The 105,468-nt window shown below is 45.2% G+C and overlaps 6 protein-coding genes and 2 long non-coding RNA genes across 20 annotated transcripts in view; 3 read left to right on the top strand and 5 right to left on the bottom strand.

The window, feature by feature from the left end:
- Window positions 1–15,128, top strand: part of LOC127559372 (epidermal growth factor receptor kinase substrate 8-like protein 3) — a 15,810-nt gene extending 682 nt beyond the window's left edge. The window contains exons 1-10 of one of the 5 annotated variants that reach the window (XM_051993104.1): window positions 735–1,549; window positions 4,000–4,067; window positions 8,691–8,813; window positions 9,109–9,196; window positions 9,453–9,517; window positions 9,840–9,914; window positions 10,723–10,874; window positions 12,284–12,377; window positions 12,500–12,572; window positions 14,442–15,128. In XM_051993104.1, coding sequence (XP_051849064.1) covers window positions 4,053–4,067; window positions 8,691–8,813; window positions 9,109–9,196; window positions 9,453–9,517; window positions 9,840–9,914; window positions 10,723–10,874; window positions 12,284–12,377; window positions 12,500–12,535 — 648 coding nt within the window. In that variant the 5' untranslated portion in view covers window positions 735–1,549; window positions 4,000–4,052 and the 3' untranslated portion in view covers window positions 12,536–12,572; window positions 14,442–15,128. Of the gene's footprint in view, window positions 1–734; window positions 1,550–3,999; window positions 4,068–8,690; window positions 8,814–9,108; window positions 9,197–9,452; window positions 9,518–9,839; window positions 9,915–10,722; window positions 10,875–12,283; window positions 12,378–12,499; window positions 12,573–14,441 lie in introns of those variants that run through there. The other 4 variants (XM_051993106.1, XM_051993103.1, XM_051993105.1 and 1 more) reach the window with 4 other exon arrangements.
- A 4,555-nt stretch (window positions 15,129–19,683) lies between these two features.
- LOC127559374 (glutathione S-transferase Mu 3-like) lies at window positions 19,684–25,256 on the top strand. Its single transcript, XM_051993108.1, has 8 exons — window positions 19,684–19,794; window positions 20,583–20,658; window positions 21,511–21,575; window positions 21,727–21,808; window positions 21,898–21,998; window positions 24,093–24,188; window positions 24,271–24,381; window positions 24,826–25,256. Exons 1-8 carry the CDS (start codon window positions 19,759–19,761, stop codon window positions 24,919–24,921), a joined length of 663 nt encoding a protein of 220 aa, XP_051849068.1. The 5' UTR covers window positions 19,684–19,758; the 3' UTR covers window positions 24,922–25,256.
- Window positions 25,257–31,238: 5,982 nt separating this feature from the next.
- Window positions 31,239–39,119, bottom strand: LOC127559375 (glutathione S-transferase Mu 4-like). Its single transcript, XM_051993109.1, has 8 exons — window positions 39,004–39,119; window positions 38,482–38,557; window positions 37,810–37,874; window positions 37,447–37,528; window positions 37,020–37,120; window positions 33,879–33,974; window positions 33,657–33,767; window positions 31,239–31,460 (listed from the first exon to the last, which is right to left on the bottom strand). Exons 1-8 carry the CDS (start codon window positions 39,037–39,039, stop codon window positions 31,374–31,376), a joined length of 654 nt encoding a protein of 217 aa, XP_051849069.1. The 5' UTR covers window positions 39,040–39,119; the 3' UTR covers window positions 31,239–31,373.
- Window positions 39,120–47,624: 8,505 nt separating this feature from the next.
- On the bottom strand, window positions 47,625–63,832 carry LOC127559376 (glutathione S-transferase Mu 4-like). Of its 5 annotated transcripts, none has more exons than XM_051993113.1 (8): window positions 63,574–63,832; window positions 62,584–62,659; window positions 62,350–62,414; window positions 61,292–61,373; window positions 61,094–61,167; window positions 56,444–56,539; window positions 54,666–54,776; window positions 47,625–48,531 (listed from the first exon to the last, which is right to left on the bottom strand). In XM_051993113.1, exons 1-8 carry the CDS (start codon window positions 63,601–63,603, stop codon window positions 48,442–48,444), a joined length of 624 nt encoding a protein of 207 aa, XP_051849073.1. In that variant the 5' UTR covers window positions 63,604–63,832; the 3' UTR covers window positions 47,625–48,441. The 5 variants fall into 5 exon arrangements, with proteins under 5 accessions (XP_051849073.1, XP_051849072.1, XP_051849070.1 ...); XM_051993112.1 differs by having other exon boundaries at window positions 61,067–61,167; XM_051993110.1 differs by having other exon boundaries at window positions 56,444–56,560; window positions 61,067–61,167.
- A 4,154-nt stretch (window positions 63,833–67,986) lies between these two features.
- Window positions 67,987–71,494, bottom strand: LOC127562585 (uncharacterized). The gene is made up of 2 exons (XR_007953712.1): window positions 71,029–71,494; window positions 67,987–68,450 (listed from the first exon to the last, which is right to left on the bottom strand). It is a non-coding gene; the product is annotated as an uncharacterized LOC127562585 (long non-coding RNA).
- A 10,379-nt stretch (window positions 71,495–81,873) lies between these two features.
- On the bottom strand, window positions 81,874–82,759 carry LOC127559379 (uncharacterized). Its single transcript, XR_007953118.1, has 2 exons — window positions 82,661–82,759; window positions 81,874–82,627 (listed from the first exon to the last, which is right to left on the bottom strand). It is a non-coding gene; the product is annotated as an uncharacterized LOC127559379 (long non-coding RNA).
- Window positions 82,218–83,202, top strand: LOC127559378 (S-antigen protein-like). 2 transcript variants are annotated; one of them, XM_051993121.1, is made up of 2 exons: window positions 82,218–82,777; window positions 83,105–83,202. In XM_051993121.1, the coding sequence occupies exons 1-2, from the start codon at window positions 82,218–82,220 to the stop codon at window positions 83,157–83,159; spliced, it is 615 nt and encodes a 204-aa protein (XP_051849081.1). In that variant the 3' UTR covers window positions 83,160–83,202. The 2 variants fall into 2 exon arrangements, with proteins under 2 accessions (XP_051849081.1, XP_051849080.1); XM_051993120.1 differs by having other exon boundaries at window positions 82,218–82,820; window positions 82,897–83,166.
- Window positions 83,203–83,283: 81 nt separating this feature from the next.
- AMPD2 (adenosine monophosphate deaminase 2) lies at window positions 83,284–100,253 on the bottom strand. 4 transcript variants are annotated; one of them, XM_051993119.1, is made up of 18 exons: window positions 100,153–100,253; window positions 92,475–92,605; window positions 91,617–91,747; window positions 91,218–91,286; window positions 90,712–90,823; window positions 90,286–90,472; window positions 89,677–89,818; window positions 89,379–89,465; window positions 89,137–89,266; window positions 86,883–87,077; window positions 86,651–86,782; window positions 86,051–86,214; window positions 85,638–85,764; window positions 85,397–85,560; window positions 84,839–84,959; window positions 83,893–84,066; window positions 83,610–83,720; window positions 83,284–83,505 (listed from the first exon to the last, which is right to left on the bottom strand). In XM_051993119.1, exons 2-18 carry the CDS (start codon window positions 92,502–92,504, stop codon window positions 83,296–83,298), a joined length of 2,286 nt encoding a protein of 761 aa, XP_051849079.1. In that variant the 5' UTR covers window positions 92,505–92,605; window positions 100,153–100,253; the 3' UTR covers window positions 83,284–83,295. The 4 variants fall into 4 exon arrangements, with proteins under 4 accessions (XP_051849079.1, XP_051849076.1, XP_051849078.1 ...); XM_051993116.1 differs by lacking the exon at window positions 100,153–100,253 and adding an exon at window positions 99,791–100,066; XM_051993118.1 differs by lacking the exon at window positions 100,153–100,253 and adding an exon at window positions 98,133–98,302.
- Between the last annotated feature and the right edge of the window lie 5,215 nt (window positions 100,254–105,468).

Raw genomic sequence — 105,468 nt, forward strand, 5'->3', positions numbered from 1 at the left:
GTCACCCAGTTAGTATTAAGTATCTGAGGCTGAATTTGAACTCAGGTCCTCCTTACTTCAGGGCCAGTGCTATCTAGCTGCTCCAATGGAGAACGTTGTTTTACTTTTTTTTTTCTAGTAAATTTATTTGTTTTTAATACATATTGATTTATGAATCATGTTGGGAGAGAAAAATCAGAGCAAAAAGGAAAAACATGGGTGAGATTAAAAAAACAGAAAAAAGAAGTAAACATAGTATTGATTTTTATTCAATATCCTTAGTTCTTTTTCTGGACGCAGATGATATTTTCTGTCCAAAGTCTATTGGGATTGCTTTGGATCACTGAACCACTAAAAAGAATCAAGTCTTTCATAGCTGATCATCTCATATTCTTGCTATTGTGTATAATGTATTCTTGGTTCTGTTCATTTCACTCAGCATTAACCAGTTTATGTTAATCTTTCCAGACCTTTCAAAAATCAGCTTGTTCATCATTTTTATAGAACAATAATATTCCATTACATTCATGTACCACAACTCCTTCACCCATTCTCCAATTGATGGGCATCTATTCATTTTCCAATTCTTTGCTACCATAAAAAGAGCTGCTACAAACATTTTTTTTTTGCACATGTGGGTCTTTTCCTCTTCTTTATGATTTCCTTGGTATACAGACCCAGTTATAGCACTACAGGGTCAAAGGGTATGCAATTTAATAGCCTTTTGGACATAGTTCCAAATTGCTCTCCAAAATGGTTGTATCATTTCACAACTCCTCCAACAAAGCATTAGTATCCCAGTTTTCCCACATTCCCAAAGGGGGACATTTCTAATCTGCTAGGCTTTGGGATGGCACATCTGGGTTCAGATTGACAAGAGCTGGCAAGGACTGGTTCAAAGTCCCTCAGACTTTTTTTTCTAAATAAGAGCCTAAACAAGGGTCTCAGCTTGTCAGGACTGGATAACTTGAGTGGGTAAGGATTTTGATTGGAAGACTGCTTCTTTAGATGCCCTGGGTTCAAAGCCCATCTCAGATACTCAATTAGTTGGGCAAATTCCTGAGATCAGTTTCGTGATCTATAAAATGAAGGAGTTGAATTCAATGTCCTATGAGGTCCCTTTCTTCTCCAGATCTATTATATAATGACTTGTATTGATGAGAACTTTTCTGAAAAGTGGGAGATTTAATAAAGAAATGTGCACAGGGGTAGAAACAGGGTGAACAGAGACTGAGGAATTCTGTGATAGAGAGATTAAAAGAAAAATAGAGGGTGAAGAAGAGAGAAGAATAAAAAAGAAAGAAAGAAAGAGAGGGGGAAGGAAAAGAAAAGGAAGAAAATGATGGGAGAGTATGGGGAAAGGAAAGGGAAAGAGGCAGAAAAAAGAGGAAGAAGAGTAAAAGTGGGACTGAAGCAAAGGAAGAGAGGAATTATGATTTTCTTTCTCCATTTCCCTTCTTCCACAGTTCTTTGTCACCTCCATGAAGCCATCATTTCCCAAAATTACAAGTTGATTGTTGTCTTTTATTCTTTAAGAGGATCAAAATCACATCACCATTTTGGAGTCAAGGTACAGCACATCCAACTACGGGCTCTTCAGACCAATATGAGCTCAGAAGACAACAGATTATGAAAGTTTTCTATTTGTTCATCTGTTCACAGGATCTTAGGATCATTATTGATAACTTCTCTCTCCCTCTCCCTCTCCCTATCCCTCTCCTTCTCTCTCTCTCTCTCTCTCTCTCTCTCTCTTTCCTTCTTCCTCTTCTTCTCCCTCTTCTTCTCCCTCTATCTCTGTCTCTCTCTGTCTCTGTCTCTCTGTCTCTGTCTCTGTCTCTCTGTCTCTGTCTCTGTCTCTGTCTGTCTGTCTCTCTCGGTCTCTGTCTCCCTCTCTCTCTCTCTCTCTCTCTCTCTCTCTCTCTCTCTCTCCCCTGCCATCCCAGTATCCAAAAAGCTGCTAAAACCTCTGATAACTTAAGGATTGTTGGAATTTTTCCAGAACTCCTAGGTTCAAGTTCATTATGACAATCTCTCACATAGCCACTATTCTTCCTCAGTCTGACTACAGAACCTACTTGTTCCTCAGTCTCTGTTCACCCTGTTTCTACCCCTGTGCACATTTCTTTATTAAATCTCCCACTTTTCAGAAAAGTTCTCATCAATACAAGTCATTATATAATAGATCTGGAGAAGAAAGGGACCTCATAGGACATTGAATTCAACTCCTTCATTTTATAGATCACGAAACTGATCTCAGGAATTTGCCCAACTAATTGAGTATCCGAGATGGGCTTTGAACCCAGGGCATCTGACTTCTTTACACTTCAGAGTCCTAACTTCAGTATGAACCTCTCTGTGCTCAGGTGCACAAAGCTGCTGAGACATGGGGTCTGGGGTATTTCTTTCAACAAACAAAGTCTCTGTGCCCAAAAAACCATGGGAAATTAAATCCAAAGACTTTCTCTCCTTGTTTCTCCTTACTCTATCTCTTGACAATTCTGGATTTGTCAGTGATCTAACTAGGATTTATCTAGAATCTTTGTGATGTGGTTCCTCAACCAACCTAGACTGGAACTTCCCTATGACTTTGTAGATTGTCTCCGACAATCATTGGGGCCAAAGAAATCATCCCCCTTTGGCTGACCTGATGTTGAGCCTGTCTAAACTTAGGTAAACTGAGTCTTGGATGTTAGATATTGGGTCCATCATGGGACCTATCCATATACCAACTCTTTCCATCTTGATAGGACCCAATAGATCTTTAGCTGTGTTTGCAAGTCCTTTGAGAATGCAGGGCCACCTCTCTGCCATAATGAGACCACACATGTACATACACACATCTATACTCACACTCACACACACACTCACTCTTATCCCAGTAGTTTCTTAACCTCCAAGAAGTCCAGCATCAAATCTTCATTGTCCAGATTAAAAAATAGCAGCTTAAAAGAAAGTTCAATGCCTTAGCCCCAAGGTCTGCTGTCTCTTCCCCATCACTTCTGAATTTCATGAGCTCCTTGGTCATAATCAGTTCATTAGTCATGGATTCTTAGATGTAAATCTGGATTTAGGCAGACGTGTGCTATAGCTCCCTTGATCCAGCTCAGAGGAATCTATTGTCAAAATTTTAGTGTGAGCATTTGCCAATTCAGTAATGAGCAAATGCTGCAAATCAGAGTTTGATTTACTGCTTTGCTAATTGTCTAGATTTAGGAGAAAAGATTAATCCAGATTAAATTTTTAAAGTGTGTTGAAGTATCTGTGTATATATGCATAATATGCATATACATATGTGTATGTATATGTACATGTGTGTATATATATGTATATGTGCATTGTGTTTGTGTATATATTTGTTTAAACTGTTGTTAAACAGTGTCAGCAACACACTACATTAGGGTTTGGATCTTTAGCATATCCTTCCTAGCTCCCTGATTGCTGTCCCAAATGGACTCACCAAAGAGAGAGGGAGATTTTTTTAATGAATTTTGAAAACAAAATGCTAAGAGTTCTATTTCCTAATCTGTTTGCCCTACCAGTCTCGATCTCCTAGCCCCTAACCTTCACCTTTACCTTTTAGGCTAGGCTTTGGCTCCTCACTTTCTGCTCTCTGTCCCATGAAAAGACAGATGAGGGGTTCTGTGGAAAGGTACTCATGGGGTAAGGGACAGGGGGTTGATAGAGCACAGGAGGCTTAGGGTTCCCAGCAGCTGAACAGAAAGACTGATATGTGACTTTTCCTTTCAGGTTGCCACAATCAACACAGGAGAGGAATAATGATTACATATATGAATAAATTCTAAGAGTCTCCAGATTGGCTTCCAACTCCCTTTCTCCTGCCCCCTTTCTCCTTCCTAGCCATCTTTTCTGTTTTCCCTTACAGTCCTCTCTTTACTAGGTATCCTCTGCCTTCAGCCAGCACCAGCCTGTTCCTCCATCTTCTTCTCCCCATACTCTGGCCGCTTCCCAGTCCCCAGCTCTACCATTTTCTGATGATGTCTCCCTTTGTGTTCATTTTAGGTACCAGGTGCGGTAATCCTAACATATCACTGAATAACAGCAAAGAAGACAAAATGAGTAATGAGAAGGTAATTATTCCCCCAGATCACTGAATCAAGACCACAAAGGTTATCTCTTCCAACCTGAACATATCTACTACTAATATACAATATTTCCAGCCAGGCTCTCAATTCAAATTAATAAACAAGTATTCACTTTATAACAGAATACAACCCTGGAGCAGAAATCCTAGAGAAGTCCCTACTTTTAAGAAGTTTATAATCCATTTGGGAAACCACATTGACAGATTAGAAATGATCCAAGAGCAATTAAAAGGTAAAAAGTTGAGGGGAAATACAGTAGGAGAGACAAACAGACAGACAAGCAGGCAGGCAGACATAAACAAAGACAGAAAGATCAATAGGAGCTAGAGTAGTAATAAGGAGGAGAAAAATTTGGACTGCATTAACAAAACGGATAGGCTTTAGGTCAGTGCAAAAGAGAAAGAGTAATCTCTATCATCGAATTCAATATTCCCCAACTTCACCTCTAAAATCATTCCTCAATTGTACCTCTAAGCAATAAAATTCTCATATCACTGACATGAAGCATCTGCTCTTTCTGTCTTTTTCCTATAAATTTATCTTCTTGTTCCTGGTTCTTTGCTAAATTCTTTTGGAACTTAGCCCACTTCAATTGGCATTATAATTAAAATTAACTTTGCCCCTTGACTTGGGGGGAGGGGGGAGGAGAAAGAACAGAATGAACAAAGATAGAAGGGTAGGAAAGAAAACTGAGGTTTAAGACACAGGTAGGTGACTTTCCTGCATGTAGGTAAACATGTAGGGATGGGGATGGCCCAGATAAGATTCTGAGTCTAGAGTCAGGAAAATCTGTGTTTAAATCCAGCTTCAGACACTTATTAGTTGTTTGAGTCTGGGCAAGTCACTTAGCCTATGTCTGGTTCAGTTTTCTCAACTGTAAAATGGTGATAACAACTGCACCTATATCCCAGAGTTGTTGTGAATCTCAAATGAGATAATATTTATAAAAAATTATAGTAAAAGATAATTGATGATATTCTCTTCTCTTCCCTAAACAGTGAAAAATAAGATTGAATATTGGAGTGGGGAGAGTACTCTAGAATATGTAGGCAAAGGAACTGGAATTTTACAAAAGACGAAACAATGAATACATTCAAGGCTTCTAAATTGGTTAGCGACATCATGACAAGTTTATGAAGATTAATTTGAAGCAAGTATTTAAGATAAAATGAAGACAAAATTAGGACCAATTAAGAAGCTGAGAGTATGTGTGCACTAGGATGATGGCAATGGAAGTGGGAAATGAGGGAATCAATGAGGCAAATCCAGAAAAAATGATAAGATTTGATCACAGATGGTATATAGAGGATGAAAGAAAGAGAGGTGTCAAAATGGTGGCAGAGTTTCTAGCCTGAAAAACTATGAGAGTGGCAGTCATAATAATAAAAACAGACTTCTTTGGAAAGTCAGTTAGAGATAAATATTTTGATTATAGTTTAAATATCCAGTAGAATGATAGAATTAAAAATCTTAAGAATCCAAAGAGATATAAGAGATTATCTAATATGTGGTAGATAAGGAAATCAAGGGCCCAAGGACTTAGTTATATGCCCTTTGATCTGTGTACAAGGTCATACAACTAGTTAATAGCAGAGTTGGAACAAGAATTCAGGCCTTTTCTCATTTCTCAAATATACAGAGAACTGAGTTAAATTTATAAAAATACAAGTCATTGCACAATTGATAAATGGTCAAAGAATATGAATAAGCTGTTTTCAGAGGAAGAAATCAAAGCTCTCTCTAGTCATATGGACAATGTTCTAAATCATTATTAATCATATTTATTTATTTATTTTTGCTGAGGCAATTGGGGTTAAGTGACTTGCCCAAGGTCACATAGCTAAGGAGTATTAAGTGTCTGAAGCCAGATTTGAACTCAGGTCCTCCTGACTTCAGGGCTGGTGCTCTATCCACTGTACTACCTAGCTGCCCCCACTACTAATCATATTAATGAAAATTAAAACACTTCTAAAATACCACCTTATTCCTATCCAAGTGGCTAATATGACTGAAAAAGAAAACAATAAATGTTAGAGGAGAGGTGGGGAAAACTGAGACACTAGGATATTGTTGGTGAAATTGCAAATTAATCCAACCATTCTGGAAAGCAATCTGGAAGTTATGTCCAAAGAGTTTTAACTCTTTAACCCAGCAATAATACTATTAAATTTGTATCCAAAGAAATTTTTAAAAATGGGAGCATGAGCTTTTTTTATGGTGACAAAGAATTGGAAATTGGGAGCCTAACCTTCAATTGGGGAATGGCTAAACAAGTTGTGGTATAAGATTGTGATGGAATACTATTGTGCTATAAGTAATGATGACCAAGATGGTTTCAGAAAACCCTAGGAAGATTTACATGAACTGAGGCAAAGTGAAGTGAACAGAACAGGAGAATATTGTACAAACTAAAAGCAATATTGTACAATGATCAACTGTGAATGACTTAAATATTCTTAGAATGCAGTATCTAAGATAATTCCAAAGGATATATGATGAAAACTGCTATCTACTTAAAAAAAAAGAACTGATGGAATTTGAATGCATAAACCTTTGTGAGTTTTTTGTTTGTTTTGTTTTGTTTTTTGCTTTTTCAGTTTGTTTTTTGGTTTTGTTGTTGGGTTTTGGAGGAGTTTTTTTTTTATCTATGTTTTCTTTCACAGCTTTGATTAACATGGAAATATATTTCAAATGACTGCACATGTATAGCCTATATAAAATTGCTTGCATTCTTAACGGCTGGGTTGAGAGGAACAGAGAGAATTTGGAACTCAAATTTTTAAAAAAAACAAATGTTAAAAAAATTTACATGTGGTTGGAAAAATATTGAAAAAAATTCAGGGCTTTTAAACCAAAATTGCTTTTCCTAGCTCAAAATGTAGTTGAGAGGTCAAAGATGAAGATGCAGTTTTTGCAAGTCATCATCATAAAGCTGAGAGTTGCAGTTTGGGGAATGGGTACACCCAAAAAGAACATAGAAAGCATCTCAGCCTGTGCCTGTGACTAGGGACAGAAACTTGAGACATTCCCAAACAGATAATTGAAGAAGGAAAAGAGAGGTCAACAAGGAGGATGGAAAGGAGATAATTAGTGAAATCAAAGGGAAGCGGGAAAAGTAAAATTTCAGAACAAATGAAGAATACTGTCAAATTACATATCTAATGCAAACTGCTGAAAGCCAGACTTTTTGTTTTCCTTTTGCCCTCAGGCCCCCAGGGCATAGCATAGTGCCTTGCAATAGTAGGAGCTTAATAAATACTTGCTGGATTGCACTGGACATGTTCAAGAAAGATCAAAAAGAACCAAAACTGAGAAAAGACTTGGATTTGGCATGGAATCTGTTGGTGCTTTTTGAGAGAACAGTTTCCTCATCTGAGTGATGAAATCAGAGTCAAAGTGGGTCAGAAGTCACAGAATGAGCTGGGTGGCAATCTTGGATTGTGGGGAAATGGGTGAAAATCAAACCTTTAAGGGAGTTTTGGATAGGGAAAGAACAGGGGAGCTGGTATTGGGAATCCTGGAGAATCTGATTTTTATTTAGAAACAGGAAATAGAGGGAAGAAAAGGGCTATAATTTTGAGATATGCGGAAGAAAGGCAGAGAGGGGAGGGGATTTGATAGAGCTCAATGCAAAAAAGGGTATCATGAGAAAATAGAGGTGGGTTGAGATAGGTGGACAATGGATGTCAGGTTTCAACAGGGAGAGATTCATGTTCAGAATGGAAGGAAGAAAATGAAAGCATTGGGGTGGGAGTCCTAGGATTGGAAAAGATCTAAGAGGCCATTTAATGCAATCAAAAGAAATATTTGAATGAGGTGGTCTTGATTTCTCAAATGCATTTTGGACTAGAAATAAGTCTCTATTATTAATGAACATTTCACAGAGGAGTATCTTAGTTTCCCCAACAACTAGTAACAGTTCTTTTCTCTTCTCTGTTTCATAAATTCTTCTTTCTACCCTGTCTCTAACACAGTCCCCTAATTCTGAAGTTCGGTACAAAGGAGATTGCACCTGGGCTAGATGCCCAGCTCACTCACTTAACAAATCATGTGACCTTGGGCAAATGATTTAAGCTAGGCTCAGCTCAGATCATTCAAATGAAATGTTAAATAACAAGAGAAAACTATACATGAGTAAGTCTTCACAGTTCAAATTCTTCCTCAGACACTGTGACCCTGGACAAGTTCTTTTGTCTCTGCTTGCCTCAGTTTGCTCAATTGTAAAATTAGGATAATAATAGTAATAATAAAAATAGGATAATAATTTCTCGGCATGATTGTGGGGATTAAATAGGATAATTTAAAAAAAAAAAAACACAGCACAACATGGGACACTCAGTAGGTGCTTAATAAACACTTGTTTCCTTCCTTATTTCCAACTGGCCTCCATCCTGCTATTCTAGGGCCAGGATTTTGGGAGGAAGAGGCAGGGATAATAGGATAGAGATCTTTCCAGCCTGTATGTGAGCAGAATTAAGTGAAAAGATCCCCATTTGTAGCTCATTAATTTCATCTGCATCTTCTTCCCACCCTTTCCCCATGAACAGAATCTACAGAAGAGGATAAAGGAACAAGAGGATATAAGGTTTAAAATTTCCTGTGTTTCAGCAGACTTTTTGGAGCCAGAACCCTGCCAGCAGTCGGACAACAGAGGATAGTTTCTACTTGAACATGTATCGTAAATCACAGATCCCGTGCCAGAGAGACAACCAGTACCCATCTAGAGAGATGGTAACTACCCAAAAGAAGAGGCTCAAAAGTGGGGCAAACTGGCTAGAAAGGGTGGGATAAGGTACAATAACAAAGAAAGGACTCTAGCTTACCTGGGACCTTTTTCTCCTTTCCTGGGAATGCAACAAGGTTTGAGGATGCGAAGGAATAGAAAGGCATTTATTGGTCTCAGGTTGAGCCAGGGCTGGTTGGAGAACCAAAGTGGAGATTTCCAAGACTGGAAAAATCCTAGAAACAGAGTACAGGGCTGGGACTAACTATCTGCTCTAAGTCAAGGGCTCCTTCCTGGATATAGGAGATCCTGATTCATGTCAAGAATGATATCATTATATTTGTGAAAAACGTGATGGAAAAAGTCATGAATGGAGGAGAAAAGTCACAGGGTGAGAATTGAAGTTGTGGGGGGGGCACTTAGAAATGGTAATTATCACTGGAAATTTAAAAAAACGCTTTAAGGTATAGAAGCTCCTTGCATGCATGATTTTATTTACTTCTCACAATAAGCCTTCAAGGTAGACACAGAAAGGTGGAGGGAATATGAGGGTTTAGAGGTGAAGAAATGTACACTGGGAAATGAGAGAAAGGGTAACCTGGGAACTATTCTATGTGAACTATCCCTTTCCACCTCCCCCCTCACAGTACATCTCCCGCTCTCCCAGTATATAGACTACTTCCAGAAGATCAAATATGCCTTCAATCTCTTGGTAGGTCAATCCTTGGTGGGAAGAGTCCTGGAGCCAATCACTTTCTCTGATTTCTTCCCTTCCAAATCCATTTCCACTTCATCCTTCACCCACCCCCATTATGAACCCTAATTCTTCTCCATAGCTTCTTTCCAAAATCAGCTTCTACCTTTTAGCCCTCTTCACTCCAAAATCCATCACAGTACCCCTATGTTGCCCCCTCTATTGCCTGGGTTTCCAGTGACTTGGCCATTCACAAATAGAGAACAGTGTCCAAGCACCTCCATTCCCTCTCTGGAGTATTTGGCTGTAGGAGGGGGGGGTTACCTTTTTGTGTCCCCAGGGGAAGACAAGCCACTTCCTGGAAGAGTCCATTGTTCGAGAATTAGTCTGCAGCTTCTTCCAGTCTCTGGAATATGTGAGTATGAATGTCAGAGGTGGTCAGTGAATATGATAGAAGAAGGGGCCAGGAGGAAAGAACTGAAATCCAGAAGAACTGGACAGAAGGCTAATTTGAACAAAGTAAAGCAAAAATGATGAGCCAGGGCAGAGGATGAAAGTCAAGGGCAGAGGATGGAGGTCAAGGGTAGAGGATGGAGGTCAAGGGCAGAAGATGGAAGTCAAGAATAGAGGGTGGAGGTCAAGGGCAGAGTTGGTGTCCATCTCCCATACCCTTTCCTTCTTCTTGCCTGAACATCTTCATATTTTCAGGGCAATGATGATTTTGAGAAAAGAAATCATTCTAAAAAATCTTTGCAAAGAGAGTATCCTTTTTCACACCAGTTCTTGGTTTGGAAAAACTATAATCCCCAGAGCTAGAGAGAGCCATTGTCTTTGATACCAAGAACCCCTGGAGATGAGAGAGAAATATGGTAAGGTAAATCGTCTTCATGGGCAGACTTGGGAAGAAAGTAGTCACAGGCTGGTAGAAGAAGGGGAGCAGGAATCTCTGAACATACTTACACATGAGTATCTTGCATTTATATAGTGCCTTACAGACCAACCCTTGTAAGTAGCTATGGAGAGAGTGACCCTGCCATCTTACAGGGGAGGAAACAGACTCAGGCCCCACACTACTTTTGTGTCTTTTTGACTCAAGAGGATGCTATCATCCTTCTTGTAAGCAAACATAGGCCTTAAAACAGAGATAAGCTTAAAGAAATCTAATTTAGGTTGGGGAAGTAGTATTTCTAACGCTTTCTTCCATACTTTCTACCATCTCCTAGGTCATTTATTATTGCCCTGACTCCATAACCCTGCCAAAACAGATAAACTCTCCCTTGCTGACAGACAATGCCATAAATTTGCTGAAAATGAACCTGAAATCAAACCAGATTATGTACTGGAGAGAACTTGGAAATGCTTGGACTGAATCACGGTGAGACCTGGGCCCAGTGATTCCATTCTGAGCACAACACTGTAGAATTTTCAATCTGAATGGAAATTTAGGTATAATTCAGGCCACCTCCTTTCCAAACCCTTACCCCCAAGCCTATTTTTCAGATTAAGAAACAGAGGTCCATAGAAATGAAATTATGCTCCTAATTAATGGCAGCCAGTCTCCCATAATACACCTCATTATTACTTTCAAATTCCTTCCCTGGGGAACTTTAAGGTAAACACAGAAAGCTGGGTTGAATATGAAGGTTCAGAGGTGAGAAATGTAAACTCAGAAATGAAGGAAGGAGAACCCTAACCCTAAATCTTATTTTGCTAGAATCATAGAATCTCAGAGCTGAAAAAGATCCTAGACATTATCTAGTACCACCTTCCCTCACCACCACCTCCCTCCAGGGGCAGAAATGTATCCAATTTGTTCCCAAAGAATTAGATACAAAATGAGAAAGACTTAGGATAATTTTTGCCACTTCTCTTTCTGGTAAATATGTGGAGGAGGCATGTAGAGCTATCCATGTTCACAGTATCTTATTTCAGAAACAAGGACAAAAATGTTGCCATCTTTCTCTTGCTGAAACTATGGAAAAGTACATAATTGGACACAGTAATGAGGGCATTTAAAAATGCACAGTTTGGATAAAGTACCAGCCCTGGAGTCAGGAATACCTGAATTCAAATATAACCTCAGACACTTAACTAGCTATGTGACCCTGAGCAAGTCATTTAATCCCGATTGCCTCCAAAAATAAAAAGAAATAAAAGAGGGGGAAAAAAAGAATAGATCACAGGCAAATATTGTCTCAGAAATGAACAAATCTGTTTATATGAAATCATAAATTGGGGGTTAGAAAGAGCCTTGTAGATGATCCAAGGATTCTTAAGTCTGTAGTCTGTGAATTTGAGTTGAGTTCTTTTTTTCATAATTTGATAATTTTTCAATATCATTGGTTTTCTTCATTTTCCTATGTATTTCATTGTGTTCATTTAAAAGCATTCTTCTGAGAAGGGACCCATAGGTTTCATCAGACTGCCCACAGAGACCAGTACACACAAAAAAGTAGAGAACTCTCAATCCACACTCAGTCCCTCATTTTATAGCAGAGGAAACCAACATGTAGTGATTTTTCAGCCCATGCTCACACGGGCAGTAAATACAAACAAGGGATGGGACTTGGATCCACTCCAAATCCAGAACTCTTTCCACTGTACCCCACCTTCTCTCCCTAGTTGTTGATTCTCCCTTTGTGCTTTGTTATGAATTTTTAATGCATTTCTCTGTTCTGGGAGGGGGGTTCTGGGTGCATTAAATAGGTAATTGACATCTTCCAAGGACCCTCTAGTGTGAGACCAGTTGGTAGGGTGAATACTAAGATCAGCCTCTTTCTGTAGAAACTCTTGGCCAAGTGCATTCAGACCCCCACCCCCAGCCTACATACCCACCTTTTATGATGGTTGGAAGCTCCCTGAAATTGAGCCAGTCAAGGTAAGCTAGAGTTCAGCATTGCAGGGGGGTGAAGGGGTGGAGCAGGGAGGAAGCCCCTCATATCTGGAGAAAGAAATGGGAGCACAAGCACTGTACCTTACATCAAATCCCTTTTATCCAAGGCCTCCACCCAGACTCCCGGGGCTTCGAAGTTTTGACCAGATTCCTACTTCCCTGGGTAAAACCCTCCTGCAGGTATATATTAACTTGTGTGTTTGTATGTCTATATGTGTATGAATCTGGGTCTGTCTGTTTATAGATGGAGAGAGAAAATGCAGAATGCCAGGGAAGCAGGATAGAGACAGCTGTAGAAGCTCTTTAGGAGTTGGTCTGGGCTTTGAATGGCCCAGGGCCAGCTCCTAAAAACCCAGGGCTGCTCCCCGGATTTCACTCACATTTATTACATACAGGTCCACAACTCTACCTCCCTCTAGGAACCAATCTGCTCAAGGATCCGAGACAGTGGGGAAAAGTCTTTCACTGGCCTGGGGAAAATGGTAGTGGGCTAGACACTTAGAGCCCTAATCCCTAAAACACTGTGGAGCAAAGCATTAGTTTTAGAATCAGATAATCTGCATTCAAATTCTAATTATTCCACTTCCTGGAATCAGGAATATAACATCAGATTTCTTCATCTGTAAAATGATCGTGTTGGACTCAAATGAACACTTAGGTGCTTTCTAGCTAGACTCTAGAATCCTACGGTTGTTCGCTTTCCATATGTCTCTGTCTGTGTCTTTGTGTGTCTCTCTGTCTGTCTGTCTCAGTCTCTCTGTGTATCTTTATGTGTGTCTCTCTCTGAGTCTCTCTCTGAGTCTCTTTCTCTGTCTCTGTCTCTCTCTGAGTCTCTGTGTCTCTGTCTCTCCTTTTCCATCCCATTCCCTTCCTCTCTCTCCCCTTCCCCCACCTATCTTTCTTTCTTACTTTCTTTCTCTCTCACCTTGTCCCTCCTTTCCTGCGTCTCTCCTTCCTTGAATGGAGCATCACTATGCTTCAAGGACACTAACTGCTGTCCTCCTGGGGAACGAGCAGACAATGTTCTCAGAGCTAGAACAAGCTGTCCCCTGCCCCTATACATCTTGACCCTTCCTTAGCTAGTGTCCCTTGCCCCCAGGGGCATTCTAGCAAATGAAAATAGCCTCATCTGCCTGGCCTCTGAGTTGTAGACAGGGGGGAAGAGGCCAAATTCCCAGCTGTAGGTCAGTCACACAGGTTTCTAAAATTTAAAGCAGGACTTTGGAAATCCTCAATAACTCCAGTTTTCCCATCAAGGACCCAAACCTTTAAGCTTTTTCCTGTCCTCTTCTTGAACCCCATCATTATATTCAGGGAGCACGAGGCAACGCAACTTAGAAGCCACCCCCCACAAATCTCCCAGGTGCTGAGATAACTGAAGAGACAGATCAGATCTCTGAGGCCCTATTCTACCTCCACTGACCTTGGAGGCTGTCCCAGGCTAGGGAGCCCCATCTCTCACCCACTTCCGAGGCCCTTCCTGGAAACCCAAGAATTCTTTCTTCACCCTTCAGCCTCAGACTCTTCTAGATATTCTCACAAAAATGAGCCCTATATAAGTTTCATAGTAGACTTGTGCTGAGCTGAAAATGGCACAAGGCAGGGTACTGGAAGTCAGCCATTTATCTTGGTCCTTGCTAACCCAGACCCTTATATAAGCTCTCAACCCATCCCAATCCCCACTAACCCAGCAAGATGAGATGCTCAGGAAAGCAGTGAGCCAGCTCTGGGGGGAATAGATCCAGGTCTGTTGCTATGAGAGTGTTCATGGAGGGAGAGAAGCGTGATTACATGGGCCCTCTAACCCAGCGTAGGATTGTTCTGCTGTGAGTGTCAGGGCCCAGCCATAAATCCCTGGGAATCTTTGGGGGTGGGGGGAGAAGAAAAGGGGGGGAGTGTTGGTGCAAGCTCTGAGAGTAACACCGTATACAATTGTATAATGTTAAGTACATAAATACACACACACACACACACACAACTATATCTAAGCAACTATCCATAGGAAGACCACCATGAGGGCTCATTGTTTATATTCCCTTTCCTTTCCAGACAGTTGCTAAGGACTAAGAAGAGCACAGACTGGAGGAAAACCCTTTTCTCCCACTCCCATTTCTCACAGTTAGAAATTTCTCTTCTGTTCTTCCACTCTTCTCCTCTGGAGTTGACCCACCCTGTTTTTTCACTTTGTCCCAGAGAAAAAAGACAAGAAGATTTCAAAATCTCTAGAATTTCCCAAAGGAACCTCAGGAGCTTTGTACTCTAGTCTATATTTAAAGGAATGTCTGTGACAGTGTCCCCTACCCAGTGGCTTAAAGACCTCCATTGAGGGGGATTCCACTGATGAAGCTCATTCTGCTTTAAGCCAGTTTGATTATGAGGAATCTTTTTCTAACATCAGCTTAAATTTGCTTTTTTACATCTCAGACCTCTTGTCTCTGGTTTAATCTATAGGGCCAAATGGAGCTAGATTGTCTCTCCCTTCTTTTTTTTCCAGGATATACCTTCCCATCCCCTTCAACTCATTGTCACATGAATTCAAATAGACTGCCTTTACCATTCTGGTTGAGGCAAGAGGTGATGGCTTTCATTTCTGACTCTTAATAAGACCCAGAGGCATCCCTCAATTTTATGTATCTTTTCTTCTCACTTGTATCCAACCCCAAATTCTGAACATTTATCCTACTTTTCCCCCTTTCCCCATTCCTCCCAATAAACTGATATTCCTAATCACCTCAACTGGGTCTGGTTCTTTCCTTTTTGGCAGCCTCAAGGGCATCAAAGAAAAGAAGCCAGGTTAATAGCATCATACTATTAAGATTTGTATGAGAATTCTCTTCATAGTCTATCTCTAAGAGTTGTGGGTCATAATTGAGAATTTGCAGCCCATATAGTCATTATTTTGACTTCTAAAATATCTCCAGATTAAGAACATGATACCAAGAAGCCTGTAGAGCTACCCTTGATCTTTGTCCCATGGTACAAGGAGAGATTTTAGAATAAAGTAATTCAACTCTCTGCTTTGTAAATGGGAAAAGTTAAAATTAAGGAGCTTCAGTACCCATCTAGTGCCAGTTCCAGGACAAAACACTGACCAATCAGAGAAACTGACAAGAATATTAAATCTGAAATAGACTTTCCCCACTTTCATTCTTTTTTTGAAAGTAGATTGTTTCTTCCCCCCTAAAAATTAAAGTAGGATTATAGCCAGAAATGAGTATGATAGAAAAATAAAGAGCAGCGATGATGTTTTTTTAAAAGGAAATTGACAACCTTGGTCCCAGGCGAAAGATGAATCAGTCACACCTCCTTCCTTTTGGTACAGACTGCTTTTAGATACTTGGTCAGCTTCAGTCACTATTTTGATAAACTGATCTTTGTTACAAGGTAAAACTCAACAGAGTAGAAATGGGGAATATCAAAAAAATGATTGTGATGTAAAAAATAGAATGCATGATAAAGTTTTTTTTCTTTTCCTTAAAGAAAGGAAACCAACAAGATCATAGATTTAAAATTGGAAGAGAAGTCGGAGGGAATCACATAACCTAAGCACCTCTTTTGGGGGGTGGGGGGGGAGACACAGAGATTAAGCAACATGCCCATAGTCACATGAGTGAATGACAGATCCAGAATTCAATTGCAGCCCTCTGATTCCAAATCCCATGCACCCCACTGCCCTTCCAAAGCCCACTGTGGAAACTAACCTAGAGAAAGTAGGAGAATTTGAGGTGTAACATAATTAAAGCTAAGAATCTAAGTAAGATCAGCTTTTCAAAAACATGGCCAGACAATCAGAAGATCACAATTTACATAATGTCAAATCCCAGAAATACAAGGAGCAACAACTAGAAACATGTTGTCTTTTCTTAATCTAGGGAAAGCCCTAACAGGCTAATGGTTACAAATTGTGAAGATAAAAAGGATGTGAATAAGACATGGGGGAGGAAGATGATGATACAAAGTTCTAGCTGCTTGAGCAAGTTTTAAAGGAGCAGCTGACACTTTCCCATTTAGGTCCTCAATATTTTCCCCCCATATTCTCTCCTCTTTATTTTAAGTAAATTAAGTAAATTTTAAGTAAAATTGAAGTCTTCCTTTCTGAATGATAGATTCACCTGCTCCTGGTCCCCAAATCTCAGAGGCTTTTCATTCCTCTTTTTCTGAGTCTGAAACAACTAAGGGGCACGTCAGATAAACTGCCGGAATCGAATTAGAAAGTCCCGAGTTCAAATCCTACTTCAGAGATTTGATTAACTATGTAGTCAGCTTCAGACTCAGTTTCTTCATATATAAAAGGAGTTTAATAATATAAAAGGAGAATCACAGGATTCTTATAAGCATCAAATGAAGAAAACCATATATATATACACATGCATATTAATTTTATATAATTATTTACATATTATATATAATGTATATTTTATGCATAATTATGTATGTATGTATAACCATATATATATATATACACACACACACATATATATATATATATGTATATATATATATATATATATATATACACAGAGAGAGAGGGATGAGGTGGCAGGGTGTAAGTAGTATGTGTATGTATATATTTATTTAGATAAAGACATCAAAACAATTTATAGTCACATGAAAAATGCTCTAAATCACTATTAATTAGAGAAATACATATGAAAACAATGTTGAAATATCATTTTATACCTATCATATTGGTTAAAATTATCTAAGGGGAAAGCAACAAATATTGAAAGGATTAGGATGGAAAAACTAGGACACTAATTCCACTGTTGGTAGAACTGTGAACTGATCCAATCATCTTGGAGGGCAATCTGGAATTATGCCCAAAGAGGTATTAAACTGCCTGTATTTTGACCTAACAATACAACCATGAGATCTATTTCCCAAGATAATTAGGGAAAAAGTAAAGAACCTATATGTTCTAAAATATTTATAGCAGCTCTCTTTGTGGTGGCAAAGAATTAGAAGTTGCAGAGATACCTGTCAACTGTGGAATAGCTGGACAATTTGTGGCATATGATTGTGATAAAAGACTACTGTGCTATAAAAAATGATGAATTTGATGATCTTAGAAAAGTATGGATAGAATTGCATGAAATAATGAAGAACAAAATAAGCAGAAACACGGGGCAGCTAGGTGGCACAGTGGATAGCGCACCCGCCATGAAGTCAGGAGGACCTGAGTTCAAATTTGACCTCAGACACTTAATACTTCCTAGCTGTGTGACTCTGGGCAAATCACTTAATCCCAATTGCCTCAGCATAAAAAAGAGAGAAAAAAAATAAGCAGAAACAAGAAAGCAATATTGTTTTAAGATAAACTTTGAGCAAATAAGTAATTTTGACTATTATAAATACCCAAATTAGCTAGAAAGGATCTATAAAGGAAGTTACTTATTGCAGAGAAAGAAGTGATAAATATATGTGTGTATATCATTTTAATAGATTTTTGTTTTTCCAAATACATGCAAAGATAGTTTTTTTAATATTTTGAAATTTTGAAATATTTAGGGGACCTGACTTCCAATCCTGAATCTACCACTTATTGATCATGTAATTTTGTATAACTTTATACAAATCACTTAACCATACTGTCTTACTTTTCTCATCTTTAAAATGAGGATTATGCTACCTAACATTATACATGAAAGCTGAAAGAGTGTGATACAATGGAAAGAATCTTGGGCTCAATTCCCACCTCTATCTGAATCACAATCTCCCTGGGCCATGTATTTCTTCATTTGTAGAATAAAAGAATTGGACTAGATGCCTTTTAAGGTCCTTTCCAGCTGTAGGTCTATAGTTCTATGATTCAAAGCTACCTTGTAGGTGTTTATTAAATGTCTAGTCAACTTAAAACCTTCTGGAAATTATGATAAAATTACTATAAAGATATCTAATGTATTTGCTATCCTAGTTTCTTGAAATTCTTCTACTGTGTTCCATTACATGAATTATTTGGGTTATCCTCTACCCTACTTGCCCCCAAACTTTGGTGTTCCCCAATGCTAAGTCCTTGCCCTTTTGTTCTTCTTTCTTCTGTACCTCAAAGATATTGTTGTTCCCATAATGTCCATATGAGATGCTAAACATAAGAATCAGAGAGACCTGACTTCCAGTGTCAACTCAAGTTGGGCAAGTTACTTAATTTTTTTCATCCTTCTCTATAAAATGGGGATAATAATTGTTTTGATAACTCACTGGGTTTTTGTGAGTATCAAATGAGGTAATAACCATAAAGTACTTTGCAAACATTAAAGATCTATATAAATGCCAACTATTATCACCTGTATAGAGATGTCTTTAGGTTGTCAAAAAGCATTTGAGAAAGTCCTCCAACCAGGTGTTTGGATCCCCATCTGGCACAGGGAGGCTATTGCCCCTTGTGGTCATTTTCATTGCTTCTCCATTCCCCATCCTCCACTCAATTTGCCAAAGTGATCTTTCAAAATTGAGCTCTGATCATGTTACTCCCTGCTAGGCAAATTCCACTGATTCCTGTTACTTCTAGTATCAGATATAAAGTCCTTTGGTTTTCAAAACCCCTCATAATCTGGCCCCTCTCCACCTTCCAGACTTTACCCCTTAAATCCTCCTGTAACGCCATGATCTAGAGTCTGGCCTTCTGTCTGTTCTCTCACCACAATGGAATTCCCCTTTTCTTAGTTTTTCACTTACTGTTCCCTGGTTCTTGCCATGCTCATTCGCTGGAGCTTTGGCTCCTGTCTCCTTCGAGACTCAGGTCAAACCCCATCGTGCAGGAGGTTTCTGTTGCTACTGCCTTCTCTCTGAGATAGCCTCTCCTTTGCACTATACACCCTGGTATGTTAAAAATTGTTTACATGTGATCTCCTCCATTAGAAAGTGAACTCCCCGAAGGGGGCTTCCATCAGAAGCCCCCCTTTTTTGCATCCGCAGCTCTTGGCACGGTGCCCACTGGCACAGAGACAGCATTTAACATGTTTGTGGACTGACACACTCGTTTTCCCCAAGCTCAGGACTCTAGGATTGAACACTTTGCCCTGGGAGCCCTTTTCACCTAAGGAGATAGGATCGGAGGCTCATTGTCAACACACAAACATTTGCCCCGAGGAACGCCAGGGCGTACGTTCCAGGTGTTAAGAAAGTCGGGGTGTCCGAAGGGACTGGGTGGTTTCAGGATTTGGGTAGTTTGTAGCCGGCATACTGCCCTGCCCCCAAGCTCAGGACTCCAACCTTGGCCTGGAACTTGGGGCGGGAGGCTGGGGATGGAGAAGGGGAGGAGACTGGATCTGCCCACCTCCCACTGGACCGGCCCCCTTCGAGCTGGAGATAAATTTCTCCGCGTCCCTCCAGAATTCAGAGTTTCGTGAACCACCTTGTTGACAACATGGCTATGATCTTGGGCTACTGGGACATCCGCGGGGTGAGCTCTCTCCCAACCTCGGGACGGGGAGAAGTTGGGGGGGGGGGGACGAGAATAGTAGGGAGAGGGAAACCAAGAGGTCTGGGTTTTCCAAACCTTCCCCGGGGCCCGCACCTGAGCCCCGATCCCCTTTTGGGAGTAAGAGGGAGGGTGCGCAGTGGCTGCTGCAGCTGCTATTGCGCCCCCCTCCCCTAAATGCTCCCTAGATCTCCCCTTTCGAGTGACCGAGAGAGGCAGGGAGATCCTCCCCACATCCCTCCTGCAGCAAGCAGTTTTAGGGTTCGGGATAAGAGGGCAAAATCGAATTGGGGAGGATCTGGGGAGACGGCCTTTCTTAGCGAGTGCATTTTGACCCTCTCCCCTTTTCTTGGAGGGGCTCCTTCCTGCATAGGGTCATTTGCCTTGCAAGTGAAATAAACTTCCACTCCCACCCCCAATCCCTCCCTGTAAACTACCAGCACTTCCGGGCCCCACTTTGCTATCATTCCCTTTACAGACTTTTACTACACTTTTACTACACTTTCAGTAGCTTAAAACCACCCTAAGACTTGGTGGTGCTCTTATACAATGGGCTTCGGCTCATCTTGTGTCCCAGTGGAGGGGGGAGAATGTAGATCTGCAGCTCTGGGGGTGGGGGAATCAGGGTCCCACAAAAGTTAGGGCTTCAAAACTCCTCAGAGCAGTGGTGAGAGTGGCCTGATGAGGGTTGGAGGATGTGCCAAGAGAAGAAATATGATCACTGAGAGGGAGTCTCCACTACTTATCCGGACTGTCTTTCTTTTCCTCAGCTGGCCCATGCCATCCGCTTGCTCCTGGAGTACACGGATTCTAATTATGAGGAGAAGCTGTACCGTTGTGGGGAAGGTGAGTTAAGAGAGAAGAGATCTCTCAATGAAATGTGCCAGCCTCTGCCAGGCCCTGCCTGCCCCTTGCCTGCAATGTAGTTAAGAAGGAGCTCTGGACTTCTTTCAGAAGGGGAGAAGTAAAAAGGCCAAAGTCCTTCTGTGACTTGGAGCCTGGCAAAGGTGCCCAAGTTAAAAATGGCTCTTTGCAAGACAACTCTGATTTGTGATACCTATCAAGAGGGCAGAGTTAGAAATCTGGGTCTAACTTTTGTCCTGATTCCTCAGACCTAGAAGAAGCTTCTCAGGTGGAGTCTTGGTGGGAAGGGTTTAGAGTGACCCCTTTTTTGATTGGAGTACCTGGGCTCTAACCTTGTGGAGAAGAATTATTTCAGGGATTAACACAGTTCCCCTACAGCTAGTGGTGTGTGTGCACTCAGTGGGGGTGAAAGTGGAGTCTGGCTGGGAGCGAAAGTGGAGTCTGGCTGGGAGCATAAACTCATGACTGGGCTCCACTGGCCCTCTGCCAACATTGGTGTGCCCACCTGGGGGCCTGCCCCTTCCCGTTCTAAATCGACGATCCTGTACTCTGGACTGGAATTCAGTCTTGCTTTTGTAGGCCATGGTAAGACGTTTGAGGGGGCAGAAATATAGGGGATTTGAGGCAATAATAATTCCCTAAACTGAGGAAACTAGCCCATCTTCCCTAGCTTATTATTCCTTTAGTCTAGCAGAGCAGGCTGGGATTATGGGACCTTCTCTGTCAATACTTGTCCTTTACCGGGCCCTTTACCAAGTCTTCCCATGTGGGATATTGGTGAGAAAAAGGCAGAATTTGGGAGAGGTTTGGAGTTTCTGCTTTTCTTCCTCACAGCTCCCGACTATGACCGAAGCCAGTGGTTGGATGTGAAGTTCAAGCTGGGCCTGGACTTCCCTAATGTAGGTGTCTGCATCATGGAGGGTGCCTCCAAATTCTGCTTGTCTTTCTCTGTCTTGGCTTAGATGGGGCTTAGATGGGGGGGGGGGCCTTGTGGAGATTTAGGGCACTGGTGCAGAATGTTTGACTGACCTGTTCCTATTCTTCTTCCAGCTGCCATACCTTATTGATGGGGAACATAAGATCACCCAGAGCAATGCCATCTTGCGCTACATTGCCCGAAAGCACAATATGTGTAAGTTGTGGTAGAGGGGTAGTAAAGGAAGTCCCAAGGTCTCCAAGGCTGGGATGATGAGGGTAAGTTCTCCTCCTGCCTACTTGCAGGTGGTGAGACTGAGGAAGAAAAGATTCGTGTGGACTTACTGGAGAACCAAGTCATGGACTTCCGTATGCAGCTGGTTCGGGTCTCCTACAACCCAGATTTTGTGAGTTTTCCCTGCATAAGTTGGAATGGGGGGAGACTAGGAGTGAAGACAGGAATCAGGGTCTGTGGATCCCAAAGGCTTCCTTCTTCCTGAATTTGTCTTCCTGATGCTAGTGTTTCAGGGGCTTTTCAAATCTAAGGGCCTCACCTAGTTGTGATTCTTAGGTGTTCTATTGGTAAATCATTCTGAGATGATTTACTCCAAGCCCACAATCAAGCTTCAGCTCCCACATCATTGTGGAGAGAGAATATTTTCTGGGATAAGGTGACTCTGGGTGGTGGTAATCTGCCCTTAATATCAGCTAACTTCCTGTCCCAGTTCTTTGCTCCTTCAAGAAAACTTCCGTTGTCCCACTTGAATTCTTCCCTTAGGTCCACTGAGGAAGGGGCTGCAAATTACACTTTTCCCCTATCTGGGAAAGAGGCACATAATATAATGAGAGAAGTCTATTTAATGATTTCTAGTGCTCTAAACCAAAGCTTCTTAAATGTGATTTGTAACCCCCTGTAGGGTCTTATATTTGAATGTAGGGGTTGCAAAATTATGATTTATTGTCAGTAAATATTTAATGTCTGTACCTGTTTTATATACCTATATACCTAGAGTTACCAAAAAAAAAAAATTGTGGATGAAAAGGGATCACAAGTAGAAAAAGTTTGAGACAGGAAAGGCATGTTTTAAAAGAATAAATATGGGAAAGTTTTATAAGGTTACAATGCATCTTTAAAGCATACTTTTTTTTTTGCACTAATGGAGAACGTTTACAATACTTTGTCCTTCCTTTGAGGTCCCAATGGGCATCCTTCCTTCTCCCATCCTGCTTTTCCAAACTCTGCGGTCCAGTTTATTTGTCTGACTCATATCCACTAACCAGGTCCTCCTATGAGAACTAATTTCTTCACATCTCATCGTCAGCATCCCTGGAGCCTCTCTGCTTGGTATCAGTTCTCTCCACCAGGCAGCTTGCTATCTTTTTTCCTTTAAAATCAGCACCTTCCAGATGGCCGGCCATTCTATCAGGATCATAGATTTAAAGGTGGAAAAGACCTTAGAGATTGTTCATTTTATAAATAAGGATCTGGGGGCAGCTAGGTGGAGCAGTGGATAGAGCACCAGCCTTGAAGTCAGGAGGACCTGAGTTCAAATCTGGTCTCAGACACTTAAAACTTCCTGGCTGTGTGATCCTGGGCAAGTCACTTAACCCTAATTGCCTCAGCAAAATAATAATAATAATAAAATAAAATAAAAAATAAAATAAAATAAATAAGGATCTGAAGCCTAGTGAAGTTATAAGAATAATTAGTGTCATATGCCATTTTAAGGTCCCCTTTATTCCCCAACTCAACAAGCATTTATTAAGCACCTATTATGTGCCGGGCACTAATGTCTTAGCCCACATTATCAATCTGCATGGGATGGTGTAGATTAGTTACACTGGAAGTGGGGTACATTTTAAAATAATTGTAGGTAAGAATGTATTGTAGTCATTTTTTTTAGAGATATCATGGTGCAACAAAGTTCATCTGATGTGGAGCTAGAATTTAGATGTCATCTTATTTGACCCTCATTTTAAAAAAAATAGGTTCTGTTATTACTCCCATTATGCTTTGGAGAAACTGAGTCTGATAGTGCTTCAGTGGCTTGCCCCATACAGTAAGTGCTTGAGATATCACTTATGAAGACTGCCTTAGTGCCTTAAGTGACTTGCTTATGGTGAGTCAACTCCTTTGTAGAGTTGAGCACCTTGAATCTCTTCCCCAACCAAGTTATTTTCTGATTCCAGTTATGAGCACCACCCACATCCCTTTTGCTAAGTCATCCATTCTTCAGGTAACCCCAAGGGAATGTTCTTACCAGAATCCTATAATTGGTTTCATAATGGAAAGGGGAAAAGCGCACCTGTGGTACTACTGTACAATGCAATTTTCTATCAAAGATAGAGGAAGGTAAGGCTCTCATTCCTCCTTAGGGCAGAGGGTGCCAAGGGAGCCAATTTTAGAATAGGTACAAGGGAACTTTCCCATGGTCCTAGTCCCTGAGAAGAGATGCAGAGGAAAAAGCAACATAGTGACTGTTTATTCCCCTCTGATTCAGGAGAAACTGAAACCTGAATACTTGGAGCAGCTCCCAGGGCAGCTGAAGCTCTACTCCCAGTACCTGGGAAAGCGGACATGGTTTGCAGGGGACAAGGTAGGAACCGGGGAAGGAAGAGAAGGGTCTTGTTCCCTAGGGACTTCAGATCCTTTCAATCTATGGCATTTTCCCACCTTAGATCACTTTTGTGGACTTCCTCGTGTATGATGTCCTAGATCAGAACCGAATGTTTGAACCAAAATGCCTGGATGAATTCCCAAATCTGAAGGATTTCCTTGCCCGCTTTGAGGTAAGAATCCAGCTTTTTTAGCTCTGATGCCAGATTCCTGGGACAGGTCCAGAGGAGAGCCAGCCTTATCTTCATTATCCTTGTCCCTGGAGGCAACCTGTGCCAAAGGGTCCCTTCCTTTAAACCAAGGTCCTGTAGCTACATGATAGAATATATGAGACGGAGGAGATTGGTTACTCTGTGGGGATTTTGAAATTGAGTAGGTAAAGTGTGTAGTAATCATTTTTATTTTTAAGAGATAAGATATAGTGAAGGACAAAGCAGATCTGTCTTGAAAGCTGAATACTTGAGCTTAACCTTTGAGTATCAGTCTTATCTGTAAAATGGGAACAATACTTGCATCCTCAAAAACATATCAATAGTTTTTATTACTGTGCTGAAAAAACGTGCAAACAGCTTGGAAGTTAAGGTTTTGACTTTTTTTTTCCCCTTGTTCCACTCAAGGCTCTGGAGAAGATCGCAGCCTACATGCGCTCAGACAAATTCTATAAGCTGCCCATTAATAACAAGATGGCCAAATGGGCCAACAAAAAAGCTTAGCTGAACCAAGACCCAAGCAGGAGAGGGCTTTTGTACGTGCTCTTCTCTGCTCTGAAGAGACCTGGTTTGCTTGCCAGGCTTCCCCCCGGGTCATACCTTTGCAGTTTCCGGGACACACTTGTGTCTCCCTCCAGCCTGCTCCCCACTGTTCTGGCGATGGGTTAGGGGGAGGTGTGGTCACTGAATCAGGGGAAGGGCCTGAGGGCAAGAAAAATTGGTAGATCCCAATGGGGCTAGAAAAAAAGGACCTAACTCCCTCTCCCACTTCCCTCATCCCTTCTTGCAATCTTGTGAACTCTCTCTGGAAATTAAAAATAAACATGAATTTGTTTGAACTGTGTGTCCATGTCAGTGGTTGTGGTGAGAGGCACTCCAGGATGAGTATATGAAGAAGGAATGGGATTTCTTCCACTGGGACTCTTATCTAGTCTGGCAACTGCTGGACTTTCGTGGCGGCAGTCAATAAATATTTTTTAAAACACCTACTGTGTACCAAGCTCTTTGCTAAGCACTGGGGATAAAAAAAATAAAGTAAAAAGCAAAAGACAATCTCTATGTAGATCTACAATTTAGTAAGGGAGACAGCAAGGAAAATATGTACAAACAAGTTATATACAGGAGAAACAGAAAACAAATGAGGGAGGCAGCTGTCCCCAGTCTCACTGCTCTGGTCCTCTAGCCCTCCCTGCTTGGACTACTTAGGTTCGGGCAGGCCCAGCCCAGGGAAAAAAATGTCCAAAGGTCTGGGGTGCCCCCTGCCCTGGCTTTTGCCCTCCCCATCTTGATCCAACATTAAGCCATTATCCTGAGAACGGAGATATGCTTTGCCTTGGGAAAAAAAAAAATCTAAATCTACTTTAGTCTAGGGTACTGTGGTACAATAGAATCTTAGGCCTAGAGTAAAACAATATGGGTTCAAATCCTGGGTTTTCTATATAAGGGCCATGTAATAACACATCATTTAATATCTCACTGAATTCCTTCATGGATGAGTTACTTGTCCCTGAAGGACATTCCACCTAAGTTTTGAATGTGAGCCTTTGTTTAGAAATAGAACTCAGCTAAACCCTATATAATCCAGTTACCACCTAAGCTTTGAGTGTAGAGCCTTTGTTTAGGAATAGAAGCCAGCTAGACCCTATATAATCCAGTGATCATCTAAGCTTTGAATGCAAAGCCTTTGTTTAAGAATAAAAGCCAGCTAGACCCTATATAATCCAGTTACCACCCAAACTTTGAGTGTACAGCTTTTGTTTAGGAATAGAACTCAGCTAAACCCTATATAATCCAGTTACTACCTAAGCTTTGAGGGTAGAGCCTTTGTTTAAGAATAGAAGCCAGCTAGACCCTATATAATCCAATGATCATCTAAGCTTTGAATGCAAAGCCTTTGTTTAAGAATAAAAGCCAGCTAGACTCTATAATCCAGTTACTACCTAAACTTTGAGTGTAGAGCTTTTGTTTAGGAATATAAGTCAGCTAAACCCTATATAATCCAGTTACTACCTAAGCTTTGAGGGTAGAGCCTTTGTTTAAGAATAGAAGCCAGCTAGACTCTATATAATCCAGTTACCACCTAAACTTTGAGTGTAGAGCCTTTGTTTAAGGATAGAACCCAGCTAGACCCTATATAATCCAGTTACCACCTAAGCTTTGAGGGTAGAGCTTTTGTTTAGGAATAGAACTCAGCTAGACCCTATATAATCCAGCCACCACCTAAGCTTTGAGTGTAGAGCTTTTGTTTAGGAATAGAAGCCAGCTAGACCCTATATAATCCAGTTACCACCTAAGCTTTGAGTGTAAAGCTTTTGTTTAGGAATAGAAGCCAGCTAGACCCTATATAATTCAGTTACCACCTAAGCTTTGAGGGTAGAGCTTTTGTTTAGAAATAGAACCCAGCTAGACCCTATATAATCCAGTTACCACCTAAGCTTTGAGGGTAGAGCTTTTGTTTAGGAATAGAACTCAGCTAGACCCTATATAATCCAGTTACCACCTAAGCTTTAAGTGTAGAGCCTTTGTTTAAGAATAGAAGCCAGCTAGACCCTATATAATCCAGTTACCACCTAAGCTTTGAGGGTAGAGCTTTTGTTTAGGAATAGAACTCAGCTAGACCCTATATAATCCAGCCACCACCTAAGCTTTGAGTGTAGAGCTTTTGTTTAGGAATAGAAGCCAGCTAGACCCTATATAATCCAGTTATTGTTCTCCTGATTGCCATCTTTTACAGCTGGCAGCAATTTCAAATGCCTGAAATTCTACCATTAATGACATTCCTTCAGGTCTTAATATATTTCTTTTAACACACACCTAAAGGAGTGAAGGGGGTGGGTGGGGAGAGATTAAGTGGCAACCAGTTGACTTGATTAAGAAGGCATAGGACTTCAGTTGCATCTTAAAGAATGCATAGGATTTTAGTAAGCAAAGAACGAGAAGAGGACGACATTCTAAGGAGGGAAAAAATGGTGCAACAGCTTTCAGAAAGTGCAAAGTATATTCAGGGGTCAGAGAATAGACCAGTTTGGCTAGAAAAGTGGGTTTATGGGCAAGAGAAAACTGGACAGAAGCCAGTGTGGAAAACCTTGAGATAGGTTGAAGAATTTGAACTTCATGAATAATAATAATTAATACGTAAGTTCTGATAGGTTTTCCTAGGTTAACACCCTGAAATCCTTTTTTACTGAATTATCCAAGATAGGCCTGAGCCCATGTTTTTAGCCCCACCTCTGGGCCCCATTATTCTCTCACTGCTTTCCCCTCTGTTTCTAAGGGCCTCATAGCAACTGCAGCATTCAAAGAAGGAAGGAAAACTTCAAAAGAAAGAAGAAACTGGGCTGGAGATTATAATTAGTGAGAGCAGGCTAAGGGCAAAGAATTCTGATGAAAGAGAGGCTTTTTGTCAGAAAGGCCGGCACCAAAAGGGTCTTTTGAGCTCTGTGGTCTTCCTGTCCCAGACCCTCCTGCCTCTGTCCCCTCCACTTGGGGGAGAGGAGCCACTGATTTCTTTCTTAAGGATTGCCATAAACCCAAACTCTGGCTCTCCTTGACTGGCCAACAATAGGTCCCAAAATTCAAGCCCGGTTGGTCATAGCTTGACTCAGTGAACGTATAGGGCAGTTGCTTCTGTTTTGACCAGAAACCTTGAGGGTCTTTCCCACCCAGATTGCATTTTGTTTTGTTTTTTTATGAATAGATAAAAGAAGCAATTCTTGCCTGAATTTTTCCCTAACACTGAGTGGGTGCTGCCTCAAACTGAGACCTGTTAAAAGACAGTTTAAAAGGGCCAAAGTTCTCCCCCTGTTACCCAGGGTCATTTCCATTTATCCTGATCTCTATCAGGCCACCACACCCAGATGACTGCAGGAGAAAGTGAGGCTGGTGACTTTGCACAGTTCTCCCTCACTTCAAACCAACTCGCTTGCATGTCATGCTGCAAGTGACCTCCCGATGTCATGGTCCCAGATGGGATTCCAAGGATCCCAAAGCTGGAAGATACCTTAAGAGCCTCCCACTCCCATTTTACAGAAGAGGAACTGAGGTCCACAAGCCCTAAAGCTAGGAAGCAGAGAGGTTTGCAAATCCAGGGTCAAGAACAGGAAATAAGGTGGACTTCTGCTCAGAAAATTTGGGGGAGCCCTAAGGTGGGCTTTGAGCATTGCTCACTCCCCTCACCCCCATATCCAATCTGCTGCCAAGGTCTGTCCATTTCGTCTTTCAGATTTGCCCCCTTCTCTCCTCCGACCCTGGAATCACTTCACAACATGGATTTGCAATAGGTGCTGGCAGGTCCGCCTGCCTCAAAGTCTCCCTCTCCTCCAGACGATTCACCACTCAAGTGATTCTCCTTTACTCCTTTACAGGATCCAATGCAAAACCCTTGTGTCTCTGAGTCTCTAAGCTAAGCAACTCACTCTTCTCCAGACCACAAAATGTAAACTAAGACAAGATCATCTTAAAGCTTAATTACAGCTTTCCTAAAACAAGACAATTTAGAGCCTGCACCATATTATCATCCCCAGGGCTGCATTTCTTAGGTTTACTTCCAGGAGCCCGGTTGCTTGGTAGTTACTCCATCATCCAAACTAAAAGCCTACCTTCCATAAGAAACTTTTCCTAATCTCTCTGAATTCTGGGGCCTTCCCTCTATTATTTCCCATTTATCCTGTAGATAACTTGTTGGTACATAACTCTTTGCATATTTTCTCCCCCCTTAGTTTGTGAGCTCCTGTGGTCTGTTTGATTCATTTAGCATCTGGCATATAGAAGGCACTTAATAAATGCCTGGTGATTGACTGAATCTATGGCCCCCCAGAAGTTACCATTCTATGGACCTGGAAATTTTGCAAGATGCTGGAACAAATTTCCTCCTCCCTATTAATGCAATCCAGATGAGCCTTCCTCATCTTCCCCACCTCCCACCCTTTGCCCCAGTGGCAAAAATTGCTGGATACAGCTCTGCCCATGTTCTTTCCAGCATAGAATGGGATGTTCTTGCGATTCCAACTGATACTTCCATCCCTCTCTTCAACAATGCTGTTATAAGTCATCCCCCTCGTCTTACTTTGTACCTTTTGGGCTTGCTTTCCTATAAGTCCTCGACTGGGCCTCCATCATGTGCCAGGATCCTTCCTTCTGCTTTTCTGGTTGTACAGTTATTAATGAAGCTAATTTCCAGTCAAGTATCTCTCTGCTTCCACCCTATGCAATTCTTGGTTGGTCATGTGTTAGGTTCTCCCCACTGCCATGTACCTCTCTCCGTTGTCCTCTCCCTCCCATACCTGCTCCCTAACCAAAAATCCTAGGATTGCAAGGATCCAGGCTCAGCCCCAGAAGGAAGGAACCCTGGGATGAGTCAGAATTTAGATGTGAGAGGGCAGCTAATTGGTGTATTGGAGAGAGCACCAGACCTGAAGTCAGGAGGACCCGAGTTCAAATCTGTCCTCAGACACTTCACACTTCCTAGCTGTGTGACCTTGGGCAAGTCCCTTAACCCCAATTGCCTCAACAAAAAATAAATAATATAGATGTGGGTATGGTGGGGTCATTTACTGGAATGACCTGCTGGGATTAGAGGAAGAGGTAAAAATAAACATGGAAGTGGGGATGAAGATGGGATGGTTGTGGGAGAGACCAGGTACATAACAAGATTATTCTGAACCACCTGAAACTACTCCATCTCTCTCACAAATTCCTGGGTTAAAAAGCCATAGAGATATTGAGGGTGAGAGGAACATTCCACCCTCTCCCCGCTCCTAATCACCCCGTCTCTCAACTCGCTTCCACCCCCACAATCCCCCTCACAATCCCCCCCCACCTGCCCAACCTTCCCTGCAAGGGCTGGTACAGAGATGGGACCCAGAAAGAAAGGCAAAAATTGGATCCTGCCAGCTCAAAGGTGTCTGTTCTACACCTTGCCCTAGCTAGATAAGAGACAGAGGAACAGGTCTCTACGTGAGGTGATGATTTTTATTTTTGATAGGGATAAACACAAAGTCCCTGAGAATAATCTGGAAAGGCACTTAACCTAGAAGCTGACTTTGGAGGTCCAGAGCAGAAGCCCTCCCTGGAACAAGCAGGGTCTCTCTCTCCCACACTGTAGCCCCTGGAGAAGCAGAGCCATTATATCTTCCTCATCTCCCCAAGCTTTCTCTTCTCCAATTATGAATAGCCCTAGTTCTTTCAATCAGTCCCCATCTAAAATGAATTTGAAGATGGTTATCATCATCTTGGTTCCTGCCACCCTCCCCAGACATTCCAGCTTATTGAAGAGTCTTCCTAAAATGTGGCACCTAAAACTGAACAGGGAAGGGAGTAGGAAAAGGGGAAACACCCCGATCCCTCATCCTTTTCTGGTTCAACCTAGGAAAAGGGAAAGCCCCAACAAGGTCATCCTCTCAGGGCCAAGGGAGCTCGATATCACTGTCCTGATCTCCCATGTGCTCCTTTTTCAAGGGAGGAGGGAAGGCAGGGGATGTGCCTTTATAAGCCCCTACTATGTGCTAGGATTGGTCTTTACCAATGTCTCATTTGATCCTCACAACAACCCCGAAGGTAGGTGCTGTTATAAGTGGGAAAACTGAGCCAAGCAAGAGAAGTGATTTGCCCAGGATCATACAGTGCTCACAATTGTCTGGGGCTGGATTTGAAACTCGGGTCTTCTCCTGACTTCAAGCCCAGCCCTCCACCCCTTGCACCCTCTTACCCAGGAGAATGAAGGAGCACTGTCAGAGGTAAGGGGTGGTCCCTAGAGAGTAAAGGGGAGCACATGGGGGAGGTGGCTGAGGAGCAGGAATACAAAATCCAAAGGAAAAGCCGAGTAATAGTTACAGCAACTTTATTAGAAACCCCGGGCTCCAAGGTGAGGGCCAGGAATCCTCTAGCAGCCTTCAATTGCAGCTGGATTAGCAGTTGGCGATGTCTGTTCCTCCCAGGCCTTTGGTCCATGTGGGGCCCTACTCATTGCCCCAGCAGGCTACCTTTGCAAAGATCGGACGCTGGCAGCGTTCAGAGGCTAAGTAGGCAGCAATACTACTCAGACTCTGGAGGGAGAGAGGGAGGGAGAACAAGGGGTTCAGTCTCCTGGGTCCCTCACCTCTCTCACCATCACACACACCCCCTGATAGAAGACCCAAGAAGTCAAGGTTGGGGGGGTCAGTAAGCCCACTACCAGGTCCCGGGGCTATGAAGCCTGGGGCTTGGAGTGGGCAGGGGAGAAGATGCCAAAAGCTGAATGAACCAAGCATGGCACTGGTTGGTTCCTGGAATAGGAGTTCCAGGAGAGTTATCTATACTGTGGTTCTTGATCCTGACATCTGAAATCTCACACGTCTTGAGTCAAATCATTGATATCTGCAATCTCAAATGTCTAGATTTCCAGCAAGAAATCTCCTATATTCATTGATTTGCAGCAAACCTGGCCCCCTTTTTCCTGCCAGTTTATATCCACACAAGCAAGAGAGACACCCAGATGCTACCAGCCTCTCTTCAGAAAGGGAGCCCTCCCCGAATGTCCTCTTTATAGTACAGGATTAGGAAATGCAAAAAGGAACCTTAAGCAATCACTCAATCCAGTCCCCACCTATTTTCTTTCAGTTATGAAAAATAAGGCCCAGAAAAATCAAATAAGTGGTCCCCTTAGGTAACACAGTTAACAAGCCCCAAAGCCTCTGATTCCAAACCCAGATTTCAGTCTACAGAGATTGAATTTAGCTAAGAAAGCCCTCCTTTCCAGCCCTGGCCATGATCCCCACTTTGGCTGATCACCCTTCATTCTTCCCTTCCTCTCCTCCCCACTTAGTTTTGCCCTACTTCTATCTCTAGCCAAAGTCTGAATTCTTCCTTCTAGGAAAACCCTGAAATAAGCAGGATACCTTCTGCCAGGTTCCTTAAGTCCCCCCCAACTTCAGCTCACAGAAGTTTTTCCTCAACCACTCAAATTAAACTCAAGTTCCCTGCCAGATCTGACCTTAAAGAAAGGACTGAATTAACATCTGAATTCTTTCTTCTGTCTTTCCATGGATATTTTAATGTCTTTCCTAAATCCCATTTTCCTCTGTCATTTTGCAATAATCCAGCTCTAACTCTTCACAAAAGGCATCCACAAGCCTTTGCCATTCCCTCGACATTTAACAGGCAGAGAAGGCTTCACTCTACATCAAAAGAGTATAACCCACAATCCACAAATATGTTAAAATATAAAGAAAGGCCAAAAACAAAAAAAAACTGAGGCATTATGATATAATGGTTAGGGACCTGCCTTCAAGTCTCACCTCAGACATATCTGCCTGGTGGCCCACTGAACTCTCCCTTCCACTACAAGTTACAAAAATGTGCTGACCTGAGTTGGAAGAGGGAGTTTCCTCACCTGGGAGTTTCTGATACTAGGAAAATCAGAAGTCCGGCCTTTATTCCTTTAGTTAGAATCACTTTCCTGATGTCCTCATAATATGTAATAGTGATGGTGTAAATGTGTGTGTTGCCTGAAAGGCTGCTAGAGATGACTTTAAACCTCTCAAAACTTACCCCTAAGACAAAACTTAAATAGGATTTGAAAAACCTGGATTTTCTCAGCTAACTATCTCCCTGAATAACGAGGCAACATGGACTCTGTTTCCTTCTAGACCTAAAAAAATAATAAGCTCTGACAACCCACCCCAGCCTAGCTAAATTGTGTGGTGGGAGAAAAAGTCCAGCTATTCAGAACCTCATCAAAAATTTGAGTTCAGCATCCCTTGGATATGAACAATTACAAGTAGCACTCTTACTCCCAAACCCTAACCCCAACAGTGCACCAATATTCCTATAACTTTAGTAACTCTACTAGAAGCTGAAACCGTGTCTTCTGTTCCCAATTAAACTGGAAGCTCAGCCTAAACTCCCTCCTCTCCACTGTTGCCCACCCACAAACTCTCCAGGAATAAACTAACCCTACCATCATTTTGAGCTGCTCCCTAAAACCCTGCCCCACCCCATCCACACTATTTCCAATGACCCTCCCACCATCCCATCCACACTATTCCCAATGACCCTCCCACCCAGAAAACTGAACTCAATATCCTGAGAACTCTAGCCAAGAAAATAAGCCTGGGGCTTGATAAGTAACCACTGGTTGATGAGCATAAGATTTGGGGACCTGGAAAGGAGCCCAGCACAGCCTGTCCACTCCACCCCTCCAGGCCCCAGGACACATCAGATAGGGAAAACAGCCACAGATGGTGGAAGGCCAAAGGCATCACCTCAAATCGACATAAGAAATCCTTAAGGTTTGAGAAGTCATCCAAGCAACAGGGGTCAAACTTTCGGTTCTGGTCAAGGACATCATACACAAGGAAATCCACATAAGTGATCTGACAGAGGGAGAAGGGAACAGCCAATCAGTGAAATTCTTTCTGCTCCTTGCTTAGCTTCCAATGAGAAAAAAAATATCCAGTGAGCTTTCCCTTTTTTCCCCGACTTACTCTGTCTCCTGCAAACCATGTCCACGTCCCCAAGAACAGAGAAAAGAGCTTCAACTGTCCTGGAAGCTGCTCCAGATATTCAATTTTTACCATCTCCTGAAAAATAAAAAGATATATTTGCCATCAACTACCAGGGAGTTTCCCTGAAGGGGCCAGTATGGACTCTCTTCTAGAGCTCTGTCTGGGCCTAAGCCAAATCAAAAGCAAGCCTAAATCCCTAGCAACTTTCTCCAAACAAGGCATAGGAATGCCCTTCTGTGAGGAAATTAGGGGCACCCTAGGGATCAGATGGGAAGAGACTCAGCCCTCTAAACACACATCTCACAGATTCAAAGTTAGAAAGGTTCCTCAAGAGTTCATCCTATCTCACCCCTTCATTTCTCAGATGAAAAAAAAAAAAAAACAGGTTCAAACAAAAAGTGATTTGTCCCCAAATCACTCAGGGAATAAATATCAGAAGTGGGATCTGGACCCACAAATTTGATGGTCTTTCTACTACAACTGGTCACCTCCAAGTCAGATGTTGAATACTGTATTTTTTTTTATTTTTGTTAAACATTTCCCAATTATATTTTAATCTGGTTTGGGCTGTACAAGCACTAGGCCAGCCTCCTATAACAAGTCCTCAGTACAACACTGGTATCAAGTCTTTAAATCAAAGCCATAAGGAGTATTAAGCATCTTTAGTTGAAATGACAGAGCAGCAAATCTGGCACACTGGTGTATGTCCAATGTGTTCCCAACCAAAAAGACCCATGGAAAAGTATTTATAGTTTTAGGAGGAGAGGGGAAAGAGAGAGAGATGAGGTAGCAAGACCTGATCATAAGAAGCCAGTGGCCCTTGTCGAACAGGGCAAAGAAAGACATTTGAGGCTGTTTTGTGTTCTTCATGCCATGAATCCCAGGGAAAGGGGGTGGAGCAAGGAAGCCAAGATCTAGCTAGAGCTGGACTCTCCACAAGGCAACATCCCTGGGATGGTTCAGCTCAACCTAATCACATCTTAGGGGTAGGAATATATAAGGAAAATACTGGAATTTTGACCTTATCATGATGACTAAGAGGATTAGGCAGTCCACATCACAATCAGTAATATCTTTCTGCCATTACATCAACAATTATATTAACAGTTTTGTCACAGATATGACATAGGAGGGAAAAATGTGAAAAGAAAGGAGAAAAGGAAAGGAGAGAGGAAGGAGGGGAGGAAGGAAGGAGAGAAAAGAAGGAAGGGAGGGAGGAAGGAAGGGAGGAAGGAAGGAAGGGAGGGAGGAAGGAAGGAAAGAAGGAAGGAAGGAAGGAGGAAGGAAGGAAGGAAGGAAGATTTATTAAGTGCCTACCATGGCCAAGCACAGAGTTTAAGCACTTTACAAATATGATGTCACTGGATAGTTCCAAAGATAACCTTAGAAAGAAGGTTAGAGCACATTGAGAAAGGTCTCCTGCAGGTGATGTCTGAGCTGGGTCCTGAAGAATTCTAAAAGGCTGAGGGTGAGAGGGAGGAAAGAAAGAGTTTGAGAAGCAGCAGGTGGCCTGGAACTGCGTTGTCCAGTGTGTCCAGTGTTGAGGGAAGCAGTTAAGAGGAGTGCAAAGATAGGAGATGCCAGCTTGTGAAGGAAGGTTGGGGAATACAATGGAAGAGCAGATTTGAAAGACCAGATTAGTTAAAAAGGGTAGCTTAGTAATAATGCCTGCCATCAACCAGGCTGGATAAGAACCCCAAAGCCCAAGGGGAGCAGCAGAGCGGAGGCTTTTCTGGCCATCTTTCTTCCACAAATCACAGTAACTGCATCTCTTTCATCTTCACCCAGTTATTTACATGTAGTCTCTTCCACTAAAATATGAGCTCCTTGAGATAAGAGGCTGTTTATGCTTTTCTTTGCCTTCCTAGCACTTAGCACAATGTTTGGCATCAAATAAAGCATTCAACAAAGGTTTCTTTACCTATTGGCTGCCTGGAGAAAAGTTAGAAGAAAGGAGGAAGAATAAAAATGATTTAGCAGTAGTGATCTTCCACAGGCTGCTTAGTCAGCTAATATTATTATTACGATAGCAATAACACTGAATTTATGATGAATTACAGTAATACAATAATCAGCATGCTTGAAGGAGAGAAACACGCATTTATTATTTTTTACTCCTGGCATTGTACTAAATGCTTTGCAAATATTATCTCATTTGAACCTCCCAACAAATTTTCGGAGATAAGTGGTTAGTCTCATTTTATAGATGAGGAAACTGATTAAGCATAGGTAACGAGACTTGCCCAGAAAGTCACATAGCTAATAAGTGTCTAAAGGACTGCATTTGGACTTGGGTCTCCCATCTACTGTGCTATCCAGCTCTAGAGAAAGGACTGGAAATTGAAGTCAGGAAAGAGCATTACACTCAAATTCTACCTTTAGACCTTATTGCTGGTGGACAAGTTACTTAACCTGAAGCCTCCTGAGTTTTCTTATCTGTAAAATGGGGTATCAGAGCCTTTAAAATAACTCATTTATATAGAATCAAATGAGATTATGTATGTCAGGCACTCTGGAAACGCTCAAGTACTCTGAAAATGTCAGTTGTTATCATTCCTGACTTTATGTCCTGTAAAGCCCTTTTGTTCAGGATCTTACTCCTATAGGAGATCCTCTGTTATATTGACAGACCAGGATTAGACCCCAGGATGGTCTCTCTCTCTCTGTCTCTCTCTCTGTGTCTCTCTCTCCTCTCTCTCTCTGTCTCTCTGTCTCTCTCTGTCTCTCTCTCTGTCTCTCTGTCTCTCTCTCTCTCTCTCTCCTCTCTCTCTCTCTATCTCTCTCTGTCTCTCTGTCTCTCTCTCTCTCTCTATCTCTCTCTGTCTCTTTGTCTCTCTCTCTGTCCTCTCTCTCTCTCTCTCTCTCTCTCTCTCTCTCTCTCTCTCTCTCTCTGTCTCTCTCTCTCCTCTCTCTCTCTCTATCTCTCTCTCTGTCTTTCTCTCTCTCTCTCTCTCTCTCTCCTCTCTCTCTCTCTCACATACACACACACACACACACACACACACACACACACACACACTGGAACCATCTAGGGCAATGTTTCCATGGCGCACATCCTCCTTTCCCTGCCTGCTCCCTCTCAGTCCTAGGACCAGCCCAGTTCTCACAAGGAAAACTTACAAAGTCTGGGTTGTGGCAGACCCGAGACAGCTGTAAGCGGACATCCATGACATGGTTCTCAAGCATGTCCACTCGAATGCATTCTTCCTCAGTCTCACCACCTACATGTGGGTAGGATGAATAGATAAGTTCATTATCTTAGATCTCTATACCAGCACTCAGGAGATAACTAGGTCTTTTAGATCCTGACTCTTCTACCTATGTGAACACAAGTAAATTTATCAAACCTTACCACCTTACTGGGCCCTAAAATGCAAAACAGGAAAGTGCTACTTATTACTTGTACTATCTCTCTCTCAGGGTTTTGCAAGGAAGGAGCTTTGTGCAACCTTAAAACATGAATGAGGTCATCAACTCAGGTCCAGGACAGCAGCTCCTAAAAACTCAGGCTCTCCTCACCATTCCCAACATGCCCACTCTCACTCACATAGGTTGTATTGTCGGGCAATATAGCGCAAGATGGCATTGCTCTGAGTGATCTTGTGTTCCCCGTCAATCAGGTAGGGTAGCTGGAATAACGATAGAAACAGATAACAATAACTGATGATGTCTGTGGATCCTAAGGCACCTTCTTCCCCCTCTTCCCAACTTCCCCATAAGGCTGAGGGGCCTTGGGGGAAAAAGACAATTATAAACACTATCAAGAGACAAAAAAGGGAAGGCAGAAGGAAAGCAAGGGACTGCTGAGGGAAGCTGAATGGAGGGCAGCCTAAATAAGCCCCATTTAAGCCAGGGAAAGGGGAAGGAGACAGGGAGGGATGGAGGCATATTCCCTGATGAAGCTACCTACATTAGGGAAGTCCAGGCCCAGCGAGAATTTCACATCCAGCCACTGGCTTCGGTCAAAGTCAGGAGCTGCAGGGAACAAGATGCAGTAACCCCGGACCTTTCCCCAAGCAAAGTCCTCATCCCTTTCTTACCAAGACCCCACATAGAATGAAAACCCAGGAAAGACAAAGAAGCTCCCGGGCTCCATGTACCCTCCTTGGGAGATATCTTGAGAATAAAAGAGGAATAATTAATAATAACAGTGATGGCTAGCATTTTTTTATGGTACAGCGCTGTGCTTTTCAGGTATACTTCGTGTGATCTTCCTATCTTTGGAAGCCCTGTTTTATAGCGAAGGAAACTGAGACAAACTAGAAGTCCAGCTTTCCGAGGCAGGCCTCCCTCTGTCTCTCACAAAGGGGCTGAGCAGGCCCTCTAGGCCTTGGTCCTAATCAGTGAGTCTTCCTCCCTCCCTCCCTCTTTCTCCCCCAGTCTTCTCCCAGTTGCCTAGGAGGAAGACAGGACGGGGTTCCATTTGGATCCTAAGTTAGAGATCCCAGATTTAGAGGGGAAAGAGCACAGGCCCCTTGCTGTGTGAGGTAAGTGCAGACCCCAGGGCCAGCAGGACCCAGTTACGGACTTAGCGCTCCCGGGCAGACACAGCTCTCGCTCCCTCCCCCCAGCTCTCCATTACCATCCCCAAAGTGGTACACCTTCTCTTCATATTCTGCGCCGGTGTACTCCAGGAGCAGGCGGATGGCATGAGCAAGCTGCAGGGGCAAAGCCAGGGCAAAAGGGGTGAGCCAAGGCGGGGCAGCTCCCGGGGGCGGCCCCGAAAAGCCGCTCCGCACCGTCCTCCCCGCGCTGCGGGCCCCCCACCTTGGTGGGGATCAGGAAAGGGGAGAGGAGAGCACCAGATGCTCCCTCTCCCCACCTTTCCTATCCAGGGGTGGGGACGGGGTGCCCTGGAGGGAGGCAGGGTGGGGAGGAGGATGGAGCTGGGTCCAGGATTAAGGGTGCTCCCAAGGAATGGGCTGCAGAGGAGGAATTGTCTGGTCCCCTCCCCAAGGGGCACTAGAGGAGGTAGCCTTTAAAGGGGCTCCCGCTGGAGGCCCGGGGCTGGACAGAGGGAAGAAGCAGTGGGCTCTGGCTCGAAGGCCCTAGAAAACGGACTTCTCCCCCGGAGGAGCCTGAAGGCTGGAGACAGGAGGCTCACCCCGCGGATGTCCCAGTAGCCCAGGATGATAGGCATGGTGGGTGCTCGTCTCGTGGGCTAGGAGCCGGCTCTCCAATCGCGACCCCGGAGAGAGGCTTTATTCCTTGTCAGAGGGGCGGGACAAGGCGGGGATTGAGCGGGGGCGGGGCGGGGCGGGGCAGGGCAGGGACTGGACAGCCTCTGCTCTGTCCTGCCCCGCAGGGCGGTGCACACGGACGCACCCCCAGCTCCTCCGCCCGCTCACACACATTTACCCGCTGCTCCTACTCCCTAACTGTCGGGCTCATCCATCCTACCTTCGTCCTATACAGTCATCCCCAACTTTCCCCAACTCCCCCCAGCTCCCACCCCCAAACGGTCTGGCCCATCCAAACCCAGCTCCCACCTTCAAACTAATACACTCCTACCTCACGCACACATACACAGCTCCCACTCCAAACAGTCCAGCTCACCCACAACCAGCTCCTAGCTGCAGCCCCCCCACCTCCTTTCCCCCATTCACATACTTCCAGCTCCTACCTCCAAAGTCGCATTCTCACCCCCATCTCCTTCTCTTCACTTTGCTCCAGACACACTCATTCACATGCTGCTCTTCCTCCCAGTAAACACACTCCCTGTCAGCTTCTGGTGCAACCCGGCCCTAGCTGGGCTCCCTAAAGGCAGATTGCCTCCTTCTTCCTCAACCCCAAGAAATAAAGCAGAATCTGTTTCCTCTCAACCAGGGAGGGAATGAAAACCGAGGTCTTAAATCAATAAAGAGATAGAGACCTTCTCCTGGGATCTGTGGTTCTGTGGGGCTGTAGGGCAGAACCTAGGAAGCTCAGACAAGCTCTTAACCTGTCTGTCCTTTAACAGAATCTTTCCAAGAGATAGAAATTGAATTGAAAACCTGAGAAAAATAGAGGATTTTGAAACTATCCCTGAAAAAATAGAGAAATTCTAAGATATAAATGACCAAATTGCTTAGCAGCAGTAAAAAGTCAGAGCATATATATTCTATTGTTAATAATAATAATAATATTAAATAACACATTTATATGCCCATTTGTCACGTCAGATTCTCATGATCCCATTATGGGTTTTCTTAGCAAAGATACTGGAGTAGTTTGCCATTTCCTTCTCCAACTCATTTTCCAGCAAAGGAAACTGAAGCAAACAGGGTGAAATGACTTGCCCTGGTTACCCAGCTAGTAAGTGTCTGAGGTCACATCTGAACTCATGGAAATAAGCCTTTCAGGTTCCAAGCCCAGGGCTCTATCTATTAAGACATTTAGCTGCCTCTAGATTTAGACCTAGAGGAAACTATACACCACGAAAAAAGAAGTGACTTGCCAAGTCACATAGGTAGTAAGTAGCAGAGCTGAGATTTGAATTTAGACCTTGCCTCCCCTCACCCCGATCCAAATCTAGTGCTGTTTTCACTCTATCCCCTGACTCAACGCCAACATCCATCACCTAAATGAGAAGGTGGGATTAGAAATCACTTCCAGCTCTAAATCTGTCTGTAACAATGTAGATATGCTATCCCTCCCCACCACATTTCATCCCATCCACCTCTTCAGCAAGGCAATGCTGGTACCACTAAACTAGTGGACTAGAGGGCTAGTCACTCTTCAGAGGTAAACATGTGGACTGAGCTACTACTTCCTAAGTCTTCCCTGTTGCTACAATTTTCTGGTGACTTGTTCTGTTCTGCCCCTTTGGAAGGATGATTTTCTTTACAAACCTAACAATGAGAGGGATAATGACCAAGCCACCGGTGCATGTCCATATCAACTCCAGCTTGTTGTAAGCCTTCCCTCTGCCAAAATGGCTGATTCATTATCTCAATGCCATTTTATTTTTTCCAAATGCATGTAAATATAGTTTTCAACATTCATTTTTGTAAAACTTTGTGGTCCTATTTTTCCCAAGCCAGCAAGCAATCTGACATGGGTTAAACACGTCTAAACATGATGTGCAAGAAAAATCAAATCTAACAGGGAAAAAACCACAAGAAAGAAAAAACAAACAAAAAAGTGAAAATACTATACTTCAATCCATAATGTCTCCATAATTCTTTCTCTACAGATAGCATTTTCCAATCCAAGTCTATGGGAATTACCTTGAATCACGTGAATCTCCATAATTTTGTTACTATATACAATGTTTTCTTGGTTCTGCTCACTTCATTTAGCATCAGGTTATGTAAGTCTTTGCAGGTCTTTCTGAGATCAGCCTATTATCATTTCTTATAGAACACTAATATTCCATTACATTCATATACCATAACTTATTCAACCATTCCCCAGCTGATGAGCATCCACTCCATTTCCAGTTCCTTGACACTACAAAAAGAGCTGCTACATGGCTAGAAACTGGAAAATGAAAGGAGGTCCATCAATTGGAGAATGGTTGAGTAAATTGTGGTATATGAACGTTATGGAATATTATTGTTTTGTAAGGAATGACCAGCAGGATGAATACAGAGAGGACTGGCGAGACTTACATGAACTGATGCTGAGTGAAATGAGCAGAACCAGGAGATCATTATATACCTCAACAACGATACTGTTTGAGGATGTATTCTGATGGAAGTGGACCTCTTCGATAAAGAGAGCCTTAATTGATCAAAGATGGACAGAAGCAACTACACCCAAAGAAAGAACACTGGGAAATGAATATAAACTGCTTGCATTTTGGTTTTTCTTCCCGGGTTATTTCTACCTTCTGAATTCAATTCTCCCTGTGCAATAAGAAAACTGTTCGGTTCTGCACACATATGCTGTATCTAGGATATACTGCAACCCATTCAACATGTAAAGGACTGTTTGCCATCTGGGGGAAGGGGTGGAGGGAGGGAGGGGAAAAATCGGAACAGAAGTGAATGCAAGGGGTAATGCTGTAAAAAATTACCTTGGCATGCGTTCTATCAATAAAAAGTTATTAAAAAAAAAAAGAGCTGCTACACACATTTGTGCAAACGTGGGTCCTTTTCTCTCTTTTATAATCTCTTTGCCATATAGATCCAGTAGTGATATTATAGTTTCATAGCCCTTTGGGTCTAGTTCCAAATTGTTCTCCAGAATGGCTAGATCAGTTCACAAATCCACCAATAATACATTAGTGTCCCAGTTTTCCCACATTGCCTCCAACATTAATCATTATCTTCTCTTGTCATTTTGGCCTATCTTAGAGATATGAAATGGTACTATCTTAATTTGCATTTCTTTAATCAATGGTGATCTAAAGCATTTTTCATATAACTGTAAATGGTTTTAATTTCTTCATCTGAAAATTGTCTGTTCATATTCTTTGATCATTTATCAATTGGAAAATGACTTGTATTTTTATATTTAAATCCATTCTCTATGTATTTTAGAAATGAGACTTTTGTCATCAACACTAGCTGTAAAACCTGTTTCCCTTGCTTGCTCATTATCAAGAAAAATTTGGGTCTACATTTCTTTTCTCTCTCTGCTCTGCAAAGTTACCAAATTGTTTCCCTTGTTTGCTCATTATCAAGAAAAATCTGGATCTACATTTCTTTTCTCTCTCTGTTCTGAAAAGTTACCAAAAAATGAATCAAAAACTGGTGCTCTTAGCCAGGAAAATTGCTGTGGTGAACATGAATATTGAAGCAATCAAATCTATTTGTTTCTCTCTTTCCTCCTTTCATTGTTTTTCTCAACTGCATTTACGCAAAGTTATATTCAAGTCACTAATGCAATGATTAAGCATATTTTTCTTAGAAAGCCAGTTTCTAAAAAACAAACTCTTAGGAAATGGAGATACAGAGAATAGGCATATTCTCCTGGAAAGAGAGAGAGAGGCAAAAGGAAAGGATGAAAGGGGTGTGCGGAGTCACCAACTTGAGTTCAACACTTAGAACAGTGCTGTATGCTCTGCTACACTGGTGTAAGGATATGCTGGTAAAAGTTTTAACTCCAACTTTAGCATTTTCAACTGTCATTTTTTTTAAATCTAGACAATCCACAAAACAATAAATCAAGCCCTACTTATTGAACTTTTGTTGATCTCCAAAGTGAAAATACACTAAAAATTTAACATAATTTTAAATTTAATTACATTTTTAACTAAAAATTTAAAAATTAAAAAAATTCAGCTCTACTTGTTTAGACTGGCTTTAGTACACCCCATTGTGAATATACAGTCCCTTCTATAGTCTGACATATCTGGCAACTGCTGATCATGGAGGAAGATTCAGAAAAAAAAATCATTTTGTTTAAAAAGGAAATAAGAAATGGGAAGCAAGATGGAGGAACAGTTGAGTCTCAATATTTGTGAAGTCCTGTCCATTGATGGTGTCTGCTTCCATGTCTTAGCAAACTCCCACCCATATGCTCATCAGGATATGGCTTTTTTTCTTCCCTTCCCTCTGAGTGGAGAGTTAGCTTGTCAGTGATAGTGAAATACATCTGTCTAAGTCATGGCTAATTCTCTAAGGGCTGAGGAGAGGAATCCCAGTGAATTCCCCATCCACTAATGAGCATTGGCCATCTGTATCTTGTTATACTGAGAAGAGCTCTCTAAACACGCAGTTTATAATGTTAAACAATAAAATATGAGAGCTTTTCTGTGAGAACGATCCCCCACAACTACTAAACTCCACATTCCTTCTTGGTCTGCTGCTCCCTCCCCTCCGTAAATACGGTGGGATGGGGTGAAGAAGGTATTATTTCATTCTACTTCCAACTTCTGGCTACTCTAATGACTGAAGAATGGCCACTCAGTGAGTGCCCTATTTTCTTGGGCCAGGACAGTGAGTCTCTTTAGTCCTGCAAGTTTTTGATACTATCTCCTCATTTAAAAAGAGGACAAAACGTCCAGTCTTTTAAATATCTGATTGCCTTTGCCTCTACTCTTCCCTCAGGCTCTTTCTTTTCCCTAACTTCTTCAATCTTTTCCAATTCCTAACCCTAGATGTGCCCTTGGCAAAAAAAAAAAAAAAAAAACTGTTATCTCCTCCAGTTGTTCATAAAGGAAAGAAGCAGATATCTCGACATTTGCTACATTTCTCCCTCTAGTTAAAAAAAAAAAGTACAGTCCTTGAAAATTAGGCTAGATACTATGTATATATTACTATAACATTTAGTAGACTTATTGAGAGGCAACGTGTTATTGTAGCTAGGGGGTGACCTTGAATTCAGATACACATGGGGTCTTGTCCAAAGTTCTAAGCCCTGGGATCATTGTTTGGGATTTGATTGATTCAGAGTGAATGGAAATGGTGATTGGTTCTGTCTTGGTCAGAAATCCTGAGAGTCTTTCCAACCCGACTGAATTTTTTGTTTGGTTGTTTTTTGTGACTAGATAAAAGAGGCCCTTTTCTGCCTCATTTCTTACTTACACTAATTGGTTGGGCACTGCTTCAAGTCAAACCAAGACCAGTTAAAGACCTTCCTTAAGAAGTTAAGGTCTCCCCTTGCAACCTGAGCCATCTCCAGTCGTCTTGATCTATATCTTGCCACTGGACCCAGATGGCTCTGGAGAAGAAAATGAGGCAGGTGACTTTGTACAACCCTCCCTCATTTAAATCAGATTCACTTGCATGTCACCGCATTAGCTCCCTAATGGTGTCCTTCAGGAATAAAGGACAAAGACCACCACCCACATTTCTGATACTTATAAGCTATGGAACCGTGGATACGTCACAAACTCTGAGACCCTAGTCAACTCTCCCAAGACTATGAGCGAAGTATTGTCTCAGATGAGTTATTGATGTGCATCTGAAGGAAATTTCTACTTAGTCAGTGTCAGTCATTGATAAAATCATAGTCCCAGATTTCTCTCTCTGGATTCCCTCTGCACCATACATGAAATTTTTGCCTTCCTCCCCATTTCCTGGTCCTTTTCACTTCTTTCAAGAACCAAGCTAAACTCCCATCTTCTACAAGAAACCTTTCCCATTCTCCCTTAATGGTAGTATTTTCCCTCAGTTGATTATTTCCACTTTGTCCCATATATAATTTGTACATATGCTGTCTCTCTTATTAATCTGTGAGCTTCCTGAGCACAGAAATTGTCTTTTACCATGTTTGATATACTTGGAACTTAGCACAATATCTGGTGCATAGTAAGCACTTAATATTTACTAAAAGGCAGCTGGGTGGTGCAGTGATAGAGCACTAATCCTGGAGTCAGGAGAATTTGAGTTCAAATCTGACTTCAGACACAATCCCAATTGCTTCTAAAAATGAATAGTCGTCCATAGGTGTCTGACTGCAGTTAGGCTTTTACTGGTCTCATCTTTGGCTCTTGCTTTCTTATAACCCTGATAATAAGATCATAAATTTGGAACTGGGAGGGCTGATAAAGGCTATTTCATCCAATTTCTTCACTTTTACAGATGAGTAAACTGAGGTTCGGAGGTTAAGTGATTTGCCCAGAGTTACAAAGTCAGTGTCTGAAGCAAGAATTGTTTCAGTCTTCCCGACTCCAAGTTCACACTGATTCATTGGTGGTCTCAACCAATTTCTTCCAATTTCTCCTGAGGACAGTTTTTTGCATATTATCTGCCCCCATTGGACTGTGAACTCTTTGACAGCAGAAACTACTTTTTGCCTTTGCATCTCCAGCATTTAGCACAGTGTGAAGTTCACAGTAGATATTCAATAAATGCTAGTTAACTGACAATTGAATTGGGGGGTCCTGAGACCACTGTCTGGGGTTCTAATTTCTCAATTACCTGCTATGAGGCTACTTTCCATCAGTCAATTATCTCATACAATCTAGTGCCTCTGGGATGAATTTGACCACCATATGTTTGTTCTTCCCAAATTTTTTTTTAATATATTGAAGCTCTAAGTAGACAGTAGGACCTTCTCAACTACTCTATCCGACATGGCATACTAGTTCTGGGTCTCCAGATCTCTTCCATCCTCTAACACTTCAAAACACAAATTAAAAAGTAGCTAAACTTCTTTCCCAAACACAAATATGGAGTAAATGCTGCCTCATCATTCCTGGTGGCATTATAAACACATACCAGAAATGAAATATACTGGCTTCACTGAAGCTTCTGCTCTGGCCTGACTGTTCCTAGGATATTTAACAAAGTGTGAATGAAGCATTCTGCCTGGGAATCTCCTGGAGTGTAGGAAAGATTTCTAAAGCTTTCTCAATTGTTACTAGGTCAAGTACTTCTCTAAATAACCTACTTTCATAATCCTGACCCTTCTTGGAATAAATCCTGGGAGGGAAGTTATAAATATTTCTACCATTCTACTGTCCATCATACAGTTCCTCTGGTTCCTGGCTCTAGGTAAAGTAATACATCACCACTAGAATCTTGATCACATTCTTCTGATCCCTTTTCAAAGGCAAGAAATCTATGTACCCCTTTGCCAAAAACTTAGGTAACTGGATTTAAGTGGCTTCAATTGGCATATATTCTATAGAATATAACTGATATAAACCCACATACACATCTTTTGAAAATATATTTTTATTTCATTAAATATTTCCCAATTACATATTAAAATTTTAATTTTTTTTCAATTTTGAGTTTCAAATTCTCTCCCTCCTCCCATTTCTATGAGAAGGCAAAGCAATTTTACATCAACTATATATATGTGTGTGTGCATATATATATATAAAGTCATGCAAAACATGCATTTCCATACAGAAATACATGTCTTAGAGCTGCTACTCAGGACCAATAGAATCTGTTCCATGTCACATTCAGAATTTTCTAAAACAAGAGATTCATTTATATTGTGCTTTATATCCATCACATTTGATGCTCATAACCCCCATCCTACAGATAAGCAAACCAAGAATAAGAGAAATTAAATGACTTGCCCAGTTTCACGCAGCTAATTACTACCTGAGGCAATATTTGAACAGAGGGCATCCGTATGGGTGAGCTGCCCAGCTCAGAGAATATAATTGGCCAGCTCAAGATCACCAACCTAACAGGCAGCAATCATGCTTGGTCACTCTCCCTGTATCATACTTTCTCTCTAAATCATCAAGGTAGGCTTTGATAATTACTGTAGATTAAGGGTAGCACTCATGGATTTCGTATAACTTGCATGAATTTTCTTGACATGGTCTGTGTGCCAAGGAACTAGAAATTCAAGTTTAAGAATTCCCAGTGGAGCAGCTCCCTCCACTGGTGCAAACCGAAATACATCTACAACTCATGGTTTCCTATTATTTGAAATCCATCCATAAATCTAAGCCCAAGCTTAAGGACTATCTTAAGGATCTCTAGGGCCTCCACACTGCCTAGCCCCCTTACTGTATTCCTTCTCAAACTGATCCAGGCCAGGAACTGAGGAACCTGGGAAAATGCTGAAGAGTATTTAAAACAGAGACAAGATACATCTGATCTGGGGCAATCTATGAGCAGAGTCCTCCACGACTTGGTCCCAACATCTCTAGCATATTTTATTCTGACCAGCCAAATTGGCCTTCTCTCTGTCCTTCACATGTTTCATCTCCCTTCTCCCTCCCTCTGTACTAAGCCATTTCCCTCACCTACAATGCCCTTCCCACTCACCTCTATATCTCCAAGACTGCCTCATTATTTCTTGCTCTTAAATTTCATTTTACTTTTCTATGGACAATTCTCTCCCTCCCACTTTCCCCCAACACACACACACACACACACGAAAAACTTTACAAACTTAAAACTTTATAATAAATATGCATAGTCAAGCAAAACAAATCCCCACATTGACCCATCCCAAAAAAAATGTTCATGTTTCAAGAGAAAAGTCCAAAATGCTACCTTCTATATGAAGCTTTTTCGGATTCTTTCCCTTCTCCCAACTATGTTGTATTTGATTATTTTATATTTATTTTGAATAAACCTATATGTGCTATCTCACCTGTTAGAATATAATCAGTTCTTGAGGGCAGTTCTTGAGAACTGTATCATTTTTTGAGTTGGAATATCCAGTGTTTAGTACAGTACAATGCTCAGAGTAGGAGCTTATTAAATAATTGGTTGGTAGATTGATTGGCTGATTGACTATCCCAGGGAATGTGGATGCCTGTCCAAAGAATGAGGATTGGTGGGAGGGAAGGAGAGTTATAGGAGACTGGTAATGTGCCTTCCCCACTTGGTTCACCTTTGAGTGTGTTAAGGTACTGATAGAGTAAATTCAAGAATTCCATTAGTCAGTTTGTGATCAGCCGGTGATGGAGATGCTCCTGGACCTTGCAGATGAGGAGGGGGAGTGAAGGACCTGGGGAGAAGCAAGTAGAAAGGGGCAAGAAAAGAGTTCAGAATCTTAGAGAACTGAGGAACCTGGGAAAATGCTGGAGAGAGAGGGGACAAAAAGGAAGAAGGAAAAAGCAATGGTCAATACACTTTACTGGGGAAGTCTGATTTAGAGATATCACAGGAGAAAATCTAGGGACCCTCTGACTTCTTGAGAGTCAGGAGAGTCAGAGTCATTCCTCCCAGTCTTTGGACTTTTCTGAGTTCTACTGAGTGCCCCACTTGGCCATCTTCAGAAACACTGGTTTGGGGAGATATCGTGGAGAATTCATGTAGGCTGAGATCTTCTTTAGGCCCTGGAGAGAGGGAAGGGGAAAGAAGAACTCTGAACTCAAGGTCCTGCTCCCTATCTCTTCCACTGGAGACAGGACCCCAGCAACCCTCCAGCTTGGAGGGGTCAGTGTTGGATCTCAAATGAAGGGTTTGTCATCTCTTAAGGCAAAGTCCGCCATCTTTTTTTGTCTCATAGACCTCCATGACAATCAGAAGAAGACTGTCAACCCCTTCTCAGGATTTTTCTTTTAAGTCATACTTTTTTTAAATTATATTTTTCAGTTAGTGGCTAGTGAAAAAAATATAAATTTTTTTCAACCAAATTCATACCCTTCAGAAATTTGTCCCTGAAATTTAACCTCAGGTTATAAACTCTTATCTTAGAGAGACAATGGAGAAGAGGCAAGGCTACATGGGTGTGGGCCTTGATCACTCCTTTAATCATATTATCAGCACAGCTAAATGGTGCAGCGGATAAAGCACCAGCCCTGAAGTCAGGAGGATCTGAGTTCAAATGTGACCTCAGTCACTTAACACTTCCTGGCTATGTGATCATGGGCAAGTCACTTAACCCCAATTGTCTCCAGGAAAAAAAAAAAACACCTTATTTATCAATCCTTTCCTGTTAAAATATAAGCTTCTTGAGAGTAGAGACTCTCTATCCCCCAAAATATTTGTATCTCTAGACTTATAACAATGCTTAGCAGATAGTAAATGTTTGATAAATGCTTTTTCATTCACTTTTTAACTCTTATATGTAGTAAATATGAATAATAACTCATAATGACTTTAAGCCTGATTGAATTCTTCCCACATAAATAGCAGCATAGAAGAAAGTTAGTGAAAGCATTGTTATTACCATTTTATAAATGAGGAAACTTGAGCTTCATCTGGACCTTGCCTAGGGTCACCTGGCTAATGATTAGGTTTGGAGCCAGGCCTGAGGCCATCATCATCAAAGTGCTGATTTTGGCCTTGGCTGGGGTGGTAACAAAGACCCAGGACCAGACTCAACTAATAGGTTCTTGATGTGATCCCAGGAACATGGAGAAATCTTCAGCTTAATCATTCTCCCACATGTTCACCTGAAATGCTACCATTAGCAATTCAATTCCTTTGGATTTAGCTGGGGCTCCATCCTTTTGAAATGCAAAAAGCCTGGAAGATAGAATTATGTAATATTCTAAAATATGATTATGAACACCAGAGTGGAGGAAAGGAGTGCTGGATCTTCTGAAGTCAGGAGATTTCATAGATTCAACTCCCACCTTCGGCATGTTTTAACTTCGTACAAGTCACTTAGCTTCTCTGAAATTCAATTTTCTCGTCTCTAAAAAGGGGAGAGTAATACCTGTAAGTTACCTCACAGAGTTATCTTGCACTTCCATTGAGATAATGTATATAAAGTATTTTGTTACCTTAAAACCTCTGTATAAATTTTATTACAAATTAGTTTACCAGATGTCTTAAGTCAGCTTAAGGTTCTGTTTGGACGCTTGAAAAAAATGGACATTTTAGAGCTGTTGACCTGAAATAAGACACTTAAGATAACTATTAATGCTATCATTAATAATATATTTCAATATTTATTAATAATCGCTATTATTGTCAAGTTTCAGATGTGCTGAACCCCCAAAATATTGGAATTCCAGAACAGTCACTAGGTATTATAAAAGAATTTGTAGGCTTAGATCATCTCCAAATCAAGAGGCAAATATTTCATTATACCTCATGACACCAGTCCAGACCCCTGATATTTTAGGGATTCATCTCCTGCACCCATGTTGCAACACACTTAACACACATATTTTATCTTCATAAGAACCCTGATACTTAGGTGTTACTATTATACCTATTTTACAGATAAGGAAACTGAAGCAGTGTGTGAATAGTTAAGTGACTTGTAGATGTTTGAAGTCAGATGTTCAAACAGTGTGTATTCCTGACTCCAGGACCAATGCTCTATCCATTTTCTTAACTGTACAATGAGGGAATTGGAGTAGATAGCCCTGCAAATACCTTCTGGCCCCAGAACATTTAGGGGGAGACAGAAGAGGCACAGAAAGCAGAAGGGAGGGAAGGAGGATTCAGCACGTACAGGGAGCAGGAGGAAGGAAGTTCAAACTCACCTGTTTGACAATTTGGCTCAGTTTCCAGCCGTGCCCTCACCCATGACAGGAGTGGTTTATAGAAAGTTTGGCTTGTTCCTAATCCTCTCCTACCTGCCCCGAGCCAACCCACATCCTCAGAACCTGCAGTTTGGAAACATTCCCCTGAGCCCCAGGCATCTTACAAGTAGTCACACTCTGCACTGGGCAGAAGAGTCCCTGCTTTGGACCCACTTGATGTCTTTCCACATGTCTCAATGTCACATTCTCTCTTTTACTGATCTTGCCTTCCTCAGCCATTCTATCACACTGGTTCTCCCCTCCCTTCCCATCTATTTTCTTCTCTCTTCTTCCCACCCTGAACTTTCTCTCTTGGTGAGTTTATCTACTTCCATAGCTTCAATGGTCACCTCCCAAATCTCTCTGTCTAATCTCTAGCTCCAGTTCCCCATATCCTAATGCTTGCTTGGGTTTCTAATCAATTGCTCTACTGTTACCTTAAATTCAAAATGCAGAAAATTAGTCATATTCTGTACTGCTTGCCCCAACCCCCAAATCTGTTTCTCTTTAATCTTTCTATTGATGGCACCATAATTCTCCCAGTCACCTAGGTTCAATAAGACAATCAGCAAGCTTTTAAGTGACTAGTATATGCTAGGCTCTGTGTAAGACACTAGGGATATAATAATAGTAATATTAGCAGCAGGAGGAAGAGGAGAAGCAGCAGAAATGGTAGTAGTAGAAGAGGCAATAGTAATAGGAGGAACAACAACAGAAACAGCAATAGCAGCAGTAGGTGAAGCACTAGTAAAAGAAATAGCAGTAGGAGGAGCAGCAATAGGAGGAGGAGAGACAGTAGTAATTGGAGCAGCAGCAGTAATAGGGGCTGCAACAGCAGCAACAGGAGGAGGAAGAGGAGCAGCAGCAATAATAGGAGGACAAGGAGGAGGAGGAGGAGGAGGATGAGGAGGAGGAGAAGGAGGAGGAGGAGGAGGAGGAGTAACAGCAGCAGCTGCAGTAGTAGTAATAATAACAATACTATGGCTGACATTTATATAGTACTTACTTATGTTCCAAGTACTATGTTAATTGAGTTACCATTATCATCTAGCATGATCCTCACAACAATTCTAAGAGGTAGAGATGGTAGTATTATTATTATTCCCAGTTTTTGTTGAGGAAACAGGCAAAATAGAGATTCAGTGACTTACCTATCTAAGAGAATGAGGCCATATTTGAATTTAGGTCTTCCTGACAAGAGTGAAACAATCCCTCAGGAAACTTTCATTCACTCAAAACCTTAGCATTACCTTTGACTGGCTCCTCTAACACCCCACATATCCAAAAAGTTGCCAATCCCTCTATATCCTCAATGTTTCCCACAATCACCCCTATATTACTTTAATTAAATTAGCTGGAAATTAAAGATTGATTTCAATTAATACACTTTAAATATTATTGAGTTCCCCATTCCTGGAGATCCTTAGGTGAAATTTGCACTGTTCAGTTCAGTCATTTTCGGTTCTCTCTTTTTGTGACCCCATTTGGAGTTTTCTTGATAGAAATAGTTTGACAGCTTGAATAGTTTGACATTTCCTTTTCCAGCTCATTTTACAGATGAGGAAACTGAGGCAAACAGAGTTAAGTAACTTGCCCAGAGTTGTCTGAAGCTAGATTTGAATTCAGGGAGATGAATCTTCCTGGCTCCAGGTCCAGAGCTCTATACATTTTGCCACCTAACTGCCACCAAAACATGCATTAAGTGCCTACTATGTTCTAGGAACTATATAAAGTGCTGAAATATTGTAGAAAGGAGAAATGTTGGGCTTAATGGCTGCAGAGGTTCCCTTCTAATGATATGATGATGAGATTCTAGGAAGCTACAATAATAGCCTCCTAACTAGTCCTGCTGCTTCTGCTCTGACCCCAGTGCCCCTCTCCTTCCATCCTCTCTCCACAAGCTGCTAAATTGATAACCTGAGGCACAGTTCTGACCATGATCACTTGGGGAAGTTTCCAAAGCTCCTTCTTGCTTTGCCACTAAGATAAAATACACATTCCTTTCTTTGGCCTTCACAGCCCTCTCCAACCTGGCTCCGGCCTTCCTTCCCAGGCTTATCGCCCAATCCTCTCCCTCTTGAACTGCACATTCCAGTCAAACTGTCTGCCTTGTTCTTCCTCACATGAGACATCTTCCATCTCCATGGCGCTGGCCCAGCGGTCTCCTAGAACACGTGAAATGCACTCTTTCCCTTACTCTCCTGTGTCTTGGGACTTCGAGCTTCCTTCAAAGCTTGGCTCAACAGCCACATCTTACAGGAAATCTAACCCAACTTCTCTAGTTATTTTCCTGACCCTAGAAAATTAATTTGATCTCTTTTGTGTTCAAATTTCTATTTTTATACAGTTCCCCCCTCCCCAGAATGTAAACTCCTCAAGGTCAGGGACTGCTTAATTTTTGTATGTCTCTCCTCAGTGCTTAGCACATAAATGTTTGCTGAATAAAGGATGAATGAAAAAGTATTAAGCATGAATCAGGCCCTTTTTCTTCCTCTTTTTGAGCTGAGAAATTATAAGAAAAGTGACAAAGGAAAGTAGAGACAGCATGATAAAAAGGAAAGGGGAAAGAAACATTTATATAGCAGCTACTATGTGCCAGGCACTATGCTAAGTACTTTTTACAAATATTATTTCATTTGATCTTCACAGCAACCCTGGGAGGGCAAGTGTTCTTATAACCCCCATTTTATTTTGAAGAAAATTGAATTAGAGGTTAAGTGTCTTGGCCAAGGTCACAGCTAGTAAGTTTCTGAGGCTGGATTTGAACTCATTACTTACTGACTCTAAATCTAGAACTCTTAAAAAGTGCTGAACTTAAAAAGTTCAAATTTCTTCTCCCATACTTGCTGGTTGTGTAATCCTAGACTATAATCACTATAAACTCTCTGGATCTCAGCTTTCTCATCTATAAAATGAGTTTTGGACTTAATAGCCTCTAAGGTCCCTTTTAGCTCTAAATCCATCATCATATGTCACTGTCTTTCAATTAGCAATGATAGTATTGATTTGATTAATGCTCCCAGAGATGGAAGGGAAGGAAGACTGCTGTAGGGCAGATGGCAAGGTTCCCAGGTAAGCCTCAGTTCCTTCTGATTGGCTGGTAGGGATGTGAAGTATAACCTGAAGCCAGCTAGCTAGAGCAAATAAGGGGAGTTTGTCCTCATTCAGCAGACAGCCGAACTTATCCCCAGGACAGGTGTTATAGATTCAGTGGATCAATTCCCTGTTTGGGAGACATGGTCCCTAGAGAACTAGAAGAAAAGAGAGAAGAAAGATGGGAAGGAAAGGAAAAAGGAGAGAAGAGGAAAGGAGAAGGAGATAGAGAAACAAGGAAGGAAGGAAGGGAGAAAGGGAGGAAGGGAGGAAAGAAGGGAGGAGAAAGAAAGGAAGGAAGGGAGGGAAGGAGGAAAGAAGAGAGAGAGGAAAAGAGAGGGAAGGAAGGAAGGAGAGAGTGAAGGAAGGAAGGAGAGAGTGAAGGAAGGAAGGAAAGCATGAAGGAAGGAAGGAAAAAAAGAAAAGAGAGAAGAAAAGAGAGAAAGAGAAAGGAAGGAAGAAGCAGAGAGACAGAGAGGCAGAGAACTCTTTTTCATTTGCTCATCCATGTATCTTCTCATTTTCTCCATGAAGGAACCAAGTTTCCTTCCAACAATGATTACTATCCCAAGCTTCATTTCCCAGTCCTCTGCTGTCCCCCAGCAGACACTAGGTTACTACCACTAGCATCCCATCACTCTGGTACCTTACCCTCTTGTCCTGGGTCCTCCTCACCCCAACCCTTACAGGAGCAAACTTTCTGTGGGATGGGCCAATCCCTCCCGCCGGGATAAAGCTCTTGGTTAGACTATCATCTTCTGCCCTGTCACCCTTTACCCCAGGTGAATCCCCCGACTCTCCCAAAACAAAAATTTCTCCTTCTGCATCTAGCCCCTGCTCCTCCCACCCCCATCTCGAGGGAAGACCCAACCAGAGATTGTTTAGGTATTTATTACCTCAAACCGAGTGAGGAATTCCTGCAGGTTTGGGAAAGGGTCCAGGCATGTGGGTAAAAACTTGCAGTTCAGGTCAAGAATGTCATACATGGAGAAATCCACAAAAGTCATCTGAAGGTAGCAAAGGAAGAGGGTAAGAGGGAAGCCAGGAGTCTTCCCTGGGCCAGTCCCGTGGGGCTAACACCATTCTTTCCATCCCCCCCTGCTTCCCTTTTGCCTTTCTTCCTTTCTCTCTGCCCCATACAATTTAGAGAATAATTGCTTAGGCAGCTAGCTAAGTGACCCAGTGACCAATTAGACTTGGAGACAAGAAAATCTGAGTTCGGTCCTTCACCCTTCAGTCACATGATCTCACTCAACCTCAGTTATCTTATCTATAAAATAGGGATAATATGAGAACACTCACCTCTCAGGTCCACTGGAGAGTATCAAGTGAAATAATTTATATCAAGAACTTTGCAAATTAGGGGCAGTTAGATGGTGCAGTGGATAGAGCACCAGCCCTGAAATCAGAAGGACCCAAGCTCAAGTCTGGCCCCAGATCCTTAACACTTCCTACCTGTGTGACCCTGGGCAAGTCACTTAACCCCAATTGCCTCAGCAAACAAAAAAACTTTGCAAATTGTATTATATAAATGCTTGCTATTGTTATGATTGATCCTGAGAATGCTATTTATTAAGCACTGTCTGTATGATATCGTAGGCCAATGGCCATGACACTCTTAGAATGTTCTTCCCTTCTCCTTTCCATCCAAGGGATAGGTTTGGAGGATTGTAGAGGGGATTTCATTAAGGTATATAAGTGACTCAGTAGAGGGCTGGGTCTGGGGTCAGGAAGATCTCAGAGGTGTGATAGGGATGACTCAAGATTGTTGTGAAGATAAAATGAGATCGTATCTGTAAAGTTCTTTGCAAACTTGTATATATGCTGGCTGTTATTTTTGGTATAGGGAACTCCCAGAGGAGGAAAGTCTTCCTTATAATCCATTTTGTACTTGATTATATTCTGTCTTTTCTCCTCCTTAATACTTTCCCACTAGATTGTAAGCTCCTCAAGGGCAGAGATGAGACTTTATATTTCTATTCCCCTCATTCCCACTCTTACCTACTCTTCATATCCCTCACACATGCTTAGCACAGGGCAGAGCTATTGTGATCCAGCGGGCATTTCATAAAGTCATTATTAGTTGTTCCTGTTATTCCTCTTCAGAAGCCCAATGTTCCAGCCAGACTGTACTCCATTCTTCCCTTGTGCATATCCTCCTCACCTCTGCCTATCAGAATCTTTCTTTTCCTTTAAAGCAAAACTCAAGTGTCACTTATTCCACAGATCTTTTTCTGAACTCTGAAAGTGTTCTCTCTCCTCAAATTTCCCAATAGCATTTTGTGTGCATCTCTCTTCCTTTCCTTTCCCTCATCACTATCTTGGGTTGTGCTTATTTAGTAAGGGCAGGGACTATTGATTTTGGTCTTTGTATCTCCGGCACACAGTATGATTCCTTCCTTGCACAGAGTAGGTGCTTAACAAATATGTAATTGATTGATCTGTGTACAGTAGAATGTAAACTCCCTGAGAGAAGGAACTAATTTTTTTCCTCCAGTGGTTACAATAGTGCTTTTCAAATAGATGCTTAATATTTGGTGATTTTAAGTGGTTTCCCCATGACCCACATACCTCCCCCTTCTCTCTCTCTCTCTCTCTCTCTCTCTCTCTCTCTCTCTCTCTCTCTCTCTCACACACACACACACACACACACACACACAGGTTCATCACAAACCTTCTTTCCAGCAAACCACCTCCTTGTGTCCAGGAAATGGGAGAAGAGCTGAAGAGTTTTAGGTAGCTGCTGTAGATAGATGAGTCTCAAATTTTCCTGTGGAGACAGAGTGAGAGGCTGGGAAGAAAAGAAAAAGAACCAATGAAAGTAGTCAGAGTAGTCAAAGATATAAGGGGAAAACCAGGAGAATGTGATATCACAGAAGCCAAGGGAGAAGAATTAAAGAAGAAGAATCGGGGATGGAAAGACTGTTCAGCAGAATAATACTGAAAGGATAAGGATAATGAAAAAGAAGAACAACAACAAGAACAAGAACAACTAGGAAGAGGAGGAGGAAGAAGTAGAAGAGGAGGAGAAATATGGAAGAAAGAGGAAAGAGGAGGAGGAAGAACAAGAACAAGAAGAACAAAAACAAGGACGACAATAACAACAAGAGAAAGAGGAGGAGAGAATGAGGAGGAGATGGAGGAGGAGGAAGAAAAGAGGGAGAAGGAAGAAGAAAGATAGTCACTGGTGAACCTCAAGAGCTCATATTCAATGCATTGATAGTTGCAGAAATCAAACTTCTAAGAGTTATGAATGGGATGGAGATGATAATGTGAAGACATAGAGGCAGAAGATATAAACCTCTAGTCTATTCAATGAAATGTGTAACAAGAAATAAAGGAATAAATGACAGGTAAAAGACATAGATCTAAAAGGAATCTTAGAGGACCTCTAGTCCAATCCCCAAGCAGGGCCCAGGCAGATGAGATGGACTTAATGTCACAAAGTGGGTATGAGGGGTGAAAATGGAACCCACCATATTATGGAACAACGGGATCAACTGAGGAATTTTTTTCCAATACATGGGCTAGTTGTGCATATCTATAGGCAAGGAAGGAAAAAGACAGAGACAGAGACAAAGAGAGACAGATTGAAGATGGTGGTGAGGGAGTGAGCATAGTCCCTCAGGAATCAGAAAAGGATAGAATCCAGGACAGTGAGAGAGGGATTGACTTTACAGTAAAAAAATTTTTAAAAGCTATACATACATTTCCTTTAGACTGGAATAAAGAATGAGAATTAGATGTAGAAACAGATTATTGAGGGGGAGATGGAAGATGGATTTTAGACCTTGTACTATCTGCTCTTGGACTTCTCCAAGCTTCTGTGAGATCTTTATTCTTCAGTTCTTCTCTCCCTCTCTTTGTCCAGATTTATACTTCGGGGGAAATGATCCCCATATCTTTCTCTCCACTAGTCTCCTATCTCCAACAACTGGCTTGTCGTTGCTGCTTCTATGGCCCATCATCACTGCTAATTTGATGCCCAAAACTAAAATCATCTTTCCCTCTCTAAATCAGCCTCACTACCAATTTCTCTTGGGGCTTCACATCTTCACCACCTTTCTGACATGGAAGGGATTTTGGAGACAATCTTCTTCATCTCCCTAATTGTGCTGACCCTTTCAATAACCCAGATTTACAATCTTGGGATCATCCTCCACCCATTCTTCCTCCCCTCATGGATCCAAGCTGCCAAAGCTTTCCACAACTCTTGTAGCTTCCTCTTCTCTCCACTCACAGTCACCAGCCTACCTAAGGTAGGCCCTCATCACCTCTCTATCTTCTAACTGATCTCCCTATGTTGTCTCTCTCCCCTTCAAACCATTCTCCATATTCTTAAAGCATGAGTCTGACTGTTTCACTACATGTCAACAAGCTGCAATGGATCACTATTGCCTCCTGAATTAAATATACAGTCCTCTCTTTGATCTTAAATTCCTTTACCACCTAAATCTGACCTTTCCAGACTTACTATCTAATCAAGACTGAGGAAAAGAATGTTTTAATTCTATACACAGTGGATATATTTATTGAATTTTCTGAGTATTTGTTTTGAGCAATCAGGTTTCTAGAGTGTCCCAGGATCTCTGATTAATATCTGAAAGTCCTCCTATTCAGTCCTCTCAGGCACCTAATGCTGTCTGTTTTATGCTGGTTTGGTATAAGTTTATACATATTAAAGGGCCTTGTTCCCTTTTACAGCCATACTAATAAAGAGTTGCTGGTAAATGTCTAACAATTGGAATGGAGAGGAGGGAACTATTTTCCTTTTTGAGTTTAATCTGCAACATGAACACTTTCTTAAGTCTGAACAATCGACAGAACAATAAGTCAAGTTTTGATATGTAGCAATTGCTGATTTCTGAGGTATAAAACTCTCACTGAAAATTTAATAATTGACTCTCTGCAAGTTGTTTAGAACTGGTTAGAATAGCACACCTGCTGTACTGGTTGGTTTATTGTTTTTACCCACAATATTCCATTTCCTTTGTTCTTGTTTTCACACAGGTTGTCCCACTTCTCATTTCCACCTTAGAACCCCTAGCTTTCTTCAAAGATCAGAACATTTTCTTCATCCTCCTACAAGCAGTCTTTCCTAGTCCCTTCCCTGGATATAGTGCCTCCCTTCCAAATTAATATAATTACCTTGTATTTACTGCATACTCATTTCACATTTACTTACATGTGCACACATTTCTTTCTCTAGTCCTCAATAGAATATAAATTCTTTGGGGGAAAACACTGTTTCATTTTTGTCTCTTTGTCCCCATTGGTTGGCACATAGTAAGCACTTAACAAATGCTTGCTAATTAATTGATTCATTTATTTCCCATTTTCCTTTACTTCACAAATTCAGTCAGTCCCAAATCCTGCTAATTATTCCTCTGAAAGATTTTTCAAATCTACCACTTCCTTTCTAACCTTCACTATTATATTCTCTGTTCAAAGCCCTCATCACATCCTACCCAGAGTAGTGCAACAGGTTCCTACTTTTTATTTTTTCTATACTCTTATCCACTTGTCATATCTCAATCTGATTAATATTCTTTAAAAATCAATTTCATCATGTCATTCCCTGATGCAAAACTTTCAGTAGCTCCCTATTGTCTCTCCTTGCATCAAGTATTAATTCTCTCTGACCTTCAAAGTCCTCCATGACAATCTAGTCTTTGCCTACCTATTGAGTCTTATCTGATATTCTTTCTCTGCTAAGAGTTAAAGTATTCTCTTGCTATTAGACAAAGAATCCCACCAGCTGAAGTCATATTTGAACTCAGATCCTCCTGATTCCAGGGCTGATGCATCCATCACTAACTGCCCTTGATCTTTTTTACATTTTTAAATGAGGACTCCTCCCTCAAGAGCTTTCATTCATATGGATTATATCTTTCAATATTTATCACATTATAAATTAAAACATCTTAATATTGTTATGAAAATTATTTTGATCTTGAGGACCTGAAAGGGTCTCTGAAGCTCAGGCCACATGGCTGATACAGACTATAGAACCAAGAAGTTAATACATCAATACATCAATACATCCACCTGGACTTTTGACTTATGAAATCCCCACATCCCCATTAGTCTAGAACTTAATATCAGTCTATAACTAAATATTCATAAAATTTAAGAGCCTCTACTATTGTCACCCAGCTTTTAAGGATCATGAATAGCATCTGAATCCCACGCCCCCACTTCCCTCCATCTTCCTAAATTCACATCCCACATGCTGCCTCTAAATGAGTGACTACTTTTTGATGTCATGGATACCTTTCTTAGAATATTTTTTAAATAATGGAAGGAAATTATGATTTTCAATTAGAGATTACTGGAAATAAAGGTGTAATATTTTCCCCATGCAAGATCATAGCTCCCTGAAATCTATCTGGAACCCCAAATAGGTCCCAGGACAGGAACCCCTGCTTTGTCCATGATTGTTAGTTCTTGCATGTGTTATAAAAACAGTTATAATCTCACTAAAGGGCAATGATATTAGTTTGTATTTATGTAATGATCTATGGCTTACAAATCACAAAAAGAACTCAGGGCAGGTATGATTATACCCATTTTACAAATGAAAGACCAAGGTTCCAAAGGCTGTGATTTTACAAAATCACACAGCTAGTAAGGGTTGGCCTGAAGCTTGGTAGCTTTCTCTTAGACTGTGTTCTTCACAAGTGCCTGGCACAGTGTTAAACTCAATGGAGATGCTCAGTAAATATTTGTCCAGATATTAATTGGGAATCCTGAGGTAAATGTTCCCTGGAAGGCCAGGAACAGGGCCCTCATCTCTGCCCTGGAAGAAAGGGAAAGGATGAAGAGGGAAATGTTTCTACAGCATGTGTGATAGTCATATATTCTGGCAGTATAGCCTGCCCAGAGTGAGGGGACACACATACACACACACACACTCTCACACACACACTCTGTTCTCTCTGTCTCTGTCTCTGTCTGTCTCTCTCTCTATCTCTCTGTCTCTTTATCTCTATCTCTCTATCTCTGTCTCTCTGTCTCTTTGTCTCTATCTCTCAGTCTCTCTCTATCTCTCCATCTTTTTCTATCTACGTATATATGTGTGTGATATATATATATATACATATATATCACACAATACACATCTGACTTCCCAGTAAAGAAGTGTAGGTTGAGAACACCTTCTTCCCACCCCCAAACTCCACACTGGGATGATTGATGTAAGGAGAGATCTCTCTCTCTCAGAAACCTTTCATTCCTCCCCTCCCTCCTAGGGCACTCACCACTGCTTGCCTCCCCAGGAAGGCAGCATCCTACTCACAAAGTTTGGGTCGTGGCAAACCCTCACCAGCTGCATTCGAAAATCCATGGCTTGACTCTCCAAAATGTCCACTCTCACTTTTTCCTCCTCAGTATCCCCACCTGCAGCCAGGAAAGACATAGTTTCATCCTTCCCTGACCTTCCCTGCCTCCTGCTTCCTTCTCTCATGAGCTCTTGGACCACTTTTCTACCCAAATCCCTTCCCCCACCCCTCATGCCACTCACACATCTTGTGCTTTCGTCCAATATAGCGTAAGATAGCATTACTCTGGGTGATCTTGATGTTCCCATCAATCAGGTAGGGTAGCTGGAAGGTCAACAGGAAAATGTTCTTCTTCTGCTCACATCCCAGAGCTGACCCCATGTGCCTTTGTTCTAGAGATACAAGAACTAAGAGACCTTTTGGACCCTGGCTTGACTAACGCTCCTAGTTCTTCTTTGCCCTCTAGTAAATATATTCTACATCTTGAGTTAGATAGATACAGCGCAATGTTTCCATACACATTGTCCCCTCTTCTTCCTCCCTCCCTCCATACCTCCTTTTCTCTCTCTCATTCTCTCTCTCTCTCTCTCTCTCTCAGTCTCTCTTCTCTCTGTCCCTGTCTCTCTGTTTCTCTCTGTGTGTCTCTATCTCTCTGCATCTCTCTCTTTCTGTCTTTCTCTTTGTCTCTGTGTATCTCTTTGTCTGTCTCTCTGTCTCTGTCACACACACACACATACACACACACACACACACACACACACACACACACACTCCATATAAAATCACTGAGATACAGCAGCAAATGAAGGATAAAATCAACATTCTGTGTCCATAGAGTTGACTTAAGTACTTGGGTCCTTGGTTGGGTATTACCACGTGAGGAAGGGGAGAGTCAGATGGATGTCAGGGTACTTAATGGGAATGTTTCTTTGGATGAGGTGAGTTCCCAGGAGAGAAGGAAGACGAGAAAGGGAGAGGGGTAGTCTTCAAATGAGTCAGGTTCCTTTGAGGACAGAAGGGAGATGGGAATGGTAGATATTGGTGCATGAGGTCTATGCCCTGAGATTTTTCACTGGGTTTTTATGTGCAAGGATCACTGTGTGCAAGTGGTTTGGACCATGGTACCTAATGTGAAGAGAAGGGCCAAGAAGACTAAGTGAGAAACTTTAACATCCCAGCAAAAACACCAAAGATCCAGAGGAAGATATGCAAAGATAGCCCTGTGAGGTCCCTACAGCCTTCATTCTCAAACACACAGACACACAAACATAACAATTTCTTACTCCCTGAAAGAACCTACATTGGGAAAGTCGAGCCCAAGAGTATATCTGTCTTTAAACCATTCGTTTTTATCATAATCAGAACCTGTAGAAAGAAGAAAATTGAGAAAGTCACTCCACTGGATCATGGATCTGTTCTCAACAACCACAATAACAGCCTCCCCTCACTTCCCCTGACAATACTGTAGGTCAGTGCAACCTACTTATAAGGGTACATCCCATACACGTAAACACCCATGGGCCTCTACACTCACATTTCTCATAGTTATAGAGCAGCTCCTTATAGGGGGTCCCTGTATATTCCAACAACAAACGGATTGGATGGGCGAGCTAGGAAAAAGGAAAAGGAAAGTACCATCTCTCTGTCTCTCCATCTCTCTCTCTCTATGTATATAGATAGAGAACCTCCAATAGCCCTTATTGGTTTATCACAGGAAAATGGCAAGCCTACTGAAATCCCACCCATTCCTTGTACCCACTACTCTTAAACTCAATCTAGTGAAACTAAACCTTCTCACACTCACATAGAAAGAAAGGAAAATTTTGGTATCACCAATATGTGACATGGTTTGAGGGGCAATGAAAGGCCCTCTTATATGTATACATTCCCTAACGATCCTCATATATACACTATAAGCATTAAATGTTTGTTAACCATTGGGATTAGGATACTCCTTTGGATTAATGACATTGCATTTGGATAGAAAGCATACGGGGGGTTTCTATGATGGGGAGAAAAGAGGAACAAGAGATCAGGATTCTCTCTTTCCTACAAACACACCATCATCCATTAATACATCACCCTCATTATTTTATCTGACTCATTAATGGTTGCATAGGAAATTAGGTTCAGGGCCCTGGAAAAATGGGGTACAGGACAACCTCGTTTTTGTTGGAGGTGAGAATATCAGAAAAAGCCCAGTGGGCACAAACTGAGAAGTAAGTGGTACAGAGGTAGAAAATAAGACCTATTAAAAAGGAAAAGAGACAGAGGGTAGGAAATGAAGATAGAGTTGAGCTTTCTCCAGAGTCTCTCTCTCTTAGTCCCAACCTCTTCCTAATGTCCATGAGTTCTACAGAGAGGTCTTTGCCCTTTGCCATGACCTCTTAGGTCCCTTTTTAAGTTAGGTGATCCGTGAGATGGAGATTGGGTCACTGAAACATTAACTATGAAAAAAGACATGAGCCCCACTTCCCCATGCCCTTCCCCTTTCCTGGTTCCCCTCCATCCACCTTGGACTCACCCCCCGAATTTCCCAATATGCCAGGATCATCTGGTGATGGGAACACTTCAATGACTTCAACCTGTCCTGAGGAAGCCTCTAAAGGGGGAGGAAGGGGACTAGAGGAAAAGCCAAAGAGGGAAGGACAGGAACAAGTGCATCCCCGTAGGGCGGACACCTGCTGCCCTCATGTACTCCACACGTGTCCTCGCGCCACCCTGCGGGCTGCTTTCAGTCTGCCCTCGCAGCCTCCATCCTACGTCACCCTCGGCCTGCAAACCCTCCAGTGTTCCCCCCAGAACACCCTTTAGTGCACAGCTCCGGGACAGGGGAAGAGGAGACATTGTGCTGTCATTGTGTCAGCCCCACCTCACTAGCTCTTCATTCTCTTTCTGCCCATCCCAGATGTCCACCCAGCCTTCCTCCCGGCCAGGGACCACCGGGCCATCTCTTCCTGGATTCTTACCTTCTGGTCTCATCTGCTTCAGGAAAACATCCTGCCCACGGATGCAATGCCAAGGGAGAACAATCAGCTCTGAGAGATAGAGAGCGAGCTTCTCCCTGGAAGTCTTCAGGCAAAGCCTGGAATATCGCCGAAGGGATCCACATTCGGGTAAGAGTGGATAGAGTGCTAGTCTGGGGTCAAGAAGCCCTGAGCTCAAGTCCAGTCTTAGACCCTCAGTGGTTGTAGAGTCCCAGGCAGATGACTCAATCTCTGTTTTGTCCACTGGAGAAGGAAGCGACAAAACACTCCAGGAGCCACGGAGACCCCACAGACAGTTATGCTCTGGTCCATGGGGGGGTCTCAAAGAATCACACAGCTGAACAACAACAGCAAGAATTACACACTCCAGCCCTCGCCAGCCCCGGGATCCAAAAACGTCCTTCCCCCAAACCCAGACACCCCCATCTGGTAACTTTACAAAGCAGCCCCCCGAGGGAAGCCGAAGAACTGAGCGAGAGAGTTGTCATGGGCAGTCCCGGCTCCATTGTGCTCCCATTCCAAGGCGCTAAGGTTCTATGTCCACACACTCTCCCCCACCCCACCCCACCCTCCCACACGCAGACACTCTGCCCCCCGGCTCTTTGCTCACAAACACTCCCAGGGGCTCCGTCACCGATGGATCTGCTTGAGCCTCTCTTCTCTGTCTGACCCGTTACTTCTTTGTGGTAGTCACATAAGAATTATTCTTTTGGTTCCACTCAGCAACAGTTCCTATCTTTCTCTTCCCCAATTTCTCTGAAACCATGATATGGTATAAGTATATAAATATGTATAGATATATATACACATGTATACATATATATGAATGTATTTCTATACATATATATCCACATATCCATATATTTATACATACACATATATATTTATATACATACATATTTATCTGTATACATTCATATATATAATATATATATTCTCACATATATACACATATATCTATACACACATCTCTCTCTATATATATACACATACATATATGTTCACATATATATCTATACAAATACACATATCTTTCTACACACGTAGATATCTACCCACATATCTCTCTATATAAACATTCCTATCTATATATACATATATATCTACACACGTATATCTATATATAGACACATACATATACATTTACATATATCTATATACACATATCTATAGGATCAAATATATATCTATACAAGTACATATATCTTTTTATACACATATATCTATATATACATTCATATCTATCTATACACACATGTATGTAGTTACATGCATATATCTACATAAATGTGCATATATCTGTATATACACTCGTATCTATACATACACACATGTATCTAGCTACACAAGTTTATAGCTAGCTACACACATGAACATATATCCATATATATATATATACACACATGTACATATATACTCCCATATATCTATGCAAATACATATATCTTTCTACACACATATATCTAGATACACTTTCTCTCTCTGTATTTGTCTTTTCCAGTGATGCACTCATATTCCATTCCATTCCTATTCCATCACTTGCTCATGCATTCCCCAGGGGATGGGCGCTTATTTTGCTTTCCAGTTCTTTCCAGCTCAATTTCTTCATATCTCTCTTCCCCCTTATTCCTGGATTCAAACCACTCCTTACTCTAGTTCTGGAAGAATAATGATGAGGATATAACTGCTAACATTCACAAAAAGCTGGTTATATTTCAGGCACTGTGCTAAATAAATACTTTACAATTGCTATCTTATTCAATTCTTACAATAAGTCTGGATGGTAGGGGCTATTTCAATCCCTATTTTACAGATGAGCAAAGCGAGGTGAACCAAGGTTTGTTAACCCACTCAGGGTCACATAGCAGCTGTGGCTGACAACATATGCACACATATCCCTATTACTGTCGAGGGTACCACCATCCTCCCAGTTCCCAGGCCTGGAACTAATGATCATCATCTCTCTTTATCATCTCCATATTCAATCTTTTCAACAACTCTCTAGTGTGCCCTTGTCTCCCTGGCACTGTTATCTTTCTATTGCAAACCACCATTACTCCTAGTCTGCTGCTGATGGGTCTCCCTGCTTCAATCTCTCCCCTTGCAGGCCATCTTTGTGATTTTTCTGAAGTACAGTTGGGTTTCGAGTTTACCCCTCTACTCAACAAAGTCCAGTAGCTCCCCATCGCCTGCAGGAGCAAATGCACGATCATCTGTTTGGTTTTGCACAATCATAAGCTATCCCCATCCAAACCTTCCAGTCTTTTTATACCTTATACTGTCCCACATAGTTTTAATTCAATGACACTGGCCTCCTGGCTGTTTCTTGAATAAAACACCCCATCTGCCTCCTAGCTTCCTTCAAGTCTTCCAAGAAGTCCCACCTTCTATTGGAAGTCTTTCCCAACCCCTCTTACCTCTAATACCTCCCCTTTGTCTGTTATTTCCCATTTATCCTGTAAATAACTTGTCTATATATAGTCACCTAAATGTCTCCCTTTTACATCATGAACTCCTCAAGAGCAGAAAGACTTTGCCTTTCTTTATATTCCCAGCACAGTGCCTGGTACATGGTTGTTGTTGTTCAGTTGTTTTAGTCATGTCTGATTCTTCATGATCCCATTTGAGGTTTTCTTGGCAAAGATAATGAAGCATTTTGCCATTTCCTTCTCCAGCTCATTTTTACAGATGAGAAAACTGAGGCAGAATGACTTGGTCCAGAGTCACACAGCCAGTAAGTATCTGAGGCCAGATTTGAACTCAGATACCTTGTGTTCCTCTACCCACTGAAACACCTGGCTGCCCACTTGGCACACAGTAGATGCTTAATAAAGGCTTTTTGACTGACAGACTGCGGGACATTCTCACAGATGGGACTTGGTGAGGCTGCCTCAAATTCTTCTTCCCCTGCTGATGCCATCAGGCCTCCCCTGGCCTCCAGGTTTCTTCTATGGCCTCAGATCTCTAGGTCTAATTATGTACCCAAACCTTTCCTCCCCTTAGTTCAGCCAATCCAAAGTTTCAGATTTTCCAAAAGGAATTTTATCAGGGAACAAATGAAAAGTGAGAGAGAGAAGGAGAGAAAGGAAATATTCTTGAAGGTGGAGCCAGCAAGTGCCAGATCTCTCAGGTCCCACCAAGCCCAGGAGGTTTCAATGTCGGGCTGGCTGATAGATCGTGTATCTGACATCAAAGGACAAGCCTGACTAAGGGCCTCATTGTCAACCTGACTATCCCATGATGAATTTTTGGTGCAACTGGGAGATTCACTTAAGCATGGAGGAAATGGACTCTTTGTGCCCAGGAATGAAATCCCCATGCCTTGAAGGCCTGAACTATTATTAGCCTCATCAGGGTTCCACTTGGCTGCTCCTGCAGCTGGGAGGGAAAGTGAGGTGTCCTGGGGACACTAGGGAGTTTACCCTCTAAGCAAGGGTTAGGATCACTACAGAGAACTGCTAAGCAAGATGAGAGGCAGAGCTGCTGCTTACCAAGTTCTAACCAGAGTCTTTTACCCAGATTCAGCTTTTATTAGGGGAAGGACAATACAGGAAAATGGTAACAAGAGCATCACATCAGGAGTCCCAACCAATCTGTTTGATGAGAGCTAGGGTAGAGTTTGAAGAATGGAGGATGTGGGCTCCTTGTAAGAATAAGCTTCCCAGTAGTGGTAATTGTCAGTAGTAGGAATGGGATACTTTTTTCAATAGTATTTTATTTTTCCAAATATATGTAAAGATAGTTTTCAAAACTCACTTCTGTAAGATTCTGTGTTCCAAATTTCCCCCCTCTCTCCCTTATTTCCACTCTCCCCAAAAAAGCAAACATTCTGATATAAGTTAAATATATGCAATCTTTTTAAACATATTTCCACAATTGTCTTGTTGTGCATGAAAAATCAGACCAAAAGGTGAAAAACTACAGGAAAGGAAAAACAAAGAAGCAAACAAAAAAGGTGAAAATTCTATGCTTTAATCCACATTTAATCCTCATAGTTTTCTCTCTGGAGGTAGATGGCATTTCCATCACGTCTATTGGAATTGTCTTGAATCTCCACATTGCTGAGAAGAGCCAAGTTCATCACAGTTGATCATGACATAATCTTCTTGTTACTCCATGCAATGATCTCCTGGTTCTTCTCACTTCACTCAGCATCAGCTCATGTAAGTCTTTCCAGGCTTTTCTGAAATCAGGCTGCTTATCATTTCCTACAGAACAATGGTGTTCCATTACATACATATGCTGTAACTAATTTAGCCATTCCTCAAACTGATGAGTGAGAATTGGCTACTTTGAGAGAAGGAAGTGAGTTTCTCATCACTAGAACTGTTCAAAAGGCTGGATAACCCTTGTCAACCACGTTAGGGCTTCCTGGTGTGTGTTGGATTGGATAGCCTTCGATGCCCTGGATGTCCTAGAAAGCATAATGGATTTGCTGTATGATCTTGGGCAGACAACCTTCATCTACGAAATAAGAGGATCAGACTTGAGATCCCTTCACTCTAGATCTATGAGACTATGACCTTGGTCCAAATCCCAGCTTTGCTCATACAGCATGATCTTTATAAGTCATTTCCCTTCTTTGGGTTTTGTCATTTATAAAATGAAGGTATAGAAATAGATGATGTTGAAGACCCCTTTTGGCTCTAAATCTTTCTTTGTATGTAAAAATCCATAGAACCAAAGAATTATGGCACACAGAGATATCATAAACTAACTGCGACCCAGCCAAGTTCTAAGAAGCCTTTGGCTTGGTTTTGGTTCTTGTGTAGTTATACCTCGGGACATTGTATTTCCCTCTTCTCCTAACCTGAAAACTCTGGATTTGGGAGTGGGGTTCCCTGCCTGCCCCCTTCTGGGAGAGCTAGGAAGATATAATGAAAAGAGTGATTGACTTTGCATCAGAAGAACTGAATTCTAATCTTCCCTCTGGCAATTATTAGATAGGTGATCATGGACAAGTCATTTTGTTTCTCTAAGTCTCAGTTTCCTCATCTGTAAAATGGGGGAAATTTAAAAGGTACAATTCATGGGGAAAAAACCCTCTTAGTAAATATCAAAGCGCTATATGAATGTAAAGGATTAACACTTTTTCTTTTTGAAATGTACTTTTAAAGTGTTATTAATATTTTCTTTTTTTACACTACCTTCATTTCCCATAGGTGCCTTCCTATTCCGTCCAACCAGAAAAATATCTCCTTTACCAGAATAAAAGAGAAAAAAGAAAGCAACCAACAAAACTAATTTTTTTTTAAAAAATCTATTCCTCAGGTTTGGGCCAGAGTATAATGAATATTTTTGATGACCTGTTTCTAGAAATCTCCTTGATTCCTGAATACAAAGTTTTATTTTCACCCTATTCCATTTTTGTCAAAGTCAACATCCCAAAACATATCAGTTAGCCCATTGCCAAGGCTGGTTCAATTCTTAGGGAAAGCCATCCTTTGCTTCATTCCCTCTTAGAGTCAAATGGCTGGCCCAGTGGATGAAGTACTGAATCTGGAGGCAAGGAACACCTGAGTTCAAATCCAGCCTCACACCCTTACTAGTTGTACATCACTTCATCCTATTTGCCTCAGTTTCCTTATCTGTCAAATGAATTGAAGAAGAAAATGGCAAACTACTCCAACCAAGAAAAACTTAACCTGGCCATGAAGAGATTGACACAATTGAAATGACTGAATAACCATAACAAATGATCTTATTCCCAGGAACACCCGAGCCACAGAGTTCGCTCTCTTGAGACTATCCTTTGTACCCAAGACCCTAGTGCCTTTCTTTTCTACTGGGACAACTCCCCAAATTCCAACTTTAAGTCTGAGGTCTTCTCCCCATTGGCTTAGCCAAGATAACAGATAAACCTAACGTACAATAACACTTCCCCGGGCCCACTCTTGGCTCTACCCGGTTTCTCTATAGTTTGAGACTAATGAAGCCTTCTTAGTTACTCCTCCCTCACAGCACTGCCCCCTGCTAGAGACCCACTGGACCCTTTTACAATAGTTCAATACTTCATTTACAAGTTATATGCATGGGTAATTTATCAACAAATGAAAAAAAATAGTTCAATACTTTACACATACATATAAGAGTATGTGTTTTGCATATAATAAGCACTTAATAAATGCTTTTTCATTCACTCATCAGTCAAACAAACATTTATTAAATGCTTACTACACGACTGCATTATACACTAAATGCTGGAGATGAAAAGAAAGACAAAAAATAATCCCTTCTCTTGAGGAGAATACTTTCTAATGGGACAGACCACATGTAGATAATTAGGTACATATAAAAAAGAGGCAGAGTAGGTATAGGTCTCTTAAAAGGGAAAGCCATTGGCCACTAGAAAGATCAGAAGGTGGCATCTGAGCCGGATGAACAAGAGGCAGAGGCAGGGGCAGAGACTTCCAGAGCTAGGAGAACCACCGCAAAGGCACAGATTTGGATAAGAGTAACAGGTGGTGTGAAAGAAAAAGAAAAAAAAAAAAAAGCTCGAAACGGGTCAGGTTACAAGAACTTTAAATGCCAACCAGAGGACTCTCTATTTGGTCCTGGGAACAATAGGGAGCCTCTGAGGCTCATTGAGCAGGAGAGTGACAAGGTCAAAAATGGTCATCCCCCAGGACGTGGCCATTTTATCCAGATCTGACCCACCCCATCCACCCAGTTCCCCATCTCCATTCGGCTGTTTTTCACATAGGATCCTCAACATCCTACAGTCTCATTCCGCCAGGATCCATGTGGAATAGAGCTCTGTCCTCAGACTAACTGCCGAGTACCTAAATTCGTCTTCCCTCAGCCTAGGGAGATCCTGAACTCACCCCGCCAGAGTGAGGAGCTCTGCAGATACCCGCCCCCTCCCGACACTGAGGGTGTCTCCTCTCTAATCCCCTCATTTGGAACTCTCCTTCCCTTATGTTCTTCCCACTCTTGGCCCCGCTTCTATTGAAGCACTTAACACCCGTTAGCTTTTACCCAAGGACGCCTACCTCAACGAACTTGTACATTTTTAGCTTTTACCCAAGGGGGCTCCCCTCAGAGGTATGACAAGTTCATTCCTCGCAGCCTCCCAGGACACAACCCTGGGGGAGAGCGGGCTCCAGCGGCGCCCGTGGGGCGTCCGCCCTTCCCAGTTTGATCGGGAACGCGTCTGCATCTCCGCCGCTGGGGCCTTGCGTCCGACTTGGGGCAAATCTCAAAGTATACTTTAGCGTCTAGATTTCCGGCAGCTTTCTCTCCTGGCTTTTCAAAGCTCACGAGGTAATAGTCGTCTTCCGTCTCGCCCTCAAAGCTGGGGGGAGGGGGGAGTGAATAAAGCCCAAAGTCATGCACTCCTGGCTTCATACAGGCTCCTGCTAAGGGAGGGTCCAGACTACACCCACCCCGCTACCCCTTTGGAGGGTCCCCTGGCTTTTTTCCCCCTGAGGCAATTGGGATTAAATGACTTGCCCAGGATCACACAGCCCGGAAGTGTTAAGTATCTGAGGTCACATTTGAACTCGGTTCCTCCTGACTTCCGACTGGTGTTCTGTCCACTGCGCCCCCTAGCTGCCCCTCCCCTGGTTTCCTGACCGCATTCTTGTTCACCCATATGGCCACGTGATTAGCAGATTCGCCCAATACGCCTGCGCGTGGCTCCCACTGGCGGCAGGACGCTTCCATTTTCTGCATTCACACCTTTGAAGAAGCAGCTCCCAAGCCTCTTTCCCGTGAGATGCTACGCCATCCCATCCCCATCTCACTGGACCGGTCTACAAAGTCGTTCCCACGCAGGGCCCTCACTTCTTAGCCCCTCATTACCGCGCAGAGATTTCTCTCCCCGCCGCAGCACCGCCTCGGGTTGGCAATACGAACGGAGAGACCCGTGGCTCCGGGTTAAAGCAAGGACTGAGGGTGCAATCTCATCAACCACCGCCAGGTAGCGCTCCAAGCTTGAGCTACCGGTCAGACTCCCTTTGCATGGAGGCTGCAGGACCCCTGGGCAAGCAGGAAGAGATGACCTGCCTTCTGTCCACGGGCTCCCAGCTTTGCCCAGAAATTCCCTCCTCTCGTTTCAACTACGAAATGTGAAGAATATCCTAACTTAATTCATTTTCTAATTCTCATTTAGACCCCCATCTCCTTCCTGCCTTTACCTGACCCTCCAGCAGGGAGGGACTTAAAGTAATTTAAAAAAATAAAACAAAACATTGAAACTTCTAAGCTGCTGAAGCCAGCCGCCCCCGGAAACCTCTGAAACGTCAACTTCCTCCTATTGGTTATGGCTACTCCTGATGGAACATGAATTCCCAACTTTCAGCATTTCGGGGTGAGAAGGGGCTTTCAAGCATCCCTCCAATAGCAATCGCCACACGGAAAAGGGAATGGTCCCACCACTAGAGGTGGAGGGACTGGCAGTCCCTGCCCCAACTCCTGTAAAGGGCAGCGTGTGCTTCCCGACCCGTTCCGATGGTCATCAGAGGGACTCTGGGAAAACTCCCACAATACCCCGGAGTGAGTGCCTTTTAGGGCGCCAGGTAATTGCCCCATTACTCCGTTTCCCTGCCTATGCTTCCCATCAGGCATTTTTGTACTGTTTTCTCCTCCTCTGGACCTCTTTCAGCATATTTCCCATAAAACAAGTGGCCGTCTTTGTTTTAATTGTTCTATTTCAGCATATTATATAATCCAGTTGGGCCGATCTGGGATCACATGATCAACAAGATGGCAGAGAAATGGTTATTCCCCCGCCCCTAGCAGAACAGAGAATTATGAGCCAGATATAGAGTAACTAAAGCTGAATCCACAAGATAAGAAAAAAAAGGTTAAAGAGCCCATTATATAATACGAGAAAACTCAAGTTTTTAGAACACACTCTTTCCTACAACTCTCTACAACAGACACAAGAAAAAGCTCAGGGGCTTGTGAGCCCACTCCTCTCATGACTAATTCTGCCTCAATATACTTCATCCCTATTATTCCACAAGAGTCGGTAGTGTCCAGTGATGGGGAACAAAGGGATAGAAGAGAAGAAATGGAAAACAATGCAAAAAGCTATGTAGAATCAGCCTAGAGGGCAAAAGAACAACAGAGCCTGAAGGAAAGGGAATGGAAACCCAATCAGGTCAGCGTTTACCCTGGGCAAGGAGCTAGGTCAGCCTGATCCTTACTCCCACCAGCAAAAGATCTCAGCCTCGAGATTCTGTGCAACAGTGAGAGATGAAGGGATCAAAGAATGGGGAGAGAAACAGGGACAAATATTTGAGAACCTAAGAAAAAGTTGAAAGAACAAAACATGATTTGACATGGATTCTTAAATCTCTCCTACCATAATGGCACACACCTTTGGCAAATACATACTGTTTTATCCCTTCCCTGATATTAGTGAACAAAGAGTGGTTGAACAGAGTTATTTCTATTATTATGTCTTTCAAGAAATCTTGAAGAATTTTGATGTATGAGAGAGGAGACACTGTTGGGAAAGATACTTTAAAGCAAATGTTTGGCTTTACCAAATCAAAATTTCTTAATCAACAAATAAGCTTAATGGGATCTCATATAGTCTCAATATTTTTGATCAATTTTGAAATGTTAAAGATGAGCTCTATTTTAAAATAATAATAAACAAATTTAATAATAAGTAATAGGCAATGCCCTCAATTCATTTTATAGATGACTCTTACAAATTAGCCATTGTCAGGAGAAATTTAAAATAATCTTGGAGGAAATACACTGGAATTAAGGGAGATTAGGAGAAGCTTCCTATAGAAAGTGAGGTTTTAGCTGGCACTTGTTCAAGGAAGCCAGAAAGTAGAGATGAGGACGAATGGTTATTCCAGGGATTGGGGACAGTCAGAGAAAATGCTCAGATTTGGGAGATGGGGTATCACTGGATCACAGAATACAGGAGGTTAGGGATATAAGACTGGAGCAGTAGAGGATAAGGGTGGTAATTTATGAAGGACTTTAAATGCCAAAAGGGATTTTATATTTAATCCTGGCATTGAAAAGAAGCCATAGAGTTTATTGAGTAGGGAGGTTGACAGTCAGATAGATTTACATCAATTAAAGTTCTGCAAAAAATTTATTAAAATTGGCCCTTAAATAATTCTGTTGTCCATTTTTCATTGTCAGTTATTTGTTTAAAGGGCTCTTGATTGAGTTACTTCAATTGGATGTCGTATCATTTTTTCATTGTTTTTTTTTTCTTCTTGCTTTTTACTAATTCTGACTTTTGACAAGTCAGTGGTCTGCTTTACACGAATGCTGAGGTGGCTCAGTGGGTTGAGTATGGGGCCTGGGATCACAAAGAACTCCTTCAGTTCAGATCTGGCCTCAGACATTTACTGGATATGTAATCCTGGGCAAATCACTTGAGTCTGTTAAGCTTAGTCTCCTGATCTGTAAAAATGAATTGGAGAAGGAAATAGCAAATTGCTCCAGTATCTTTGCCAAGAAAATCCCAGATGGGGTCATGATGAATCAGAGATGACTAAAAATTTCTTAACAATCCATATTAATAGCAAATCTTTTCCTGTCTTGTAATATTGATTTTTTTTTGTGATGTTTTACCACATTGAACAATTAATTACCAATTCTTTTCTAAAAGAAAGTGTTCATGAAAAGAAGCCATGAGATTTCTAGGTAGCCTACTGGTCTTTGATTTGTCATTCGCTACTCCTGCATCATAATTTTCCATGTATTTCTCACCATCCTTCCTCACTTTTTTCCTTTACAACTCACCAAGTATCTGCATATATGTAGATATAATGTAGCAGATTCTATAAGGTTCTTGGTAAAAAATGTCTCCACTTCCTCATCCTTAGCAGCAGTGTTGAGGAATAAGTTGCGATTATTTTTGTAGTGATTCTCCTACAAATACAGTATCGTAATATGAAATGACCAAATGTCCCATAAAATAATATTTATTGTTACCTTAGGACTGATGATAAAACCAAATCCAATAACTTCTTTCTTTGTCCCTCCAAGAAATACCCCTGAGCCATTTTCTCATTTAGCTGCAATTTCCTTCTTGCTTCTGGATTCATTTATATCCAGAATGTCAGAATTTTTATGATTCAGCTCCCCAGCAGTATGTTCCCTCACTGATTGTTGGACAAGGATTTTAAGCAGCAATGGTCAAATTAAAGTTTATAAATGATAGTCTAGAAATTGTGCGATCTTTAGCACTCTGCCCCTTTTCCCCACCTTTTTGCTATGATCACTGGCTATTGCAATAATCTAGCAAGGAGGTAGTGAGGATCTGAACCAAAGAGCTGGCCACAAAAGCAGTTAAAAGTGAACAGGGTGGGGGCAACTAGATAATGGAGTGGATAGAGTACTGGACCTTAGTTCAAATGTGCCCTCAGACTTTTAACACTAGCTGTGTGATCCTGGCCAAGTCACTTAATCTTAATTGCCTTGGAAAAAATATATGATCATGTTATTGTGGAGACAGAAACTTGCAAGATCTGGCAACTCTTCAGATATACTAGGTGAGAAAGAGGAATTGAGGATATCCCCAATAATAATAGAGACACTTGGATTTGAGAGGAAAATTCTGTTTCGCACAAGATTTCTGTGAGCATGCAGTTAGAAATGAACAATAAATAGTTGGTGATCTACTCAGGAGACACTAGGATGGTATGTATAGATCCGAGATTTATCTGCTTAGAGGCGATAATTGAACCAAATAGAATTTATGAAGTTACTAAATAAGGAACTTGGAGAAAAGAAAAAGGGTTTTGGCCAGAACTCAGGGGACAATCCCAATAAGTAAAGGTGACATGAATGAAAATGCAACAGACTAAAAAGCAGGGGCAGGACGTGGATAAGAACCAAAAGAGAGCAAAATTATGAAAACCCAGAGTACCCAGAAAGAGAAGGCCATCATCAACAGTGTCAAGTGCTTTAGGTCAGAAAAAGGATGAAGATTGAGAAAAGGCCATTTGGCAATTAAGAAGTAGCTTATAGTAACTTGGCAAAAGCAATTTTAGTTGCACAATGATATTGGAATTCAGATTGTAGAGAGTTTAGAAAAGAATGAAAGGAGATATGGATGCTTTTTGCTACAAAAGAAGAAAGGATTTAGCTTATGGAAATGGGCCCTGAGAATGCAGGTAATGGCTGCCAGGCAATTTGGAGTACATAAAAGAAGAATATTTCTGGAAGATAGAGTAGTGGGCAAAAGTACCTCATCCAAGACCACTGCCTGAAATGAGGCAAGACTCGTTTGGTGTTCTTGGAACATGGAACTGGGATGGGACTGAGATAGAGGTAATTCATTAGAACTAACTTACTTAGAAGTTTCTAACCCTATGAAGCTCTTAGAGGTTATAGGTTAGGGTTATGAGTCATTGGATTGGATAAGTAGAGCTGGAAAAGATTCTCTTCTTTTGCAGATGAGGAAACCCAGTTGTGACTTGGCCAGGGTCCCATAGGTAGTGTTACAGGTTCCCTGATCACAGAACCAGGGCTATTCCTAGCTATTTATAACTTTTTTCTCCCATTTCTTATATTCATTATGATAAAGTTGATTTTAGCTTAAAATGCCTGGGCAGTCAGGATTGCTTACAGGAAGAAAGTCAATACTCCTAGGACAGATTTAAAAAATGAGCCATATTCAAAGATTCTCAGGGGAAACCAACCCTGGGTAGGGACATGAACCAAAGAGCATGATTAGTGAGAAATCCCCACGCCATGAGCTTAGACGTCTGTGTGATTCCAGATTGGCTTTCAACCACGGGTTATAAATGTAATGCTATATTATTGTGCCATAAAAATGACAAAAAAAAGGAATACAAAGAAATATGGAAACATTTATAGAAAGTGATTACAACATACTCATCAACAACAGCAATATTTCATGAATATGCAGAAAAAATAATTTACTAAGACATTTTCTAGTCTGGAACAAGAAAGTTATTTTGCTAAAGTTTATATCTATTTTTTTTTAAATCAAAGTATAAATTTGTTTGGATTTTGTGATTTTTTTTTTTAAATTTTGGATTCTCTCTGTCCCTCTGCCTATTTCCCCCAGACTTTTGTTTATTTGATTGTATTTGTTGAAACTGATGACAGACTGAATAGTGTCCAGAGGTGGGAACCCAAATGGTGTCACCAAATCGAAACCAAAACACTGAAGGATCCAAGACTTAAGAGGATTCTGGGCTCTTGAAGGCTCTGTCAGTAGAATTCAAGCTCTAACAAGTCCTATGCCTACCAAGCTGGAAAGACTCCTAGTACGGGCCTGGTGACAAGCTCCACGTCCCTTGCTCAAGGACAAGCCCGGATAAATTCGGAGAAGTTCGTCACTGGGTTGGCCGATTGGCAGATGAATGAAATTTTTGGCCCTGTTGGCCCTCAAAGGCTGTCTACCATGTCACAGAAAGCTCATGAAAACAGTATGGGATGGTGGAAAGGGCACCAGATTTATATGTATATGTGTGTGTACACACATGCCCCTTTCCCCTACTGTCCCTTTCTTGAATTTGAAAAAATATGTATATATAGATATATATGTATAGATGGAAACAATTTATGTATAGATATACAGATAGTCTAGTACTATATCTAGTTCTTTCAATTCAAGAAAGGGACAATAGCAAAGGAGGATTATCAACCCAGACTTGAGTCCGGAGAGACCAATTTCTGACTTGACCAGTCTAGCAGAAGTAACTAATTTAGATCTCCTCACAGCTAATATTTACAATTTATAAGCTGTAGTACAAATACAATTTATAAAATGTAAATACTTTGGGGGGCGGCTAGGTGGCGCCATAGTGCACAGAGCAGCAGGCCTGGAGTCAGGAAGACGGACTCCCTGAGTTCAAATTTGTTTTCAAACACTTATCAGCTGTGTGATCCTGGGAGAGTCGCTTAACTCTGCCTCGGTTTCCCCATCTGTAAAATGAGCTGGAAATGACTAGCCATAAAAAGCCAAATCCAAAGGCAGTCATGAAGACTCGGACAAAACTGAAATGTCTAAATAACAAGAAAATATTTATAAAGTACTTTCGAGGTTTGCAAAGCAATTGACCAGTGATCCTCACAACTGGATTCAGAGCTAGGTGCTGTCATTATTCTCACTTTACAACTGAGGAAACGAGGCAAAACAGAGGTTAAGTGATTCAGATTTAAAGTCGTGTCTTCCTGACTCCAAATCTAGTCCTTTATCCACCTAGCTGCCTTAGTTTCCACCCGGATTTTACAGATGAAGAACTTAAAATCTACACAGATGTTACCCAAGATCACACAGATAATAGCAATTCATAGCCAGGTCATCTCACTCCCAGTCCAGTACTCGTCAGATCTCCTAGAATCCAGAAACAAGTTATTTTTCAGTGCTGAAGTGACTGTTTTAGCTCTGAAAGGCAAGTGGAAAGTGGCCTTGATACCTTGAGGTAAGCGTTTTGTTACTCTCAGGTAGATGGCCTGATAGTCCGGTACTGTTATAGGAGCACAGAATGAACAGACCTCATTAAAATCACCCCTTTCCAACAAGGAAATAAAACCTGATGGTCCACAGAGACCCTTCCCCACCTCATCCTAAATCCATGATTCTACAATGCAGGAGAGGCATCTCACTCCATCAGTTGCTTTGGGGAAGCAGACATGAGTCTAAATGGCACTTCAAGCAATTAACTAGTAGTTTGGTTATGGGCAAGCCATTTAACTAAGTTCTCGGAATCTCAGTCTCCTCCTCTGTAAATTGGGGACAACGCTCCCCTTACCTACCTTGAAGAGCAAGGTGTTTGCAAACCTGTACCAACGTCAGAGCCAACGTTATCCTTGAAGAAAATGGCCCACAGAAATGTCGTCATCGAGAGGGACAAATTTAGAACTTAAAGTCTTCGGACTCTTAAGGCCAGGCTGGTATTGCCTCATTTGGAAAGGTACGGGAAAAAGGGAAGGAAGGTTTGTCTTTATTATTCCACGGGCCATTAGGGTTGAAATGGACCTTGGACGGCATGAAGATCATAGAGCATAAGCTAGCAGAAATCTCAAGGGTCATTTAGTCCAAGCCACAAATTTGACAGAAAAGGTGGATTTTGGATGGGGATTTTCCCAAAGGGTTAGAAGGTAGAACAACTGGGATATTCACCCACATCTGGCTAGTACACTTCCCTCTGAGATACATTAGAACTTTCTAGTCCAACTCCCTCATTTAACAATTGAGTAAACTGAGGCCCAGAAAGGCACAGTCCAGGAGGAGGCCATAGTTTAGGGAGGAGCCTGGATTCCTTGGCCACAGGTGTGTGCAATGGCATAAGCGTGGCATTTCCCTATGCTGTTTGTTGGGCAGTTGTTTCTCAGTTCTGGTTGATTCTTCATGGCCCCATTTGGAGTTTACTTGGCAAAGATATTGGACCAGGTTTGCCGTTTCCTTCTTCATTTTACAGATTTGGAAACTGAGGCAAACTTCTTAAGGTTCTAAGTGATTTGTCCAGAGTCACACAATTAGTAAGCTGTCTGAGGCCAGATTTGAACTCAGGAATTTTTTTTTTATAAAGGTATCCTTTACATAAAATATAAATCACTCTTATTTGTATATATACAGATGTATATATACAAATATATATAATATACAAAATTATATAAAAATTACATAAAATGTCCTTTATAAAATGTACGTATTTTAATTTCTATGCATACAAAAATATATTAAAATTACATAAAATATGTCCATATCTTCCTATAATGCTAAATTCTGATTCCCCATGCCCAAGAAGACAGAGAGCATCTGATCTCAGTATATGAGCTTCCAAGAATACCTCACAATGAAGATTTCTGAAGGAGGGGGACATAAGAGACGGAAAGATGTCATGAAGGAAGCAGGCTCTACTGGAACCGAGAACTATGGATGGACATCCTAAGTAGCCATGTTATTGTAGGGGCTGGAGAGAGAAGTTTCTAGGGAAAGAATTATCTGCAGTTTGGGAAATTATCTTTCATTCTTCCAAATTCCCTGTCAGAGTTCTCCTGGATCTTCAGGAGAGGATCTAGTCTGAAACTGGGGATTAGGATTCCTCCATTCTGGTTTATCTTATCTAAATCCTAGGTCTCCATTATTTTTATAACTAAAAACACTTCCTAAAAGAAAGAAACCCAGGGCTGATAGAGAAAGGGGAAGTTTTTGGAGATTAAGGACTACTTTCCCTCCACTTGCAAAGCTAAGTTTATACAGAGCAAAGAACTGTGGATTGAAAAAGATTTTGGTTCAAACTCCAGCCTCACCGTTATCTAGGTGACTCTGGTCAGGTCATTTAACCCCTTCTTTATCTGTGAAATGAGAAGACTAGAACTCTTAAGGTTCTAAGTGACATGTCTTAGCTTCCACATCTATAAAAAGGGAAATAAAAACGCACTACCTGTACCGGACAAGGCTGTGAGGGAAAGCGCTGCAAACCTTGGTGCCGGGAGAATGTGTATTTCTCTAAGGCAGAGGGCATTTCATTCTCATCTTCCCAGGACCAAATGACAGTTGGTATGTACCAGATGCTTAATAAGTGTTTGTTCAATGATTGACGACATCCTCATCCGGAGACCCCGCTGTGGAAGCCAAAATTCTCCCAGTTGCTAGAGAAACACAAGGGTCACACAGTCCCCTCAAAGGGAAAGTCTTTCAGCTGCGCCCCCAGATGCCCCTTTGTGCATTTCTCCGGCCCAAGAAGTCCTCAGCCAGTCCCATGTTGGAGTCCAAAGCCCCTCTGGCCATTTCGAGGTGGAGCTCTCAAACTTCCTCCAAGGAAGCTTCTTTTAGCACCATCCTCTCCCGCCAGGCTGCTGAGGAGCTAGAAGCAAACCGTCAGGCAAAGGGGAAGCTCAGACGGAAAACGTGGGGAGGGGATTGTGATTGGAGGGTCTTGGGAAAGGGGATGGGAGACATCTCCGGCATCAATTCTGAGACATGAGAACTTGTCTGGACGTAGGGGTGGGACACCATAACGCCTTACTTCCTTCTTTAGACTGATGGGAAAGGGGACAAGATGGGGCCAAATCTCCAATGGGGGGTTCAATGTCATTAAAGGTAGGGATGGTTAGAGGCCGGTAGTTACTGGACACCGGGGGATAAAGGAGGACAGTGGACACAGCACACAGGCTGGAGAGGTATCAGGCAGGGGCACAATCTCAGGAGTCAAAACTATTGACTAACTGGGTGAATGTGGGGTCAGTCTTTGGAAAGAAGATTCCCACATCGGGTAAGAGTTGAAGTAGGACCTTTATAGGATCTTAGATTGGAAGGCTGAAAGGCTGAGACCAGTCATCTGACTTCCTTCTTCAACAGAGAGGAAAGAAGGTCCAGGGTCCAAGTCACACAACTAAATGGCTGAGGCAGGACTTGAATCCAGACCCTCTCCCTCCAAAGCCTCTGGCTGCTCACCTCATGGATTTGTTACATTTGAGCCTCACAAAATGGCAGCTCTCTCACCTCATGGGGCTAACACCATTCTACACAACTACTGTTATCAGTGGAGCTAGGAGGGGAAGGGCAATGTTGCAATTAATTTACCGTCCCCCTTCCTCCTCCAAGCAGACCTGCCTTCCTCGCCAGCTGTAATAACCTGGTGTGTCCCCCTGAACTCAGCACTCCAACCCCAAGCCCACTCTGACCCATGAGACGGCAAGGAGCGGGGGCAGGGCCTGCCAGCCCAGGCGGGCGCCACGGACAGGGGACCGGCACAGGAAGCACACGGTTTCCCACACAAACCGGCTGACCCCTAAGCAAGATGCCGAACCCGAGTTCTGGAAAATGAGGGAGCTGGACTCAGACCTGCACAGTTCCTTCCAATTCTGTGGGCCTGTGCCCCGCACCCCACACGCACACCGCTCATCTTTCTCCCCCAAAGACCATGTTACTTACTTAAATAACCTTTATTTTTTTTCTCATGCTTTAAAGAGGGACTGGTTTGAAATCTCATGTTTCACAGCAATGAAAAACACAGTTCCAGCTTGGCCAGTGACAAAGACACCAAGGGATTAAGGAGGGGAGAGGCACAATTGGGGACCTCCCCGGGGTCTCTCTCACCAAGAGCCGGCTCCCCCGGCCGCCCTGTGCTTCGGCTGAGGCGGGCCCCCTCCTCTTCAGCGGCACAAAAAGCTACAACGTGAGTTTGTCTGGGCAGGCAGTGAGGAGGGAAGCCGCTGGCCTTGGGCTCCGGCCTGGGCCCTTCCTCCGGTCCCGCCACACCCACCAGGGATGGGCCCGGAGACGGGACCAGCCACAGAATGGCAACGGCGACGTGAGAAGAGAGGAGCCCACCGGGTAACAGCTGGAGGTGCCACCTTGGCCCCGGGGCGAATACAGCAGCCCCCGGCCTTCTGGCAGGACGTGGCCCAAGACCCCCGGGCAGTCTATGGCCACAGGGCCAGCGGCACCCGTCCCAGAGAGCCGAGCAGCTCTAGAAAACCCACTCCCCAACCACACAGACACCCGTGCCCACAACTGCATGAGGCGTGTGGCTGCCAGGCTTCTGAAAGGCTGCAGAGTGCCGGGCAGGAGGGAGGAGCCTCTCCGGGCAGCGCCAGGCAGGAGGGAGGAACCTCCCCGGGCAGCGCCGGGCAGGAGGGAGGAGCCTCCCCGGGCAGCACCGGGCAGGAGGGAGGAGCCTCCCCGGGCAGCGCCAGGCAGGAGGGAGGAACCTCCCCGGGCAGCGCCGGGCAGGAGGGAGGAGCCTCCCCGGGCAGCACCGGGCAGGAGGGAGGAGCCTCCCCGGGCAGCGCCGGGCAGGAGGGAGGAGCCTCCCCGGGCAGCGCCGGGCAGCGCCGGGCAGGAGGGAGGAGCCTCCCCGGGCAGCGCCGGGCAGGAGGGAGGAGCCTCCCAGAGCAGCGCCGGGCAGCGCCGGGCAGGAGGGAGGAGACTCCCCAGGCAGCGCCAGGCAGGAGGGAGGAGCCTCCCAGAGCAGCGCCGGGCAGCACTGGGCAGGAGGGAGGAGACTCCCCGGGCAGCGCCGGGCAGGAGGGAGGAGCCTCCCTGGGCAGCGCCGGGCAGGAGGGAGGAGCCTCCCCGGGCAGCGCCGGGCAGGAGGGAGGAGCCTCCCTGGGCAGCGCCGGGCAGGAGGGAGGAGCCTCACTGGGCAATGCCAGGCAGGAGAGAGGAGCCTCTGTGGGCAGCACTGAGCCTGGCCCTCTCACGTTATGACACATAATTCAGCCCAAAAGAGCAGGGCCTCTTGAAGGGCTAGAGCCACGCGCGGCCTGCTCCTCCCTGCGGCAGCCTGGTGGGGGATGGAGGGAGAGACAGCAGACGTGCAGGGGGCGGGCGGGCGGCACTGGGCTCAGTGCGGCCCGGGGCTCATGGTGAGGCCGGCCTCCTCGGGGATGGGCTCCAGCGTCTCGCTCTGCACCGCCTGCGTGATGAGCGCCAGCTCCTGGCACAGCGTCTCGTGGCGGTAGCCCACGCGGATGTCCGGCACGTTGGTGCGGCGGATGTCATTGCCTTCGGGCCCTTCTTTGGTGTAGTTGGGCCCCAGCCAGTGGCTCTTCACCTGAGAAGGGCAGGCCGCTGAGCAGACCCCGCGGGGAGGGGGGCCGGGCCTCTGGGCCCCTCTGCCCCCCCCTCCCCCTCCGCTCCATCCCTGGGAGCCGTTACCTTGTGAGAGAAGCCGCTCATGAGCACGCTGTTCCGGGCCAGCTCACACATGTCACAAGAGCTCAGCTTCCACACCTGGGTGGCGATGCTGTACTCCTCCATCAGCGGCTCCTGGGGCGGGAGAGCCTGGTTAGGAGCCCCCCACCCCAGCACACCGAGGAGAGGGGCCCGGGGGGGGGGAGGGGAGGAAAGGCCGGGCGGGGGCCTCCCAGCCTCCCAGGGGGACAGGAGCCCCAGTGCCGCGCTCTCCCAGCAGGGGGCAGCACCAGCCCTCGGCTCTGACCTTGGTGAAGTGGAACTGCAGGGGGTCATCGGTGGAGAGCGAGACCATGAGCCCCCGGGACAGGTACTCGGGCAGGGGGTTGCGGTGGTAGCTGAGGAACAGGCTGTTGTTGCTGAGCGGGGACATGGCGATGCCGATCTGGGCCAGGTAATAGAGGTACTGCAGGACCGGAGCCTGGAGGGGAGGCGCAGGAGGTCGCAGCGCTGCCCTTCCCATCCCCCCGCCCCGTCAGCCCCGTTTGTGGGGCCGGGCTCCCAGGACCGGGTTTTAGGGGCTTGCTGGGAGTGCTCCAACGTGGTCGTGGGGAGGGGGGAAGGGGGCTAAAGGCAAAGCCGGGCTGAGACGGGGAGGCTTCTGGAAGAAGCTGAGGCTGGGAACACTGATGGGGGGGAGGGGGGGAAGAGGAGGTTACGGGGGAGGGGGGGGTGTTAAGCTGAACGCTGGGGGAGGAGGATTTGGGGGGAAGCGGGGAAACCCTGTACGATGTCCTGCAAAGAGGGGGAGCCGTGGGGGAGAAGGGGCCTGGCTGTGGTAGGTGCTGGCTGGAAGGTTCAGGATGTTACTGGGAGCCGGGTGGGCTGACGGGGGCTGGGGGCCGACTCCTGGGGGGGCTGATTAAGGGCCGCGCTGCGCTGGCGATGACCTAGTGTGGTCACGGCGGGGGTCCTGAGGCTGGAGCGCGGGGATCGATTTGTGGTGAGGAGTACTGATGGAGAAAAGGGGGGCGGGGCAGTACTGGGTAGCGCGGAGTGATGGGGGCTGCAGGCGCAGGTCGCGGCTAACAGGAATAGCTGGTAGAGTGAGGGTACTGAGAAGCGGGGGCGGGGCAGCCAGTCGCTGGGGTCTCAGTTGTGCAGAGGGCGCTGACTGTCGCATCTACTGATGGCAAAGGGAGAAGGGCCCCGGGTGAACGCGACGGGGGGCGTGAGCTTGGGACGCGACTGACCTTTCGGAGCAGGAGCCCGTGGGAGATGTTCTCGGCCAGCATGAAGGCCGACACCAGATGATGGATGGGTCCCGCCTCGCCGCAGTGGGGACGGAGCACGAAGGTGTGAAAGCCTCGCTGTCTGTGGGGGGGACGGGACGACGGCAGGCTGAGAGCGGCTCCCTGCCCGGGGTCCGAGCTCCTCGCCCCGAAAGGCCCCGAACTCCTCCCCCACCCATGGAAGAAAAGCTCAGGGAGCAAGCGGAGGCCCTGGGAGAGCGGCAGGGGGCAGGGGCGGGGGAGGGCCGAAGAAGGGCTGCCCCGGGCCTGAGTCTGCACCAGCGCCTAGGAGAGAGGCGCCAGCTTTGGGAGCCGCACGAGCCCGGCCAGGGAACGGAGGATGGGAAAGGGGGCTGGCGGCCCCCCGCTACGGGACTCGGGAGAAGCATCAGTCAGAATGCGCGCTGAGTTCGTCCTCGCTCCGTGGGCCCACAAGCCGGCGGGAACCTAACCTCCCCTTTCAGAATCCAGGACGAGCGCTGTACCCGCAGCTCCCCAGCCCAGCACCCGCCACCTCACCTGCGCAGGTGGTTGAGCACCGCCATGTTGGCGTAGGTGTAGTACAGGTAGTAGGAGTAGGGAGGGTTGTCCTCCTCTACCCAGGCCTCAGGCAGCGGGCTTTCCAGATTGAACACATGGTTCTCGGGCTTGGATTCGTCATCCACGCTGTCAAAGCCGTCCACCTGGGGAGGGAGCACGGGGGGAGGGGGTCAGAGTCCCCCAGTGCGGCTCGGGGGCCCCCCGAGAGCCCCCCACTCACGTGCTCCAAGAAGAGGTGCAGCTCTGGGTGGCTGGCGGGGTGCACCGTGGCCTCAAACAGCGGCAGGAAGATGTTCTCCAGCATCTCCTGGAAGTTGGCCAGCTGGCCCTTGGTGCGGTACACGTCACTGTGTGGGAGCGGAGGGGGACCGGTCAGAGAGGGGGGCTCTTAGTGGAGGCAGCTTTAGGACTCCTAAGCCATGAGGAGGCTCGGGCTAGAAGCCCGAGACCCCTGCAGCCCTCCGGGAAGGAGAACAGGAAGCTCCCTGTGCCGAGCGGAGCCCCCCGACGCACTCAGAGCTGGACCTGCCACGGGGCCGCCCTGAACGGCCACTCTCATGCCCCTGGGGCTCGGGAAGGGACAGAGGCTTCCCGGAGGGACGGAGCCCAACCACCCGGACCTGGGGTACTCACAAAAGCCGGGGCACCTGCACCAGCCAGCGCACGTTGGGCGAATGCACGCGATGCCCCACGGCCCAGCGCGCCAGCTTGTCCCACTCATCGCGAGAACGTCCGTACACTGAGAGGCGCAGCTCGGCGTTCTGGTATTTGCTCTCCTCCAAATCTGACATCACCTCCTGGGGGGGGACACAGACAGACTGATCGGTAACCCCCAGAGAGAGTCCAGGACCGAGTTCAAGTCCTGCCTCAGACACTTACTAACTGCAGAACCCTGGGCAAATACAGTAACCGAAACATTGATAAAAAAAGACAAGAATAGCCAGCATTTATGCAACCCTTTAAGACTGGCAAAGCAGTTTACCTTTAAGTACGATGTGATTCTCACAGCAACCTTGGGAGGAAAATGCTATTATTATCCCCACTGGACAGATAAGAAAACTAAGTCACAAAAAGGGTCTCAGAGCTAGCTGCCTCAGTTTCTCCATCTGTAAATGAGCATCTTCCTAACAGCATCTACCGCCCAAGGCCGCTGTGAGGATTGAATGAGGATATTTGTAAAGTGCTTTGCACTTAGCACTGTGAGCTGCTGTTATCATAAATAAACACCCTTACCTTGATGATGTGGGCAAAGTATTTCCCCGAGACTCTATTGTCTGTTTTGATGAAAATCTCTCGAAGGACGGACTCTCCGATGGGGTTGTATTTGGCGTTGAACTTGTCAAATCGATGGAAGGTGTTCCGGTCCTGGGAGCCAGGCCAGAGAGCTCTCAGAGCCCCGCTCCGCCCAGAGCCCCCTCCCCAGCACACGCCAGGCCCGGAGCCCCCCTTCTGCCCTGGGACCTACCGCGTGCACATCTAGCGTGTCCACACTCAGGTCATAGGCTGTGAGGTTCATGCTCTGGAAGACCTCCCGCAGCGTCTGCTCCCGGCCCTGCTCCACGTGCACGATCTCCTCCAGGTGCCGCTTCATGGCCCTCTTGATGAAGCGGAGGAGGTGCTTCTGGTTCATGCAGGATGAGGCATGGATGTGTGTGTCCACCTGGAGGCACCGCAGGGGGCGCAGAAGGGTCATCGAGTGACAGAGGGGGTGGCTGGGAGGGCCAGGGGAGGGGGAAACGCCCTCGGGAAAAGGGGCAGGGCCTGCTCCAGGAGAGCAAACTCCTGCTCCAGACTGGACAGGACAGCCTCAGGGGAGGAAAACTATCTCCCTCTCCGGGACGTGAAGGGAAAAAGCCCTACACTTTATGGGCAAAGATCCCTTTGTGGGAGGTGCACCAGATGGGGATGGATTTGGGAAAAGGTTGGAGAGAAGGGCAGTAGGAGGAGATGGAGGGAGAGAAGAGACAGGGAAGGGATAGACGGAGAAACAGGAAAGAGGAAGAAACAATGGAGAAACAATAGGAGTAAAGGGAGAAACATAAAGGAAGAAAGAGAAAGGGGGAAGAGAAAAGGAGAACAGAGAAAGAGTGAAAGAGTAAAAGGGAGAGGAGAAAAGGGGAGAGAGAAAAAAAAGAGCAGAGAAAGAATAAGAAAGTAAAAGAGAGAGGAGAAAAGGGGAAAGAGAAAAGGAGAACAGAAAAAGAGTGAAAGAGTAAAAGGCAGAGGAGAAAAGGGGAAAGAGAAAAAGAGAGCAGAAAAAGACAGAGTGAAAAAGGGAGAAGAGAAAGGGGAAAGAGAAAAGGAGAGCAGAAAAAGTGAAAGAGTAAAAAGCAGAGGAGAAAAGGGGAAAGAGAAAAAAAAGAGCAGAGAAAGAATAAGAAAGTAAAAGAGGAGAAAAGGGGAGAGAGAAAAAAAAGAGCAGAGAAAGAACAAGAGAGTAAAAGAGAGAGGAGAAAAGGGGAAAGAGAAAAGGAGAACAGAAAAAGAGTGAAAGAGTAAAAGGCAGAGGAGAAAAGGGAAAGAGAAAAAGAGAGCAGAAAAAGACAGAGTGAAAAAGGGAGAAGAGAAAGGGGAAAGAGAAAAGGAGAACAGAAAAAGAGTGAAAGAGTAAAAGGCAGAGGAGAAAAGGGGAGAGAGAAAAAAAAGAGCAGAAAAAGACAGAGTGAAAAAGGGAGAAGAGAAAGGGGAAAGAGAAAAGGAGAACAGAAAAAGAGTAAAAGGCAGAGGAGAAAAGGGGAAAGAGAAAAGGAGAGCAGAAAAAGTGAAAGAGTAAAAGGCAGAGGAGAAAAGGGGAAAGAGAAAAAGAGAGCAGAAAAAGACAGAGTGAAAAAGGGAGAAGAGAAAAGGAGAACAGAAAAAGAGTGAAAGAGTAAAAGGCAGAGGAGAAAAGGGGAAGAGAAAAGGAGAACAGAGAAAGAGTGAAAGAGTAAAAAGCAGAGGAGAAAAGGGGAAAGAGAAAAAGAGAGCAGAAAAAGACAGAGTGAAAAAGGGAGCAGAGAAAGGGGAAAGAGAAAAGGAGAACAGAAAAAGAGTGAAAGAGTAAAAGGCAGAGGAGAAAAGGGGAGAGAGAAAAAAAAGAGCAGAAAAAGACAGAGTGAAAAAGGGAGAAGAGAAAAGGAGAAAGAGAAAAGGAGAGCAGAAAAAGTGAAAGAGTAAAAAGCAGAGGAGAAAAGGGGAAAGAGAAAAAAAAGAGCAGAGAAAGAATAAGAAAGTAAAAGAGGAGAAAAGGGGAAAGAGAAAAGGAGAACAGAAAAAGAGTAAAAGGCAGAGGAGAAAAGGGGAAAGAGAAAAAAAAGAGCAGAAAAAGACAGAGTGAAAACGGGAGAAGAGAAAGGGGAAAGAGAAAAGGAGAACAGAAAAAGACAGAGTAAAAAAGAGAGGAGAAAAGGGGAAAGAGAAAAAAAAAGCAGAAAAAGAGTAAGAGAGTAAAAGAGAGAGGAGAAAGGGGGAAAGAGAAAAGGAGAACAGAAAAAGACAGAGTGAAAAAGTAGAAGGGGAAGGAGAAAAGGAGGGAGGGGTTCAGCCCATGACACAGATGGTTGGGATTGGCTGAACTGTGGTTTTTCCTCCTCTTTATGAATTCTTATAACAAGGGAAGGATTGTTGGGAGGTGAGAGAAGAGAGATATATTTAGAAATTAGGGTGCTATGAAAACAAAAATCAATACAAAGGTCCCTGTTCTTAAAGAAAGGGGAGAGCAGGCCAAGAGGAGGACCGACCTTTCTGATGTTGTAGAAGTCCCGGTGGGGCACCTTCTTCTGGGCAGCCAGCTCCTTCATCTCATTGAGCAGCACGTGCATCTGGAATTTGGAGCTCAGGTACTGCAGTCGACGATAGCAGAAGGACTTTCTGGGAAACGGTAAGGGAGACGAGGGCATGGGGCGAGCTGAGCGTCCGGCCAGCAGGAGCCCGAGGGCCCGCTCGGCCCTGGAGCAAGGCAGCGGGGGGCTCGGGGACTTACATGGGACCATTGATGATGAGTGCCATCAGCACATTGACGTCAGCCACAAACTCCTGGAGATCAGGGTAGGGCAGCTCCAGCTCTGTCCTGCAGGGAGCCCGGGCTGAGGAGAGGGAGCCAACGCCAATGGCCTCCCTCCCACTCAGTCTCACTCAGCCCACCTCCCCCCACTGGGACCTTTCTCCTTCCTCTGAGCCCCCTCCACCCCTGGTCACCTGCCTGCCCCATTCTCACCTCCCTTCTGCCACACTTGGTCATCTACCCTTTATTTGTTATCCCTTCCTCCCTGCCCACTTACTGTTCCTCGGGACCCCTTTTCAGGTAGACGTGGACAACTCCTCGGACCATGCGGAGGCCAAAGCCCAGGTCCGCGGGCATGGCAGAAGGCTCACAGTGGTCATAAGGGTGCTGTTCCAGCACCGGGGGATGTACCGGGGCATCTGGTAGGTGTGTGAGTGGGGAAGAGGGCAAAGTTCAGGACTCTGGGTGTCTCACCGGCTCTGCCCCCTTTTCACCCAAAGAAGGGTCTCCCCAATCCCAGGAGCCGGAGGCCATCACGCCAAGGCCAGGTGCAGGGCCACCGAAGGCCGCTGGAAGAACGGCTGCGCCCGCCCCGTCCACCCCCATCTTTCCCCCCAAAGCCAGCTTTGCACATGGATCTGTGCCAGCCCAAGGCATGCCCACCGGAGGCCCCAGAAACCCATGCAGATCTGAGCGGGGCTGGGACAGGAGAAAGGTAAGAGGCCTGCAAGCGAGCGAGACGCTGGAGTCAGAATGGAGCAAGGCCCGTGACAGAGCCTGGAGGAGGGATTCCGGACACAGAATGCATTCCGGGGTCGGGAGGGCGAGCCCTGGGGCCCCTCTTCTGGGACGAGGAGTAAAAGGAAAACAAAAAGGGACGTCGCACCTGCAGACACAGGGGTCTCTGGGCCCTGCTCGAAAGCCCTGGTCTCCAGCGGCTTCTCGGCCAGCTGCTGTAGGAAACGTCGCGTGGTGGGGCAGAAACTCTGCAGGGCCAGGGCCATGTACTTCTCCCGGATGAACAAGGCCCGCACCACACTCTTGGCAGCATCCAATAGGTCGGTGAACGGCACCTGAGGACGGGGGTGGAGGCGGGGAGGAGGCTCCTTCTCACAAGCCTTGTTCCCAGGCCGTCTCTGCGCGCCCCCCCCCCCCCCAAGCCCCAGGACTTCGTCCTGCATAAGCCATGGGGACAGCTTAAGAGTTCTCACACGGCCAAGTCCGAAGTGACCCCGGAGCCTTGGAGGGGGCGCGCAGGGCCTAATCCCAGTGACGCAGAGCGCTCCGAATGCGGGCTCTGGGACACACTCACCCCACACTTCTCCTCCCCAGAGATGGAGACCCTCTGAAACTCCCGCTCCAGGTGCCCATCTCGCTCCCTGGGCCCGCGGTCACCTTGAGCTTCACTCTGCTCCTTGTACAACCTGCGGAGAGAGCAAAGTGAAGGGAGGGGAGAAGGAGGGAGGCCTGGGGAGGGGCCATCACACTCCTTCTCAAAGCTTCGTAAAGGGGGGAAAGAGCTGGAAGGGGACAGTTTAATGCCCCTGCTGTGAGCCTGGCGGCTCTCAGAGCTCAGGAGTTCTGACCTGAACCAGGGCCAAAGCGGATCAGCAAGGCGGTGAGCCCTGGGGAGTGGGGGGGTGGGGGGGCCCGCAAAGGGGGAGGAGGGGTCATATGGGGAGAGGGGGGCAAGCTTCCAGGCCCAGCCCCGGCGCTTTCTGTCCGGGCGAGTCAGGCAAACCGAGTCTCCAAAAACTGGCGAATGGGCCGGGGGCAGTGGGGAGCAGAAAGCAGCTTATCCCACCCCGCGTCACTCACTGCAGATCTGCATCACTGTCTGTCTTCAGAAAGTCTTGCTTGGCCCTGAGCAGAATGTCCGGTTCCAACCTGGAGGGAGAAGAGGCCAGGCAGCTGACCGGGCCTGAAGTGGGTCCCAGGCAGGGAGGCAGGAGAAGCAGCCCCAACGGGGCGAGCAGGGCCGGGAGCACCGAGCCCAGCCCCACGGGCACCTCTGCCGGGCATGGGAACGGACGGGGTGGGGGGCCGGCAGGGGGGGACAGCGAGCCCCTTCAGGGAAGCCTAAGGGAAAGGCCCAGGCCTCTGGAGACGCCTAAAGCTTCACCAGGCCAGCTAAGACTCGCAGCACAAGCTCCCACAGCGGGGACCCTGCTCGGTCTGCGGCCGGCCTGGCCTGGCTGGGGGGAGGGGCTGGCTCACTTGACATCCTGGCTAATCTGCCGCTCCAGCCGCTGGCGCCGCTCCTCCAGCTGCTCAATGGGGCTCTCCTCTGGGAATTCATACGGAGCACTTCGGAGCTCGCTCTCTGCCAAGGAGCGGCTGAACAATTCCTGGCGAGAGACAGCAGAGGTGGCAGGGGCATCCTGGAGGACAGGCACCCGCAGGCACGCTCTGCCCATCCCCAGCAGCAAGATGGCCCCCGGCCCAGTCCTCCCCGCCAGGTCCTCCCCGCCCGGTCCTCCCCGCCCGGTCCTCCATGCCCGGTCCTTCCCGCCAGGTCCTCCCCGCCTGGTCCTCCCCGCCCGGTCCTCCATGCCCGGTCCTTCCCGCCAGGTCCTCCCTGCCAGGTCCTCCCCACCAGGTCCTCCCCGCCAGGTCCTCCCTGCCCGGTCCTTCCCGCCCAGACCTCCATGCCCGGTCCTCCCTGCCAGGTCCTCCCCGCCAGGTCCTCCCCGCCTGGTCCTCCCCGCCTGGTCCTCCCCGCCCGGACCTCCATGCCTGGTCCTCCCCGCCCGGTCCTCCCCGCCAGGTCCTCCCCGCCCGGTCCTCCCCGCCCAGACCTCCATGCCCGGTCCTCCCTGCCAGGTCCTCCCTGCCAGGTCCTCCCTGCCTGGTCCTCCCCGCCCGGACCTCCATGCCCGGTCCTCCCTGCCCGGTCCTCCCTGCCCGGTCCTCCCCGCCAGGTTCTCCCCGCCAGGTCCTCCCTGCCCAGTCTATCTTTGGAGGGTGTGAGTGAGGATTAAGATGGAAAGGGCAGAAAGCAGAGCGGTCAGTCATGCATCAGGAATGGGAGGAGGGGGCGGCGGAGGGAGGGGGGCCACAGGACACGGCGGGTACCTCAGCGATCTCCTTGCATTTGCCATCCATGGAGGTGCGCAGGTCGAGTGGGAAGTGCTTGAGGCAGGGGGGAGGGCCCGGCAGGGAGCGGGCGGATTGCAGCGGGGGTCCCCCCAGCCCGCCCCGAGCCTCTGTAGAGAGAGACGGTGACCGGTCAGTAAGGAGCAGGAAGGGAGAGGGACAGAGCCCCCGGGCATCCGTGCCTCCCCCACCCCCCATTTCTGGCCGATCCCCCTCACTGGGAGCCTGGGAACCGGGCCTGCTAAGGATCAGGAGGGGGCACGGACCAGGCCCACAGTGAGGGCCAGAGGGGAGACTGCGCTGGAGGAGCGACCCCACAGACCCGGCAGCTCCGGCCCAACTCAAGGGAAGCCAGGCTCTGGCTCCTGAGCAAGGAACTTCCAGAAAGATGGGGCCGATCTTGCCCCCTTCTTGCCCCCAGGCGTCCCACCAGGAAAGACTCAAGGGAGAAAGCGCAGGGCGGGGACGCCTGTGACCTCTGGGTGGGGGGCCGGAGCCCCAGACGCTGCAGACCCCGCGGGCCTGAGGGACCCCGGGCTGCCCGCGCCCTGCGCCTCAGAGAGCCTGACCCCGGTGGGGGAGGGGAGCCGGAGGCTAATCACCGGCTGGCAAACTGGAAGGGAAGCCACAGCTCCTCGGCAGGGCACAGCCCACAAGGGGCAGGGCCAGGGAGGAGCGGGAACTTGACTGTGTCCCCCGGGGCTGGTCCTTTCCCCCAGGACCCTGGAGCTGCCAAGAGGCTGCCTGGCCCCACCCCACAGTTGGCTGCCCCTCAAGGAAGGAGCCACCACCAACAGGCTACGCCAGTCCCGAGGCCCAGGCCGGAGGGCTCGCCGAGGATCTGGGGAGGGGGCAGCGAGCTGCCTTCAGCCCAAGCCTCCCGAGGAGGGCCGGGACCTCGGGGCCTTGAAGGTCTGAGGTGGTGTCTGGCTGCAGAGCCCGGGGCGCCGCCGGCCCCCAACCCACCCCCCCCGGCCCCCATCCGGCCACCCCCCAACATCCAGATGTCCAGGATCAGTACCAATTGGGCCCAAACTCAGGCTGCGTGCCTCTAATCCCTCCCACTGTGGTCCTGGGAAAGGCTGGGGGGCACTGCCTGGCAGAGCTCTACGGGGACCCCGCAGCAGCCCGGGGCCAGCCCAGCCCAGGACCCCAGGGCCCTCTGCCCAGGCTGGCCCGTCTGGGCTCAGCAGGAGCCCCGAGCCTGCCTCCCTTCTCTCGGGACCAGGAAAGCTCACTGCCTCAGTCCCGGAGCCGAGCCCCCAGCTCTCCCCCTGGCATGCCGCCCTCCCAATCCACTCCCTACCTGCAGAGATCTGGCAGCCCCGGGCCAGGCCTCTGCCAGTGCTGTGAGCCCCTCACTGGAGCTGCTGCCCGCCCGCCCGTGTGAGGCTGCAGTCAGTCCCCGAGGACGGCTCTGGAGCCGGCACGGACCATACCAAGTGCAGCTGCAGACGGGGGTGAGGTGGGGGTGGGAGGAAGCCTGGGGTGCCAGGGCAGGGGCGGGGGGGGGGGCGCGAGGACATGAGGAGACTTCGGGCTCTGCAGCCATGAGTGGCACAGGGGCGGGGGAGCCAGGGGCAGCCCAAAGCCGGACCTTGCCCTTAACCCCTGGGCCGCCGAAGCAGAGGCCAGCACCGGACGTCAAGGAGGAGAGTGGGGAGGTTTGGCTCCGAGGGAGGAGGGGCCCAGGGCGCTCCTCCTGAAAACTGGCTGCCCCTCGGGGGCACCGAGAGCCCACACAGCCGCCAGCACAGGTGAGCCAGGCCCTGGCACTCCAGGCCAGGAATCTGGTTGGGGGCAAGAGGCAGAGGAGACTCTCACCTGCCCCAGCACAATAGCCCACCCCAGCCCTCCTTCTATTGTTAGAAGCCCAAAGCTTCCACAGCTGCTTTCCTGGCTCCCCGCAGGGAAGGCCCCACAGCTAGAGTATCCCTGAGAAAGAGAGAGACAGAGAGACAGAGAAAAGAGAAAGACACAGGGAAAATAAAAAGAGAGGGAAGGAGGGAGGAAGGAAAAGAGGAAGGGAGGGAGGGACAGAGAGAGAGAGGAGAGAGAAAAAAAGAGGATGGAAAAGAAGGGAGGGAGGGACAGAGAGAGAGAAGAGAGAGAAAAAAAGAAGAGGGAGGAAAAGAAGGGAGGGAGGGACAGAGAGAGAGAAGAGAGAGAAAAAAAGAAGAAAGAGGGAGGAAAAGAAGGGAGGGAGGGACAGAGAGAGAAGGACATAAGGCAAACAGAAGAAAGAGAGGGAAGGAGGGAGGAAAAGAGGAAGGGAGAGAAGGACAGAGAGAGAGAAAAAAGAAAGACAAAGGGAAAATAGAAGAAAGGAAAAGAGGAGGGAGGGAGGGACAGAGAAAAGAGAAAAAAAAAACAGAAAGGGAAAATAAAGAGAAGAAAGAGGGGGAGAAAAAATAGGGAGGAAAAGCTACCTAGAGAGAAAAGAGAAAGAGAGACAAAGAGAGAGAAAATAAGAAGAGAGAGAAAGTGGGAGAAAGGAAGGAAGGAAGAGAGAGAGAGAGGAAAATATAAAGACAGGGAAAATAGAAGAGAGAGAAACAAAAAGAAAGAGAGGAAAAATAAAGAGGAGAGAGAGAAAAGAAAGAGGGAGGGAGAGTAAAAGAATGAGGGGGAAAAAAAAAAGAGGAAAAGAGGGAGGAAAGAAGAGGAGACAGAGACAGAGCCTCTCTCGGGAACGGGAGGACGCAGGGCAGGTGCTGTGACTGGGCGTCTCGAGAACCCCAGGCCTCCCCTTCTCCGAGCACCCCATCTTCTCCGAGCGCAGCAATCCCACGCTGCCACCCCTCCCCCCAGACCCCGCCAGCCCCATCCCCAGCCCGGGGGCCGCCTCTCCGGCTGCAGCTCCCTTTGCTCCCACAGGCGCATTCTCAGAGCAGAGAGGCTCCGCAGGAGGCCCCAAGGAGGAGGAGGCTGGGGTTCCTGCTCGCTGCTGGCCCAGCCCCGAGAGCGACAAGGGCCCCTGTGGGGCAGCGGGGAGGGCCCACGGGGAGGGGGGGGGGGCTGGATGGACCCAAGTCTTCCCTAGAGGAAGGCTGCCAGGGGCAGGGATGGGGGAGGCCGCCCCGGAGACGCGGAGAACGCTGGCCTAGCAGAGCGGGCGCGGGTTCGGATCCTGACTCCCGCTCACCAGCTGAGCGACCCAAAGCAGCGCCTCTGCCTCCCAGTCGGGGTTTTCTCTTTTGTGAGGGACCGCGAGTGCTCGCGGCTCGTTCTGGGAGACAAGCATCGTGGAACCCGAACGTCGCCATCACATTGTCATCCTCTGAGGGGTGGGGGCGCCCTGAGACCCCCCGGCCACAGAGGCCTCTTGTCTTGTCCTGACTGCCCCTAGAAAGATCAGTCTCGGGCTATGGGCCAGAGGCCCGCTCTGACCTCCAGCCTCATTCTCCTCCCCCCGGACAGGCTGGCCCACCCCCGGAGAAAGCAGGCTGCCGGGTCCCAGGAGGACCTGTCGGGCTCCTTATGAGTCGGCGGGGCTGAAGGTGACCATCAGACATGAATGAAGGAGAGAAGCCTCCCGCGGGGTCCGGCTGGCCTTGCCCCAGGAGCAGGAAGAAGTCCCGTAGATGACCTCCTCTGGAGGCGCCGGGTGGCTGAGCAGTCAGAACGAGTCCTGGCCCGGGCCTCCGTGTGTGTCTGCCTCAGTTTCCCGACCGCAGAATGGGACCATCACTGCCCCTGCCTTCCAGGGCTCACTTGGCAGGCCTGGCTTTGACTCTCACTTTACAGACTTGCTCAGGGTCACAGCTAATCTGTCCTGGGGCCGGATTCCAATTCAGGACCTGGGGCTTTAAGTCCAAAGCTATTCATGGGGGCAGGAGCCTCTGACTCACAGAATCCCGTAATCTCTGCAGGGGAGACTAAATGTCATCTAGCCCAGGCTGGACTTGGACAAGCATTCCCTCTAAGGCAGTTCCAACGAGTGCTGACCCTGCTCGCAGGCCCTGGTGCAAGCCCGGAGGCAGAGACCCGAGTTCAAATCCAGCCGCCAGTACTGACAAGCTGGGCCCCTCACCCAGCCTACCTCTGTTTCTCCATCTGCAAAATGGCGGTGAGAACAGCGATTGTGGGAATAAAATGGAACGTTTTCGAGCGCTGCATAAATGGTAGCTGTTAACTAATGCAAACCACTGGTTCCCCGGCCGATTCTCAGTCCCCACGAGCCCCTGAAGTTTCCTCCCCAGAGTGGGACAAGTGTACAAGAAGCGAGCTGCACCACAGCCTGCTGGGAGACCCAGCTGCCTCCGGAAATCTTGGCTCCTACTCACCAGGCAACCCTGCCTATTTCAGCCCGAAGGCAGCCTCTTCTCCCCCTTGAGAACTCAGTCACATAAACCTGGGAGAACCGGCACCCCTGGGCGCCCCGCCGGCCCCCGAGATCCCCCCCAGCCTCTGTCCTCCGGGCAGCAGGTTCTCCTTCCCAAGCCTCTGGACTTCTGCACCTGACAGGGTGACAAGCGAGCTCCCCATCCTCCCTACCACGCACCCCGACACCTCGGCTAGCACGGCCTGGGGCCCCCGGGGTCCGAGCGCCCGAGCAGCTTCCCCAGGGACCCGGCGGGTCCGAGCACCTGAGCAGCTTCCCCAAGGGTCCCAGACCCGCGGCCCAAGCAGCTTCCCTGAGGGCCAGCACACTTAGGACAATGACAAATCCCAGAGTCCTCCAGGCTGGTACCGTCAGGGCCCAACCCCCTGAGCAGCCTCGGGGCTCCATGCCCCCAGTCACCGCCATGACGCCCTGAAAAGGGCATTCTCAGCAATCACACAGACCAGGACGTCCCAGGAGCGAGAGCACTCCACAAGGGAACAAAAATAAGCGCTTCTTTTCGAGGGGAAGGGGGGATCCTCCGCAAATACGCAAAGATAAGAACGTTTATCCACTAGGCAGCGCGGGCACCACAGCGGGAGGCTGGCCAGGAGCTCCTGGCAGTGTCACTGAGCCAGGCCACCCTTCATCATCTTCCCCAAATGGTGCAACGGCGTCTGCCGCGCAACACGAGAACGGGAGAAAGCGGGGCCGGCCTGCACACGGGCGCACGCAGAGCCAGGGGGCCGCAGGGACATCCCTGCAGGGTCACAGACAGTCCGGGAGCCACCGTGCCCACGAGCCGAACAACACACTCACAGCCAGGGCCCCAGACAGCACAGCTGAGAGCAGATGGGCCAATCAATCAGCACACACTCCTCCAGCGAGACACCCAGAGGGCGGGCAGAGACCCTGGGGGTCCGGGCGCTGCCCCCCAGTGCAGCGAGCCCCTGCAGCTCCAACACCGCCACGGCCGCCCACCCCCCCACTCCATTCACACACTACGCGCCGCTCGGGGATACCCACACACCCGCACAGATGCACGTGGGTGCAAACAAAATCCCAGCATGTCAGACACAAGAGGGCTGGGTTCCCCGCAGGACGGGGCTCCAGATCCCGCCAGCTCGCCCCCACTTTCCCAGCAAACAAACAAGCTCCCCCCTCCCCCGCCCCCGGGGAGCTCCACACCGACTTCCCGTGTCCGGACTCTGCCCCGGCCTCCCCATCACCCTCTGTGTGGGCACCTGGGCAGAGGGAATGCCCACCCTGCACTTGGCCGGAGCCAGCTGGGGGGTGGGGGGCCACAGACTCACCTGGGGCATTGCCCGCCTGCAGACTGGCCCGCTTCTTAAAGGGGTACTTGGCCTTGGGCTTCCCTGGGGACGCCGAGGAGGATGCCATGGCTGGGGCCTCAGCTGGCAGCCAGGAGCCTCGATCTGCCACATCCAACCCTTTCCTCCGCCCCGCCTCCCTCCCCGCCTGCCCGCCCCCGACGGGGAGTGACTGATGCAGGAAGCTCAGCCCAGCCCGGCCTGGCAGCGGAAGAGGCCCAGGCCAGGATTTCCAGCGTCGCCCAGGCAACCGCAGAGTGCGCTAGCTCCTTCCCTCCCTCCTACCACCAGCCCTCAGCCCATGCCCCTGGGATGGCGCAACTGACTCTCAGCTGGGGGGGAGGAAAAAGAAGCGAGCCTGGGGGGAGGGGAGCAGGCGGAGCCAGGGCCCAGCTCTCCAGGAACAGCACCACTCGCACCCCAAACCCCCCAAGCCAAGTGGGGGCCCTGCCTGGCCCAACCCTGCTGGGGCAGAACCCAGGAACCCAGCGTCTGTCCACATGCTCAGAACTCGGGGCGCTCTTGGTCTTCCCCAGGGACTCCCCAAATCGGGTCAGAGCCCCCCTAAAGCAGACACCCCAAGGAGAGGACCAGGGAGCCACCCCTAGCCAGATGGCAAGCGGTCAGTCTGGGGAAAATTCCATTGTCCCCAGCAGGAGGGAGGGGAACACCGGGGAGCCCAGCCCTTTCTTGGGTGGATGTTTTGTTTTAGTTTTGTTTTTCTTTGGGGGGGAAGGGGAGGGAGGATGATTCTGGGAAACTGGAACCAAAGAATGTTAGAACTGGAAAGGACATCTAGTCCAACTTCTAATTTCACACATGAGGGAAAAGCTGCCCAGGGGTGAAGTGGTTCGCTCAAGTCAACCTAAGAAAACTGAGAAGCAGCACTGGGACCCAAACCCGGATGGAGGGATTGCCAACCTCGCCTTTCTGGCCCAAAGTCCCCAGGACTTTGTCTTTCCATAACCTGAATTTTACCTTTCCATTACCTAGAGTTCTCCACTTCAGGTGTGTGATGTCCTTTGCCCTGGAAACTAAGCCCGCTCCCTCCTTCTGATCAGAGGTCACAAAGCCATATGGTGTGTGGCCCAGACCTAGCACATGGTGTCTGAGAGCTCACATTTTTAAAAGTGGTTTTTTTTGGATAACTAGATTTCCAAAACTAAAATCCATAAAATTTACCCCAAAGTGGTTTTCCCTTTTGCATTTTATTTTATGCCACACTTTGGAAAAGAGGTCCACAGGTTTCCCTAGACCGCCAAAGGGCGGTGTGATGCACCAGAACAGGCTCTCCCCCTTCTAGAAGAGGTGAAGGGAATTCTGTAACCCGCGTAAGTGACTGACCCAGGGGCGCCCTTCCAGCTAAGTACTGGAGTCGGAATGCGAACTCGGCGTCGCCAAATTTCCCTCTTTCCATACCACAAAGCTGGAAGAGATTTTTGAGAGCACCTGGTTCACCTTGATTTGCAGGTGAGGAAAAGGAGGTCCAGAGAATAGGAAGAAGCTGTAAGCGGCAGGAGCCACCAGGTGTCCGGTTCCAAATCCTGCGCTCCACGCGCCACTCTCGGCTGCCCCCTGGGCGCGCTGCCAGGGGAGACAAGCACTGCCCCGCCCCCCAGGCCCCTGGAAGCCACACTCACCTGCTGCCATGCTGGCAGGAAAGGAGGGAGGAGGAGGCTACCCACGTGTTTGGACTCTGCGGCGAGGAAGAGCAGGGGTCAGCTAGCTCCGGAACTCGGGGGTCACGCGCAGGGCAGACCACGTGCTCCCGAGAGGGTCGAGAGATCGGGCCTCGGACCCGGAACTGACTTCGTTCGGAACTCTTCCCCACTCCCCGCTCCGGCTCTTACTGGGCCCGGACTCTGACCCCGGCGCGGGGATACGGAAGAAACCAAATGCAAACACAACCCTCGCCCCCGCGAAAACCCCCAAATCCAAAATCCGGCCCCAGTCCCGCCCCCATCCGGCCGGCTCCCGGCCCCGCCCCCGGCTCCTCCCTCACCTCGCGGTTCGTGGTCACGTGGGCTACCCGGGCCGGGCTCTGTCAGGGATGCTCTTCTCCCGGAGCTCGCAGGGAGCGCAGGTCGTGGGCGCTCACTCCGTCCGCTTCTGTGGCGGGAGGAACGGGGCGGGGCGGGGCGGGGGGATTAGGTGTAGCCAATCGCCTCCCCTCTCTGGCCTCAGTTGGCTCATCTGTAAAAGGAAAGGGCGGAACCACAGGCCCTCTTCAAGCCCTTGCCCGGGAACCGACAAAAAAGTTAGGGGCCGGAGGGGATGCCTCATGAGGGAGTAGCGCCTACTAAACCCCTCTAAAATTCTTTAATTCGGAGCCTTGTTTTCCACAGAGAAGGCCAGGGTCCGGAGGGTTCGGTTCCCTGGGTTTGGGGCCCGCCATCCGACCCCTGGGCCCCAGACTTTCAGCGGACCCTAACAGCTGGCGTTTCGACAGCGCTTTTTATCGGAACCCGGCATGTTGGCAGTCCGACTGTTACCGTGCTCATTTTACAGGTAGGGAAACTGAGGGGTGCTAAAGTTGGAGTGACTTGTCCACAGTCGAACGGCCAGGGCCGGAGTCCAGTGCAGGTTTTCTCCAAAGCCCCTTCTGTCCATTCGTGCCAAATCAGCCTTTCACGTACTCGATGGCATCGTGCCTGCCATCCCCCGAAGGCCAGGTCTTTCCTCTGAGCTAAATATTCCAATTCCTTGGATTGATCCTTCATGAACTGAAGGCCCCTATCATCCAAGAGAGAGGTTCAGTCCTACAGTACCCAGGTCTGGACCCCTCAGTGGTTCTCAAAGTGTGGTCTAGAGAATCCTGGCAGTCTCTGAAACCCTTTTAGAGGGTCTACAAATTCAAAAATAGCTTTTATTTCCAACATGGTAAATGTCTATAAATATAATCCAGATAAATAAAAACGCTTTGGAGAGCTCCTCAATAATGTTTAATAAGATAAAGATACTGAAAACAAAAGTTAGAGAACCACTGCCATATTATGAGTCATGAGGAACATCCCCTGTAGAAATGCAAGCCCCTTCTTGGCAACTGACATACAGTCTTAGGGCACTGAGTCACACAGTCTGCAAAAGAACTATTAACTTTCCTTCTGCTCACTCTTTCCTCTACAACCTGAGAATGTCCTTAGAATTAAAAGCAGTACCTTTGGGGTTTCCATGTCACACTGTGGAATGAACAAATGTGACAGGAGATTGTTAGCAGAATTGGTCACTGGCAGTAATGATAATTGCTTCTAATAATAATCACTTTTTCGGTTTCTGTAGAGACCAGACCTTTGCCCCCCCACAGACAGTTGTTACTAATTTGAACCCGGTGGATTTAACTCCACCCTCTTCTCACCCACTCTTACCACAGCTCTTTAGGTTCTGGTCAACTACCTCAGGAGCCCTTGGACTCTTGCCCTTAGGCCTTCTTACATTCCCTTTACCATTCTGATGTGGTACAGTGGCTTTGGGAGTGATGTAGTCACTTTAGAAATGGATATATATATATGTGCATGTATGTATATATGTGTGTGTGTATGTATGTATGTATGTATTTATTTAAACTAGCAAAAAACCGCCATCCACTTTATTCCACTAATCCATCCCTGAAGGATATCTGGATTGTGTTCTAAGAGTTTGGGCTGCATCTCACAACTAGACTTGAGCACTTCCTAGTTTCATAAGAGAAGAAAAGGGGTTGTTGTTACCCCCCCTTACCCAACTTCCCACCAGTCATATTGACCCCAATCCTATGATGTCATCGGCCATGCTCTATTCTTTGTTCTGTACTCCTCAAATCCCTTTAAATTTACTCAATTGTTCCTTGCTCTTTGCTATCCCCCTCTCTTGGAATTTAGCCTGTTTTCACTGGGTTTACAGCTTTGTCTATTAGTTTAGAAATTATCTCAGCTTCCAAATTATTTTGGAACGACCACAATACCGAGCTGGAATCCCAATGAATTTTGGATACCCTTGCACCTCTAAACCCCAATAATATTCTATGTGTTCTGCTACCTCCAGCTAATATCCATTCCCTGGTATTCTGCCCCTTACCCCCACCTTAGTTCAATTTATTTTTAAGACAAATTTACAGCCACGGACCCCAAGGTCCCATACTTAAAGTAAGCAACGTTTAAATTGGATGCTTAGTAGGACAATGTGGCATTGGAGAAAGAGCACTAGGTAGTGAATTAATTTAATTTAATTTAAATTTAATTTTACTTATTTTATTCTGAACTTAAGAAATAAAACAAGCATTTCCATAATAGAAAAAAGGTGAGTATACATGAAATTGCATATCTATTATGTATGACTTACTATTTTAAATATTTAATAAAATTATCATGTAACTTTCTTATCTTTGTCTGTTTTCTCTTTCTTCTACCCCAACCTCCTCCACCCCTCCATCCACCCCACCCCATCCTAGACTGGCTACCATTAGCCATTTTATACATGATTCTATTTATCAGTTCTTTCTCTAGGATGAAGGAAACATCTTTTAAACATATATATATTTAAATCAGCAAAAAACTGCCATCCTACCCTCCCACCCTAACCCTTCCCCCAACTTAAGAACAATAACCCTATTAAGAAAAATAAACCCTATTACAAACACATGTAGTCAATCAAAACAAATCTTCACATTGACCATATCCAAAAATAAAATTGGTCTTATTCTGCACCCTGAGTCCTTCACCTGTCTATCCACCTTTTTTCTATAGATGTTTATTTGTACACCCTAATTATGAGACAATTTCCCTTTCCCTTTGTCCTCCCAGTGTATTCTTCTTCGCTTCTCATTTCTCATAGCTCTCATGTCTTTTCTAATGTTTTTTCCTAAAGCACTCTCATTTCATTTATATAAACATTTTTTCAATTTTCTTTTTAAACTCTTGCTTTATCTTTTAGTTGAGTTTGTGCTCACATTATGTTTTCCTCTAACACATTACTTGCAAATGTTTCCTGGGCAGGAATACCCTCTAGACCAGGGGTTCTTAACCTTTTTGACCCCTTTATCAGTCTGGTGAAGCTCTTTAGACCCCTTTTCAGAATATTTTTAAAAGCATAAAATAAAATACAGAAGATTATAAAGAAAAACAATTTCATTTTAAAAAGTTAACAATATATTTATATATGTACACACACAGAGATTTAAATTCATGGGTCCCGGGTTAAGAATTTCTGCTCTACAATCTGGAATTATACCCAAAAAGTTATCAAACTATGCATACCCTTTGATCCAGCAGTGCTACTACTGGGCTTATACCCCAAAGAGATCTTAAAAAAGGGAAAGGGGCCTGTTTGTGCCAAAATGTTTGTGGCAGCCCTGTTTGTAGTGGCCAGAAACTGGAAACTGAGTGGATGCCCATCAATTGGAGAATGGCTGAATAAATTGTGATATATGAATGTTATGGAATATTATTGTTCTGTAAGAAATGACCAGCAGGATTTCAGAAAAGCCTGGAGAGACTTACATGAACTGATACTAAGTAAAATGAGTAGAACCAGGAGATCATTATACACTTCGACAACGATACTGTGTGAGGATGTATTCCCATGGAAGTAAATATCTTTGACAAAGAGAAGATCTAATTCAGTTCCAATTGATCAGTGATGGACAGCATTAGCTACAACCAGAGAAAGAACACTGGGAAATGAGTGTGAACTATTTGCATTTTTGTTTTTCTTCCCGGGTTATTTTTACCTTCTGAAACCAATTCTTTCTCTGCAACAAGAGAACTGTTTGGTTCTGCACACACATATTATATCTAGGATATACTATAACATATTTAACATGTATAAGACTGCCTGCCATCTAGGGGAGGGGGTGGAGGGAGGGAAGGGAAAAGTTGGAACAGAAGTGAGTGCAAGGGATAATATTGTAAAAAAAAAAAATACCCATGTATATGTACTGTCAATAAAGTTATTAAAAAAATAAAAGAACAAAAAAAAACATGCTCTAGAACGTTAGATTAAATGATTATCTACATTGTATTTGAAAACCATTAATAATAGGAACCCATTCTGCCTTTGGACAACTCTAACTGATAGTAAGTTTATCTTAATATAAACTCCAAATCTGCTTCCCTGAAGCATTTGGGGTTCTTGTTTTCCTTTCAGGAGCTAATAAAACAAATTTACTTCCTTCTTTTTGTAAAATAACTATCCTGTTCTCCCTTCCCCTTCCTCCCTCTTTCTATTTTTCAGGCTACACATCCTGGTACTTCCACTGAAGACACACCCATCAGTTCCGTGGTCATATTGCCCATACTTCTGGGAATATATGTCACAATGTAATTGCTGAGATCTATAGTTTATCAAAGGTTAATAGTTGGAATTCACTGAGGCATTCTGTCACCTTCTTCCATACTTTCCAGTCTAATGTTAGATCATTCTCCTTGGTAGAGAAACCATGATTTTTCCTTCTGTTTGTCATTCATTGTAATTTTTACATCCACTTCAAAGAGGGGACCTATCCATTCTTTTTTTTGCCTGCAATATCAATATTTGCCCTTTTTGTTATCCTTAGTATTCACATTTATTCCTCTTTGTATAATGCTTTAAGGCTTACAACACTATTCTCACAATAATCCTGGTAAGTAGGTGGCAGCAGCAGCAAAAGAAGAAAAAAAAAGAGGAAGAAGAAGAGGAGGAAGGAGGAGGAGAATGATATCCTCCTTTTACTTATAAGGAAACAGAAGCTCAAAAAAGTTAAAGGAATTTGCCCATGATCACTCAGCTAGCACCAGAATCAGAATTCAAGTCTGTCTCCTGAACCTCATTCTAATGTTCTTGCCATACACAACCCAGCTCATCCGGCACTGTTAGTGTTTCTGACATTCTTGGGACATACGTTGCTCTTTTGGGTCTACTTGGTATAAATATATTGCTTTTCCTCAAAAAAAATATATATATAAGCTGTTTTTTTTCTTCCTTGTATTTTTTTAACCTTTGGGTCTGATTTTTCTTGCACAGCATGACAAATGTGGAAATATGTTTAGAGGAATTAAATATGTTTAACCTATATCAGATTTGCTTCCTGTCTCGGGGAGGGGGAAAAGAGAGGAAAAAATTTGGAACACAAGGCTTGGCGAGGTGAATATTGAAAACTATCTTTGCCTATATTTGGAAAAATAAAATATTACTTTATATATATGTACATACATACACACATACATTTGTATATACATGTATATATTTAACTGAATTCTGCATTATCTGTTCTTGTTTCCTCCTTCTATATGTCTAATAAAAATCTAAGGAAATGAATAAATTTCCTGGAGAGCATCCACCTCATTTGTGTTTAAATACTCAACAT

This window comes from Antechinus flavipes, chromosome 4 (assembly GCF_016432865.1).
Source record: "Antechinus flavipes isolate AdamAnt ecotype Samford, QLD, Australia chromosome 4, AdamAnt_v2, whole genome shotgun sequence".
NCBI lineage: Eukaryota > Metazoa > Chordata > Mammalia > Dasyuromorphia > Dasyuridae > Antechinus > Antechinus flavipes.

What these genes read in the sequence shown, in the direction of transcription:
- LOC127559374 (XM_051993108.1), top strand. Translation starts at nt 19,759, where the DNA reads ATGGCTATGATCTTGGGCTACTGGGACATCCGCGGG. An exon ending in TCTCCTACAACCCAGATTTT is followed by an intron (nt 21,999 to 24,092) that starts GTGAGTTTTCCC and finishes CCTCTGATTCAG; the next exon opens with GAGAAACTGAAACCTGAATA. An exon ending in ATTTCCTTGCCCGCTTTGAG is followed by an intron (nt 24,382 to 24,825) that starts GTAAGAATCCAG and finishes GTTCCACTCAAG; the next exon opens with GCTCTGGAGAAGATCGCAGC.
- LOC127559375 (XM_051993109.1), bottom strand. Translation starts at nt 39,039, where the DNA reads ATGCCTATCATCCTGGGCTACTGGGACATCCGCGGG. An exon ending in GCTACTGGGACATCCGCGGG is followed by an intron (nt 38,558 to 39,003) that starts GTGAGCCTCCTG and finishes TTGCCCCTGCAG; the next exon opens with CTTGCTCATGCCATCCGCCT. An exon ending in TGCCCGACAATACAACCTAT is followed by an intron (nt 37,121 to 37,446) that starts GTGAGTGAGAGT and finishes ACCCACATGTAG; the next exon opens with GTGGTGAGACTGAGGAAGAA.
- LOC127559376 (XM_051993110.1), bottom strand. Translation starts at nt 63,603, where the DNA reads ATGATCCTGGCATATTGGGAAATTCGGGGG. An exon ending in GCTCTATAACTATGAGAAAT is followed by an intron (nt 62,415 to 62,583) that starts GTGAGTGTAGAG and finishes TTCTTTCTACAG; the next exon opens with GTTCTGATTATGATAAAAAC. An exon ending in AATTCCTCACTCGGTTTGAG is followed by an intron (nt 48,532 to 54,665) that starts GTAATAAATACC and finishes CCCTCTCTCCAG; the next exon opens with GGCCTAAAGAAGATCTCAGC.
- LOC127559378 (XM_051993120.1), top strand. Translation starts at nt 82,218, where the DNA reads ATGGGCCCGGAGACGGGACCAGCCACAGAATGGCAACGGCGACGTGAG. An exon ending in GCCTCCCCGGGCAGCGCCGG is followed by an intron (nt 82,821 to 82,896) that starts GCAGGAGGGAGG and finishes AGGCAGCGCCAG; the next exon opens with GCAGGAGGGAGGAGCCTCCC.
- AMPD2 (XM_051993118.1), bottom strand. Translation starts at nt 98,220, where the DNA reads ATGGCATCCTCCTCGGCGTCCCCAGGGAAGCCCAAGGCCAAGTACCCC. An exon ending in CAGATTAGCCAGGATGTCAA is followed by an intron (nt 91,287 to 91,616) that starts GTGAGCCAGCCC and finishes TTCTCCCTCCAG; the next exon opens with GTTGGAACCGGACATTCTGC. An exon ending in ACTTTGCCCACATCATCAAG is followed by an intron (nt 86,215 to 86,650) that starts GTAAGGGTGTTT and finishes GTCCCCCCCCAG; the next exon opens with GAGGTGATGTCAGATTTGGA.